Source organism: Tinamus guttatus, unplaced genomic scaffold (assembly GCF_059628265.1).
Source record: "Tinamus guttatus ecotype Peru unplaced genomic scaffold, ASM5962826v1 Tinamus_guttatus_pri_ptg000260l, whole genome shotgun sequence".
NCBI classification, from domain to species: domain Eukaryota; kingdom Metazoa; phylum Chordata; class Aves; order Tinamiformes; family Tinamidae; genus Tinamus; species Tinamus guttatus.
Genome location: NW_028288794.1, coordinates 5,978,881 through 6,113,802, shown reverse-complemented (window position 1 = coordinate 6,113,802; position 134,922 = coordinate 5,978,881). Strand labels below are relative to the sequence as shown.

The 134,922-nt window shown below is 42.9% G+C and overlaps 2 protein-coding genes across 3 annotated transcripts; both read left to right on the top strand.

Annotated features, from left to right (window-relative positions):
- Positions 1–15,241: 15,241 nt before the first annotated feature.
- On the top strand, positions 15,242–93,818 carry MAP3K20 (mitogen-activated protein kinase kinase kinase 20). Of its 2 annotated transcripts, XM_088527041.1 has the most exons (19): positions 15,242–15,426; positions 37,932–38,019; positions 41,866–41,967; positions 42,686–42,751; positions 43,686–43,714; positions 43,831–43,968; positions 49,956–50,042; positions 53,600–53,674; positions 57,979–58,085; positions 62,818–62,953; positions 73,683–73,727; positions 74,574–74,604; positions 74,730–74,869; positions 76,063–76,125; positions 76,552–76,644; positions 87,612–87,728; positions 89,227–89,301; positions 90,368–90,518; positions 93,133–93,818. In XM_088527041.1, the coding sequence occupies exons 1-19, from the start codon at positions 15,268–15,270 to the stop codon at positions 93,816–93,818; spliced, it is 2,388 nt and encodes a 795-aa protein (XP_088383167.1). In that variant the 5' UTR covers positions 15,242–15,267. The 2 variants fall into 2 exon arrangements, with proteins under 2 accessions (XP_088383167.1, XP_010220041.1); XM_010221739.2 differs by lacking the exons at positions 73,683–73,727; positions 74,574–74,604; positions 74,730–74,869; ... (4 more) ...; positions 90,368–90,518; positions 93,133–93,818 and adding an exon at positions 66,821–67,983.
- A 7,415-nt stretch (positions 93,819–101,233) lies between these two features.
- CDCA7 (cell division cycle associated 7) lies at positions 101,234–106,540 on the top strand. The gene is made up of 9 exons (XM_010221738.2): positions 101,234–101,357; positions 101,733–101,843; positions 102,760–103,011; positions 103,307–103,384; positions 104,162–104,353; positions 104,747–104,887; positions 105,314–105,463; positions 106,004–106,140; positions 106,455–106,540. Exons 1-9 carry the CDS (start codon positions 101,277–101,279, stop codon positions 106,483–106,485), a joined length of 1,173 nt encoding a protein of 390 aa, XP_010220040.1. The 5' UTR covers positions 101,234–101,276; the 3' UTR covers positions 106,486–106,540.
- Positions 106,541–134,922: the final 28,382 nt, after the last annotated feature.

Genomic DNA, 134,922 nt, shown 5'->3' with positions numbered 1-134,922 from the left:
TGAGCAGGCTCCGTGTCCTCCTAGGCAGCGGCAGAAAGAGTATAAATTGAAAAGATTTAAAAGCAGAAAAGATGCATTCTTGTTTTCAGTTACCTGATCAAATTGTCTTGCTCATGCACTAATGGACACTACAAGTTACCTTGGCTTGGATAGGATTTCAACTCCAATTCTCTAACTGATATTGACACCTGGGCTAATGTAGCACTCAGGAGGGACTCCATTGCTTTCGGCTTCTATCACCTGGGGATATGGAGACCATGAGAGGGAGGTGATTTGGCACATGCTTTTTCCCTTCCAAGGTCACATATCTCGGCTTGGATATTCCATGGGATAGCTGCACTGCTGCTCTGCAGGTGTTTGTGGTGGTCAGGTAAGTGCCAAGGGATATTTTCATAGCAAAGTCATCCCTATGGTATTCGTAGCAGCTCCACTCTTAGTCATTGGATGCCATAAAACTGATTAAGCAAATGCTGGAAGTGGTAACTATTATCTCCTCATTAAGCTGGAGAGAGAACCTCACTGGCATCACCTATGTTTCTTCTCAGAGGTACAGTATGCTTTTCTTGGATTTGACAGCTTGAGGATTATGTGGTGTCAGTATTCACTTTAAAGGTCTTATTTTTTTACCTAAAAAATAATTTCATCCTTTTAGTCACAAGCTGAGTTCTGCAAAAGCTGAGGGCCCCCAGGAAAATGCTAACACATTAGACGGCTATGTATCTGTTCACTACCTATGTTCTGCAAAGGAAAGAATTACACAGTTAAGAAATATTCTGCAGGATGATGAAATTATCTATTTTAGCTTTGCTGTCTGACTAGGAGTTCAGGATGATTCAGAGGAAAACCAGCCAATACCATAGAGACAAACTTGTGTCATTATTTCAAGTGAGAATGATTTCTTATTCCTATCTGTATCTCTCTGTGGATATACTTCATATAGCTTTTTCAGATGCAGAATCTTCCCAGAAGCACAGCATCCAGTAGAGTACATGGTCAGAAATAATTCGTGGGACATTTTTATCTTTACAAACAATTCATAACAGTTGTGACTTCATAATTTTGTTTGTTCCAGATTTGTTTCTGTTGTCTGGGCTTTCATTTATTTCAGAGTTAGCTGGTTTATAAAGCTGCCAAGTTTCAGCTTGGCTCTGCACATAGACCAATTAATCATCTGTTTAGTATGTTTTTAACCGTAGTTTATTCTTCTACTCCTTAAAATCTCTAACCGCTTCAGTTGTTGGTTGCCAAAGAGCCTCTGCGATGTAGCTGTATCCCTGTGATACAGATGGGGGTTTTACGGCCTGTCCCAATGAAGACATGAATGTACTTTACCTATCTCAGTGAAACTGGTATCTGGCATTCTTTAATTTTCCAATAAAAGGTGCTATATAAATAACAGGCACCGTTATCTGTGTACCTAACTCATTCAAGTGTCTCGAGCAGTTGCTATGGTGCTGATCACAGTCTGCATTCCTAGAGATTACGTGAATAAAGCCAGCTTGGGGCTCCAGGACGCACACCGGCTGCCTCTCGCTCCCGCCATGGACTTTACCACGGGAAGGCGGCTGCTGACAAGCTGCTCTTGCTGTGTGTAGTTGCGGTGGCTGTTGGAGTAGTGCAGAGAAAGCATGAGAACTCGGGAAACCGTAAAATGTCAAACTCCACGTATAGCCTCCACGCAGGGCTACGAGGCACAGCTTGATTCTGCCTTAATGAAGGAACACCCCTGACCTGCTGCCCTCAGGGCTCCTCAGCTGGGCTCAGACCCCGTGCTGACACAGGCAAGCAGGGGAAACACAGGGACAGGGGCCAGCACTGGGTTGCTCATTGCCCATATTGCCTAACTTTTATCTTGCTACTTGGCTTGATTTTGGCCTGTGCCAACCCGCCCTCCATGAGGCTCAGGTATCATTTGGAAAGGCATCGCGCCAAGGACAGTGCTGGGGATGCGGCAGTGCGGCCCGGCTCCGGCGGCCCCGCAGCCCTGCTGGGCTGTAGCACGGCCCCGCTTCACCTCAGCATTGCAGGCGGCCAGTGCAAAGCTCTCCGGAAAGGCAGCGATGCCCTCCGGCCGCAGGAGGAGCCCAAGGCCAAGCGCGCACAGCGCAGATGCGCCGGGCTGTGCCACGGGCCGAGCGCCCTGCCCTGCCTCCTCTCCTGGCAGAGCCGTGGCCGTGGCAGAGCCCTCCAGCTTTCAGATGGGAGGTGATCCAGGCGGGGCCTAGGCGGCTGCATCCCTCCATTGCGAGGACTGGGGCATCAGCACCTCCCTAGCAGGCCCAGAGCGACCAGGCAGGGCTCTCGCCTCCCCAGCACGTTTTGCTGTAGGATTCGATGGTTTTGTGCCCCCTTGCCTGATACAACCGTAGGCCCCGGGTGAGATCCAGAGGCTGAATCCCACACAGCAGCAGGCTGTGCTAGTTCCTACTGGCAGGATCCAAAGACTTTGCCTGGGCACCATGTTCAGCTGTACCCAGTCATAAAGACTCACCATAAAAGAATTCAAATGTATTTGCAGGACTCCTAGACAGGGAGGGTTTGGGTTTTTTTTTTTTTTCCCTCTTCAGAAAAATGCTGGCAAGGAACAGCCTCTGCAGACCAGGTACAAAGAGAGAGACAAGGATAAAAAAAAGTCCCTTGTTTCAAAGAGACAGCGGCAAAACAACCTTTTAAGTACAGGAAGTTTAAATACAATTTAGAAATCTTATAGAGTAAGTTAGAAATAAATCAGAAGGTGTAACCTGCAGGGGTATCAAAAGAGATAATGAATTTTGCTTAAAAAAAGGAAAAGAAGAAAAAGAAATATTTTAACAAAATGTAATGGCAGAAAATTATAAGTCTAAATTGTTAACATAGCTTCTTAGAGAGGTCAACTGCATAATATACAGTACCTTAACCTCTTCCAGCAATTTTTAAACACCATGCAGCTTAAATAGACTACTTCTGAATTCAGTGGTATTTCTTCTGGGAGCTCTGAATGCAAATCAAGAGGTAATAGTGGAGGAAAATTAAAAGATGTGCTATTCTCATTTCATTTTTTGTACTGATAATAAGGAAAGCAGCATAGAGTGCGATATGGCAGTGAACCGCTATCTTGAATAGCTTTTCTTTCACTGTTAATCTGAAATGCATTACACCCTGCCTTTTCAAATAATCATAATGTTCTTTACTGTGTTCGGCATTAAAGTTTAGCGGGCGCAAGCAGCAGCTGTCACCAGAGGTCAATGTATTAGCAATCAAAGAAAATAATGACCAGATTAAAAAGTTGCCATTAACATTGCTAAACCAGAAACTTCCTTAGGAGCCGATCTTCGCTTCAAGCATAAACACCAGCGGAGGTGCTTTAGACGTGGGCTGAGGCCGAGTGGCAGCTCTGCTTGCAGGGACGGGGCGCCGCTCGTCTCCGGCGGCCTCTGCGAAGGTGAGCGCTGGCCAGGAGCTCCCTGCGCCCAGGCTGCCCTGCCCCTCTCCGGGCCCTGCTCACCAGCCCCTCTGTGGCCACTGCCACTGCTTGCCCGTTCCCATGTCCCCCAGGGAGAAACAAGGGACCTCGGTCACCTACACGGTCACGGGCAGGCGAGCTGCTGCCAGCCCCGCCAGGCAGCCGGAGGCCGGGTCCCACAAAGGGGCATTTTCATAATAGGTTCATCATTAAAAAGTGATTTTTTTTTAATTCAAAATCATCTCAGAAAACGCCATGAGAATGCATACAGAATGTGTTATGACTGACGCAATTTGGGATATTTTTCTTGGAAACACCATGTTAGTAAAAATGTGACACACAGGGGTACTGGTAAGAAGCTGACCTTTATTTCCTGGCCCTGGGCCACTGGGGTCAGAGAGACAGAAAGCAGAGCCGTTGTGACATGGCCGGGGTCAGCGAGACATCTTTAATTTTTTCCCTTTCTTTTACTTTCAAATGCAGATAAAGCAGGGTACCGATGAAAAAAAAGCTTGCAAATGAATATATCGATTAAAAAATACATATATATTACATGAGGGTAGCGAGGATGGAGGTGACGGTGGATACTCTGACACCCTAACAGACAATAATCCATTTCTTAATCAACTTCTGCCAATAAGCCGCCCGCTCCCCATGGTTTCCTCATTATAGCACCACCTCTCGTGTTTTTAAATAGTTCTTTCTTCAGACGCTGCCCGTGCCGGCGAGCGAATCCGCTGGCTGTGCTCGCCGGCTCTTTGTGGCCTTTCGCGGGTTATTCCGCGCATTATTCCCGCGCAGGAGTGCGGCCGGCGCATTGTGGATGCTCTCAGATGAGAGCACGCGGGAGCTGCCGCGCGGCTGCCTCAGATGTCCTCCCTCTGCACGGGGCTGACCCTCGAGGGCTGTCGCACCGGCGGGTTGCTGCCTCGCTCCCGTTTGAAATCCAGTATTTTCTTCCGTTTGTAATTCCTGCCCTAATGTTTCCCCTGTTCTGGCTGCCTGCCGTACAACTCTTTTGTGATGCTCCTGATCACTTGTTAGAGGCTCACGCCAGGCTTTTTCTTCCCCCCTCCTGTCGCAACTAGCTGCTGTTTAGTCCAACAATACTAAATACAGCGTGTTTGGAGCTTTGGTCTTTTGTATTTACCCTGCCTTTTTTTTTCTTTTTTTTTTTTTGATCACCTGTTTTTAGAATACAGGCAAAGGCACTGAGATGATATAGGTAAACAGATTTATCAGAAATAATGGCTCTTTTGAGGCAGTCTAATATCACAGCCATTTTATAGCCCTCTTTTTTCTCTAGACCCAAGAGAAAGAGAAGTAATCTTCAATATATTGATTTGTTTCTAATGAATGTACTCTGAATTAAGCAAGAAAAGAATTTAAGTTTCTAGTAAATCATTAAAAAGAGCTAATACTTTCTTTTTAGTTCAAACTGACTCTCTAACAATGGTGGAAACAATTTCCAGGATGCAAGGAAAATAGCCAAGAAAGGCACATATACCAAACAGTTAGTCACTAGTTAGTTACTCTAAACGCATACTGCTTTAAACGAGCTGTTGACAGTTCTGTGATCGCCTCTTCCCTTGGTGGTGGATTTACGCCTGTCTCTTCTGAGACTCAGGAAGACCAAGCAGTCCACTGGAAAAAGCAAACGGGAAATCGATGGCCGGTTGCTTTGGGGGAGCTTGCAGGAGTGTGGATTATAAAACACGAACCGGCACAACAATAAATTAAGTGTAACTCCAAAACAAGGAAAGAAGTGTTAAGCTGTATTACATTTTAGAGAAAGGATGTACCAAAACTAGAACAGCAAAATAAGTCTATTGGACCACATCATTTAATGTAGGAAGGAGCACAAGAGCTATATATATAAACAAAATTAAAAATATGAAGTAAAAGGTAGCTGAGCACAGTAACCAGACTACAGCTAAGTGTAATGATCGGCTGGAAATTGTGGTCCCAGCCAAAGCTTAGTAAATCATTCTCATAAAACAATCAGGAAATATATTTCTCGATAATATATCACCATCTCACCATCTCCTTGCTAATGATATTGACATTTTTGCAGAAATTAAATGCACTTTTTTTTTTCACATATGCCAAATCAAAAGACAAACACAATACACAAGTAGTAACCTGCCAGGGCAGAAAATGATTGTGCACAAAGCAGGTGTTTGATCCACACGCGGGCTATACAAAAGTCACGTGGAAATGCATGTAACCTGCCTGTCACATGCAGGCCTTCTCTGCCACACCAATAACTTTAAAATCTTTCTTATGTATTTATAATTTTACATGATACATGTACAATATAGATACATTCACAGATTACTCATTTTTCTCTCTAATACAAAAAGGAGATGAGAAAATAACAACAGAAAAAAAAATGTGTTTTTTGTGCAATGGGTACTAGAGGCTCTAAATTCCTTATTCCCCCATTCAAGTCAGGAACAATTGCTGTTAAATACATAAATCCCAAAATTTATCTGCTGAATCGAAAGTGTCACAGCTCTCACCATGTCCACCCTTCAGAGCTGGAATGAAATGAGAACGCACACGAGGCAAGTCTAAAGGCAGCTCCTGGGGTTTCCGCTGCAGGACTCCTCGAGCTCTCCGACTCCCTCTCCCAGAAGGGCCAACTGCAGCTCGGTCTGGCTGCTGTTACCACCAGGTCTCTGTCCCTCACGGACAAGAACAAATGTGACAGCTGAGGTGTGGGATTGCAGCGTACCCAGGCATGCCTGCACGAACTTTAATCTGGACAGCACAAGTGAAAATAACCACGAAGACGGGGAGTTCAGAGCGGGAAGGCCTCCTGCACACCCGTTCCAGACCGGGAACCGGGTGGTGCAAACTGTGTGAAATCCATGCTGTCACAGCTTTCCTGCTAGTGTTGCTCAAACTAGCTACACTGAGGCTAGTGAAAACTTGCCCTGCACCCTCTATTGCAATGCATTATATCCTTCCAAGAAAGGATCACTTTGACACCTTGTTTTCTGGCCAATTTTTTAAGCTAGAAATGCATGCAAGACACAGCACCCTGAGAAGCACAAGGAGTGTTTCAAGGAAATCTCCACACTAAGCTTGACGGGAGAGTCAAGCCAGTCTGGAAGCAGAGGTGAAAACTGCTGAGCTGCCTGCCCACCACCTGGGCCCACAGTTCTGTGTACAGTTGAAGCTGTTGTAAAGCACCACTGCTACCAAAAGAGCAGGTCCGTGCTCCTTCTCCCCACAGCGGCCCGGCCCCACTCGCTGCTTTGCACGGGCACCACTCTGTGCCTGGTGTCCTGGATTCAGACGCTGTTGTGGCAGGAGAGGACAGGGCTGCGGCCGCCTCCGGTGGCAGCGGGATTGGAACAGGCAGCCCTGCGAGCACACGGAAAACCAGGCGCTCGGTGGCCAAAGGCAGGGAGGCTTCACTGCGCACCCCGTGTGGCAGTGAGGTGCCAAGAGGCAATTTATACGAACCCTATCGCCTTTAATATTAAAAGTTGCTAGAGCTGCCTTTATCCCCAACTGATTGTTTTGGCTTTAAAATAACTTTTGTTAGCTTTTAAATGTTCCCGGCTCCACATGAACTGAAGAAACCTCAGTGTCAGGCCTGAGATTAGGGTGAATTTCTCCAGAGCTAACTCAAATTTTCTCAGTTGTCTAAGCAAAATTGAATTTTCTGCCTCAAAGAGGAGGAAAAACAAAACATTGTCATGTGCCGGGTCATTGTTTATGTGCGACTGCAAAAACACTAGTAACTCCAGTTTCTGTTCTGTTCTTCCTAGCTAATTTGTTAGTTGTCATGATAGTGGCGGGGGGGGGAAGGAAAGATACACAGCCTCATCATAAAACACAAACTACAAAACCAAGAGGGTACGCTCGCTACAACAGCTCCAGTTTCCTGTCAGTGCCCCAGTAGGCTGGACAGTGCAGGGCGCTCGCGGCCTCCCCCTCACTTGCCCTGCTGTCCTCAAGGAGAGCAAGAGCAGCCGCCTACGGTAGACACAGGGAGGCTGCGACAGCTCTTGGTGCAGGGCTCTGCGCTCCTGCTCCAGGAGGAAGATATATTAACTCCATCTACGTTTTATTCCAAGGGCTACTGGGACGATCTATTTCTTTCTACAACCAGACCTTTTAGAAGTTAAAAATGGTAAATCTTGGTTCTGGGTATACACAAGTGTGGACAAAATGGTCTCGGCAAGAAATCTCTGAATGGAAGTACACTGCTCTCTGAAGCAAATACCTATGAATCATGTGATTTATTATTTAAATACATTTTAAAATCATTTGACTAATCGGCAATTTCCTCAGACAGGAAGGATAAGCATGTTAGTCACCGCATTTAAGAGACTAAACATGTGGCACCTCTCCTCCTCCAGAGCGTGAGTCTCATGTGACTGCTCTTAGCCTTAGCTCTTTATTTTACACTGTGGGCCTTTAGACGCTTGTTTCTAGAGACTTCTCCAGGCTTCCCAGCATATCAGTTCACAACAAACACCCTTAGCTCAGACAAAAATTGCCTGAAATTACCTTATCCAGATGAAGCTGGGCAAGCTGGCCTCATTCAGGCCCCATTCAGCCCCTGTCCTGGCTTATTTCCTGGGACAGCAGAAGTGAAGTCACCAGCTCCTGCTTTCTGACTTAGCATCTTCAGGTATGTGTCAGACTCGCTGTTTCAGATCTTGCCGAACACTTACTTGTTTATTCTTATGGCACTCTGAAATAATGTTTTATTTATTCCCAGATACGTTTAACTTTTTACTAGCCCTATCTGTGCAAAAATAACATATCTGGAGTAAAAGCCTCTCATAATTGTGAAAGGGTGGTGTTCGTTTCACCAGCAAAGTGTTCTTCACTGTGGCTCATCTCGATACCATCCATCTTCGTGACGTGCAATTAATGTATATGAGTAAGGGTGATGCTGCATACCTCTTCATGATTTACTGTGCTCCAACAGCCGATTTTTATATGATATTTATATAAAACATACACACATGAAAGAGAGTGGTATATATGAGCTAATGAGGTGATGGGATTCTCCGATGAGTGCAAATCTGTGGTGCAGACACCCGCGAGCAAGCTGGGGAGCCTGGTACAGCACTGGGCAGCACCACTGAGTCTGGCATGAAACTCATACAAAAAGGAAAACAAAAATGCACCGTCACAACACACGATGTGCTTGCCTCAAGCAGCAATCCTGCTTGCCCCCAGGCTTTTGAGTCACTTCCTGCAAGTGCGGCAGCCTGATACAGTTTGCAGGGTGTTCTCCACGCCAGGAGTGCCTCAGCACCGTGAGGACCTGTGGGCAGTGCAACCCGCACCGCGAGGGCGTTTGGAGCAGATGGTGCACGTGTTCGCACCATGCCACCCCGGTGGCACAGAACAGTGGGGCAGGGGATTAAAGAATGACCACCCCTGGTCACTTTGATTGTAATTTTTACTTAGGCAGTGACACAGTGATGTGGGAGCAGGCCAGGGCTCCATCCCGAGCCGCGGTGGCGGGATGCTGCGCTCCAACACCCTCGCTGGGCACATTGGGACACCTGCCGGCTCCAGAGCCACCAGCCCAGGGGTCACAAGAGGGTGTCCCAGGGCAGGCTGAGTCGCTGCCCTCCGTCCCTGGGGGCAGTGGGGCTCAGGACGGGTGTGCACTGCTGTCCGCACGCACCCCGGCTTGCGCTGCACCCTCAAAACACGGCACCTCGTTACCACCCACTACTGTTTTTTACTGCCGCGATTTGTCTTGACGAGAAAACTCCGCTTCGCGGGGCGCGCGGGGGAGGCCCGGGGCGGCCGCCCGGCCTCGCGCCTCGCCCCGCCGCCGGGCGCCGGCCGCTCCGGGCGCCGCGCGGCCCCGGCCCTTGGCTCGCGGCCGGGCGGCGCGCGGGGTGGCGCCGCGGCGGGGCGGCCGGGGGGAGGCGGCCGCCCGGGCTCCCTCACACGAACCGGAAGCGCGGGGGACGGAGCGGGAGAAGCGCTCGTGCCGGCTGCTGCCTCCCTCCCTCCCTCCCTCGGCGGCGCGGGGTCGGCGCCGCTCGGGTCCCGCCGCCCGCAGCGACGGTGAGTGCGGGGTGCGCGCGGCCGCGGCGGAGCCCCGCGGGGGACACGCGCGGCTGGGGCGGGCGCGGGTGTCGCCGGGCTGCGGGCCGCCCCCCCGCGCGGCCGCCGTCCCCGCGGGGCGCCCCGCGCTGCCCCGGGGCGGCGGAGCGCCGGGCTGGCCCCGCGCAGCTCGGCCGGCCGCGCCGCGGAGCCGGCGGCCCGGGCGCCGCTTGCCCCGCTGCGGAGCTGGCGGCCGCCCCGGCTGCAAGTCGGGACTTGCCGGCGGGAGCGGCGCGGAGCGGCGGCGCCGCGGGGGCCGGAGCCGGGCGCCGCTCTCCCGGGAGCGGGCGGCCTCGCCGGCCCCCCCGTCCCAAAGGAAGTTTCGGCTCTGCTCGGTTTCACCTGCGCCCGCTGCTTTTTTACGTTGTTTTGGGCATGAAGAGCCTCAGGTTGCGCTCTGAGCTGTGACCCACGCCCCCGCCCCCTTTTTTCGCGCGTGACCTGGCGACCATTTGCTCTCCTGTCGGCGTTTTTGCAGTTTTGCTTTCCCCGAGCCTCTTGCCGCCTTTTTCATTTTTTTTGTGAGCCGCCGCGTTCCCTCTACGCAGCTAGCGCTTTTCCGAGTTTTAGTGACGGAGCAGGTGGGAAAGCCCTGGATTACTCTGCTGCTTAAATCCCAGAATCAGGAATAGTTGGAAAGCTCTGGGTTAACTGGGTCCCTGCTTGGAAGTCTCTTAGCTTTCTGTTGGGAGTATGGGGCGATTTTTTTTAAGAACTCTGGCCTGAAATTGTGAGTCCGCAGGAGGCTCCTTGTTTTCCCACCTGTAGCATGGTGAGGGTCGGGAGAGCCCGCAGAGACCGGCAGAGCTCGGAAACGCTGGCAAAATGCAGGCCAGGTCCTAGCGCGGGGAGCTGCGCTCGCTGCAGGAGGGCTGCCTGCCCCTGCAGACCCGAGTGCACGGTTAGCTGCCGTATCTTTTTTGCTCAGTGTTGCATATATTCCTTGCCTTGCAATAAGGCAAAATGTAAATGAAGCGAACAGTTTAATATTTTGCTGAAATAAAGTGTTCACTATTTAAAGGGATGTGTTTAAACCCCTTGGTCTCCAGCATTGATACACTCAGGGTGAAAATAAAATAGTTGCTGTCCTGTAGTACCCAGATCGAGTAAACAAGGCTTGAGCACTTGTGCTATAGCATTGCTGCCTATGTAAATTCAAATGAAAGTAGAAGAGAAGTTCTCCAAAATCCTCATGTTCAGACAGAGGATGTTGCTTGTGTGTAAGACAGGCAGGCAGAGCTTAGCTTGGAGTCTTACTGTCTCTAGTGCTGTTCTTATGTCAGATTTAGAAAATTAGGAAACAATTTTAACTTCCTGAGAGATTGGCAGAGATTAGAGGATGTTTAGTTTGAAGGTATTCATGGAATTTGTATCGTGTCCACTTATGCTTTGTGATATGATTAAGGGATCTTTTACTAAAAAAAGACTTTCTGCAGTAGCTCTCATAGCTTGATATCCTTGTCTGTTTTCCGGTTAGAAAAGGCAATATTTAATCACCTTATAAATAAATAAATAAATAAGCTGCTGCAGGAATCTAGGTTGAAATCTTCAAGGACTGTAGGCCCTATTGGAATACAAAGGATGATTTGGATCTAGAAATGATTGGTCAAAGATCTTGAAATCAAATGAATCGTTTTGCCAAATAAGGAAACTTGGCACATTCTACTGTGTATTTTAAGATAGCACAAGTATAGTGTGCTACTACTTTATTGGCAATATGTTGGCAGAATGCCTTCCTCAAGGAAGCACTGAATCCTGCTTTATAGAGCCATCCAAGGAAGTGAAAGGAGTGAGTTACATAGCTGTTTCCTTTAATAAATTGTAAAATATAAATATTCATATTTTATAATATATTTACAGCATAAAGTAGTAGAATATTTAAAACATCTTGGGTGCACATGAAGGTGCACAAGATGAGCGGTGCAGGTTTTAGTTTTACAGATAGGCGCTAGGGAAACCTGAGTTGAAGCCGCTTTACAATCTGTGTGAGGCAATTCTTGCCTCATGCTTTGCGAATTTGTGTGCAGGAAGGAAGGAACCCCCTGGTTTGCAGCCTCGTGCCCTCCAACTTGCCAGTGCACTGAGCTTTTAATACTGTGTTGAGCTGAGCTTGCCGTGATGCTGGATAGCAGAGTGCTGGGGGGACTCGGCATAGTAAATGCTACCAAATGAGTCCTAGGTCTTTTTCCTTCGGGTGCAAAATGAACAGCTTCTAACGTCCGGTAGAAATGAGTTATGAGGAGAAAATTCTGCAGAGAATGAATTATGGTTACAAGCTCATGTCAACCATAGAAATAAAATGGAAGGAGGAAATTCTTTATCTTCCTAAGATCCCATACAGTTATTTGAAATATCCAGCAAATCGAGTTACTTCATCAAATATTCATCAGTCTGGGTTACTGAAATGCCACGTTTTTATTTCTTAAGCAACAAAAACAGTTGATGCAGTGTTCCTTAATGCTAAGCTACAGTAACAATTAAGAATGCAAAATTGTGTTGCTAGGGAATGATAGGACTGATTATAAACTTTCAGGACGCTGTATTTCTTCTACCAAAGGGAGCTGCTGTAATGGCTCTATTCAAGCCCCAGCCAAGCAACCCTATGACATGGGATTTGTCTCCTGACTACATAAATCTAAGATCTAAAATGTATTGCATGCTGGTGGAAAGATGCACTTGATTTGAACTGAAGTACAAGAATATGAAGTTTAATGAAATACAAGATTCTTTTCTTAACTATTTGTGTAAACTCAGAGTGTTAAGTATCTTTTAAAACACAGTGACAAGTTAATAACTATGTATGTAGTTGTCACATGCAGTAGTTACTCTAAACAGTTGTTTTCTCAAGCATAACAGAGGGATTGATCTGTCTAATTGAGGATTAACTACCTTGCATCCAAAAACAAGGAGTAATATTTAAACAGGTCTGTTCTCTCATCTAGAAGAGAGAGACTGTATGTCTACCTTAGGTTGTCATTAATTACAGCTATCTGTGTAAAGAGTATGCTGTGTAAATCTCAACTTTCTCTGGGAAAAAAACAAAGGAATCTTGAAAAATCTAGGTTAAACCATGAGTCATCCTTTAGAATGTATTGCTTTATTGTATGCCAGGGACTGTAGCATCTCCAAGTGATTGATTCTTGGTGATAAGTTGGAAGCTTCTGCAAGTGCTTGTGTACTTGGCGCTCCACTGGGATTGCATGTGTGTTTAGGAATCAGCGAGTTCTCAGACAGCAGGGTTGGCACAACAGGAACGTCCTCACTTTTATTAAGTAAGCCTCTTATGCATATATTGTACTGTATTAGTAAATGTTAAGGTCAGTTTTCTGTGAAATGTTAGGATAGCATCCTGTTCGATGTTAGCATAACTTCCAGAAGCCAAATCATTCACTTGTTTGTATGGATAATCTGGTTCTTGGTGAATGGGGAATTTCTGGGTGAATGATAACTTTAAAAAATTGACAGCACTTCAGAACTTTGAATCCAGATAGTAAAGGCCAGGAATATTTTTCGGATTTATTTTTCTTTTCCCTTGGTTTTCTGCCCTTCTGCCATCTCCAATGCAACTGTCTGTCACCAGCAGTTCCCACTTCCCTGGCTAATGTATGGTTTAGTCATGGTGCGTACGTTTTTGTCTGTGAGTAACATTGCTCACGTGAGTAATTCTGCTGCCAGTATTCACTGGAGCATAGTTATCCAGGTGCACCAAGACTTGCAGGGTTGTGGACCTCAATTAGGAGGTCTCTGGGTTTGGAAGTTTGCCCGTTTCGTGTCACCTGTGGTGGAGATGCTGCATCCGCAGCGTTACCTTGGAGTAACTGCGTGAAGGAGAGACACAAATGGGCTTTCGTTTCTGAAGAGCAGGTAGTTAAACGGTGCTGGCAAAGCAGCAGAACATTTAAACTGTCTTCATTATGCTCCTGGTTTGCAGGACCGGCCAATTTCCTTTCTCTTGAGCTCTCTTTAAAGAAAAATGTGTGCAGGGCGGTATAAATGATGAATCTGGTCTTAAATGGGTGCATAAAAGATGACGGGAAGTCTAATGACAAGGTTGAAACAAGAACAAAAGGTCAGAGGAAGAGGTTAGGCACTTGTATCGCTGAAGAATCTGGGAGAGGCTACTGGAAGAATAGGCCTTATATCATGTCACATGGATAAATCTTATCCCAACTTGTAAAGCTGGGAAAGGAGAATATTTGTTCCCTCAGAAATAGCCCTGTAGAGTGTTTGTCAGTCAGATGTAGATTTGAAGCTTCCTGTCTTGAAAAGGTGATGCCTTCAATAAACATGTCAAAGGGTTCATGGTCTTGTCAGCTGTTGCCTGTGGTATTAAGCAGGCAGTTTTTAGAAAAAGGCTCTATGTTGTCTCATGCGATATCTAAAAACATATTTTTATGTCTCTTTCTCACATTTGGAGAACAGCTGCAACCAAGTGGTGGTAGAAGTTTCTAGTCAAGTGATATCTCAAAATTTTAATTAAATTAGCTACATGTTCAGCAAAGTTGGGGGAAAGTTAGGTTTTTGTTTGTTAGTCCACAGCAGAGACCAGGATAAAGCTTTTTTCTAGCAGGTAACGCTAGACATATTGCGGATGCTCCAAGCTCATGGATGCCATCTTGAAAAGCCTCCTAACACCCACTTTAATTGGATCCTATAGGTTGAGCAGTGCAGTTGGAGGTGTAATTTTCACCAGCACAACAAAATCTGGGTGCCTGTTTTGTTTTATTTAAACCAGTCCCTGTTTCAGTTTATGCTAATAATTTTACTTGCATTAATTGCATATACAGTAATTTTTGCTGGTATGTAAAGCTAGCCTGTCTAAGCTGGTGCCAGTTTGTAGCTACGAGCCTCGAGCAATCCTGTATAAAAGTTGTGGAAAGTTCTGCAGGATCCCACATGTTCTGCAATCCTGCTAAGAGCTTAAAGCTTTTTGATCTTATACCACTCTAAGGAAACCCCAAATTAGTCATTTAGGTGACAGCATTTCTGAAAATTTGCTACAGGCATGAGCTCTATCACTTTGAAATCTGTGAGAAGGACGTTCTGTTCCTCTGGCAGCAAATATGGAACGATCTCTTAAAACTGCCGAATCCAGTCTTGGCACATGCTACAAAATCTCACGTATTGTTACCAAGATAAATTACTCTGTGCTTACACTTTGTTATAACATGCAAACAGAACTGAGTCATTCGGAAAAAGACCTCTGCTGCGGCCAGGTTTTTCCACATCCTCGCGCAAGGCCCCGCTGCGCGCGGGGGGCACTCGCGGCCCCGCGCTCCAGCCGGCCGCGTGCCCGGGATTCCTGCGCTCCCGTGCAGCGGCGGCCGCCCGGCGCGCGTTCCGCGGCCCTCCGCGTGCGCCCTGGGACAGCTCGGGGACACGCCAGCCCCTCGCCGCGCTGCTTAGGGGGTGCTCGGGAAGCATCCGTGCAACTCCAAGGGTTGTGAAGAACCTGCCCCTTTAGCCGCTTCTCTGTCTCCCAGCTGCTCCTAACAGCTTGTGCAAATTATGTCAGTGTTTTGCTGCAATGTGTCGTCTTAGACCTTGTTTTACCCCTTATGCTCAGTGAAATGTAGTATGTTTCTTAATGTAGTATTTTTATTGCAGCAGCTTCTTGCTTTGGGGTGTCTAAACATAAGTTAAAATGTTTGAAAAGTTCATGGAACACATGTATTAATTAAAGCTTTTCTCTTTACAGATTTTGCTGTGGTATATTTTGTCATTATGAGATGTCGTCTACCAGTGCTTCATTTGTGCAAATTAGATTTGATGACTTGCAGTTTTTTGAAAACTGCGGTGGAGGGAGTTTTGGCAGTGTCTATCGAGCCCGATGGATTTCTCAGGACAAGGAGGTGGCTGTAAAAAAGCTGCTCAAAATAGAAAAAGAGGTAAGAGCTAATTTGTGTGCTGTAAAAGGAAGGACATAAATAATTTTCTAATGTCTTCCATTCTCTGTTTAATTGATATAGCCTACCATGTTTTTTTGTTTGTTTAACTATGAAAATCTGTAACTGAATGTCGTTACAGTAAAGACATGCTGAGTGGCTCCAGCTCAGTGTTTCTGTTTTAAAAGGTTAATGCTTTCCTGTTTCTTTACCATCCTCTTCCTCCTGCTTTCTTGTGTAGCAGCTCCTCTCTGAAACGAATTCTGAGGAGGAGCTGTGGAGCTAGGAGTTTCCCTTTGAAACCATTGGGCATGTTGCTAAATAGGAGCATGAAATGTTCGCTCTCTCTGGCCACTTCCACTTTGTGTTGTTACATCCAGTCTATCGAGTCCTGTGGTTCACGTCCCTATGTTCATTATAGGCTTGGCATGTTTGATAGGTTGGGTTTCATCCTCGCCCGCTGCAGGAGCTTTTGCTCTGGGGTTCGAGCAGCTCAGAGTTAGTCAGGGTTCCACTTTCGCTCGGTGTCATCTTGCAGTGAGGTTTCAGGCCAACCATTCAACCAGTCGTCTTTTCTAGTGGCTTCCTGTGTGCCTGGAAAGATAGACGGGTTCTTCAGGAATGCTGTGGGAAAAGGCAGAATGACCATTTACTCAAACAGCCATAGGAGGTTTGTCTAGAAACGCTCTTGACCCTCAGCTTTGTAGAGTCCCAGCAGAGGAGCAGTGTCCTCACAGACCAATCTGGGTGCTGATCACCACAGCAACTCAGCAGGGAGGACACCCTTGTGTAGCAATGGACTCCACGGTTTCTGGACCACTGCATCTTTTTGAAAGAATGTTGACAAACTGGAAGGGCAATAAAAGTACGTGTTCCTTTTGTACAATATCTTCAAAACATCCTAGGAATATAGGTACAAGCTGAAAGGCAGCAAAGAAAATCTAAGGATAATATGCTTAAAAATTACTCAGACACCAAGATTCTTTTGCTGCTGCAGCATCTGAGGGAGTATGATTGAGGGCATTGTGCTTAGTGATGGGTGTTTAATTATGATTAAGCAAGTTGCTGTCTAAAATAATGTGGAAGGTTCTTGTGTTACCTATTGAGGGTGATGGAAGATGTGCACAATCAGGCCAGTGTCATTTTGAGCGCTGAGGAAATTGATATTGGGCTGTTGGTGAAGACCTAGCTGGGTTGTTGTTGAAAGAATGTGGAAAAACTGGAGGGGCAGCACTGAGGATTTGCAGAACACACTTCAGGAGGAGACAGTGTGATGTGCAAGGCAGCTGACAGAAGGGAGTATGTTTTTTCCTGTACAGAATTGTTAATTTTCAACCAGACTGGTCTTCATTTGCATTTTAAATTTAAGAAGGTGGGTCGTAGCGGGGAAGAGCTTGGTATGGACACCTTCTCAAAGTTTTCTGGGGAGGCAGCATAGAGGCGCATGGTAATGTCTTTAGTAAGACTAGCAAGTTTTGCCAGAACTTGTCTATCAGATGAGACAAGTATGAATCAAAATGTAATGAATAAAAATTAATATAAGCTTGTTTACAAACATTGCATTTTCATATAGGAAAATGCTGGTCTCGTTTGATCTAACATTAGAAAATTATTATAGAAATAATGTTTGGGATCTGAAGCCAGACAAATTAGAATGGGAAATAAAACACAAATTATAAGGAGTGAGAATGAGTAACGCTTGGAACAGACTACAGAGGGAAGGAGCGAAGATGGAGAATCTGTTCCATCTCTTCATATCTTCACCCTGAGATGAGACGTCCTCTTGGACCATTGAGTTGTTGAGCTCAACAGAGTAGCTTGCTGAAATATAATGGCTTGTGATTTATTGGAGGTCGGCCTAAATGGCCCAAAGGTCTTTTCTTCAAGGTCCTTTCAAAGGACCTTAATGGCTGTAAGTCTGTTTAAATATGCAGTATGCAGCATGTTTGTGGTTTATCTATAATGATGACTTGAAACGATGACTTGATGAAATATTTGTGACTTAACTGTCCATACAGTCACAGTGAGCCAATGACTTTTCTGATAGCAATAGAAAAATAACTTGCTGCAGCTATATATGCCTATGTTTAGTAGATATTTGGACAGTTTGCATTTCGTCCAGAAAACTGATTATTACCCCTTCAGATCTCTTTGAAAGGAAGTGTCCCTTTTAACTCCATGACTGATAATCTTTTGTTTCTGTTAACTGCTGCCAGTAACCCAAAACATTGATTACAGTGAAAACAAGAGAGCTGGGAGAAGCTCCCTCATAGGAATTTCATGCTAGCCGATTTCAAAGGCACAAGCCAAGTCAATGATTGCAGCATCATTCTGCAAATGCATTTTATCTGGGATTCATTTTATTAAGCAAACAAAAATATCTTGATGGTTTGTTCTAGCCCAGGGAATATGTTCTGACATGCAAAATGGAACAAATCTTGTTCTGGCAAAGAGCAACATATCATACTGAAAGATATACTCAAAATTTTTTTGAAAGGGTATATCCCAGGCAGCTTTCTTCAAGAAGTCTTCGAAGTGTGATAAATAGGAAGATCTCTGCAAGGCATTCGCTTTTATTGAGAGGCAGTAAAATGTGACTGTGCAGGAGGATGTGTGTGCTTATGTGAATGAGGCGCATTGAGAAGAAGAACTATTCTGCAAAGCCTTGATTAGAAGATCAGATGTGAAACTCTGGACAAGATTTTTACTGAATAAGCAAGTCATATGAGTGTGTCTTGAGTGATTAAGGAAGAGCAGGAGCAAAATTAAACTGCAGCTTTGTCACCTAGTCTAAGCATGTTCATAGTTTTTGGTTTTAAGTAAGGAACAAGGGAAGTTGTCTGATATTTTTGTGCATGATTTATAAGAATGATTGGATAGGCCCATAATTTGTCTACCACTGAAACAGATGGAAGAGATTGGGTCCAAAGGCCCTACTCTGGGAATTGCTGGCAGTTCTGCTGACCCCGCTCACTCGAGCAGGTAGCCCCAGAACGCAGTGCTGGAGCCTGCTGCTTTATGCCTTGCCCCGTTACCTCTCACGGAGCAGCGTCTGTCTCCCTCGGTGGTTGGTACAAGTCTGAAGCCCATGTTATTGTCATTGCTCTTGCTCTTGAAGGATGGGTTTTTGATAGTTGTTTCTCAGTAGCTATTGTCTGATCAAGAGTATGGTCCTTCTTGCAGTAAATTGCTGGTAGGTTTTTGCCTGAATTTTTAATTTCATTTTAATGTCAGTGCTCTTTAGTAGCAGTCCTGTGATACACAGACTGTTTCTTGCTCTTGATGGACAGCAGCAATGGATCCAATCTGTTTACTTCAGCTCTTAAAACCACCATACCTTTGTATAGCATCATTTAGTTTATGCATTAAAGCTGTTCTCCGATTCCTTCCAAGCACTGCTGGTGGTTTGTGCAAACTGCAGTTCGGTGGCAGAGAAAAGCCAGTGAAATGTAAGCAGAATCTTATTGGAAAGTGCTTCTGATAAACGAACAACCATTTGTGAATAAAAAATGTTGAGTACTGTTAACTATATATGCTTTGTGCAGTCATGTCTGCAGAATGTGTCTGAGTTTTTATGAGACAGGAATGGAACATGTTTCTGCTGGTTTTGGTGTTGTATTGGTGGAGGTCTGGCTGCCGTGGAAATTAACTCGTACCGTCAGGTTTTCTTGCATGTGCTATACCATGCAGTAAGCTTTAGGGGATTGTTAAGCTGCTTTGTAAAACTTTTCATATGGAAAATAGTACGGCTTGCTCATGTTTTCCTTTTGTGACCTGCTTTGGGCAAGAAGTGCCAGAGCTGACACAGGTATTCGTGTCCGTAGCTTCCAAAGTGACGGAGTTAACCTGGTCACATGTGTGTGACTGGGCTTGCCTCACTCGTGTGTTAGTCTTAAACACGTGTGCGGGAATTTTGGACGTGGGTCACAGGAGTAAGGACCGGGAATAACTTTCAAGAGTAACGAGGGAAAAACAACACAGCAGAATAAAGCACAGCAAACCAAACCGAAATTGATACTTAACCTAGGCAGGGCTAAAAATAGGTGATGTTCTCTTTGCTTGCAGTTTATAGCTATTAAGGGTGCGTAGGTGCCAGCCTTGAATGACTCTCTGTTCTGGGAACTGGCCATAATGAAGGGGAATTTTGTTGCTGTTTTATTAGATCTTTCTAGGAGCTTCTACTCTCTGCCCCCTTTCCTTTCTGAATCAGCAAGTGTTTAAAGTGGTGCAGGATAATCTCTATCGAGAACCGTCTACGTGTGCTTGATTCTGACTTGGAGCAGAGGGAGGGACAAGCCCAGTGTTTCTCAACTTGTCATCCTTTGGTACATGCAGTTTGCTAGTGGATTGTGCAAGATGGTTGTGAGCATGTGGTATATAATGATATATAAGGTGTACAGATCTGAATATATGAACGTTGCAAAGAGAGCTGCACCTATATTTGAAAATTATAAAGAGTATTTTTTATAATCAATATCTGTAGACTTCATGATCTCATGAGAACCCTTCCAGAGCTATGTTTATTGTAAGAAATATTGTGGCATCTGGTTAACAGCTGTAAGGAAAAAAGCACTGTATTTATTATGCCAAAGATGTGTCTTAAAGTGTCTTTGGTTTAGTTTTTCAGTGAGGATATTTCAAGGTTTTAGTTTGTTTGCTTTTCATATTTTAATTAAAAAAAAAAAAAAAAAAAAAAAGGAGGAGGCATTTGGAGTGCTTCTTTCGGTGCTCACTGGAGGGAACTTGATACTATTGCCAGTCTGTGGCAGTTGTAAAAATGGGGCTGAATGCTCAGAGTGCTGTGCATGGTGTATCTCACAAAGCGAGCTGCCGTGAGTAGGACAGAGACTTCTACAACAAATCTGTGACTGGCCCTGCTTTTGAGGTTACCCTTCTCTTGGATAATTTCTCTTCCTTCAGAGATTCCGTTTGTTTGAGGACTTTGTTTTGAAAATTGCTGTTATGTTTTTGGGTGATTTGAAAATCTCTGCATTAGGAGATGTCCTTAGCGGATGTACGGGGTATGACTGTGTGCTGAGTCTCAAGTGGAATTTGTGTTGCAACCAAAATGATATCAAAACTGCACTGGTATTTGGGAAATCCAGTCTAATGAAAGATGCTATAACATTGCTAGAGTAAATTCATTCTTGGGAAACACACACTTTGTTTTCATTTGTCTGCAGTAAAGAGACACAGACTTTGTTCCTCTGTGCCTCAGTGCTCCCCAAGACTGTCAAAAACATCATCACCCAGGCACAGAAACACATTTGTCTGTATTTTGCTACATTTTACTGTAGTGGATTATTTACTTGTGTACTCAATGTATTTATACCAAGTCTTTCATTAGATGAGTAATGTCTTTCAAAGTTGCTTCGTGTAAATAATGAGCATTTGTAGTGCAAGTTGTGTAGCTTACTGAGATGTTTTAGACCAGCTCGGTTTGAGGTCCTCGCTGGTTTGTATATACACTCCTAATTCTTTTAAATCAAGCTGATTTGGGCTTAGTTTGACTGAGCAGCCAACTTCAATGAAGCTGGCATGTCAGGGCTCAGCCTGGCAGTCTGTGGCTCCAGAAGTTATTTTGGGTCAGTCGGGATATAGTGACCGTCAGTGCTGTCATCTTTGCTTTAATAAATGCAGAGCAGTTTCACAAGTGCTAGTGAATATTGCTGTAGTCGTCTTCAAGAAGTCATCCTACCCTTCTTTATGAGCTAAGACACCGGATTTTGTGCTGAAGTCATAAAGGTTAAGAGCACATTTCCTTGTCTGACTGGGCAACAGCTGTGAGCAGTAACTTCATAAACAAACTTAATAAACAAGTAAATTACTAAAGTGCCATGTGCCAGGTTTTGTCTGTTGCATCTCTTCTCTGGAGTCGTTTAGCTGTGCATGATTCCGGGTAACAGAAGGTACAAACACAGTGCTTTCTTGATCTGTACTTTTCTTCTCAAGAACGAATTGCCCTCACTGTGCCAGAGTGAAGCAAGGGTACTTCACTGTGTGTTCGATCCCTCATTTAGGAATATCTCTGCAAGGCGTGGGACTGTTTAAACTCATTTATATTTTATTTTTCAGAATGTGCAACATCTGTAGGTGAACAAGCCTTAACACCGGCTTTCTACAAGTTAGGCAGAAATGTGGTTTAGAAGAGGGAGAAAATTCATCCAAAATTTTGAAAAATACTCGTTCTATTTCTTCTGCTACGCACAGGATCTAGCCCAGTTGTTATGATATTTTTATATATTCTTGTTTCATAATTAATTTGTGTTATAGATCATCTTAAATTTATTCCATCATTCTGCTATGAGATTTTGGTTGACAGTGTGTTGCTGGAATTACCATTGATACTTAGCCACAGTTTTGTTTTTCTTTGCTTTGTGGGTGTGTGTGTGTGTGTGTGTGTATATATATATGTGTGTGTATATATATATACAAAGATTTGTGTATATATATATATGTATATGTATATATAAAAGATTTATTTCTCCTTTTTCTTTCTTCTTTTTGCGTGGGCTCAGATACGAGATACTATTTGTGGTTTGCAGGCAAGGTTGCAGTGCTCATTTGTCCATGCCAAAACCCTTGACATCAACTCGCAGCTCTTTTATTTCCCCTCCCACGACATTCACTGACCCTGAGCTTCTGTAGAAACGATCATCAGGAAATTGTATTTTTGGATGTTTAAGCTGTCCTCAAGCTTCACTGGAGAAGTCCCATAGATATAAATTAGCTCCTTTCTCAAAGCATTATTTTCAGCTCTTTGCAGTCTCCTGCAGTTTAAAGTCAAAGTTAGCTTCATCTTTACAACTATATAACACTCTCTCTAGTTTTTTTTTTTTAAAAGTTAAAGTAACAAAATATTACAATGGTTCTAAGAATAGTTTGCAATATAGCCATAAGATTTGCATACATAGCTACTTGTTTGAGAGGACTCTATTATTGAAAAAGCTCAGGAAAGAAAGCCAGAAAGCACTGTATTGTTTATAAACTTACTTCCTATCTTTCTATATTACACTAGCCAACTAGCATTTAAACTAGAAATCAGTTTAGCAGCTGGAGAAAAGGCTGGGGACCCATGACCTAACAAGGTACCAAACATTATCTACTAAATTTTTGTTCACAAGTTTTTAGCTGGTAGCCAGCACAAGTTAGCACCTGTGAGATGGAAATTTCCTTCGCTGCAGTGTAAATGAATCTATTTTACCTCTGCTAAGAGCTGCGTGCACACGGGCACAGGAGGGTGCCGGGTCGGGTGCGGCGCGGCGCGTGGGGTGTAGCAGGAGCTGCAGAGCACACAGCGAGCGAGGGCATCTGCCGCGCGTCCCCGCGCTCACAGGGACAGCGGCGCCGGTCGAAGGGCGCGCGAGCAGCCGGGAAGTTCTTTCCTGGTAAGGTAAGGATGGAGTTTTAGAATAACTTATACACAGTACTGCATGTGCAATGGCAGGTTGTTGTTTTTGATAGTAACACAGTTCTTATTCAGCCACGTAGATCTGTTGTTTGAATCCAATAGCAGGTGTAGCTTGTTATAGTTTGACTGCCCTAACAAATTTAAGGACATGTGATGCTGTTTGCATGATCAGTCTTGGGCTGTGCGTCCCTTGGGAGAAGAGGCTCTTTTCTGTCCTGGATATGTGGAGCTGGGCACAGGGAGCCACAGTCTTTGACTGGTACCTGCCATGTACATCACAGCTATGGGATTTTGAATCTCAATAGAGCAGTAAAAACTGCCTTCCTTTTCCTGCTTTTCTCTTTAGTTTTTGGCCAGCTGAATGTGAGCAGTATGAGGATCTGGGTCACAAGACTTCTGAAAACAAAAATGAAAAGAGAGAATCCGTTCCAAAACTGATGGATGCACCAAAATCAGTTTGTTTTTGATCATCAACTATGTGATTCAGACTGCGAAGGTTATTTCACATTTACCTATTGCCACTTATTAAGGTGTTGATAGAGAAAGTTTCTTTTTTAAGAGGGCTATATAAACAGTTATAAAGAAACATTCAGAGCTGTTTATGTTAGCTGGAGGCTGCGGAGCAGCCCGGAGAGCAGCCTCGTGGTTAACTCTTGTTAACACCCTGCGATGGTTCAGCCGGTGAAGGCAAATGAGGAGCTGCTCCTCTGATCCAGCTGCCTGCAGGCTGCCCTGATTGTCTTTCTAACATCTTTAACAGTTTAAGAATTGAGGAAACTTATTTGTGAAGACATATTTGTTTGCTAGTGGGAGATTTAGTAAATTGTGCTGTATAATTTGCTCTTCAAAGGAGCAGTTGCCACTGGGGAGCTGGGTAATGAAGCATGCAGACTGGGCACGTATCTGCTTTTAATAAAAAATAATTAAAATGTTTTGCACAAATCATTATCTGTCAGAAACAGAGTATGAGTGGCAAGTAGGTTGTTGATCTGAAAACTTATTAAAAGGATCTCGTTGCTGTACCCTTTAGCAAGTATTTGTCATTTTTCCAGTAGAATATGTTTTTTGATTCTTGGAAGAAGCACAGAAGCAAATGAAATGGAATCCTGGTTGCATGCGGTTAGAGGGAAATAAAGCATAGAAGATATTTGATCTCTAATCATATAATGCCCTTCATTTTAGTAATGCTAGATATGTTTGAGGCAGTCCTGGAAAAGAAATATACTTAGGGCTTATAAATTCCAATTCGTGCTTTTCCTAAACCAAGGGAGGAACTCCACTGTGATGTGTCTTTATTTGCTGAGATGTGAGTGTCTGTGTGTGCTGAGGTGTTGAGTGTCATATGAGTACTTAGCAAAAGTCAGATAAAATCCAGAGCTATTGAACTGCTCTTCCTTTTGGATCCTTTCTTGCAAAGACCCTGTTCAAGAGTTTGGGAGGGCACAAAAGAGAAGTATTAGGTCCAGAACTCCACTTATTGTATCCGCAGACTTTGGACTTCAGCCCTTAGCTTTTGGTTTCCCAGTTGCTCACTTATTTGTGCCAAAGTCTTTATTGTAAGCTTTCTCTCCAAGCCATTCTACCCTCCATCTTGTGAAGACGTTGCCTATAAATTGGGTACTAGCACTGTGTCCCAAGATTACTCTGTTTCCATTGCAAGCTGCTTCCCTGTTAGCGCTGTAATTCTAGATGGAGTACTGTGATTTTTCACTAACTGGGAATCAGGCTCAGTCCTGCCGGGGCAGAAAGGCATGCTGTTGTTACTCAATAAATTTGAAATTTGCAGTATGAAACCTCCTGCCTTTTTATTATTGTGTTCTGTGGTATCCTGTGGAAAGGGAGAGATTCCTTGTTCTTTCCAGGCTGTTACTGAGATGAACATTCAGTAATAGCACTCACAGCGTGCTTGGCTCAAGAAATTCTTTCGGAGTAAGTGACACTTGATTCTCTAACAACATTGGCATCGGCTGTTAGCCATAGTGGCATGTTCTTTGCCTTGAAGCTGTGACCCGAGTTCCCTTTTTGGGAAATAAAAAGCCTGCAGACCCTTTCAAAGACGAGGACAGTTGCTTTGTTTGTCTTTTATAAAATCTGTGTTTCTGTCTTTTTGCCTGATCAGTGTTTAGAACCATAAAAAAAAAAGTAAACATGATAGGGGGGCCAAGATCCTGCAGATAGAGCTGCTTTATATTTACATATTTGACCACAACAGTAGAAAGAAAAATGAGAGTCCTTTTTCTTTATGTACTATATTTCAGTTTTCCGTTAGGTTTAAATTGGCATTTTGGACTATGCTCACTGGAGCCACTGAAGAGCTTATCAGAAAAAGAAGGAAACGGAGGGAGGGAAAGAAAGATAGATTTCCAAATGACAACCTTTTGAATAGTCCAAGTTCAATCCCTAAAACAAAAAGTGGAATCTTTTTTTTTTTTTCTAAATAATGTGCTCTACAGTCTCACCTCTCATCTTGAGAAACATGAAAGAGCAAGTAAAAGAGATGACCCAAATCACAGAGTTTCTTTGAAAGGAGAAATTCAGCTGTTTTGAACACTTACAATCAAAGGAAGTGGTTTCCCTAATTACATGAACTATGTGAAAGCTCTCAGAATAGCTCTTCCACCCCAGGATTCCTTGCACTTTAGAAGTTTGCATAAAAGCTCACATGGAGAATCAGATGCAAAGTGTTTGATTCAAATTTTATTAGGCAGAAGTGAGCATACATTCATAGCTCTAGGTTTGACAGCTGCTTGGGTTTGGACCACAGTCCTGATTTTGATGGGTTTCAGTCCTGTAGTTTAAAATCTTTTACTCTTCAGCTTCTCTGGGGAGACTCCCCTTTCAAGGGAAAAGTAGGAATGGAAAAAATGGAGAGAGGAGAGAGGGATTCCTTTGTGAGCTTTCAGCTGTAGATTCTTACCTTAATTAGAGTATTCATTGTTGTGAAAATCCATCTCTGTGCACAGCTCTCAAAAGCATGAGGAATAATAGTTCCTCTCATTTTAGAGAAACTATTTATCTTAAAATATTTATTTTGAAGAATTAGGATCTGAACTCTATGATTTCAATATAATTCTAGCATCACTGTTTAATTCAACATATAAAAATATGAGTTCAATAGTATATTTGAACAAAGGCTGTTCAGAAGACACTTTCTGAGCTTACACTTTGTTTTTATATATACACATTAATAAAGGTACATTAGTAAATGAAGCAATGAGTATGTATGAAAAATATGTACTCATCAGGAGGTTTCTAAAGGCTTAAAATCTCTGCTTTTCAAGATTTCCTGTCCAAAAAAAAAGTTTTTTTTTTTTTTAAACTATGGCTTGAGAATAGTGAGTGAGAATTTGACAAATGTGGGTACCTGAAGTTAGGTGCATAGCTGATCCAAATAGAAAACTTACTTCTAATAAAATTCCATATCTTAGCAAAGTAGAATATATTTTCTTTTCTTTTTTTTTTCGCTCTCGCTCTCTCTCTCAAATCTATTTCTCAGATGGTATAATTAGTTTAAAAAAAAAAGTTAGATATCGGCTTATAAGTATCCATCACAAAACTGTCTGTCCTCTAAGTGTTAAAAGATTGGTATTTAATCTTTATTTAGCTAAGTCTAAAAATGATTTTTTTTTCCAAACGATTTCTGAAATTTGCAACAAAATACTGACTCTGAAGACACAGTACAAACCATTCATTAATGAATTAACGAATCAGTGAAATGAGTGAATTATAATGAATAACGTTTGCAAGATTTGAAATAATGTGCAAGACCAACACACTTGCTCTATACAGCAATAATTTCCAAATGATGTTATGTTCTTCACAACCGCAGTAATTTTATCCACATTTGATAAAGACGCAGATAATTGATAAAATTGGCATTGAAAAGAAATCTCACAGCCTTTTAAATTGCAACAATTCAGAGAAGGAAAAAAGGCAGAACCTTTACGACTGCCTCCTAGATATATAGGACCTGCCAAAACCCACTTTATAGTAACATCATGTCCTAATAACCAGATATCACCAACTTTCTATTTGAAGAGAGAAATAAATGTTTCTTTGGGTGCCTGTTTTCCTCTTGCCCTAGCAATACTACATCTTTCTTGTAAGAATTAAACTTTCTAAGCTCCATTTTTTTTCCAGGAAGTCTTTCCCTGGATTCAAGGAATTGTGTCCTAGAAGTGACCACCATCAGTGACTGATGGTGTTTTAAGTAAAGTGCACTGCACAATAAGAGCATGCATCAAAAGCGATGATAAATGTCACGTAGCCACATGTTTCTGGCAGGGAAGCTTTGTGATCAGCACTGCTGGGGCATGATTTTGCTTGGATGAAGGAGAACCTTATAGGTTGGGCAGGCCATGCTTGACTTGAAGGTGGTGTGGAAAATTTGGTTTGCTCGCATCTGACCGCTGATAGGAGTTGGTTTCTCTGTGTATGTAAGTTAGAACAGTTCTCAGAAGCGTTTTTACAGAGCCGGAGCTTTGCTTTGTGCTGGAGAATGGGAAACTGTGATATATGTTGTTACAATGCTGTTGCTCCACGCCAAAGGTGATGGTCAGGGTTTGCATGTACTTTGTGCCACTGAAATAACACAGAAATCTTGGAGTGACTGTCAAATCAGATGTCCTTCACCAGTGTAATGAGTGTTGCATCCTTGTGTATGTGCAGTATCCCAGAACAGAAATCAAACAGTAGTTAATTGTGTTAGGATTGCATACCTTGTTAGAGCTGTTCATTACAGCTTTTCACTTGAGGGATTAGTACATGGTATTAATGAAGAGAGAGACAAGAAGGTGACTAGATATCGGTTCCAACCACAAATGGCTAACAAGCATGGCCATGAGTACTGAGCCCTGCCGCTTCCCAAACATCTCTTGTCTCTAGAGATGTAATCCCAGATCAGAGCTCTAGGGAGCTCTGTCAGGATGCTGGATGAGTTGCTCACCAAGCAAAAGAAGGTAAAACAGTGAGATAGCAGTTATCCTTCTCTTTAGTATATCCTCCTTTTGTTTACATTCCGATGGAAATTCTTTACTTTGTGACAACTGGAGGAAATGCCTCACAGTGTGAACTAGCTGGTTGTATCAGAGGAGAGACAACCACCAAACTAGGCGGAGTTGCAAATGCTTTTTCAGATTCACGCTGGAATTTTCCTTAGCTGCAGCATCTTGCATTCTCTTTGGGTTTTCAGTTAGAGCCTGGGGGAAAGAGATTACGTGGATATACTGCACAGTGGGACTCGGGTCCTGGAGCTGCTTTGGACTTGTGCAATAACGCAGTGTTCCAGCTTCCTCCTTTGACGTTTCATTTATTACCGGTCCTCTGAAAGCACAGGGCAAAAGGATGGAGGAAGTAGTGCAAGTGAATCATTTTGTAATCGCATAACGGATAATCTCTGTCTCGTAACAGGCCTTTTAAACACTCTTAATTTCCCCTAAGATATGTTTGCGTATATGAGTTAGAGCAGTTCTAGAAACACTTTTATTGGAGAGTGGGAATTAATAACATACATGACGCTGTGAGACTTCCCATGACTGTCTTTAGAGAAGTGCTCCAGGCTTGTGCTAAGTTCCACCAAAACACCACAAGCAAGCTGGAACAGTTCTCAGGCTTCACATTCAGAGTTTGGTGTGTGCATCAGTTTTATTGTCTTTTTGGTGGGTCCTAGCCACAGAGATTATCATTGCAGCACAGATACGGGTAGAAATTGTGGTAAAGCTGGTTGTTCTGACGTAACCTGGGGAAGGGAACTGCTTGGGGCATTAGTGTGCGATTGCAGAAGAGCACGGAGTAAGACAGGCTTTTGGCTGAGCTTGGGACCCTGTGGTGGGTGGTACAAAGGTTGCACAGGTCCTCGTCTTGCAGGTCTGCTGCTCACAAAGATCCAAGTCCTTGCCCTCGCAGGGTACAGGATCACTCTCTAATTAGCAATATCACTCTCCAGAGAGGTTCTGTAAGATTTACAGTTTCTAGAGAGTTGAGAGATACCAGTAGTGAGGTGGCCACCTCTTTTAACAATTTATTTTGAGGTAGCTGACTAGGGGTTTTATAATAGATTTTTTATAACAAGGATTAGAAACAAAGGAGTTCCTACTGATATGTCTATGAAAGCAGATGACTAGAAAGTGGTCTAGGTAAGCTGAGGAGTTCTATATAGTGAATTTGTCAAAGAGAATTAAGAGGAAAGCTGAACCTGTATAGTAAAATGTAGACTTTATCTAGAACAACAGTAGTAGTAGTAAATGTGGTTTTGTCACATTAAAAACAGTTGCATTTTTTTCCACTTTTCCAGGTTTTTAGTATTTTATAAGATTTTATGATTGTTTTATTTGAATTTTTTGTCTTGGTAGAAAAAGAGTTATTTCTCATTAAAGCAGCTTAAAAAACCCCAAGAAAAATAAGGAAAAAAATGATCTATGTAAACCTTGAAATTTCTGGAGTTTTGTATGGTGTCATTTTTGACCAACTATACCCAGTAGGGGTAGCATTTGAGCCAAGTTTTTAGTTAAAATACAGTTTACATTGTTAGACAAAGCAGAGTGACTCTTCCGGAAAGCAGATAAGTTTATGTTTTTGCTAGTCTAAGGTAAGCTAAGTGAACAGAGGTCTGTCTTTAAGCTAAGGAAGGATGCCCAATGCTTAAGTCATGACAAAGAGCAAGACTTGCTAAGTTGTGGAAACAGCTCTTCTGGGTTCACGGAGAAAGGCATTTCATTCTAACTAAAGTGGAGGAAAAGGAGTGAAGCTACATTTGTCACTAATACATGGTAAAACCAAAACTGGAAGGAAAACAGTTGCTAATATTCAAAGACCACTAGTAATGCACAGCATTCATAGATTCAAATTATGATCCTCCAGATTTTGTGAACTTGTGCCGTGACAGGAGCAAGTATGGGCTGGTCGATGGAGGAATCTCATACGCTACATGGGCTTAAGCAGAATGTCAGTAACTGTCACCTGACTTCTACCTTCTTTTTGGTGACTGCTCACAGTCATAATCTTAGTGCTGAAAGGTTTTGTGTTTCTTTGAAGTAACTGTTCTTTGGGTAGAGTGTTTGTTATTCTGTTTCCTGCAGTACACGTAAGTTATCCACAGATAATTTATGAGTGAGTGTTGGAGGGGGAAATATTCTACAGTGCTCAGATAGCCTATTTAGGAATAAAAAACGCACGTTTCTTCATATTAAAATATTAAAATGTAACAGGGAAATAATGCATCTTGTGATGTGCTATTTTAGTGGCAGTGGACTCAGCCTACCCTGTTGAAGAAAATTTTCTGGAATTACAACAATCACTGGGATCCAAACAGTGGATTCGGCATCAAGTGCTGTCTGTATGATTAGCTGCAGCATGTTGGGTTTATAAAGATTAAGGTTGTCTTAAAGTGAGAACTCATCAAGAGCTTGACAATTTTTTCCTTGGTCAAATGACAGTTTTCATGATTGAGTTTGAGAAGATAGAAAGATTTAGAGGAGTGGAGCAGAATCCATGACTACAGCTGCAACTCGCTGCTGGGAGTCTCAGTGCTAGTTGCTCAGCAGAAGGTACCGTATAGTGACTTTTTCTTTGAAGTTATCCAGATCACCTAGTCTAATACCCAGTGGGCCTTAGGCTAAAAATCCTTGCTCTAGTTGGCTAAGTATGGGCATGACCTTTCTAGAGGGACCACTCTGACAGTATTTTCTGTTGCCTTTGAGCACTGGAAGTCTGAAGAAACCCATTAAGAGGGCGCTGGTTTTGCCCATCACTGTCATACCAACGTATATTTCCAGCAAGTTTTATGTGAGATTTATAGTGACTTTGATCTCAGAAATAATTTCCCCAGATATTTTTTCCATTTATTGGGTCTGGAAAGATTCAGTTGTTGAACATTAGCCGTGACATCTGTGGTAGTCATGACATCTATGATTCTTTTGTTGTTGTTTGCTTGCTTGCTTGCTCGTTTGTTTTGGCTGGGGAATGGGAATAAAGAGAGTGATCAGGGAGTCAAAAAGCTTAATGTTTCATTATTCCCTTGTTCTTTAGAGATGGCATGGGTTTTGTTGCTGTGTTCTATGTTCAGGGCAGGTTTGTGTTCTGACTGCTTGTAAGTAAATCAGAAAATTTCCCTACATTGGAAAAAGTAATGATGATTACTGAAAATAAACTGCTCTGTGGGAATTTAGGTATTTCAGACCTGATGTTTAGTCCACTAATTTAGTGCACTGTTTCTACTGAATTGCTGGTATTTCTTTGCAGCTGGAGACAGCATTTTACTGTAAATCTGCCTGACTGAAATATTTATAAGGACATGGTTCACTTCTAAACTCTTAAACTTTTACAAATATTACAGTATATGTGTGTTTTGAAGGATTTTACAAACAGCAGATAATGCTAATAAAATTCCAATTACTCTCCTCATTCTTGGCAGGTCTTGCTTTATCAGGTACCTTAATATGAAATGCTGATAGGACTTCAAGCCGCACGCTACAAAACACAGCGCTCCTGTGGGATTTGTTTGAACATCATAGATTTCTAGTTGAAATCTGTATGAAAATGAGTTACTTGTCTATCTTCTCTGTGTCCTGTTTTAGCAAATGGCAGTGCACTTGTAACTGAAAATGTAGTTTTCAAACTTTTAAAACATTTTATAATGCAAAAAAGTGACCTTGCAAAGTTTTATCATAAATGTACAGCTTCTCTTAGAAGCTTCTCTTCTTAGGATGTTTCTCACCCTCTCAAGAGGGGAGCAAGGTCCCCTCTTGATTTCTGAGCTGAAAAAACATTTACATCACAGTATTTGGACAGGGCCGTTCAGAATTTGGTAGACAATACTTCAAATTAGCCTTCAAACTATCCTTAAAACTGCCAAAGCTATGTGCAAAGCTTGACATAAAAATAGCACGTTTATGGAAGCTTATAAAACTCATTTTTCTTTTCAAATGGTCAATATCGAATATATTTTAGTGCTAATGTTTTCCTTGCCTCCAAAAATAATGCTCATGTACATTTGCTGCTGCATAACACAGATGTACATAAAATGGCATGAGCCTCTAACAGCATGTAATAAATCTATGTCCCTATTCTTCCAGCAGAATATACTGTACTGCTTTAAGAGTATCTTGGTAATGTGCTTTTTTTTTTTTTTTTTTTTTCGGATTGCAACTGAAAAATGAGCAGAAGGTGTTTTAAATTAAGCATGTGTTTCTACCACTGTATATCCTAAAATGAAAATAAAAAATGTGGGAATACAAAACTGCATTTAAATGACTGTAGGGTGATTATACAGCAATGGGAATTTATTAGATTCCTTTATATTTACACTTTAAATTTCTATAACAGCATAGGACATAATTTTGGATGCAAATTTGATGCTTTGAAACACTTGCTCAATCAAAATGCTTTTAAATATATGTTTTGTATGTCACTGTAGATGTACTTAGGAGAATTTAATTCCTTTTTTACAAAAGTGCTGGTGGTATCAATTGCGAATGTAATTTAACTCTCATTTTCTGCGTGGTTTACAAAACAGTATCCTTATAATATTGAATGTATGACTGTCTTCTAAGACATAACAAATGCTGACATAATTTTTACTTGTTAATGGGCTATAGAAAATAGCCCTTAATTGGGACAAGTGATGCTTTAAATGATTATTAGAGAGTTGTAAATTCGCAGAACTTTAATATGTAACCATGGTTTTAAGAAATAGGTTTGCCTTTTGAAATAGGTCATAATACATTTGTGCTGGGAGAGTGCCCACAGCACTCATCAAAGCGCATGATAACTCTGCTTATTTGCAGTTAAAAGATCTCACAGAGGATTCTTTGAGCTGAAAAATCTTTTGACTTTGCCATGCTCATGGGGTTTTCCTCTAGCTTTGTTGATATCAAAGGAAATTTAATAGGTTTAACAAATACACTGATTATCCAGATAAGGGTACATTTTGCTTATTAATAGCTTGCTTTCTGGGAACCCTAAAGCAAAAAAACCCTTGATTCTTTAAAATTTTTTTTTCTTACACAACTTTATGTGAGAACAGGCAAAACTGCAAGTTCCCAAGTTATTATTTTATATCTGCTTGATTTTTTTTTAATGTTAAAACTGTAGTGATTGTATATCATTCCAATTGTGCAATTCTTGTTAGAGGTTTTATATTTTATTTTAAATTCTTTAAAAATCCCACTATTTATAGAATATTGAGAGGAACATTTGTTACCAGTAATAAAATGTCTGTTGTCTAAGATTATGGCATAATGATAATCCAAAAAGAACTAAATTACATTTTAGGATAAACTGTTTTTATATCCTGCTCATTAAGAATTGCATTCAGTTTAGCTTTTGAAAGAACAGAAACAACAAGGTAGTAAAAATAATTATCTGCTGTGGGTAAATTCTGGCTTCTCTCGAAGCCTTAACATGACTTAAAAAGAGCCACTGTGAAATTATGTAATATTTATGTTTAAGTATATAAAACATATGTAAATATTTTGTGGAAAAGTATGTTTTCTTCTTGGCTTAATAATGATTTGTCAGAGTGTTACATTAAAAAAGAAACCATAACCCTCTAAGATGCATGTTCTTCCAGGGTTTTATAGCTGATCTGTAGCTTTAGTTAGTTTTTGTCTCAAAATTATATGTGCATTAAGTACATTATAAGAATGTTTTGGGCTTATGTACCTAGAGGACGCCAGTCTGATATATTCAGTATCCTCTCCTCCCAGTAACTTCTGAACTAATTTGATCTAGCAGTATTTGCTGTGTTTGTCAAAGAACTTGAGCAATATTAATTTCTCACCTTGTTCTTAAAATTAAGAGACTTCTTACAGGAGAGGGACCCCCGCATGAGGTAAGGTGTATTAGGGGATTATCCCTTTCTAGATCTCAGTGAGTTCATAGGAAAACATTACTGAGATAGGAGACAAGCATTGGGAAGATGTAACACTAATGAGCACAGAATGACTATTTTTGAGGAGCACTCTGCAAAGGAAGAGTTGGTATTAAGGTATGTTAGCATTCTATGTCTTTTTTGTGTGTGGTTGGCAGTAGATAGAGCAATTTTAATTACACATCAGCAGGCTTCTTCCAGCTGCCCTTTATTAGACTATAAAACTCCATAGTGTAGCTAAATTGCAACTCTCCCAAGATCATGACAATGATCAAAACTTTAATGCTACAAGACTTACGAAAAAAATAACTTTTAAAAGCAGCCTGAAATGCATCTAAGTTATTTTGAATCTCTTTAGTAAGCATGGCAAGCATCTCTTTGGAAAAGTAAATAACCAAACTCTAATGCATAATGTTTAATAAATATTAGAGGGCACTTAGGAATGTTGTATTAATTGGATTTCTTGAGTAGCAAAACATTTCTAACACTGTAATTTTGCAGAAAGCAAAGGTGCCTCTTGCTGTGCAATTAACTGATTTATTAACCGTAGAGTTGGTTGGCTGCGGGCTGACCTGATGTTCTTACAAGGGCTTGCACTTATTTCTCATGTTAATCTTCAGATTACAGGCTCAGACCAAGGTGAAAGGAAGCCAGCGTTTTATGCCTTCTTCAGCAAGCCAGTACAAAGCTACCTGAAACAACTAGTGATTAAGTGGCTCTAGGTCCAAGCAAAAAAGCTTTTTGGAGACTGAGAAACTGCTGTGGACAGATGATATTTTTCCTATTCAGCCGTACTGGTGAAATGGCTTGCAAGCCCAAACTCTTGATCACTTTTCATGATTGGAAGCCTGTGCAAGAACTTTATAACCTATTTTTGCTCAAAGAGAACCAGAGTAACTCAAATAGACTGAATAGTTCAGTCTTTGCTAACTTTAGCTGAATCGGAGCAGGGGGCTCCGAGGAGAGCAGCTGCAGTGGGTACAAGGAGCTGGCTGGCACAACACAGCTGTGTGCAAAGTGCCTCTGTCCATGTCCTTACTGCATTTGTGGCTGCAATTAAGGATCTGACGATCAGGCCTTTCCTGCATTCCTGAGGAACGTCAAGTCAGCATCAGATGGCCATTGCCTACAGCTGCAGGCTGCGCTGACCTTGAAGATCTCCTCAGAACTAGCCCACGTTTGCTCCTCTTACCATACCAGCCCTCACGTCAGCAGAGCGGCCGTGTGCGGGTGCTGGGTGTTATCTGTGGGCATTTTGTATGTTGGCCTGTTGGCCCCTCTACCCCAGGGCGAGCTGCTTCCTATTAGCAGGGTTGTGTCTAGTGCCAGTGCTCTGCTGGGAGGCCATTTCTGCGTCTTGAGGCAATGTAGCCTAATTGGTGGATCCTTGGTGCAGACTAGGCCTGAAGATAAAGCAAGCTTGGATTTGTGTCATTGGAGAGGGGAGGTTTGCTCTACTTGTAACTACTATGCTGTCTGGAAAGCCGTCCCTTAGTTTGCTTCTGGCCACACTCAAAATTCATGCTGGTTGTTTCTGGACAGCAATTGTTGAATACAGAATTCCTCCTAGAGGAGGATCCTAATTTTAACTGCAGAAAATATTGAAGATATGAGAATTTGCAGATATTGAAGATATAAGAATTAATGCTGCAAGAGTCAGTAATTTGATTAAATTTTGCTTCCTTTGTAAAGGCCATCAATTCTCACTGGAGTTGTGTAATGTAGATAAACAGCTTTACCAGGGGAAGTTATTGTGTTATTCCTAAGCCAGTGAGGCCTAGGTACTTCAATGGCCTATAGGCATGGCAGGATTTTCTTCCAAGTGTTCAGGCATCTGGGGTTTAGGTACAAGTTTATTGCTTACATGTGATTCTAAATACCCTTTTAAATGTGTATGAGACCTTTGAAATACTGGTCCTTACCCACCACTCTAACTTGCCATCTGAAAGTCGCAATCTTTCATTGAAATAGGACACCTTGTCCAAAATGTACTAAAGCTAGAAAGATGTAGATTAACTGGCATCTAGTTCTCTGCAAAGAATGAGTGTTTTTAAATTGCTTAATACAGTTAGCAGCTGCTCTACAGCAACTGAAAAGTACAAACCATGAAAGAAATAGTCTAGAAGCACTGTCACTAGGAACAGCAGAGTGATTAAAACTGTTCAGAAAGGATTTCATTTAGAAGGAATGGGCCTTAGAAATGGAGGTTTTCCCTCCATTTTTCAAGCAACTTGTAGATGCCTTTCCTATTTTTAGACAAAAGCTAGCTTACACATCTGTTAAACATCAGGTTAGAATATGAAAATCAATATTTGGAAGGAAACATCAGCTGCAGTTGACATTTCTTCAGACTCCTGGAATGTGATCTTAGCGTGTCATATACTGTAAGATAATAATAGAAAATAATTATTTTTGCTGCTCTAAATAATAAAAATATGTATGGCAGAACGCCTGATGCAGCAAATGACTAGTCCTGTTGGCTTGGTGTTCTTGGTTTGCCTGCTGTCTGTTTGCTGGTGGTCCTGGATGGACTGTCAGGCCTTGGTCTTGCAGCAGGTGTTGCCGCAGTGCAGCCACTGCTGTCACCTGCAGCCACTGCTGTGGGACTGTCCCTGGGCCCAGCAGTCACCCTGTGTGCAGCTGGATGTACCAGCTCCTGAGCGTCACTGCGGTGAAGCAGACAACTCTGCTATTCACATGAGTTCATCACTTGATAGTTTTAATCATTCTCTAAATGGATGTGTCAAACTCCTGACTTGGGTAGCCAGGAACTGAATAGATATTGCTGCAGGAAAGTTAAAAGTGAGACCTATCAGTTTAATGACCATTTAAGGTGAATACATTGCAAATATCAGCAAGTGGAGTGCACTGTGTTTTGAAGACATGGATTTTTGCATACTGTACAAGAAGATGGCTGGGTTATATATTCTTTGCTTTAACTGGGTTATATATTCTATACTCTTGACAGAGGTAGATGGTTTGTCTGCTGATGTTTGTGGCCCAGTATTCCTGTGAGCTCTCCTGTATCTCCTGGTCTCCAGTAATGCTGATGGGAATTAGACGATGTTTCCCTATTTAGTATTTCCTAAAGAGGATAAAAACCTAATACAGAAATTTTTGAACCGTAGAGGTCTTGAGTTTTTTAGCTCATAGAGGTAGCACTATGAATGAATAACTGTCCCCTATACTCTCCAGGCTATTGAAGGATTTTTGAGGGGACAGTTCATAAGACCAGTCACATTATGATGACAGTGTTTTGCTAGCAGAGCCGGCTGAACAGCATAAAGAACTAGTGCAACCCCAGACCTTGGAGTTAGGTTCAAAGCTATAATATGAACATATATTTTATGCCTTTATTTGTATAAACATGTTTCAGAAATCTCTTGATTATTTATCTTAATGTAATATAGAGGTGAAACTGTTGAGAGACCTCAAAAGAAGTATCTGTAGTTATTTCTTTTCCTCTCAAAAAAAAACCCCAGCGTGACTGTGGATCTGAATTTCTGTGTCTACATTCTTTTTCTCTCTTAATTGCTTTCTCTCTCTCTCAAGGCTAGAACCACTGTCCAGGGGGAATCTGAAGGTTTTATATGTTTGTCCAGAGTTTCTGAACATCTGCAGCCTGCTCAGAGGAGCAGTTTCAAATACACTGCTGGCTATTTGGCAATTTCAGGCACTCTTGCTGTTCATATTCAGTTAGACTCTACAGTGTGTGCCTAGAAAAATCTGCATTTCCAATAAACAATAAATCCTCTGCATGTGTTCAGTACAGTTGAGCTGTGTGTGCACAGTACGCTCTAGCAGCCTCAAGCCCTGGACTCCCTGAACCCATAATATTCTGTGCACAAACACATACACCTCTCTGGGAAATTCTCGAGAGAACTACAGCAACTCTGCCAAAAATCCCAGGGCTTTTTTTTGAACAAAACTTTCCAAGCCCTACAGTTTTCCAAAGACATAAACTCCCACATCTGGGTCTTGGCAATGAAAGAATAGTCTGATTTCCCTCCTTTGCCTCCCACCCTCCTAACATGCTATGTATTCATCATCTGCAAAACTCTTACGAGACTTCCAAATGTCAAGCATCTGTGGACTGATTTTTGTAGATATGCGTGTACATATATGTATATGTGCCTGAGTCTAAAATACATTGTTATGGTAAATGTTCCATTCTTGTCTGTCTAACTTTTTGTCTAACATTTTTTTGTTGTTGCTGTTGTTTCTCAACAGGCAGAAATACTCAGTGTGCTCAGTCACAAAAACATCATTCAGTTCTATGGAGCTGTCATTGAACCTCCAAATTATGGCATTGTTACAGGTAAGGATTCTTATTTGACTTTTGCTTGATTCTGTAATAACTCTGATTTTATAAGGTATTGGCTCTACTCAATTTCAGTAGTTTACTAATTGCTGTGGCCCCTCTTGAATGTTAGTCTTCAGCACCACCTGCCTCAATGTGAATGGGAATGCTGGAAATGGGAATCATACTAGCACCAAAATTTGTATCTACATAGAGGCAACTGCAGGCATTCTTAAAGCACAAATTCAGCACTCTCTTAAATAGAATCTTTCACTGTATTCACTTACCATGGTCTGTAAATTGTTTTTCCATTTTAATTGACATCTGATAGAGAAGTCAAGACTTTCAGGATATGAAACTAAAAGGCTGAAGGTCTGCTCAAAACAAAGTTGTCCCATGAGTTCTTCATGTCTGGGAAATCTGAAAATCTACATTATGAACTTCCCACCTGCAGGCAAAGCATTGCTGCACTGGCCAGGCTCTCTCTCAGTACCATCTATATCAGTAGACAGTGTCTCCAGGAGTTTCCACTGAACCTGCCAAAATTCAGTTATTTCTACCTGTCTTGTAGGGCTCAGATAATCAACGTGGATGGTAGTGAATGGAGTAGGAGCACATCTGAGATACTAAACTGTTGAAAGCAGCTGGAGCTTGATTTACAGGAATGAAAATACCAGCATAACGGTGGTCAGGGTGTTGAAGCCACTTCATAGATTCCAGAGGTGCATGAAGGATGACTTTGCCCTGGATGCTAGGAGGCTGCACTGGTGATAGTGTGTCAAACAGGATTCTGAATATCTTCTTGGGGCAACGGCGATAGTAGAAAATTAATAAATCAACTAATATAATAAATTGCAATATAAGAATAATTAGTGTAAAGCAGAAACCAGACTAACAAATCAAATGTGTAATCAACAGCTGAGAATGATGCCTGCATCAGAAAGGCCTCAGTTTAAGCTTACAGAAGGTCAGTATTCAGAGATCATTTGACCAACTTGCCAGTCACAGGACAGAAAGCAGCCAAAGTAGTTCATTACGTCATTGGGAACACGGACACCTTTAACCATCAGTGAGAACAGTCTCTTCTAAGCAGTCCAACTACTTTATTACTAAGGGAATTTCGTCCTGACTAATGAAAAAATTATTATTATTATTATTATTATTATTATTATTATTATTATTATTATTATTATTATTATAAGTGCATTGGATTCTTCCTGAAATTTCCAAGGAGATTGGAGTCTCTTTGATTGGAACGGCACCAGGGTTGTAATTTCTCCAGACCATTTTCAAATGGAAGAACAGCTACTGAGAAAAGTGTTAATTGTACTTGTATTTTTTTAGAGGGACTGCCATTCCATAATCCTCGGGATAGCCTTGTTGCCACAAACTCACATTTCTTGTGAGGGAAAGGCCAAAACGAGAAGAAATTCTGAGACCCTGATGATATCTTCCGAATAGAGGGGTCAAGCACTGGGACATTAGAAGAGCTGCATCCATGGTCAGGGCATGCATCTCTTAACAGGGGTGTCTACTAGTGTAGAACTGCTCAGCCATCCCTTGAGCTGCAAACGTGGATCACGTTATTATGAATGTCATTGACAGTCTCTATAAACAGCAGTGTTTGTGTCTAGCTTTCGATTCTGCTTGTTGATTATAACTGCCTCCGCCCAGAAGAGTCTTGGATCTTGCATATCCCTCTTGGCCAGAAGCACGGGCTGTATTCCACACTGATAGGCTGAGTCCAAGAGTTCACAACTTTTCTAGTGCAAATACCTCTTTCCATTTGTGACAGAAAATTACTACCCTGTTATAATTTCCACATCCATAACTTCGTAGTAAAAACCTGTGGCACAATAGATTTACAGAAAGTATACTAAAGGCTTGAGTTTCGTTGACTGGGTTTCTTTGCCTCCATTCACCCAGAGCGGCAGAAGGTTCAGGGGCCTGAATTATCACTGACCCTGATGGATCAAATTATGCATTATAGAGGCATGCGAGATGTGCAGCCAACCTATTCCTGAGGAATCCGTTTTTAAGACATGGTGACATCATGTGTAATAAAGGCATATGTTTTATTTGTGGAAATGTGCAGGTCAGCAGCTCAGTGCTCTTTTTGTGACAACAGAAGCTACACTTTGGTCTTCTGCAGAGGTGCCTTTCAGCAGGATGGTCACATCATAATGACCCCAAACTAACTTGCTACTTCTCTCTTTCATTTCATTTGACTTTAGAATCTCCTCGGATGGGCTATCCTAGTCCACCCTGCAGAATCAGTCTTGCTCCAGAGTTTCCTTTCTGACCTAGTTATCTCCCAGTGGCTTGGACTTTGTTGACAAAAAACGATATTTACTTTTTATGGATCTGCAGCTTATTGGCCACATAATCATACATCATAGTGTATTATCATTATTAACAGTAATATATATGGTTAACATAATATACATAGTTAAAAATAGCTTTCCAGTTCTGCAGACTTTCTAAGGAATGTAATAAATAAACTTGGGAGTTGGGGGATGAAAAGCTTGAGGTTCCTGCTTGCATCTCCCCTAGTCTTTGTGCTGCTTGGCCTAGTTCCCTGTGGCTGATGCCTCCAAAGCCACAGGAATTACATTACAGTAAAGTCTGTCCTCTACTCTGGCAAAGAGCTAGATGAAAATGTATCATTACCTGAACTGAAGAATGACTTTCTGTTGTCTTTTTGCTGAGACATTAATGAATAATAAATAAGTATAACTTATTTATGGCAATAAATACAAAGAAAAGGAACTGCAGTCTTTAGGCTGCTGCAGTTGAACTTGACCTGAAGCACATGTAAATCTGTTTACTTCAATGGTAGTCCTGTAGTTTCTTCCTTTCATTTTTTCATGAGCAAATAGTTTGATCTGCTGCTCCGTTCCTCCATGTTCCTGAGAAATAAAAGGGAGATATGAACGGAAAATTTTAACTTCTCTTTCTACCTGGAAACTCCTTTTCTACCGAAGTAGTAATAAGAATCACATGCTATAGATTCATTTCTTGCCTCTCCAGATCATAACAGCAGTTAATTTCATTGTTTAAAAAATATAAGAATTTAAGGTTATATAAAAGTGGCACCATGGCGCTTTTAGTTGTTAGCTAGCTCCATTTTCACAATTAAATATGAGTAGGAGTAACTAGCTTGATAGTCCAACTTTCAACCCTGCAAGTGCTGAAAGTTGGACTGGATTTTGTGTGTCACACATACAAACGCTAATGGGCCAAAAATCCCTTTGCTTGTACAATCCTGCTGTGGGATTACACCTGTAGGTGTAACTGAAAGCAGTTAAAAAACAAAACCAAAAGCTCCTGTTCATGGTTAACAAGGCATTGCTTTCTTAGCTGTGCTGACTTGTCTTAGGATGAGAGGATATAAACAAGTGAAAGTTTGTCACCGCTCTGATATAGCTGTAAAATCATAAATGCAAAAACTGTTTAATAACATATCTCCATTTTTAAATGGTTTTCTTTCTGAGCAGAGCTCTTCTTCATAAGACTTAAAAACCAGTAATCGCCAGAAACTTTTTCTCAGGAATTTGAAGAACCGTGCCTGATCTTGCTTTGTCAGCCGTTTCTATTGCCTGTTAAATTTAAGTCTGTTGTGGTATATGATTTTATATTATTCTTTTTTTTCCTTAACAGTAGTTTATGTCTGTATTGGGACAATCAGGGCAAACTATGTATACTTCTAGCAGTATTAGTTGCTGAGCCTAAATTTCAAGCATAAGGTAGACTTTCTTTTTCTTTTTTTTCCTTTTTCTTTTTTTTTTTTGTGGAATTAGCAGAATTTTCATTAGATATTTCAATTTAGGTGTGGTGTTTTAAAATGACTTTTTTTTTTAATAGAGTATGCTTCTGCTGGATCACTGTTTGATTACATTAATAGTAACAAAAGTGAAGAAATGGATATGGATCATATCATGACCTGGGCAACAGACATAGCTAAAGGTAAGCAAGGAAAATGGTTCAGTAACATTTTACACAATCTGTAAAGTGTGCAGCTGGAGATGCTTTCTCTATGACATCAGGAAAACTTTTCTGTACTTCCCTATTCAGATTATCTAAAGAAAACATTTGTGCTTTTTAATATGTTCCTTGGTTACTGTTTTTCTGAATCTCTTTCCATAGCCAAAATAATTTCTGGAGTAAAAGTGGCTTCTATGAGCCAGGTTTACTTCTGGTTTGCTCCTAAGTCCCAAGAGAATAATATTGTGGCTGTAGAATATATATTAAGTGCATAATTGTTAAGACATTTAAGGAACTTAAGAGGTTGTTCTCAGTTGACATACTGACATTATTCATATAACAACAGAACAAATTATTTTGTCCTTTGTGTTCTCTGTAACTACACAAGAATTACTGTAAGCTACTGGTTGAACATCTCTGCTCCCTGTGTAGGAAAACACTTTAGAGAATATAACTAGTTATGACATTAAAAAACATTAACTTGCCCATATAGAAGCTCTGAGAGATACACGAGCTTCGCTCAGTCCTTTTTACTGAAAATAGATTATGGGAGCTTTTTCTTCTCCTGCAGCCTATCGATATGACAGACGCACGTGCCAGCCTGTAATAAGGACAAGTAGCGGGAGCTGGAAAACATTATTGCTGATAAGCGCTGGCCACGCTCAGCCTCCTAACGTGACGGTTCCCTTGTTTTGTTTAGGAATGCACTATTTACATATGGAAGCTCCAGTTAAAGTAATCCACAGAGACCTGAAGTCCAGGAATGGTAAAGTATCTGAACACTGCATTTGCTGTTATTTGCTAATGTAACACTTGACTCTGTACCTGAGCTTTGTGAACATGCAGAACTAACTCCTTGGCTGTCATCAAGCCAGGCAAGGTGCTGTTGAGGCCCAGAGGAGCCTGTTCCCTGCTGTGTCCTCCTGCCAGGCCTAAGGCTGTCTAAGCTCACTTGCAGTACCTGGCATTGTGGAGGGCTCTTGCGTCTTGCTGTCTGTGATCACATTGGTCTTATCATGTCAGAGATTGCCTGAACGTTGCTCCTTTTTGGAAACACTGAGAGCCAAGAAAGACTAGCAGAAACTAGACACTATAGACTGAACAAGGCCTGTTGTTTCTTATCTGAAAATGTTGTCATCATTGTGGGCTACTTTGAAGTTTGACAGGTATTAATGCTTTTGAGTAACACAAACTTAATGTGGAGGTGCACTGGTTAGATTATACTTGGCAGTTGAAAAGCAGGTATGAAATTTGCTAAATATTGACTTTAACTGAAACATCAGTTATTCATAGTGGGATAATAGGGACACACGATGCTGCATGGGGAGGTGATAGTAAAGAAAAGACTAATCCAGTTTCAGTTATAAGTTCTCTCTTTTTTTTTTTTTTTTTTTTTAAATGAATCTCTTGAAGTATTTGATATTAGACCTAACTGCTACATTGGGGAAAATGGACTTCATCTATATTTTAGTCTACAAGTAATGGTTGCATTGCTACCTTTGAAATGGTAAAAAATGACTAAAATGTGAAGTTTTGAGTATGTGCAGAGACTTGCAAGTATTCAGCAGTTCTTCAAAGCTTCTCAGAGAAACCAGCATGAGGTCATATTTCTTGATGTAGCACAAACTGTTTTGCCATGAAAATGCATTGTGTTTATTTTTGTTAGAATTCTTGTAACATATTGCTTTTTTTTTTTTCAGTTGTTATAGCTGCTGATGGTGTTTTAAAGGTATGAATATTCTAATTATTTGTAGACAGATGTTGCTCCTTGACTTGATATTTTGATGCCCAATAAATGAGCGGTTGGTGTTCTAACGTCTGTTTGTTTTGATTTGTTTTTGCTAGATCTGTGATTTTGGTGCCTCAAGGTTCCACTCTCATACAACACACATGTCATTAGTGGGCACTTTCCCATGGATGGCCCCTGAAGTTATCCAGAGTCTCCCAGTGTCTGAAACGTGTGACACATACTCATATGGAGTGGTGAGTGCATGTTATTTCTCTGTGAGAGGGAAGGAGAATTCCAGTGTAGGTTTGTCTTTCTGAATAAGAAAAAACTTTTTTTTTTTCCAAGACTTGAAAATATTTTTTGATGTGCCTGAGAATGATGGGAAGAACAGTTTCTTGCATATTTAGTAAGATTCTTTAGTAAATCCTTATCTGATTAGATGAGCCGCATGCCGGAGTGGGAATGCTGCTTTGCTGGAAGAATTGAGCCTATGGGAAGGCTTGCAGGAGGTGGTGAACAATATCCGTCTTGAATCTCTGCTTGTGTTTTAGTGGGACAGATGAGAAATAGTTTATATTGTAGTAAGTATATAACAGGACGAATTGGTGAGGATATTTCCATAAAATGGAGTGTCATGTTAAAAAGGTAAGTCACTTTTTCATGCCTAATTGTTAAAAGAGCCTGTGCTCATTATCTGGCAGCTGTGAGAACAGAGCCTGTACCTCTCGTGGAGGTAGAGGCCTCATATGAAAGTGCAGAAAAGGCAGCGGGGTTCTGCCATTTATCTGACGGGGGAATAATGATTAACACTGTTACATTAACATGTAACAATGTGAGTTTTGCAGGTACAGTAGTGTGAATTATTTCACCCTGTCCACAGTCAAACTCTAATTTGTTTTTACTCTACAACATGAAACGCACCAGTAATAATGCTGCTCGGATTAATTGCCTGCCTTGTCCCATAGCCCTCTGTGGCAGGGAGCAGTAACAAATACATCAAAGAAAACCAGAAAGAGAGCAGGGTCATGGTTTGCATATGCATGGTGCTAACGTACCCATTTTGTTTTGCGATTCAGTGGTGGGTGACACAAGGAGGAACTCTTTCAGTACCTGTCAAATATTGCCTCTTTGCCTTTCCGATGGGTGGGAAGAGCGAGATGTGAGGGAGGCACTGCAATTTTAAGCTAGTGTCAATAACCATGCATAGCTAAGCTGATGGCCCAATAGAAGATGACAAACTTCTCGTCAGAGAGTTATTTATAGTGGAAAAAATTGAGACATGATGTGAAGTGTCTTACAAAGAAAGGGTTGAAGATTTGTAAGGAAAGGAAAAAAACTGTGTTGTCATGTTCAAAATCCTTGCTTGCTTAACTGAGCTAGGTCACAAGCAGTAACAGAATGTAGCTGACAAATGTAAATGCTAATGTAAACTGTTATTGGAAGCAATCGCATATTATCCACTGAAGGGAAACATTCCAGTTCCAAAAGAAAAAAAAATCCTAGAGGAGAAATTCCAAAAATGGTCTTATAGCTCTAAGTTGCTCACAATCTTGATGTGAATTACCTATAAGTGAAGTTCTAGGGGTGCAAGAAGTTAAGAGATTATTTAATATGTTATCATGCCAAGTATTGTCAAAGTCTGAGGAACAAAATGTCACACTAAAGTTTATTTTCCTCCTTAAAAAATAAAGCTCTTTTAACAGTTTCACTGTTGGAGATAAAACTCAGCTAATCTGTAATATGTGAATCCCTATGAAAATTAGAATGTTATTAGAATATTTTAATGTGGGTACAGGCATATAGTGCTACTTCACATAATATATGACCCCTTTTTTATGTAAGTTTGTAAGTTAGTGTGTTCTACTGTGGTTACAGTAGATGAGCTAGGCCTGGAAACGCCTTTACTTTCTGAGGGGATGCAAGGGTAGAACTGAAGAATGACAGTAACCTAACTATTTTGCTGGTTAAATTACTGACATAATTGGGTTGTACCAGCAAGAAATTGTCCAGTGTAACTTGGAAGATTGGAATCCCCTAAAATAAGTGTTAGACTGTCAGAGAATTAGCTAGATTGAAAACAAAAAATCTTCGGATATTTTTGTCTCTTTAAATGATTATCATCTGTAGAAACAAATTTTGAAGAATCTCCTTTCAAAGTGTAAGGCTTGCCAGCAGCCTTTGTGCTGGAGAGACAAATCTGCTTTTCTTCAGTTAAAGTGCTGATAACAAAGAACAGAATCCTTTCAAATGTAAACTAGTGAGATGCCTGGAATAGACATTCTGTTTGCAGTATTCGCGGCCTTCCCTAAGTTTTCAGCTAATTTATTTTCTGCTATTTTTTTCCCTGCCTTACTTTTCTTTCTATATACCTTTCTGTGGTCCTTCACATTATGAGAGCCTTTCGCAATCGGTGTCAAAGTCTTCCTGTCACCTGTGGAAGACAGCCGAAGATGAGCTTGCTTCTCAGCTGAAATGAACTCCCCTCGCTTTGCAAACTGTCCACATATATGTAATAGCTAATGTTTGCGTTAGTTTGACCTCCTCTCCATGAATGGCCAAACAGGTCCATATATTCTTTTGAGGTTTATAGTAAATATTTTATAATACAGCCTAAGAAATGCTGAAGCTAAATGTTCTGCCAGAATTGTTGTGAGACACAGATCTTGAACTTTCCTTCAGACAGGCAATATTTCTATTTTCTAATCCATTTCCAAATCCCAGTGTTACAAGCAATCAACCCAGACATTCACTCACATCAGTTACACTTTTTCTAATGTTATTGTATTGCCCAGAAAATGATTTCTTGCTTCTCTTTCAGATAGGAAAATATATGTAGAATTATGATATTTAAGCTAAATTTTTTTGAAGACTATATTATCCTAGCGAAATTGTTTATAGTGCCCTGCAGTGAATGTATGTATCTATACAAATGTATTTAATCAGAGAAAGCTTATGTAGTGCAGCTGAAATATTTTAATGCTTACAAGAACAACAACAAAAAAAGTAAAGCCATTAATTGGTTATTGGTAGCATAGAGACTGAAGCTAAATGTGGCAGCTGTTATGCTCTTAGCAATAGTTCATGCATTGCTTTGGCTATGAGGACATATGTTATTTATAGAGGGAATGTTGGCCAGCACCAGGGGTTATCCCTTGCTCTTTTTGAAAAGAATTATGAGATCTTTAACTTCCACTTGGATCAATGTGGAGAAGACTGACCTAATTTTTGTGGCTAATAGTAAGGGTAGTACCTGTGGGAACACCACACTGCCTGCTTGTACTGTAGTCTGCTAATTGTGGCTCCCAAAATTCATCTGTGTGCACTTTTCTACCCATACAAAACATTCTGAAAAGATTCAGTTAAAAAAAAGTGTATTTTGTTTTTCTCGAATTACTCATTCAGATGTTCCCTATCTTGTATGGCACTTTGAATTTTTGTTGGTGTTGCACTGGGATTTTTTTTTTCTGAGTGTTGTTACACCAGTGGGAGAGTAAGAATTGGAATGCACAGCTGAGCTCACAGAGGTAAGAGTGGGAGCTTCTTTTGAAGACCCTATCTCCCTCATTCTCAATTTCATGTACTGGATGGACATTCATATGTTCATTCTTTCTCTTTCACTGTATGCAAAGAAGAGTATGACATCTTCAGCAGCCACAGTTTCCACAGCATTATATTAAATAATGCTGCTTTCTCTTCCATCACTGTGCACAGGCTGGGTGTTTCTTTGTGAGCACCTGCTGTCTGTCAACCCCGGGATGCTGTGTGAGCAGGAAAGCAGGTGATCCTCACTCTCCGAGGTGTGAGGGGAAGGGCACCGTGTCAGTCTCTCAATTAAAATCCCCCAGAAACGGGAGACAGATTAATTTCCAAATAAGGTGAGCTAGGAGCCAGTGCTGAAAGTGAACGGAGCGTATCCTGCAGTCACAGAGCCAGGAGGAAGCTCGTTGCAGGTGCTGCGTCCGCTGCCGAATGGCTGTGGGGACGGGAAGAGCCAAATGGGAATGCAGGAGATACCCATTTGCTGCTTTTTATAAAACTGACGTATAATCATTCACCTTAGCTGATGATTTAGAGCAGCTGATTATTAAGATGAGGTTGAACCTCTTATTATTTATTTATTTAATACTGAAATGTCACCATTGGAAGGAAAGTCTTTGTGTGGACCATTGACCTCAATGTGCAACTCACACTGGTGTTAGAACATTGCTCTACACCCCTGCAAATAAATACACAGGTTTCTGATATTGCAATTTTCTGTCTTTTTTTATTCTCATACTGCTAATGAAAGATAAAGCATTAAGAAAAATATTTTGTATCCTGTCAGACTGCTATTTTTCTCTCAAATAACCAGTAATCTGGAGTGCTTGGAGCTAGTGCTGTTGGTTTAGGAAAGCAGTGATCCATAAAGGCAGTGGAAATAAATACTAAAGGTGTCATGATAAAGGAATTCAGTGCAAACTGTTCTGCACAGGCTTATGTGTATGAATGGAACTAGGCGGCCCTCACAATTCACAGTCTTCTGAAAGGAGGAAAAAAAAAAAAAAAAAAAACGGAACAGTTAAGTTTTCCAGCTCCAGGCTCTGAGACATTTAAAAGACATTTTATTATGTTATTTACCTGGAAAATGTATTTAGATACTATTTTATCTGATGTGAAAACTTGAGTTTCTTCTTTGTGGTTTCCTGTTACAGCCACATGGATGAAGTGATTCTGCAAGGCTGCTCAACTGAATGTTTCATGTGGTCCAGGGGCTTTTCTTTTAAACAGGCGGTGTTGTATACTCCTTTTCTGTCTGAACTACATGGGAATGCTAAATTATTTCACTTGACTGCAGTTAAATTTCCTTCTTCACCAGCAGAGAGGTGATAACAGAACTTACAAAATTATTTTTTCTTCTTCTAAAGGGGATGAATTGAGGCAAACAGGAGAATTGAATACCTATATGAATATCCGTCCTTATGTATTCCTTATGCCTCAAAAAATAGTTCTTAGATTTATTTTTCTGAGATTCCCTTACCTTTGCTAATCAGCCTACAACTCAAGCAGAATTATTCAAATGGATCTATTGATGGAGCACCCTGTTCACTTGATTAAAAGCCCAACCTGGCTTCAGTGTGTTTTTATTTATTTATTTATTTATTTTCCTCCTTGAGCAGTATCTGCCATTTCTGCATTTTCCTTACAATTACCTTCATAGCTGGCCAAAATCCATTCAAAATGATGTGGCTGGGATAAACCTGAGTACTGACCCTAACAGTGGTGATACAGAGACTTGCTTAAAGATCTTAATGCATTTAGTCAGATATTAAATAAATTGTCTTTTCTGTTGTTGTGCTTGATATGTGAAGAATAAGTTTAAATGTAGATATTCGTAACAAGCTATGGATATACCTAAGGATATTCTGGTAAGGAGATAAGGACATCCGCAAGAGAAGATGTAAAATGTCTTTTAATTTGATTGAATACCAACATATGTTCTCTATAGCTGAAAAACAAATTAGGTTCATTGACTTACAGCCTTTTGGTGGTACCAGACTTCTTGAACGACGTAACTTAGAATTACAGCTACTCTGCTACCAACCTGCTAAAGCACCACATGAAATGAGAGGAGCTCTATCTATATCTAAAGATAGTATGTCTGTAAAGAGATTGAAGGGCAAAAATATTTTTATATATCTGCTGTATACTATTTGTTATTATTTAGTTTAATAACACATATTTGGAGACAGTTATAGTTTTACTTACAAAATACTTTTTATGGGTTTTTTTTTTGTAGGCATATCATAGGAGCAAAATACCTTTTGGATCAGATTCTGATGCAAAATTACTGGAAGCCATAGTTGAATCATACAGAAATATTTTTAAATGAAAAATGAAACGTGTCCAGTTTGGGCTGAGAAGGAGAGGAGGAGTTCATTGCCTTGCCAAGGCTCAACTGCTGTGTGTGAACTTGATAGTGCACAAAGAAAGTAGAAAGCATTTCCCATGGCTCTCACAAAATCGCAGGCATTAGACCCCACACAACCCAGTTTTTCGTGTGGGCTTTTCTGTAGAAGAAAAAGCAGAAACATTCAAATTAATTTAGTGAGAGGATCTTGCACACAAACACTGGTCCAAGTTCCTGGAAATGGAAGCTGGTCGTCTGATAATTGGATACAGGATAGTGCTGTATCAAGGTTTAATAACGTATTTAAAATACAAAGTACAGAAATAAAAATTCTTTTCTTTTTTTCTGTTCCAGGTTCTCTGGGAGATGCTAACAAGGGAGGTCCCCTTTAAAGGCTTGGAAGGATTACAAGTAGCTTGGCTTGTAGTGGAAAAAAACGAGGTAAGACTACGTTTCTACATTCAGGTACATAGATCAGAAAACAGTATTGGGGTTTTGCAAAAGACTTTTTCATCTTCTTCAAATTGAAAGTAAGTTCACGCGTATGGAAAGATTAGCAGTAGGAGCTAACACAAAGGGTCAAAGTGATGTTATTCCTCATGAATGGACCCTTTACATCTAATTGTTGCAGCTTCACGTCGTGATGCTGTAGATCAAAAATTGTACAAGTACTGTACTAGTTTCTCAGTCTCAATTGTAAAACCTAGGGGTTTGTTCTTAGTGATGAAAGAAGCCATTGCGTCCAAGGTAGGGGAACAGTTTAACTCCATCTCCTGCGTTTAGGACATCTTTTTACTGGCCGGGAGTTGATATATCTGTAAGAGACCTTCAGCTACTTCAACTTAACTCTCCCAGCAGGAGTCACTATAGTACAAGAAACTGCCGCTTAGATGAAAATTTCAAAAATAAAAGAAGAAAAAATAGTTTTAAAAAAAGAGAGAAATTACAGTTTTGCCACCTACGTTCAACACTACATTGAAGATGAGCTCCTCACTGGTATCAGCAAGGCTGTGGCATAGCTGCAAGCCTCCTCATGCAGAGTCTTTCCATTTCAAAAGCACTTCAGTGGAGTAAACACCGTTTGTACAGTGTCCCCAGCCTCGCTTTTCTTCTCCTCACAAATTGAGGCTTTCAGTTAGTTGGACATGTGAGCATACATCTGAACACATACTCCCTTGATATCAAAGACAGTAACTACATTTAAAAAACATTTAAAGTTGTGACTGTACCACACACAGACAAGCATGGAAATCCTCCACAAAGATGAAACCTCCACTATCTAGACACAGCGGAGACTTGGGAAACATTACAATGGCGAGGCAGTGACTGTACAATACAGACTTCTATTATTCTACATACACTGTTTCTCAGAACGCTTCCGAGTTAAATAGTAGAGTTAGGATTCTACCTCTTAGTTTAACATTTTCTGTTTTTTTTTTTTTTTTTTGCCTTTTTTCTGACTTTTCTTCTTCTATTGGGGCACTGGAATAATTCCAGTGAGGGTTAACGTGATACACTGTTCAGTTGGAAATGCTACATCAATGAGTGAAGATTATGACTGTGGTCTTCTACAATGTTTGTCAGAAGGCATGATAAGACTCTCTCTCCTAGTTTACAAAAAGCCTCATATCAATCTGATGAGAGGGGCCCATAAAGCCTTCCATTAACAGTGTGTGTTTCCTATGCCTACCAATTCCACTTTTATGTAAGGGGCACAGACTGGTATTGGGCATGCTGTAAAGCGATTTATTTATGTGATGAAAGATGTCAGAGGGTACACAGACATTTCCTTACATTTTCAAGATCAAGGAACTGCATAAGCCCCAGTATGAACAAAAAATGTTCATACTATTTTACTAGTGGCAGAAGAAACCTAAGGGGTAAAATTTTCAGACAGCTGTTTAGCAGTTACCTCTTACTACCATCTTCTTTGGAAGGGTGCCAGGAAGCTTAGAGGGCATTAACAGTTGTTTATATAGCTTTTATTTTTTTCTGGCCATGACTTGGAGAACGAATCTTGTAAAAACCTAGTTGCACTGCTTTTCTTCACAATTGAGTAATTTTGTATGTCCTACACCAAGTATAAGGGCCAGGTTTTGCTCTCAATTCAGTGTTTTGGCATTAATGGGGTTGCATAATGGGGTTCACAACAGAATTGAAGCCACTGTTGAGTTGGTCCTTCATTCTTTATACTCTAAGTTTCATGTTTAAATCAGTGTGGGATTTGGGCCAAAGTGTAATTATTTTGGGTGAAAAACACTCTTTTGCAGAGCTTGAGCCCAATAATTAAAGTGGAATTCAATGATTCTGTACAGGTCTTTTTTGATCCTCTGCATTATTTCATAGAGCGATTTTTCATTCTGGTAGAATTTCTGTATAATTGCATATTTTTTAATCCAGAAAAGAAAATTATGAGCATTGAGATTACAGCTGACATGAGCTCATAACTCAGTAGAATACTACCTAGAAATGCCATCTTTTTAGAGCATGACACCTTTAAACCTGCTACCTGTGTATTACATGACAAATAACATTCTGCACAAGTAAGGCAATTTTGAGTGATAATTGCAACTTTCTTTTCACCTCTTGGACTAGCGAGAGTGGGGACTGTAGTAAAAGTAGCCAGTGTATTTTTAGGTTAATGACTCAACCAAATATCAAGCATTAGTACAATTTGTTTATGCATTGAACAAATTTCTGTGTATTTCTTGCACAGAAAGCTTTTCTCTTTAAGAAAATACATTATTTTAATAACCATACTCCTGCAATGCCCTGATTGTATCTCGCATTTCCATTTTACATGATGTTCAAATGTTTGTGCAGCAGATTTTATTAACTCTTGTTTTGGCTGCTGTGGCTTGTGTGGCTTGTAAGGCTTTGCTTGTCATATTAGAGTAATATAATGGTAGAGCTTTCTCTGCTTTGCTTCTGAAATGCCAAGAGTAGCAGAGATCTAAAGTCTTCATGGCAAGTTGGTTTGAACAAGATGTAATATCTGGTTCTCGCTTGTTTATAGAACTGGGAACCCTTTTTCCACCTTGGCTCCTCTTATATTTGGACTTGTTCCCACTCTCCACTGAGAAAGTATTTTTTATTTACATTTTTTTTGGATTCAGTATGAAACATCTGAAGTCAGTTAACTGTCTCAGTAAGAGCAGAGGGATCTCCTTATATGTGTAATGCTGGAATAAACACAGTCAGCTGGAGAGGTTGTGTATCCATGTGCATAGACATGACAACAGATTTGCTTTTAGGCTCTCCAGTCTAGAAGGAGAGCCTTTAAAAGTCCTCTAAGACTGCGAGAGAGAATCTTGTTAATGATTTGAAAATCTCAGTAAAGAAAAGCAAACCAGGTTCAAACTAATTCTGTATAGTAAGCAGTTCTGTCTCTATCCAGCAACCCTTTGCCTTCAGTCATCAGGAAATAGTTATGAGTTCACTGTGCCCTGGGAGTGCTCTCTAAGTTCTTCATATTCTCAGCAATTGATTTGATGGAAAGCTCATGAAACCTGCTGTGGTGCAGAGCTTCACTTAGCTCTTTTTAACTCACCTCTGTAAGCTACATTCCAGCAGTTTGTTATAACAACAGTCCAGTACCGCTGGATCATCCATGTGGGAGAAAGGAAGTAAGATAGCTCCTACGTTACACCTGTCTTGACAAGCATCTTGGAACACTATGCAGTGCAGTAGCCATCTCCAAAAATATATATATTTTATTACTAAAATCTGTTTGCTGAATTTTTGCCTCCTTGTGTTTTAGCTTTCTTAAGCAACTCCAGTAGTATATTTGTTCCATTCCTTGTTTGTAGGTCTATTAAATTAGTTTTATTTCTTAGCAGTGATGTTTTTTTGATTTTATATATATATAAATCTGTAGGTATTATGTTTTCAAATGAAAGAAGGGAGCTTTTTACTTAGGCTTAGATTTTATAGGAAATCTATTCTTAGCAGCTTAAAGGGAAATGTTTTCAGTAACTGATACATTCTCTCTCCGTTAGAGATTAACCATTCCAAGCAGTTGTCCCAGAAGTTTTGCGGAACTGATGCACCAATGTTGGGAAGCTGATTCAAAGGTATGGTTATTATATTAATAATATATATTAAAGTGGTTATACTGTAATAATACTATAATTGAGGTACTGTAATAGACTGTTTAACCATGAAAGTAGACTAAAAATGCAAGTAGACTAAAAATGCAAGAAGAGTGGAACTTTTGCCTCTATTTATCTGTTCTTAAGAACAGATAAAGCTAAAGGAGAAATTATTTACTCAGAAAATGTTTTGTGAGTCATGGGAATAATCTTTCTTAACCTGACTTTGCTGACATCTTGTTCTACAGAAAACTAGTTGGAAAGAAACTGTGGGCATACTAGCTTTGTTACCAAATACTCCCTTGCCTGTGAAGGTAGTTAAAAGAGGGAAGGATACTTGAGAAAGGAAATTTTGCTCTTTCTCAAATCGAGGGGCCAGCAAGAAATCCTGGCCCTGTTAAACTCTGAAGGAGGTTAGTTACTATTTCAGGGAGATCAGGATTAATTCCAAAATGAATTAGCACTTAATTAGAGCACCAGAGTGTAGCCCTAGAAGACTAAGATGAGCAAGGAAATTTCCTTTCTCAAGTTTCTTTTAGGAGCAAATATTTGGAGTATTTGGAGTGCAGAGATCTATCAGCAATATGTGTTTTCTGCACAATGGTTTGAATCTTTGAACCTGCAAGGGACCAAGCCTTTAATGGTGACTACCAAGAGTCAGCACCCCTACCAAAATGCCACAGAAGAAAATTTACTGAAGCATCTTTGCTCTAGTTGCTGCAAGTACTAGTTCTGCTCACTCTTCCACTTGCTCCACCAAGATAGATAAGGGTCCAGGAGGCTGCCCCTTTCATGGAGAGGGAGGCATCTGCTTGTTGCAAAACAGGGATGCCCAAACAACAGGCTGCCCTCAGTCTGCTGGAGCAATCAGCCTAGGTTTGGCCCAGTCCCTCGTAGCACTTCTGATGCATGTAAAGAGTGAACCTCAGGTTAGACTGATTTTCTTAACTGTGTGTTCTTTGCCACTTCTTTGTGCACCTTCTCTTCTGTTAAGCAATTACAAATGCTTCATTCACGTGACTGAAATGGAGTAATCTCTGGTCATGTTTTTGAGCTTATGACTGATGTATTCAAGGTCATGTGTTGGAAAAGAATCACTGCTTAAGGTTCTCAAGTGCCTTGATAAAAGGCTGTGTGGCCTGCATGAGCCAAAAGATGGAGCACACTCCTCCAAAATACTGCACTGTAACGTACCCTTTTTGCCAGGATTAACTTTAGAGTATCAGAGTAGATACATGACCTGGAGGTCAAGCAGAGGAGGTGAGCTCAAGAATGTCAGCTGCTCAAAAGCAATTGCTCATGTATGAACTTTTAGCCAACAGAAAGTGTGAGGTATCTTTGGGTGGCTTATCCCTCAGTAAGGGAGAGCTGAGATCCTGTGCTTTTACTGAGAGGCCAAGGAATACATGTGGAGAACCGCTACAAAGCGGCTGGAGTGCCAGACATGGCTCACGCCATGACTTTCTGATGGGATTGAACACAATTATTAGCTTTGCTTTGAATTCTCTACATTTTTTTCCTACTTGGAGAAGAGTGTCCCTAGTTCATTGCTCCAGGTGATACATACATTGGTATTCTTTGAACAGTTTCAACTGTTCTAGTTAAAACAGTTGTTGCTCTTGTGGGTTCAGAGCATTTTACTGAAATACATTAAGTCAGTAATTATTAAAGAACCATCTCAGGGGCAATTCAGTATCCTAACTACTTCCAAATGTTAAAATCCCTACCAAACAAGCTGGTTTTGCTTATCAGATAGTATTGGATGGTATTAGATAGTATTAGATAGTTGCACAAACAAGGCTGTTCATCCCTAATGGCTTTGTTTGCTTCTGAAAAACAGATGAGTGATTCTTTCTAGCTTCATCTGTTCTTTCCACCCATCTGTATCCCCCACCGCAACAGTAAAGATGATTATAAATTATTGGACATATGGAAAATCTGGGAATGGAGAAACAGCAAGAAAGGAAAGCTGTATGGGTTAAGTATGCTAGTTTTTTGCAGACATAGTAAGAAATAGAGTGGAAGGAAATAGTGAATGTATTACAGTTATTTCTAGAACATGTATCTTAAATTTTTTTTTTGTATGAGACATCATAGATTAAGAAGGGAAACAGTTTTCAGAGGTGACTGATACCTTGATATTTTAGGAATGTCTTATAAGGTATCACTTATGAAGCCTGATTTTTCCAGAAAGTGCTTAGCAGTCATCCACTGAAAATAAGACCCTTTTTTCTCTCTCTCCAGTAGGTTGGGCCTCCAGTTTCAATAATCATTTCTTGTAGCTTTTAGCCAAGCTATCAGTCTGCACCTACAGTGCATTTGCAGAATTTAAACCTGCCTCTGCCTTGGGGATAAAAACCAAAGAGCATTGTAGGCCCATGTCCTCCTGTCAGAAGGGAAAAGCTGGTCCCTGTCAGTCTGGCAGGGTTCTCGGTGGCTGTTCACAGAACACACACAGCCATAGAGGCACAGCCTTTGTCAGTGCTACGTGACTGTTTGTTCCAGCTAGAGTTGCAAGACTCTGTAAAGATTTGCTGCATGGATCAGCTTGGTTCTGCCCTGCATAGAGACCAGAGTGTGTTGTTGCTCCTTCCAAATCCATCACTCAGAGCTTTCAGCCACGCTCAGTAGAAGCTCTGCTTTCTGTCACCCTTATCTCAACTCCAGTTGTTGCAGCAGGCCGGACAGTCATGTTGGCCACGTTCACTTGGTATTAGTTCTGCCTCAAACTGCCTAGTATGCCCTCGAGACAGAAGGAACCAACAAAATTCACAGAAAGGTTCTGTAAAAGGATCTCAAATAACATTAAGGCAAGGAGGAGGTGTTTGCTCGTTGTCTGCGTGTCCCCGTGCCCTCACGGGGCGCGAGGGCTGTGCCGTGGTCCGGGGCCTTGGTGCTCGGCCCCAGCTGCCCCCGCAGCACCGGGCACCTCCGGGGGCTGCCACAGGCAGCTGGCGGCTCGAGACGCCGTGGGTTTGGGGCCAAGCTCCATGTGCACGTGAGCAACTGGGGCAAGCACTGCAAAGAAAACCAGCATAGCTCCAGCAGCTGCCCCTTTGCCTGGAATCATGGAGATGGACCAAAAAATGACAGTCAAAGCCTCCAGTCAGAGACAAATAGTGCAGCATTACTGTATAAGAGAGCTTGTCTCTTTTTTGTTATGCATTTGACACTTTTTCAGGCTGTTTGACATTTTAAATAAAGAAATTGTCTTTCTTTTATAATGCCGAAATCACTTGGATCTTCCTGGGAGAGACACCTCAGCATTGTTCCTAATTGTTTTCATGCTCCCAAATTAAAATGCACGTTTTAATTGCAGCATCTGTAATTTTAGCAGAAATGGTATAATTACAGGCAAGATAGAGAGAGAATGTGCATCATCCCCTTATTATGTATCTACATTTTGTTTCAACCTTTTGTCTCAACCTTGTCTGGGGTCTGTCAAACAGACTAACAGAGTCTCTTTCAAGAAACACATTTAGCTGTGGCTTTTTCAGTTATTACTGTACTTTGTAGGGCAGAAAACAGGGAGAAGTTTTACCTTTTCTCTGTCAGTAGTATTTGTGGTTATCACGGCAGGGGCTAGATTGAGAGCCCGGGAACATCATGTCCTGTGACCAGGATGGGGCCAGCACAGAAACCAGAAACCTGAGCTTTGCTGCTGGGCAAAGACGCTCGGCATCTTGGTGGAGCCTGGATCTTCATTTCTCGGTCCTCATGGGGTAGCTCTCTAGAGTGCCAGTTTAAAAGTGGAAGGATTTTCTGGAGAGTCTTTCTCTACAAGAAATGACTGGCAGCCAGAAAACCATTTTTGATGGACAACTAACTTGCTTGTTCAGGCATTAAAGAATTTATGTTACTACCTGTAAATGAGAGCTTGTCTAATGACCAGTTGCTAATGGATCCAACCATCTCTTCTAGGCAGTATTTTCCTTCTTTAGAATGGAGAATCTTTATGGTTGTTGATACTATGAATGCTGTTTAGTTTTTTTTTTAATTGGTTTCAAAGGGGAGTACCAAAGGATTTTACTGGTAGATACGAGATGCTAAGTTAAGGCTTGAGTCCTTAGATTATGTCACTCTTTCCACGCTGACCTTTTTTATTTTTCAGTGGAAAGAATAAAAAATCTGTAACTTTATAGTCCTTTTGTAGGCTGCTGGATCAGAAAGCAGAACCCCAATTTCTGTGTTGTTTTCAGACTTTCATTTGGAAAAATCCTGTAAGAGATTTTTGCATAGTAAAAGGCAAATATGACTGCAAATGCTGTTATTCTTTCTGTCTTCAGAAAAGGCCATCTTTCAAGCAGATCATTTCAATTCTGGAATCTATGTCAAATGACAGCAATCTTCCAGACCAATGTAACTCATTCCTGCATAACAAGGCAGAGTGGAGGTAAGTTTTCTTGCTTCTGAGATGCAGTGATACAGTGTTCTTTGAAATAATGTGAATCCTTATTTGTTTCAGAAGACTTTGTATGCAATAGGAAAGACATCAGACGATGATGATGTATTATGTTTTGGGTATTTTTAGGATATAATTTACCTTGTTTTTCAGGAATGCTCAGAATGTCGTGAAACTTGTGTTAGGAGCCAACACGCTTAGCTGTACACCGTGCTTACTGGCTTAGGTGTCATGGTATTTATGGTTTTGTGATTCACATCTTAAACCCAGTTACGTATTTTCAGTCAGTAGTGTGAGAATAAAAACAACTCAGATAAATGCACAGCATGATGTAATATTCTTGGAAAGTAAGGATCTATGTTTGTATCAAAAGCATGATAAAAGGCATAAAGGCCAAATTTTCAGAAGACAAACACCTAAACATTTAGGTGTTTTGCTGTTTTTTGAGCATACTTCCTGTTTTATTGTCTGTATATGCATGCATTTAGCAGAAGCTCAGCCTTCAATTTTTGCATTGTGCACCAGAATTGCTTGAACATGCAATTTTACCTGGAGTGTGATGACAAGTGCAGAGGAGATTATTGGGAACGTGACACTTTTAGAGGAGAAGTTTCAGGTTATTTTTTGCATATGCCAAAACTTCAAAGATGTCCCCAAAGTTTACTGATCGGTCAGAAAGCCGGCTGCTTCACACTACATCTTTGTGTTTGGAGGAGAAAATTGCAAGCAGATCTGCATAGGCAGGAGATTTTTACCAGATGGTCGTGCCTCAGTCTATATTAAGAAGCTCTGGCCCCTCTCCAGGTAACCTGGGGGCATAAATATTAAAAGATTCCCTGCCTACAGGCTGTGCAAGACATGAAGAAAGCTGCAGCCAGGGGTTGGTAAGAGATGGGGAAAATAAGACGGAAATGATTTTTTTTTTTGAACAAAAAAACGATTTTGCACGTGAACGTGCATCAGAAATCAATCGATGCGAGTGGAAAAAGTGAGCTCAGGGTGGGCGGCAGCGCCCGGTCACATGGCGGGTATAAATAGCGCCTGGCGCGGCCCGCGCGCCCGCCCTGACTCAGCAGCGGGACGCGGGGCCCAGGCGGCCGCGCGCAGCTCCCGCGGCCTCGCGCAGCTCCCGCCGCCGCGTGCGCTGCCGCGGGGCGCCCTCTGCTGCCCCCGCGCCGCCACTGCGCCCTGCCCGCCGCTGCCGAGGCGGCTCGTGCGGAGGCGCCTCTGTTTCGGAGTGAGGTAGCAGTCAAAGCCCTTCCGGGAACACTAATTTCCATCGAATCCTCGGCCCGGGGAGCAGAATAAAACCTACTCTCATTGACATTTGGTGCCATTAAACTTTTCTTCTTTTACTTTTTTTTTCCCCCAAGCGTGACCCAAATAGCTTAAATATTTGTTATGAAATAATTATTCTCTTCCACCCAAACTGTGTGAGGAGTAGCTCGCAATGTCTTGGTGAAAAAGAACATATAAACAAAAAGTTCTTTTGCACTCTCAACTCATGGGTAAACTTATTACAATGAACGCTCATGATCATGGTAAACATGGAGTTTTTTGAGAAGAATGAATAATGTGAATGCAAGGAGATAAGAGTGAGAAAATACAAATTTATGATCGGGCATAATCTGTATGAAGAAAATGTAGCTTCTGAATTAAGTCAAAATAAAAAAAAACAGTTAAAGAAGAGAGCAGATGGAGTTGGACTTGCTCAGAAACAGGGCAGCGAGAGGTTCTCTCTTGTGGGACTATTTGCTGGTTATAGCTGGCTTCCCTCATGCAAAAGTCATGTCTATATGGAGACACTTTATGAAGGTTAAGCCAAATTAACAGAAACTGTGAATGTAAAACATGCTAATTAAAGCAGATTAAGGACTGGTATGCATAGATTGATCCCAAAGGATAAGCTAAAACAAAGACCATTTCTGAGAACAACCACATGATTTCAATGTGCTTTAACTTTTGCAGTGAAGAATCTTGACATTCACTTATTGCACTTCTTAGTGTTTTTTTTTCTTTTTTTTTTTCCAATGGAGAAAGAATTAGATGTACTATGAAAAAATAGGATATTTAGATTTAAGTTAATGTTGTGTGCTTTTTTGAAACTCTTTCTCAAGTCACTTTTATCATGGTAGGAAAAAACTACAGTGGAAGTAATGATATTCCAATTCAGTGGGAAATCCCTTTTGTCCACATTTTGTCATATATACGAACAACCGTTCTCCTTCTGTCCTGTCCCCACAAGCACTGTTCTAATGATTACAGCAGTCTATTAGTGATACTTATGTCCATGTATCAGTAGCAATTCAAGACGTATATAAACAAATGCCAGTCTTTTTTTTTAAAATCTGTGACTGTTCATCATTTACAGTAACACATATACATTACTTGATATCACAAACTGATATTATTCTAGAAAAGAGAGCAAGCTCGAACTGCAGAACTACAGGAGCAAACAAATACACACACCCTGCAATGTATCATGTTTCAATCCACTTCCCTTTTGAAGTGAGACTCATTCACTGGGCAACGTACAGTAGCTTTCTCTTTAATTACACAGTTTTATTACACAGTGGAATGATTTTTCAGAATGCAACTGTTTGTGCAGGCTGACCTTTTATTGTAAGAGAAGTTTCTGTTTAATGAAGAGAGGTAATTGCAGCATGGAGTTGACTTTTGGCGTATAGAGAACTATGGGCTGCCTGGGCTTTCCTATTGCAGAATGTTATTTAAGAGAGAGCCTTCATTTACATATTTATATATACATTAAAGAGCCACATTTAAGCAGCTGTGATGTTGATACACGGACTAAGAAAAGCAGTGCTTGCAACTATCCTCAAAATGCTCTTTAGCTCACACAGTAGATTGCATAGGATGTGTTGCACCTGGCAGAAATGTGTTATGAAAGGGACATAAGTGTTCAGAGAGGAGTCACTTTTTGGCCTTTTATCAAACAGCTAGTAGTTTTGTTTTTAGATGCAGTCGAAGTTCTGCCAAACATGTGCATCTGCAGATCTAGCTGAAGCATTATCTGCAGCATTTTCTGGATGTTTTAAAACAAAAGTTAAATTTGCTCTTTATTGGGATCTGTGACTACTTCGAGCCAGTGTAGCAGTCAGCCTTGACCTTTGCTTGGCTGTATATGAGAGAGAATTTTGCTTGCGATTTGAAGCATAATAATTGTGAGGGGCATTTGTTCTGACCACCACATCTAACAGCTCACTCAGCATGATTTAAGTGTGAGAAATGCCCTTCCCCAGGTGGCTGATTTTTGTAGTAGAATTATGTGTGGTGGGAGAGTTTGCAGTAGTGTTTGCTAGTTATTCTAGCTCTGGATTTTTCACTCTGCCTTTGTAAGCATTACACTCCAGCAGAGATGTCTTATTAAAGCAGGAAATGTATAAAATTTTGAATATTTATATTTTCTCATTTACTTAAAAATAGGCCATTTGGATGTGTGCTTTCCCATATTGATACTGGAGAAGAACTAAATCATTCCATGATAGAGTAGGAGATCTACAGTGCAAAATATTCATGTTTTTCAAATAGAAATGATAGCTACTTTTCTGTTAGTCATTTTATTTCCTTTTTGTAAACATCAGAAGAGAGAGATTTTGTTTACAGTAATGTTTATGAAAGTAAAATGTTGCCAGTGTTTGGGCAGAAGTATTTAGGATTGCCAGATCTCAGTAGTTGTCTCTGAAGTTGCCTTTCTGATTCTAGAGAGCAAAACCAAACACTGGCATTGACCATTCTCACAGTGTGAGTAGGAAAATTGCAGTCAGGATACAGGTTGCAGAAGGTACAGTCTGCCATGCAGTCACAGAGAATATTTGTTAAAACCTCCAGTAATGAATATCTTGATATGAGCTACAAGCAAAAAAGAAACATCTGAATTCGACAGAATTATTTTTCAGGACGTATGGAGAAACACCCATGCATTTGTAGTCTCTTGTTGAACTCTTTCCAAGAGCACGTCAGTCCATAGGCACTTTTAGAAGATGCTGTCAATCGGAACATATGTCAAAGGAAACCACTCCACCAAGGGAAGAGTTAGATGTATAATGCAACCTATAAAGAACAGATCTAAACCTCCATTTAGTGTTGTCTTCACTTCCTGGTTTTCATATTTTCACACCTTTGCAATGTATGGTGAGAAGCAAATGAAACCAGCCAAGTAAGCCATTGCAGAAACTTGCAATCAGTTCCAGGCCTGGGACATATCTTGTTTTGCCTTCTTGCTCTTGTATGCATTCTCTTTTATCTTAACAGAGAGAGGCACGAAGGTTAGAGGGAAAATATTGCAGTACTGATTCTGGGTATGAGGAGGATGAGTCCAATAACATATGTGGCCAAGCTATAAACTTAGCAAATAGGGTTCTCAGACTGCCCATATAGAGATGTTAATAATTGGCCCATTATCCCTTCTTAACACATTTTTTTATTGATAGTATCATATTTCATGATGTTTAAGGAAAAGGTGGCATTTTACTTTTCTAAATTTTATTGTTCTTAGACTGGAGGCATTATGGTTGTTCTCAAGTATAAACATTGCCAGTTTTTCTTAAAGCTCTGAAAGGTTTTGAATTTGGTAATTAAATGAACTGCTTGAGTTAGTATTGTACTTTTCAGCCTTTCACATTTAATTAACATTCAAGGGGGAATTATGAACAATTTATATCTGTCAGGAAAAGACAAGACGTAACAAATTGTCTCCGTGCAGATGTGAAATTGAGGCAACCTTAGAGAGACTAAAGAAACTGGAGCGTGATCTGAGCTTTAAAGAGCAGGAACTAAAGGAACGGGAGCGACGTCTGAGGATGTGGGAGCAGAAGTTAACCGAACAGTCCAATACTCCTGTAAGTAGACAATAATTCAACCTTTCATCCTATTTCAAAAAGCATTTGGAGCTTTGTCTGTGTAAATGTAAGGGCACAACAAGGAGGTAGTGCCCCTGGGTCCCCTATTTGTTCCTTTGGGCCAATTAGGGCCTATTTTACTAAATCACTACAAATAGTAGTACTTTTTTAAAATTTTACCTGATATATTAGATATACATTAGATTTTTAACTGTGGGTCGCATTGTGCCAAAGGCATTTAAGTAGTTTCCCGTTGATTTAATTGCAGTTCTCAGCTTTAAAAGCTGATTGTCTGAAATCAGATAACCATTGTATTCAATAAAGTCATTTTTCAGCTAGAAAGTTGTTGACTTTAATTGATACAGGATTTGGTCTAAAAAGCTTGAATCATTTGTTTCTGGCAGAAGAAGGTTTGAGAAATCTATTCAGATTTTTTATCTCTTCTTTTGCTGGAGAAGAAGCAAATTTCTATTCCATGGAGAATTTGAGGTGTTAATTTGGAGCTTCACGAATAACTATAATTAACATACTTGTACTGGCCAGTCATTAATTGTTAGAATTTCCACATTTCTGTTAATAAATGGAACAAAAAGCCTTTTTTTTTTTTGAATTATCTTCAGTTTCTTACTGAAGTATCATGCCATTGGCTACTGATTGCCAGAGAAAGGCCACTGTGTTAGCACCTGACTACACATATTACAATAGATTTGTTGTTAAGAAAAATACAGCATTACCCACTCGATTTTAAAATACTGGCCAAAACAAATAGCAAATTGAGATTGCAGTAGCATATGATTTCCTCATCCTATTTATGTTATAAAACTGATTCCAGCCAGTGCCATTTACATAAACTTGTTTTCAAGGTATGGCTTATTGGCACTGTTTGAAGTTGAATTGGTGTTTCAGTTGTGGGCATGTATTAATGAAATGACAAAGTATCAATGTTTTCCTATGCTGGACACTGTGTGTTCTCAGTAGATATCTGTATGCCTGCTTTAGTGCTTGCAAACTTTCAGCAACTGAGCTGTGGGCCATCATCTACCAGTGCACGGCATGAGACCCAGCCTTAATGAACCAGTCTTTTGGCGAGCAAAGCCCTAGGGTTTTTTATGCTGTACTTGCTTGTCACTTCTACAACTCAGAGCTAGCATTGCTGAAAGAATGCAGCATTGTGCTAAGCATGAACTGCCTTTCTGCATAACATTAACTCCTGTATTGTGTTTAAAGGCAATTTCTTCCAGTAGAGAAACATAGATCTGTTTTTTTTTCCCTTAGATCTTCAGTGGACTGTTATGTAGAACAGATTATTAAAAAGCCCTTTTGTTGGGGGGAAAAAAAAAAAAAAAAGGACATATAGAAATTGGTTTACCCTACCAGGATCAGTCTCTTCCTGGCAAATGAAGTTCTAGAGGGCACTCAATTACAACTACAACTCTTATCTTAATATCATAGCTGTAAATAATTTCAAAAGCATCCCTGAGCATTCTTTTTGCAAGCTGTAGTCCTTGGAGTCCAGCACCTCTGCCTCCTTTCAGGTCTGGATATGCCTGCCCAGCAGTGTGAGGCTGTGTGATTGCAACAGGAAGGGGCACTGCTTGAATTTAAGCTACTTGATTGCAACAGCAGTAGTAAAGATACCGCAACTAGGGCTAATAGCACGAGTTCGAGTGCCCGCCAGGCTCGTACTCGGCTCTTAGCTGACACCAAGCTGTTGTCTTGTCAACAGCTATTGCTGTTGTCTCTTAGCTTCAGCTGTCACCCCTGCTGTACGCTCTGCCATCATCTCTTCATTTTGCTCTGCAGCAAAGACCAGAGGCCAGCAGATACTATTAAAGTGGTGTGCAGGAGGAGAAACTCAAACCAGGTGAAAGTAGAACAGGGAAGCGCTCTCTGCCACTTAATTCTCCAATCTTTTAGAGTTGGTGCCAGCTCCATCCTGCCATCCTATGTGGTAGGTAGATCTGGGTAGCAGGCTGCTCCTACTCCAAGGAATAAAGTACAGCTTTGCATATATCAATATGAGATGGATGAGGGCAATCCTTAGCAAGGCTTCTGTGGTAGTCATATATCTCTCTGCTCTGGTTTTGACCCTGTTTCTGCTGTATCTTACACCGCAGACACACTTGGGTCTGATCCGTGTGGATTTGCTTTGTGCAGGTATTCAAGAGCCTTTTGCAGCATAAGGGAATCTGGAGCCTTTGGGGGGAATAAAATATGTCCCAATACACACAGCTGTAGTGAAATAAGAGCCATTTTTTGAAAGAGGACCTGACTTTAAGAAGGGCAAGTACGTAGCTCAGCTGAATGTAACGTTGAGAGGAAGACAGTGAGCAGGGCTTAAATTCCAATATTCACCTGCGATGCCATGCAACTTGGAATGGGTCATGTAAGAACTGTGACTTGTATAGAGGTTGGAGATGAGAGATCACAGCCATCTGTCAAAGCCTTCATGATCTGTATTATATGTAATGTGACATAAAGGCAGAGGCTGTCCCAAAGTGCTCTTACTCTCTCTATATATAACAAGAGATAGCAAAATGTGGAGGAAGTGAGGAGTGAGTATAATTCACAAAATGAGCCACATTCAGTTTGCCACCCACATTGTCAAAAATAGCAAAGTGTTGCCTCAGAAGTGCGCTTCAGTGGAAAACCATGTTGCAGCTTTGTTGATTTTTATGGGGAGTTCTTCCCCTGTGTTAGGGGGATGGATGCAAAGTGGATAAAATTACAATAGACAAAGTAATTACCAGGCATTGAATTGTTGCGAGCACTGGGTATCATGTTTCTGTGGTTAGGTCTTGTTTTTAACATAGTAGATTACATTAGTAGGAGCTTTTGGTTTTCTTGAACTGAATAGTGCTTTGGTGGTTGTGTTATCATTAAGAATGGTTAGTGTTTCCCCTCTTTGTAAAATTTATCTTTATTTCTTAAATGACAAGCACTAATTTTTGTCAGGACACAAATAGAAAGTGTAGGTAAGTAGGGGAAACTTAGAAGAAAAGACAGATATTTTCATTTTTTTGTGATAGTTTGTCAACAGAGTGTCTTTTGCCAAGAAATGGGTGGTCTTTGAGCCAGCTGGCCGTGTGGTCTCCCTGCACTGCAGACCATTGTATTATTGTTGGGCAGATAGATATGGATTTTACTGGGACACAGTGGAGAAGCTGAGCAACCTGAAGAGGCTGTTCAAGGGGGCGAGCAGCCCCCTCGCTGCCCCGCTCCTTCCTGCGGTGGTTTCCAGGAGGGCCGGGCTGGTCGGGCTGGAGAGCCCTGCCTGCCGCCTTGGCCATGGTGAGGGGCTTGTTTCCAACTGCGGCAGTCGCAGGGGTGACCCCTCCTTTTTCTTTTGATCGTATGCTCCAAACCAGTCTTTGTATCGATAATACTCTGCTATTGTTTTTGGTATTTAAAAGGCTACTAATCTTCACCAAACTTTGGGAGCTTTGGGGGTTCTTTAGTCATGCCCTGATTTATTCTTCAATCCTGAAGGGTTCAATTAAGCAACTCAGACTTCAGTTGTGCCCGCGCTGCACTGGGAGACAGCCTGTCTGGCTAGGAAATGTCATGATCTGTTTTATGTTGTACAAAATGAAGGCTTGAAGAGTTTGAACCTTCTTTTATCATGAAAGCTCTGCTACCTATGGTCCTTGCCATGTGATTCTGTGACTTTGCACTTTGATTTAAAAACAATGACCACACAATTAAGCTAAGACTGTTTTAATATGTTCTTACCTGAGCTTGATATTTAGATTAACTAATCATTATGCTTTCTGTTTTTTTGCCAACTAATCTGGTGGTGTCTTTTTTCTTGATTTTTAAATTGGTTCTAACTTTCACTTTTGCTCTGTCCTTTCCTCCTTTAAATAGTTTCTCTTACCTCTTGCTGCAAGAATGTCTGAGGCGTCTTACTTTGAATCTAAAACAGAGGAGTCAAACAGTGCAGAGATGTCATGTCAGATCACAGCAACAAGTAACGGGGAGGTAGCTGGCATGAACCAAAGTCTGAAGGCCTTGATGATGACGGGCTTTGGGGATATCTTCTCTCTGAACAAAGCAGGATCTGTCCTGCATTCTGGAATGCAGATAAACATGCAAGCCAAAAAGAATTCTTCTAAAACCACCTCTATGAGAAAAGGAAAGAAAATCAACATGGCTTTGGGTTTCAGTGAATTCGACTGGTCAGATGACGATGATGATGATGATGATTATTTTGATGACACAGACGATAGCAGCGAATGAATCAGTTACAGAATTAAGTCTGAAATCGTTTTTTGCAAAGCAAAACAATAAAGTTTTAGAACAAGAATCCTGTCAGTTTGGTCTGTTTAAATCATGTAAAAGAAAAAAAGTGAGTTTTCCAGGCTGAGCATGTTTGTGTGTAGAAAGACATGTTGTTTCCATTTAGATTGTGTTGACTTATTTCTACTTGGATGAAATTTGGAACTAAACTTTCAAAATCAATTGAGATTATTATTATTTTAAGAACTATGATTATAGCTATACTACTTGATGCCTGATTACAGAAACTATGGCTTGATGAATTAAAGATCTGAAAACATTGGGGGAGACTTTAATGCCTATTGTACTTCATTTTTTTTCTTTGTGTTTTTTTTGTCATTTTCCTTACTTCTTTTACAGACAATCATATGAATATAATTGTACTTCCAGATTTGCTTTTCCTCTACAATCCTTTCTTTCTTACTATTGCAGTGAAGGGGTTTGCTGTGTTTCTAATTTAAAGTCTTTTTCAAGGCAGCGTTGTGGGATGTGACAAATATGTTTCTGGAAAAAAAATGAAGCTTGAATGAAAGAAATAGAGGGGTTAGTTAAACACAGTTTAAAAACTGAATAGCAGAAGAGTATAGATAATCCCTATTAGTAGCTGATTTGTATAAACGTTCTCATTTCTCTTGTGTGTGTGCTTGTGTATATAATTCACTCTAGCACAGCCAATTGCAATCAGACCTCTGCATCTATTAGCAGTTATTGTGAACTAGAAGCTGATTTTCAGTTATGTTGATGTAAATCCAGGAAGCCTCATTAACTTTGATGGACTTACTCTTGTACCTGAGAGTAAAAATCGGTGTTAGGTTATTTACAGCAAATTTTGCTTCTGTTGTATCTCTTAAACCACATGTGCCATCATTGTGAGAGGAGGAAGAGAAGTCGCAAGGACGTTTCTGCTTGGGCCTGACTACTGTGGCTCATGTGAAATTCTCGATGATGGTGGTAATGTGAGGAATATTTGCCAGTCTCTTACTATCTGCTTTTGCAGCTAAATCACTTTTAATGTATTGCCACTGCAGTGATCATAAAACTCAGTGTGCAACAATCTGCTGCAGTAATTGTCTGCCAGACGCTTACACTGAGAGCAGTGAGCTCGTTTCTCCTGATGACCTCTTCAGTGGTGATGCAGGAGGAGGGAGGGAAACCAGTGCAAACACACATGCGAGTTAGAAAGGCAGATGATGTAAAATATTTGTCCAACGAAGAAGGGCAGCATTTCAAAAGAAAACTGTTACTGTCTAGTTTAGCCGTAGTGGGAATAAGTCATCAAAATTCCATTATCAATTACTGGATTTTTTTTTTAATGGAAACTTCTGGTTTTGAGTGGCTTTTTTTAATTATGGGCTTGTCTGTTACACAGTTCTAACCTACGTATTATGTTGAATGTTTTTATAGGTAGTTTAGGGAGGGACAGATACATTAGATAACAGCAGGCCTGAAATCATTACATGTGCAGGCAACAAAGGCGAAGTTGGTGGAGTTTTCCTTGAGTGATGAGCAGATGGCTCTCTGAGATGCGGGAGTTTCATTCGGAGAGCCCTGCACTGGTCTGATGAGCTGCAAGGCAGCCACTGCTCCAGGTAGGGCTAGCTTATTCCACTTGATTTTCACAGGATTTGACCCTCTAAATGCTTAATTTCTGTAGGATATCCACATTTCACCTCCTACCTAACAGTTGCAATTGTAATTTAAATGATATAATTTTATTTTGTATCCCAGGGGGAAGCTTGCTCCTTCAGTATAGATAATGATAGTATACTATAGCAGTATAGTATAGATAGTCAGACCTCCAAAATAACCTGATTTTGGGGAGGAGGAGGATATTGAAGGGCAAAGAATTAAATAGAAATAAGAGCCTATAGACTCTTATTGTAGTGCAGATTTCCATTATTTTTGTAAGTCTATGTCAGCTAACACCCACAGCAATAATATTTTCTATCTGCCATGTATATCCAGGAAAACTTGATGGATCTGTGTAATCTAATATGTGCACTTAAAATATGTAGCATTGTCCATAAATTGCAGTACTACATGTCCAGCTTAGTGTTGCACAGTTCCAATGAAGAATAAATTTGGTTTAAAACATTGATTAAAAAAAAACTGTCCCTAGCACAGATGTTTTGCACTTTTTTAGCATCTGACACTCCCAAAGCACTTTATGCACCTTTATATTTGTGTGAGTTTTAATTGAATTTACAAATTCACTACGTAATTTTTACAGAATGAAATAAAGTCCTTAACTAGTATATGATGCAGGGTTTCTTAGCTGCAAACACCTGCATGTGCTTTATTTCTGCAAAACATATTCAAAATGTGGTAGCATGCTTATAGGAATTTCTGCTGGTTAGAAAAAAATATTTTTTATAGTGAAGCAAAAGTAGAATTTCCTCCTTTTTTCACTTTTTTTTTTTTGGTCAATCTTAAATAAGGTGTATTAAGGAAAATTTGAAACTCTCAAAGTTGGTATTCAAAGTGGTAAAGGTCTTAAAATTGTAGATAACCTTAATAACCTTAAAGCGATGACATGACAAACTATCCTGGTGCAATTCCCTTGTGACAGTGTTATACTTAGAATATATAATATACATATATATATATATATATGTAATACATAGGCTGTGCTTATTTAAAAAAAAAAATCTGTCTTTATTCTCTTGTGATGAGCTTCATACCAGATGTCTCAGTTTAGTAGCCAAAAATCATATACGAGAATCAAGATGTTTGTGCCTCTGACATGCTTATAACAAGATAAAGATTTTGAATCCAGCTCTGGTGTGCTAGCATGGAGGATATCAGAGTATCTCATCTTTCACACCTGATTTTGCTCCCTAGCACAAGCCAGTCTGTCTCCTACCCGTATGCTCCCCCAGGTATCCGTAGCCATCGGCAGTGCCACGCGGGTCGGGTTAGGAGGGTGTTACCCCCGTGCCGTGGGTGTTCCTCTGGCTTCTCTAGGCTGGGAGCGAGGTCTTTTAAGATCCCAATGTTATCTGCCTAAGTAGAGTTCTGGAAGTAACTTCAGTAAAATAGTATTGCTCTATTTTAATGAGAAGAAGGGTAAGAGCCAGGGCTGAATTTTTCATTTTTTACCAGGCTGCTACAATACCAATGTTGACTTAAATAAATGGGTAAGTGCCTGTGGGAGGAATGGTGAGAACAATCTTTTGGTTCAAATAAAGGTGCGAGGTGAGTTGGGACCGAGACAGCATGTCCTAACTCCCAACTGGCCCTTCAGAACTAGGAAAAAATGAAGGGAGGAAGTCACTGTAAACTGATCGAGCCAGCTGGTTCCTTAGAGTAGCACGTGTCCTGATGTGTAGTGGGTAAGTGCACTGTGCTACCAGGCCAGACTTGGAATTAGTCCGCTCTAGGTGGGAAGAAGGACTTCAAAGAGGTGAGATGTGAGGTGGCTCCTTGTCACACGGCCACGTTCTTGACTTGTCATTTGTTTATCACTTGCGGGGTTTTGTTAGATCTTAATTCCCTTTCCTTCTAGATTTTAAAGCTATCATTCTGAGTTAAATATTTGTTGGCAATAGTGACTCATATTGCTCTTAGCAGTAGTAAATCCATAGTGTTCATATAGCTGTTAAGTATCTAGCAGAGTTACTGTGTGTCTTTAGTACTGTAGTTCCTTTTCTGTAATCAGGCAGCTTTTACAGGTTTTTAATAAGGCCTCTAACTTGACAGAGGTTTTAACAACAGATTTATGTAGAATCCAAAGTTCAGGTAGAAAAATAACTTCACTTAATTTTCACAGCCCTTAAAATGTACTGGTAGGAATCTGGAGGAGAATGTTTTTCCTTTCCCCTCAGACTTCGCCTCAGTGTACACTGTAAAGTCTGCACAGGGATTTCTGATGAGTGAAGATTTCATTTTAAAAATGTAGAACCAACAACCTACTTTAAACATTCTATATTGTGTGCCTAATATTCATATGCCTTTTAAAGTCAGATATAGTCCACTGCATTTCTTGCTTTTGCACTACTAAAAAAATTTTGTACTGAATAGTAGGAGCTGATGCTACTTACACTTCAAGTGTGATCAAAGAAATTTGAATAGAAAATATTTTCACAGTGTTAGAAAACTTAATTCTCCCTTCTGAAAAAACAAGCAATGCTGAGCAATGCCTGTGCCAAAACTCTTGTGCTGTAAACTGAATATAGAATTTGTGTGGAACATGCAATGTTACACTTCTGTGTGGTTAAAACCTTGCAGCGTCAGTTATTCTCTTTATTGCACTTGACATATGATGTCTTGTTTTATTCACACTGTGGATTTGATTTTCCAGCGTAAAAACAAAGCAAACCAAAAGAAACCATGCAATGTATTCAACTCCTTAATTGGTGTCATAAACTTTCTTTTGATGTGAACTTTTTCCTTTGCTTCTCTTTGTTCTAAACTTCTATTTTGCAATAAACATTTTGACAGTAAATTTTATGCATCTGTGTTCCTGTGTAAAATGCCAGTGTTTCAAGAGGTTCCTTATTGTCTGCTGGTTTAATTGTTTTCATGCTACCTGGTGTGACATTTGTCCATTTTTTCTCCATTTAAAAAAAATCCACTTTGAAATAGATAATATTTTATGTCACTGTTTCTTTTTAAAAATGGGAAAAGCTGAAAAAAGAAAGTCCATTATGCAGGCAAAAATACAATATTGGCCATCTGCAGTAAGCCATTTGACCATACAAATTATTGTGCGAGGCTCCTCACACAGGAGCAGCCACTGCCTCCCCAAAGACCTGTGTGTTGCCTCGTGTCCTCCCTAGCTGCTGGTGGTTGCCCCAGAGCTTCCTGGCCAGGCCTAGGTAGCAGTTAGCATAGGATATGCCTGACTAACAGCAGGTGGGTTGAGAAGATTGGCTGGAAACATGTTGTGAAGCACGGAAAAGACTGGAAGGCCTCTTTTTTTCTTTTCTTTCCGCCCCCCCCCCCTTCTTCTCTGGCAGCACCTCCTCCCATCTGCCACCTCACTGAGCTGCCTTTGGCTGTGTCCACTTGGGGGAGGCAAAGGAAGGGGTTTGATGGGCCCCTAAGTCCTCCCCACTGAACTGGTCTCCTGGCAGGTTTGTGGCCAGGAGGGTTTGGCTGAGCCATTGAAGTGAGGAGGCGGAAGTCCTCAAACTCCGGATGGGAGGGACAGCAAAAACCCAAAGCCGCAAAGGCAGAGCTCACAGGATGCAAGGGCGGTCATAGCCCTGTGATGGGGGTGTCTCGTGGCTGCTGCAGAAGCAGTGGTTGGAAGTTGTGGGCAGGTTGCACTAGACAACAGTCTCAGTGCTTGAAGAGCCTGGGAATAGTGTGTTCTGGCATGTAATGGGCAACCATGGGCCATGGGAGACATCAAAGGCATGGGCAAAGTGCTGGCCTGGCAGGGGCTTGCTTGGCTGGTCCTTCAGGGGCCTGGGCTGCTTGAAGGCCCCCAGGGCTCACATTAGGTGTTAACAGACCTTCCAGGTGGGTGGGTAACTGGGCTGATTCTCTCTTAAGCATGTGCTGTATATATTAAATAAATTTGTAGCTGGATCGTGCTGTTGAGTTGGGAGACATTGACAGTCCAAATACATACAAATTAATGTCACCTCCTTAGCTAGGTAAAAATGCAAGGGTGAAATTTGGAATAACATGTGCTTGAGCAAGTGAAACAGAAATTGGCATCGCAATGAGATCCTCTATTGTGTCAGTCTGCAAGTCATCCCAGAATTTCAGCTAACACAGCTATCCTCTTGTGTATCCTGATGCTACAAGAGCTAACACCATCTTATAAACCAGAAAGCGTGTGTGACACACACCCTGGTGTGGCCTCTGTGTGTGACAGCAGTGTTGGAGATGGGAAGTGCTGCGTTTGCAGAGCCTCGGGGCAGTGGTTATGAAGCACTGGCAGAAACCAAGAGAGTTGTCTGTACAGGAAGATGAGCCACAGTGGCCCAACTCCAAATTCTACTTTCAATACTGTTTTACGACATCTTCCTTCCTTTTGCAGAAAATATCCCCTGTTCTGGAGAGTGCTGTGATCCCAGCACTCCTTTAATTGCACAAATGGACTGGTACCAAGTCCATGACAAAAGCAAAATTCTTCCTATAGTGTCAGAAAAAAAAAGAGAGACACCTAGGGAGTCCCTCATTATTGGCCTGTTTTGTTTTGCTTTCTAAATTGTTTTTATGAGAGATCTGCTGGTGATTTTATCTCATGAAAGTGACGGGATCAATTTATTACCACTATTGTTATGGGAGTCAACCAGTTCATTTTGAATGTAGAGCTTAGGTTGTCCCTTTTATGTGAGGTGCTGTCTGGTGCCCTCACTACGAGACTCATGGCCTTAAGTCCTCCCCTTTGCAAAAGAAAAGGAATGAAATAAAGTTGGCATTCAGAATATAATTTGGGGTGGAAGGGAGAGAAACAGTCAGATGGTTTTCTTTTCAATCCATGTTTCTCACACAGTTGCTGCCTTCCTTTGATATTTGTGCATGGACTGAAGAAGATGTGGTGAGTATTAACGGGACCGGCGGTGCCGTGTTGCTCTAGGTCCATAAGGTATGATCAGTACTGAGGAAATGACACCTAGATCAGAACATCTTGGTGAGATTTTACTGCTATTTTTTTACTTATAACCTAAAAAAAAAAAAACACAGATAAATTAAGCACTTAAATGGCCTTGATAGATTAGTCACATTCTCCAATGCCCACAAAATAATGTGTTCTGGGAGCCCTGTAGAAGACAGAATATGTTTGAGTTTCTTATCCTATTGCATGCCACCACGTGGCAATTTAACTGGAAGTTAAGGTTTTCAGAAATGTGAGGTACCCCTTTTGTATAAAACATGGCATCGCATATTATTTTTGCACCTTTTATTTCAGTTAAAATGCTAAGCAATAAATGTCACTGATTTATCTCTAATGTGTTACTGTGTCATAGTGATTTTACTGTCCCTCTTGGAACCCTCTTCATGTATGGTGCACCGTGTGCTTGTTTGACAAAAGGTTCCCATTGGACTGGCTGGGAAGTCAGAGCAAAAGCTACCTGACTTCAGCTGTTTTGTCGTGTGACAGATTGCTAAGCTTTTGCTTTGGGCATTTCTGTTGTTCCCAGTAATAATAAACTAAGGATCCGCATAGCCACAAAGCAGAAGGCCATTTAAAAATGACAAATAAGTGCACAAACTCATATTGGAGAATCTTGGGTCCCTTTCCCAGAAATATTAGAAATATTATTACCTTAGAGGTATTTTAGATTTCTGTATTTTTTTAATTAATTATGCCTGTGGACTTTAAGTTACTATAATATAAAATTGTCATTGAACGAACTTAAGTTTTATTCCTCTTTTTTTGCAGTATTTTTGGATGCAGCAACTTACTAAAAAAGGTAAAAGCTGTTCATACGTTCATTTATGCTCATATTCATGTATAAATATAAATTTGTTCATATCTTTTTTTTTTCCCTTCAGTGAAAAGCCCTGTGGATTTCTGAATAACCTCTCTTATCTTAAGGTGATACTTCTGGTGAAATGAGTGTATATGCTAGCTTGTTTAAGGAACATCATATCACTGGGAAAAGATTGCTTCTTCTAGAAGAGGAGGATTTGAAGGACATGGGAATTTTTTCCAGGGGACACATCATTCATTTAAAGGTATCTAGTAGCATAAGTTGAAGACTGCTGTAGAGTAGTGTGAGTACTGAGAAGAAGCTTAAAGATTTTCAGCTGTGTTTAAAACAAACAAACAAACAAAGTTATAAAGCTATATAGAGAACATTTGGTGCCAAAAAATCAGAGCAATGCCTGCGTGTGGCTCCAGAACCCAAAGTAAACCTAAGGTTTTCTGTGGCATGGAAATGTTCTGTGATCTTCACACACTGTGTTTCCTGGGGGCAGGGGTTGATCAGACTGGTAAGGATTTTTCTAAGGGGACCATTCCCCCAACAGAAAGCTTTGGATATCTTTTGAGAGTGTATTTTCATAAGATTTCTCTTTAGCTAAGAGAGGATCAAATAAGGAAAAAAGTTTATTTGTTTATTTTAGTTGAAATCTCTGAACTGAAATCTCTTTCTGAATTTTGCATCTCCTCTCTAACAGAAGACTGCTTTGACTAACAAAACTCACTTGGACAATTGCTTTGTGCAATTGCAGGTTGCTTTGCTTTTAGATCTTTGCTTTTGCTATTTTAAACATTTAATGTTTGCAATGAATTCAGAAAATCATGGTCTGGAAAGAGTGATCACAAGAGCAGTAATAGCATTAATACTGTAGCCACAGGAGATGCTTTTGTTTCCTAGCAGTCAGCTTTGAAAAAAAGATTTCTCTAAAAGTAGCATTTGGGATTCTGTTGGGTTTCAGTGATTTTATACTACAATTTACTAGCGAAGAGATACTTTTATCCTAGCTGCTAATCCTGCAAATTTAGCCTCAGCTCCATAAGTCATACAGATTTATTCCCCCCTTGCTCATCAGCCATTGTTTCCATAGCACACACCATTACTGATACATTTAATTTACATTTCCTACAGGGAAAATTACTGAAATTTAATAAAGTCAATAATGCCCAAAATGAAAGATTTCAGCTCCCTCAGTTGGCTGAACATCAGTAAAAACAACCAAAACAACCCTCCAAACATTTATTTTTTTCTGATTAAGCAGATCTGATTCTGAATGCTGAATGGGGTAGAGCTACCAGCACACTTTCCAAAGCAGAACTGTATTTTAAGCTATTCTTGAGTGCCTTATATCTCCACCATGAAAAATGCAATGCACGCTGTAGTGCACTGTTTTTCAAACTGGTATTTACAATGTTTGATAAATTACTCTCATCTGATTTTTTCTTATAGATTGCTATTGAGAAGTTAACCCACGACTACCTAAATCTCTTTCATTTTCCACCGTTAATTAAGGCAAGTCTCTTCGTTTGCACGGGAAGCGTCTCCCGTTTTGGTGCAGATATTTCTCCCAGCTTTGACGCCGTTCCGTGGCGGGCGGGCGGACGGGCCGGTCGCACAGAGGGTTTGTCGCGGGGGGCCGCTCGGTGCAGGCAGAGCCGCGCGGGCTCCGTGGGCCGCTCCGACACCGGCGACCGCCGTGAGGCACCGCGTGGCGACCGCCGTGAGGCACCGCATGGTGACCGCTGTGAGGCACCGCGTGGCGACCGCCGTGAGGCACCGCGTGAGCTCCGGCACCCAGCGGGGCAGGGGGATCTCTGAGGGTGGCTTCTTGCTGGCAGACTTTTGCCATGTGAAAGGCAAATCCTTTCTCCTGCAGCCGGCCTGGTGTCTGTACCCCTCGCCAGAGCTCTAAACTCCTGTGCTCTGTTTCCTTGGCAGGATTCTGCTGGTAGCACTGAGGAGAACGTAGAGAAAGTGGTGAATCTTGAACTTGTGTTCGGTTACCACCTAAAGCCAGGGACCGGGCCACAGGTAAGGTGGTTGGGGTCGGTTGGTTTGCTTTGCTTTTTTAGTCACTGCCTGGAGGTGCAGGATCTCTGGAAATATTTTGCTGTCAAAATTCTTTTGCATTGGAAATTGCTGAACAAATGTCTAGGTAGAAAATAGCACTGAATCAGTGTTGGGGAAATGCACCCAGGAGCAAGCTACAAGGAAAACAGTGGCGCGGAAGGCTTGGATGTCAGCTTTTGTTTCTCGTGAACATTTTTATTAATTGTATTTTTTGTAATTCAGCTTTTTGCTTCGTTTCCTTCATGCCAGTGGGTATGAAATAATAATAAGGGATGCCACATCCTAATCAAACATGATCTCCAAGCAGTGTCTGTCGAAGGGTCTGTAGTTACACTCGGGTAACCGGTGTGCTGCCTGCTTACTCCAGATGTTCCAGGAGAGCATTCCCAACACATTGTCTTTTCTCGGGAATGAGGTTTGTCCCACACTTTCTATTTTCTTTATTCAGCTTGCCATGGACTCTTGAGTTCAAGCGTTTTAGAATTAATCAGCTACGTGGAAATGGTGTGCAAAGCATTTCTGAGTTCCTGTGGCAGCAGGATTTGTTTTCTTTTGTATTTGACAAATCTGCATTGTGTGTTCACCCTAAACTTGTGGGAGGCTGAGTTTCAATTTGTGTTATCTGAGTGCTTTGCTTTTAGGACATACTATTTGTAGAAGTCTCTTGATTTCTGTACTTGGTTGTACTTGCAGAGAAAGCATTTAGGTTTGTACCTGGTAGGAACTTGGACTTGTATTGAAATCACTTCATCAGTTTGAAAAAGCTCTCTGCTTTGTTGTCTGGAGATGGCTTTTTCTTTTCTTTTATCCTCAGCACTTTTTTTCCTATGAAAATCTTCTTCATCACAATGTGAATTACTTGGACTTTCTCGGTGTTCTTGAAAGCGTGTAACTTAGGATGATATATAGTTGCTTTTTTCTAGATTTTCATTTTACCCTCCCGTTTGTAGGAACTGAAAGGCAGTGCCACACTGCTTATCTCCCTTGTGTTTTCAGTAGGGGTTGTGGAAAATGGTGCAGAAGGTAAGCAGGAAGGAACAGACAAGGAAGGAACAGAGCTGAGAGTGTGGGAGGGAAATACAGGTTTGAGGACAAGTGTACAAAATATTTTGGCTGCGACAGAAAAATTTGCAAAAGGAACCATATGGACACAGAAGTAAAAGGAATTCTGTGGAACAGGGCTAAATTCTTACTAGAGGAGGGGCTAGCTGAATGGGAATGTAATGCCAGCATAACCTTTGCAGGTTTCCCATATACTAACTGGAAAATTGAGAGAGGTCACTCATTTTTTTTCAGTATTTTCGATTTTGGAGGTAGTTTTTCTTTTTTCATCGTCCCTTCCCCGTGATCTCCTAGTTGGTCCCCTTTGCTCTGGGTGGTGTTACGCTCCTTCTTAAGGAAGTAATTCTTTTCGTGGCCTTATGCCACATGTCAAGTCTAACTTTCTGGGATTCCCCTCTGTTTAATGAATGTGCCACTGATATGGAGCTCCAGGTGTCTGTCTTGAATTGAAACTTCTTCAGAGATCTATTTGATTGCTCATATGTAACTTGAAAAATGCTGCAGTTAAACCAGTTTATAAAAATGAATTGAACTTCCAAGCGGTACACTACGGCCAGTGCGAGCAGGCTAGTTTGTTTGAGTGAGAACTTCATTAAACTTAACATTGGCAAGGAACCATGTGGAACATAAGATGTTGAAAATTAGGCTAACTTGATTCTTTGAAAAACTCAGGATCTTCTGGCTAACCTAGAGACTGCTTTAAACCAACTACTGCTGCCATCACCCAAATTTGTTCTGCAATAAACTGGAGATGCTGGATAGGCCAGCATTAGGCCAAATGTGAGGGCATTAAACTTCTTTTACTCACTCATTTTTGTGAAAGATTGCTGGATGTGTCTTTAAAACTGGGCAACAAAAATGCTTGGGATCACTTTCCACTATCTTTCTAGCTAAAAGGTGGCATATATCATGGAATCATAGAATCATAGAATGCTTAATGTTGGAAAGGACCTCTAGAGATCATCTAGTCCAACCCTCCCTGCACACGCAGGGTCACCTAGAGCACGTGGCACAGGACTGCATCCAAGCGGGTTTGGAAGATCTCCAGAGAAGGAGACTCCACAACCTCTCTGGGCAGCCTGTTCCAGTGCTCTGTCACCCTCACTGTTAAGAAATTTTTCCTTAAGTTCCTCTGGAACTTTGATGCTTCAGTTTCTGGCCGTTTCCTCTAGTTCTGTTGGTGGCCACCAGTGAAAAGAGGCCAGCACCATCCTCCTCACTGCCTCCCTTGAGGTACTTATAGACACTGATCAGTTCCCCTCTCAGCCTTCTCTTCTCCAGGCTGAACAGGCCCAGCTCCCTCAGCCTCTCCTCATAGGGCAGATGTTCCAGGCCCCTGATCATCCTTGTAGCCCTGTGCTGGACTCTCTCCAGCAGCTCCACATCCCTCTTGTACTGTGGAGCCCAGAACTGGACACAATACTCCAGATGTGGCCTCACCAGGGCTGAGTAGAGGGGCAGGATCACCTCCCTCGACCTGCTGGAGACGCTCTTCTTAATGCACCCGAGGATCCCATTGGCCTTCTTGGCCACGAGGGCACGCTGCTGCCTCATGGTCAACTTGTCGTCCACCATGACACCCAGGTCTTTCTCTGCAGAGCTGCTCTCCAGAAGGTCGGTCCCCAGCCTGTACTGGTGTCTGGGGTGACACCACCAGCTTAAAGAATAAATTCCTCAAAATAACTTTATGCTGGTCACTCCCTGTCCCAGGCTCTCTAGTTAAGGAGCATTTCTCCCATTTCAGCCATGAGGAAAACAAGGCAACAAGCTCAAATCTAGGCCATAGCTTAGTGTGGGGTGAGTTCCCTGCGTGATGCGTAGGCTGCTAGGCCTGTGCATGTAGAAGGAGCTTTTTGGGGCCGGGCAGCAGCTAGGACAGCACAGCAGGAAGTATATTGGCTGGTGCTGGAGGCTTCGCTCCGCTCTGGCTGGGCCAGGTGTCCTGTAGTGGCTGCATCTCCTGGCGTCCTTTCTCCTGTCAGCAATCTTATTCCCATGCCCAGAGGTGGCCGTGCTGACGCTCAGGGTGAACAGCACCGGGGACAGACGCACGCTCCTGGTCCAGACGTGAGCGCACGCGCCGAGGTGGCCCTGGTGTGCAGTGGTGTGCACCGCAATGCCACGGGGCTGCAGCTGCACGGGAGGAGCTGCTGCAGGGGCTAGCAGCCCTCCGAGGGGTCTTAAAGCAGCATAGCAAAAAAGTAAGGACCTTGATAATGCCAGTGCTTTTTAACAAGGATCCAGGTAAATAAAGTTCAGGATGCCATTTGAATATTCAACCTTGTCTATGCACTAAATGAAACATTGGCTTCCCAGTATATGCAGTTTTGCCATCCTAGGATTTGTTACCTACTTTAAACTGCCTCTGCTAGTGGAATTATGTTGGTTTCCATCAGCTGGTAAATGCAGTCATTTCATTAAAGTTTCCTTCCCTTTTCTGCTGCATCTTTGGAGGTGATGAAAGCTCGACTGACCTCTGTGCTCTCCGAATGCATCAGGAGTGAGCACCGCAAAGCTAACCTGTTTTTTAGAGGTTTCCTTTCCAACTCTCATAGTTCAAGTTATGTGGTTACTTCCACTTACTTCCTTTTAATGACCATTCCGTACACAATTCCCACTGAGCTAAAAGGTGATAGATTTAGACATTTTATATGAATTTTTATTCCACAAATAATAATAAAAAAGGGAGCCCAATTAACTCCAAGATACCAAAGGGGTTAAAAAACAAACCCTGACAATTGTGGCTTGAGCTGATTTGCAGAACTGCAGAGTGAATTTTCAATGGTTTTCTCATCCTAGGTGGCTCATTAAAATTTCCCAATCAGGGAAAGGTGTCTGAGCTGTGTCGGCTCCACAGTGATGAATCATCCAACCCCTTAAGAAGGATTGCTCAGTCTTTTTGTCTCCTGTTGATGCATTCTTTAGTTTTGGTCCTCAAAAGGGCAGAGTTTCACCATACCTTTGAATGTTTTCATTTTTACCGAAAGTGGCACAGTCTGACCTATATCCAAACGCAAAGCTTTGAAGTTGGCTCACCATTTTGCCTTTATTTCCCCCAGTTACCTCTCGCTCCATTTGACAAGGTAAGGAGCAGAGCCTCTTCAAAAACATCTGCTAACTGTGTGAACTGTACTTTAGCCCTGAATATCCAGCCTGGGATGTATTTTAATGCTATTATTTAAATGTGTGGTGCAAAAGTGTATGTAGTAGTAGGGTTACTTCAAAAAGACATTGCAACCTGTCCTGCATATGGAGAGACATGGGCTGGCACAATGCAAACAGTAGCAGACAAAATGATGCTAAAAGAGGTGTTTTAACTGGAATACATTTTAGCAAGTGCTTGAGACTATTTTTACTGCTTCTTCCTTTCCACCTTTCCACTACATTGGCACAGATGAAACCTTTCTTTGCTTTCTTAAAGGTAATTCCTAGTGAAGTAGGACAGATGTGATATGACATCATCTGTTTAATTTGCTGTGTAAGATACTCCTCATATTGGGTTACAAACATAGCAAAAAATATGGCAATGATCTCGTTCAAAATACAAAATTCCAGTTTTGTAGTTTTCAGATGTATCATGTTCACCACACACATGTTCATATTTAATAAGTAAGGCTAGAAGATCATTTCTCGTTATCGCTCCTTCCTTTGAAAGATACTTGCAAGTAGCTTAACTTTCTTACATGTTGTTAGTTAGTCTTACCTCAAAACTTCAACATCTCAGACCTATTTCTTTAATCTTATCTCAAAGCATTAAGAATGCTAGAATGGGAGCAGCGGTGTTTGTGGGTCATTCTCAGGGACTTGCTCAGGTTCTAATAAATAGTCATTAAAGAGGTAACTACTCTGTGAAGAAAAGAGAAACTACTTAAGCTAAAAAAAAAAAAAAACACAGACCTATCTTTAAATAAAACTAGCTACATTTAGAACTGGTTAATTTACTCCCCCAGGGAGGTGCATGGGTGACAGTGTTACTGGCTATAGAGGTTCAGTGCAGGGGATATGGACTCCTTGTGTTCTCTTTCCACGGGGGATGGCGGGATCACATGTTGTTTTCATACAGGTATGGCTAGTGTAACTCCACCATCTCCGCTAGGATTACAGCAGCCAGCCGCTCTGCTAGCCACAGCTTCAATATGCCTGAGGTCAAACTCAAGCCAGCACCCTGATAAACCCCTGCATGCACAGTGCTGAGCCTGGAATTCCCATTGGAAATGAACTGTTTCTCCTTAATCCTGAGGAGATGTAGACTTCGTTAGGCGACTCACTCACTTGACTTTCTGGACATTTTTAATCTTTATTTTTACACCCTAGCCACTCTGAGTTAAATTGCTGCCCTCCCACGTCTCCTTCACATGCGTCATCTCTGTAGCTGGTAGGTCCACACAAGCACGAGAGATTCACGATTTTCTGTGGGCTTGTGGCATGTCCCCGTGCCACGTGCTCTAGATGTCCCTGCTTGAGCAGGGGGGTTGGATTTGTTGATCTCTAGAGGTCTCTTCCAACCCTCACCATCCTGTGATTGTGTCCTCACCACACGATGGTCTGGGAGCAGCCCTTTGCCCCGGCACGTGCATGGCGCAACGCAGCAGCGCTGCCCGGCACTTATCGCAGTGCTTTTCCCCATGAGGGCACAGTGTCTCCTTGCAGCACTGGGGTTTGGAGAACAGCACCCTCAAGGGACAGGCCCTTTCGGCCTTGCTAGTGGTGAGCGCAGGTGGGGAGAGGCCTCGCGTTTGGCCCAGCTGAGCTGTGATCCGTGAGCGCCTGTTGCCTCACGAAGGAATCAGGGCTCTTGCTTTCAGAGCGGGCGCGCGGGCGATTAGTAGCGTAAATTCTCTCTTCCTTGCTTTGTTTCCTTCTGTTTTAAGCACATCTCTCTCAGAAGGCCTCCCCTCCACCCCTATTTTTTTCTCCATCCACAACTGAAACAAAAAGCGCAGTGGAGCCACCTTATCTTGCTCTAGCCGTGCTGGCAGCAGCCTGCCCTGACCTGAGGCACGAGCCATTGTTAAGGGTATAACACATTTACATATTTTGCAATAAAACATCAGTTATTTGCATTACTGTGTCAAGTTTTATTTGATTCTTTCACCTAAAAATGACTCATTTTCCTTTCTTGTATTTTAAAAACCAACTACTCTAAGCTTGTTTGAGAATAATCAAAAATTGCCCATTTAGCTAGAAGTCATTTTCTTTTCAAAAGGCAAATGTTATTTAATCTTTCAGCTGTTCATTGTGCCATCATAAATACTTTCTTTTCAGCACAGTTGTGGGGACTGAAATGAGCCCACTAATTGCCTCCCATTTCGACTGACATGTGGTGGTTTAGTGGAAAGAGAACACAGCGGGGAGAAGGAAATAGGAGGCTGAGAAAATGAGAGCTAATTATTTTCACTGCCTCATGTCAGGCTCTGTGTCAGCCTTGTTTTTACAAACTGGAAGGTTTAGCACTAAATAAAACAAACTGGCGTCATGTTTTTATATACTGGCAGTGTCATGGAAGCAGCTGCACATCTCAAAGACAATATAATGCCTGCATTCGCATGGACACCATCTGACAGCCACTGTGAGCCACTGCTAATGAGGATATCACAGTGGTGCCAAGTGAAAGGTGCTGAATTATGTATGATTCTTCATCAGTGCAGCAATAGTCCTGTACATCATTATGAGACATTGTTTTGCTGAAGAGATTAAAACATTCTTAGTTCCAGACCCGGCAACCTATACACGCTACAAGAGGTTATTAATGGAATTTTTAGGGAGAGTTTCTTGCGGATTTCTTTTTGGTTAAAAATATCTCATGGGACAAAGCCATGGAGGGTCATGACACTATATATATAAAGAAGAGAAGCAAATTAACCATAATTGTGTTATCTGCCTTTAAATCCAGAATAATAAAATATAGTGTGTCTGGGTGATACATAATGATAAATAACCCAAGTGCTGTCACTAGATGTTCAACTCTAATGCCTTTAAAACAGCAGGTTTCAGCAGCTGAGATAGATAATAGCTAAGAATGTAAAGGAGCTTCTGGGGACCTAAATCATCAACATGCTACTACTTTTAGTGCCAGCATGACCAACATTTTTTTTTCTTATTTGTTTCATCTGGCGTTATATCTTATTTTTCTTTTAATATCCAGTTGCCTGCTACAGTGCCATTCCTGTTTTTCTCTTGAATCACACACACAAAACAAAGTTTATTGCAACCACTGATTTTAAAATGAATGCTGGATTTGGACTTCCTTGAAAAATGAGGTGTCTCCCAGCAAGAGTTTTAAGCTGGTGTTGCAGAAGACGTTTGTTGTTTAAAGCCTATGCTCGATCTTCATTTCTCTTTCATTTTTTGTTACAGGCATTACTACATATGGGGTTAAGGAAGTATTTTCAGCACAGTACGCAGCAGACCTAATTTTTAAAGTGTTTTTATTTGCTGTTTTGAAGCTGAGGACAAGTGGCTCAAAATATGATTGTGATTTGCTTTTCTGTTTCTGCAGTCGTTTGCAGGGGCTGCTGATTTATTAGCATTGTCAGAATGTTACTCAACCTGCTTTTCACACTAAGTTTTAGTGATTGTGCCTCTCAGTTTCAAAACTACATTCTTTTTAATCAAAAAGCTGAAATTCTTTATTTAAATCAAAATCAAGCATGAAAGTATTGGGAGGTATTTTAATGCTTGAGTTGTGAAAAGTCCAAGGAAATTTTTCTGAAAGACCTTGTGCAAAAATATTTATCAACTAGACATTCTGAATCAACCATTTCCAAATTATTTTCTCATGTCCCATATTGCACTAAATGTAGTCTTATGGGTCCGATGCAACAAGAAATGAAATACATGCTATTAATCTAACCATTTTTTTAGCTTAAGTGGTTAAACATATCTTTCCTATTCATTGCTAAACAAGAACCTACAAATTAATTGGAAATCAGGGAAATATTGTCCCTTTTTGTAGCACACAAATCTAGCATTATTTACTGTATGGGTGAATAAAATGGTTAGCAAGTTTTTAAGCAAGGAAGCCAACTATATATCTTATATAATTTCAAAGTGTCTTTACTCTAAAGTCACCTGGATTCTTTCTTCCTTTTCCATTCTTCTCCTTCTTTCATTTTTTCCCTTCCCCTATCTTTCACCCTACCCCTTTCCCCCTCTCTTATTCTTTGTTTTCTTTCTACTGCTTGTCTCTTCCTCTTTTCCTTTCTCCTTTTTCTTCTCTGTCTCTCCTGTTCTGATTTTTCTTTGGTCTCTCTCTCACCCTTTCTCCTTTTCTCCCTTTCCTCTGACTGTTTTACAAAGTGAAAGCCTTACAAATGCAAAGCAGAAACCTTTCCAAATAAAATGAGTGTTTTTGAGAGACTACTGAGGGTACATTTAGTGCTGTAATTCGCTCTTCTTGTATCTGCGCCGTGCATCGGGAGAGAACGCCGCGGACCAAAGGCTTGGGGGCTGGGTTTGAGAGATGTTTTTGGAGCGTATTTCCTTTTCCAAAGCTGCAGTTGGTAGGCAGGAGCAGGCAGTGTTTGTGCGCGGTTCCTGCGTCCCCAGCTGCTTCGGGCAGCTGGACGCTTTGCTGTGCTGAGCGGGTGCCTGCGGGGGCCACTGTGCCGATGAGGTGCTGCAGCCACCGTGAGCTGGCAGGTGCCCAGCACCCGTGGGCCTTGTAGTTACCGTTACGTCTGCTTTTCCTTCGGACAAGGTTGTTTGATTTGCAGTGTTTACTAGAATAAACTCGGGTTTGTCAGATTTGATCTGTAGGGAGGCTTTGTTGCACCAGATTTATGAAGCTAGGAGAGCCTGGAACAAGGTGCCTCAGGCAGGAAAGCGCTGTGGCTCTTGGGTACGTTGCAGTAGTCCCATGACAGGACACACGCAGCATTAACTTGATGATATTTTATGTCAAAATTCTCTATTTGGCTTAGGTGTTTTTTTAAAAAAAATTATAAATGTCCGTGAGGGAAGCACTGCCTTGCTTCATCTTTGAGCCTCAGGGTAGATCAGCCATAGGGTAGCCTCACAGCATCAGCTTAGGAAAATCTGCAAAATTTGGGAAGCAAGAAAGTCACGGCTCAAGGAGGAGAGTTTGAAATGCAGGAGGTCAGAGATCACTCACTCTGTTGCTGCTGTTTGGTTGTGCGAGTCCCTAGTGGAGATGGAGGCCTGGTGTTCAGTGCTGCGCATGCTCAGGAACAGCCAGGGGAGCCCCTAGCTACAGCCTGAAAAAACAGGACAAAGGTGTGCAAAGAGCTGCGGTCCCCATCAGGGCACGGAGGTGAAGTGTTGCAGCAGCCCTGGACGTTAAGCTTGGTCAGCAGGACCGTGGCCTGGCACCCTGACTGAGATCCCTTCCCGCGGAAGCAGTCTCTGTGGCGTTGCTTAAATTAACTCTCACGTCCACTCTGCTTTCAGAACGCAGAAGCTTTCAATGGGGACAGATGGACATGCAGGGCCAAATGCTTTCATAAGCATAATTTGTTGTTGTGGTTCTGAAATGATTATACTCCAGTTTTCTTTTATCTTAGAATTGCCGATTCAATGTCTGATTAAAAGCTTTGAGACTTTTGAGGGCTGAGCTCCTAAGTTACATTTATGAGAGATGCACGTGCAAACACTAGCAGATAATTGCATGTACAAATGGATACTTTTTAGGCTGCTGTACGTTTCTGTGTGCAAATAGCTGCTTAATGCAAGCCTTTGGCCCTAAATGGCCATCTGTGTCCCCATTGAAAGTGTTTGCGTTTGGTGAGCAGGGCTGAGGAGGTAACTGCCTCGTGCTCATGTGAGGTAAGGGAGCACCTGAGTGGCGGGCAGCGCGGACCTCTGCCCGGGCACCTCTCTGGGCCCACCAGGACATCCACAAGGTGCTTCTGGGAAGGGAAATGTCTTCCTTGCCCCCGTGAGTCAGGGCAGGTTTCACTGCAGGCCTCAGGGAGTTGCTCAGCGATGCATCTGGAGGAACTTTGTGCACCTACCTAGCAGTATCTCATTGCCAAAGCGCCTGCTGGGCGTGGTGTGAAATGTTGGCTGCTTGGCTTGGCACCAGAGCCCGGGTCTTGGCTGCCCTGCTGCCCATCACCAGCCCTTCACTCTCCTGGCACCGGGCACATTGCTTCCACTGCTCAGCCCTCACGGAGGCACCCACGGGACACGGCCAGCAGCAGGGCATCTTGCAGGCTCGCACCCAAGAGTGGTGTTGAATGTCTGGTCCCAGATAACCTCATAGGATTATTTAAGGACACACTGAAGTGCTTTTTTCTATCAGGCTCGTTATTACTGATTGCTAAGGTGAGCTCCCTTATAGTTAGCGATCCTCCTGGAAGCGGACGGGAGCCAAGGCGGCGCAGGGTCCCACTGGACGCTCGTATCTGAAGCAATTGGACTGTAGGGGCCAGCCCGTTCTCTTAGCCATCACTTTAGCAACTCTCAGTCCCGTTCACAGGCCCTCTGGTTGTTCACTCCAGGCTTTACTGGGCCGTTTTCACAGGCCTGGCTGCCGTTATTCAGCTTTAACTCGGCTTGCCAGGCCTGCTCCTTTGCTCGCCCTGGCTGCTGGTGCAGAACCTGTCCCCGAAACAGCTCTCTCCTCTTCCGACCCCGCTCCGGACAGGCTGCACCGCTGCAGGCAGCAGCTCCCACCGGCGCACGGCTCAGGGATGAGCTCTGGGAGGGGAGTTATAAGAGAAGCTAAAGGTTTTCCATTATTGATACTTAAAAATGTGCATATCTTAAAATAAGTACACATTCCAAATACTTAAAAAATATGTATTTTTAATTCTGCTTGTTTTGATTTGTTTTGATTTTCAGTTTTGTTTCTTTTTTATTATTTGTATTCTAACAATCTAGTTTTTTATTATTATTATTCATAGGACTGTAAATGGAAAATGTACATGGAGATGGATGGGGATGAAATTGCAATAACCTACATAAAAGATGTGACATTCAACACTAACCTACCTGATGTAGAGATTTTAAAGATGACAAAGGTATTTACAGCCTTAAAGCTTTCACAAATCCACAGATCCCAAAGAAAGACATTAAAATACCACAGCAGTCGACTTTTGTGCTTGTGGAAGCTCAGTCTCTTGACAGCTTTTAAATAAAATGCACATTTTAAACAAATTTGTATCATAATAGGAGTTAGGTATTTTGGTTTTCTTTTAAGCTGACAATAATGTTAACAATAGAAAAATAAGTGATGGAACTAATTTATATTTTCTTCTTTTAATTCAATGTTATATCTTTTGAATTTATTACTTCTTTTAAAGAAAAGCATGTCCAAAAAATTACTTTCCTTTTTAAGAGAAGAAAGCAATTTAAATGTTCCAATTTGAAACTTCATGTGATTTGTGTGGGTGTTTTTTTTTCTTCTTTTTCTATTTTTTAACATGGTTTGAGAACTTTTCTGTGGTTCTAAACTCCTTTCGTACAATGACAGGTTCCAAAGACAAAAAAAACATCAGCACGTTGAGTGCTGGCAGTGTGGTACTGAACAATTCCAGTTCAGCATCACTAGACATTTAACCTTATTTCAGAATATGCTGATTTTGACATAAACAAAAGGAGCTTTGCTAATGCACAGGACATTCTGTTTGCTGTTAATTTAATTGATTGTTTTTATTAATGTGCTCCATTTGGTAATAGCTACCAAGATATATTTCTAACTGAAAAAACATACAGCTTGATTACCAATTAGAATGCTGCTCTAATGTGCACTGATAAAAAAAATACTTAATGCTTTAGCTAGTTATGCCTTCTCCAACATTTTGGGGGCCTCTTTGGTTATTTTTTCTAAAAAAAAAAATAATAATAATAAAACTCTTGAAAACTAAAATTATTGAGAATCAGATTCTCCTGGGCAGAATAGCAGGAAAAATATAAAAATATGTTAACAAAACATATTTTTGATACAAATATTTTCCTTTTTAATCATATTAACACTATTGCAATAGTTAATGATTTCTAGAGCTTTACTATTATTTATTATTAATAGTGTTTGCATTTTTAATAGCAATGTTTAATTTTTGAAAACTTCCGTTTTGAACTTTTTCATTTTTTCCTTAAAAACAGCAACAACAAAAGATTAAAGTTAAAAAAAAATCACCAGACATAGTAAGATTAACATACTTCTTTATGGAAGGGAATATCTCCACAAATCTTAGTTATTTCTTCTTCCTCATTTTTTAAATTCTCTCACCAAAAATTTGCATGTGATCAAGAATTAAAAAGGACGATGCCCCAATGAGAATATACATTTTCTGTAACTTACATTTACTCAGGCTTCCTTTTACATATAAAAAAAGGAAGCAAATAATTTCAAAATATATAACTTTGTCTCATAACTTTTTAAGAAATATACTGATGCTAACACTATGGGAAAATATGGGAAGAAAAAGGCAAAAGCTAAAAGTAGCTTTGGAGTATTTTAGAGACTAGTCAGCAGATGAAGAACCTCTCATAAAAATCCACCCATGGTTTTTTCAGCCACCATTTGTAATGGAGAAATGGATTTTGGGAATTAAAGAAGACCAATCTGTAGAATGGATTGTCACATATGAGGTAAGTTCTAGCAAACAAACAAAGAAAAGTTCATCTAAGATAAAACCTACATGAGAGATGTTGAAATAGTATCCTCTGACTTTGTTATTTCCTATAATCAAGGCTTAGCATCCTGTAATGACTGTAAAAGCTAAGGTTCAGAGCAAAGGCAGAACTAGGTCTACAGAGACCATGTTCTCATACTCCTAGCAGGGACAGCTCTTTTTCTTAAGAAAACTTTTACCTGAAGTAATGATCAATGTTGCTAATCTTACCTGGAGAGACTGTGTTTTTCACCTTTGCAGCAAAGAGCTAATTAGCAGAGCTCAGGGGCGCAAGGAGAAGAAAGAGAATAAGAGGTGGAGAGTAAAATAAAATAAAATCTGGAGACAATTGAGCAACATTTAATGTGACAGAAATCAGCCTTTGTAAAAGGAGATTGTGGTTACTTACAAAAGTGTTTTTATGAAGACCAATGACATGCTTCACACTGAGGCTAATAATTGAAATTCCGGCTCCGTTCTGAGGCAAGGATTCAAGCAGTGATGGAGAGATAGGAAAATTCTGGACCGTGTTTGCCAGGCTTAGAAGTGAGGAATGGTAGTTTTCTGTTGCAAGAAGAATAACCCTAGGTTTCTTTTAGTCTGAAGTTCCTCCCAGGAATCACAGGGACTTACTGCAGAACTGAGGCATGTGCTGCTCCAGGAAGGTTATCATGGAAAAATGATACCCCTGCAAAAATACCCACTTTGTCCTACCTCTTTTAGCAGAAAGCACTGTCTGTTTGACACTCACATTAATATAACTATCAGAATACATTCTGTATTTGTTGAGAAAGATCCTCAGATCTTTTAAACATGGTGCATTAATTGAAACAGTTATTCACTATCACATTTTTAGCGTAATCATAAAATACCAGCCAAAATTATCTGGAGTCTAAAAATACTTGAGAACTGCTGAAGCGCTTTTGCAAAACAAACTCCTTACTCAAAATGCTGCTGCTGCCCAGGCGCTAGTGGAAGGTCCCTGGCAGGAACTGTGCATCCACTGTGCATTGTATCCTAATACAGTCCTGTTTCCTGAGCAGAGTGACGTCAGGACTCCCAAAACTACCCGGCACATCCAAGGTATCCGCTGGGGCAAAGTGAAAGCGGAGGATGAGGTCGAGGCAGTCCAGCTCAGGATACAGACCTCCCTCCCGAACTCGGAGGGCAACTCACGGAGCAGGTCCAATTCAAGTAAGTCGCCACGCTCAGACTGCCTCCTGCTGCTGCTCCTGCTGCTGCTGCCGCTGCCTGTATTGCTGACACGGGCAAGGGGCAAACAGGGAGAACATCAGGAAGGAAATGCTGCTGTTCCATTCTGATGATAGAGCCCCATCCTGCTGCTTCAGCTTGTGGTGAGGTCCCCGAGATGCCTTGGGTGGATGCACACAGGAGCCCTCTGGCATGCATGACTTACCCATTAGGTAGTGACGTGCTCTGTGTCACAGGAGCATTCGAGGAGGGTGTCCTGTATGGGTGCATACCGTCAGTAGTCCATGGCTATTGGCTGCAGCACTTTTTGTCTGCTGCAGTCCCTTGCACATCATGAGCAGAGACAGAGCTCAGATCCTTCTGCTCCAAAACCTCAAATGCTTCACATCAAAGTGAACTGGAATTTCCTCCAGAAGCAATCATTCTTAAATACAGACATTTTTGCTACTATCCTTAGTCCTCTTGTGTAGACTTGGTCCTTGGGAAACCTCATTTATGACTGTTTGGGTTGGGACAACTGAGGGCAGCATGGGACCTGCGAGAAGACACACTGGTCAGTGGAGGGTGAACGTCCTAGATAATACACCGCTACTGCCATAGCAGAACAGTGGCCTGAAGAATAAAGAAGGCTGGTTTAGACTACAGACATGTCTGAAATGGGCAGTCTTATTCCTATGAAATGGTACTTTGGTCCAGTTACAGCAATATTTTGTTTTCTAATGCAGGTGAGACCCTGAGCATGTTCTAGAAGATAGGTCTTCTTTGTAGATTAGCTCTAGCGATTTTGTCCTGAGCCTGCTGTTTCCAAATTTATGAAGTCTGTGTTTTACATACACAGAAGAAGAGAGAGGCATGACAGAGGAGACAGTATTTATAAAGTACCTTTCACCATGCACGTTTCTTTTAATACTGTGACTTTGAGGGAGGTTAAGAAGCAGAGAAGGCAATTCCCATCTGTCTTTTTGTGAAAGGAGGTTCATGTCTCAGTGCAGACAGAGCTATCTGCTGTGGAGATGTCACAGTCACACTTTGACAGGAAAGACAGTTTTCTTTTGACATATTTGACATTAAGTTGAAGTGATTTAAATCTCTTGGGATTCTAGCAAAATCTGAGGAAAGGAGGAATGGAAGTGACTATCCATTACGTCTTAACAGGAGCAATCTTAACAAGAACAGAGTTACTAACCAGCTTTCTGAAAACTCCCCACAGGAGATGCAGTGATAGTGTTGCTAATAAGAGCCAGAGGACTCGCGCTGGAGGAATGCTTTCCTCAGGAAACCGGCAATAAGAAGACAGAGGAACTCCTCTGCTGCGTGTCCTCTGCTGTGCATAGTAACATTTCAGTCGCATTTAACCTGCTGCAAGCTGCCAGGGTTATGGTTTTCTGCTGGAATTATATTAGCAATCTTTAAGGACAAATCATTCAAATCTCTCTACAGCAAAATCACTTAAGTTGCTCCCTGTGGGTTTTTGGCCAGTGCTGTGGCCTCTGATAAAAGGAGATCCTGGCCTCAGCTGTACCCATAAAGTAAAAGAAAAAAAATGGGCAGCTTTCACAGTCCAGATGAAAAATCTAGAGCTACTGTATTTCCTATAGGCTTTCATGACCGCCCCAGGGCTGACTTTCAACAGTGCTTCAGTCTGGTCTCTGGGAGCTACAACTTTTGTTAAGATCCTGGGGACTGTAAGAGTAGGTGTGAGAGCACTGTAATACCTTGGGTATCTCGTAGTTAAGTGCTATGTGTCCATGCTATCCTAGATGGAATGTACTGCCTCATTCACCAGGTGTTTTACAAATACAGTTATTTTCTCTGTGAAAGCCAGGGGAAGGTTACCCACTTCAGCTGTGGCTGAGGCTTGGTGTTTGGAGTATGCAAAGTGGATTGGTTTCTGAGCTGATAGGAACAACAGTCACCACTGAAGTAGCTCAACTAGTTGTGGAGCAGACCAGTTTGAAGAGTAAACAGAGAGTGAGGTGGTGAGTTTGGCTGCTGCAGTGATACCTCTGTGTTGGAAGTGTTCACCCTGCAAGTGGAAAGACTCACACAGGGTTTTGCTCCCTACCATGTGTGTGGTCCCCTGGGAATGGTCGGAGCACGGCAGCCCAGAGGGACGCAGGTCAAGGGGACGCTGCAGCAGCGACCGGGGCCTCAAGGTATCCACTTGGTAGCTTCGTATCCCAAGGTTGTCCTGAAGGTCTCTAGGCTCTTTTGCAATGAAAGCTGTGGAGAAATCTGCCCAGGCTGCCGAGAGCATCTCAGGAAATGTGTAAAGCCCACTTGAGTTAGAAACACTAGGTAGTGTTTGGGAGTGGAAACCCACTTGGGTGCACAAACTCGCTGGATGATTCAATAAATATTTTCCAGTCTAAGGTCCATAATCTGCACTGGCGTAACGCACATTTGCATCATTTTAAAGTATGTAATGCTGAACATCCTCAAATCCAGGATTATCTTCTGTAAGGCTGGGAGGCAAATGGCAACTTCAGATTTACAGTGATTCTTCAGATGGATGACACCTCACACCTGGGCAAACCAGAGTGTAATTTTTCAGCAATTCATGCAAGGCTGATCTTGTTTCCCATTCTCCACCCAGGTGTCGACAGCGAGTGGATGAAGACGCTGCGAATGCACCAGATAGCAAAAGCCTCGTCCCTTCAGCACAGCCATCCCCACAGCCCCACCACCGTCACGCATTACCTGCCCTTCCTCCGGAGCCAGGACTCCTACGCCGCGGCCGTGAGGAGGACACGTGGGCCCGTCAACTACCAGTTCACCCCTATCAGCCATTCCAGAAATTCTTCTCCCCTCTCGCATAGTTTGGTGAGAAACCTGTCAAATCTCCATCTCAACTCGAAGGGCAGCAGTAACTCTAGCACCGCTTCCGACACCGCCTCCGAGAGGGACCGGTCTGCAGGCACAGCCCGACATGCCTCCCACAGCGGGAACTCGCGCAGCTCCTCCGACGGCAGGCGCAGCGGCACGAGCTCCCCCGTGGCGCCCCGGCACTCGGCCAGGCCGTACCGGACTTCGGCCGCGCTGCCCGGCACCGCGCAGGCCGCTGACCGCAGGAGGTCCCCGCACGCCGCCCTGGCGCCCAAGGCCATCCCCGGCATGCCCCTGCAGAGCGAGAGCGTGCCCCGAAGGGGCGAAGGAGAGGGCAAGGCCAGCGAAGGAGGGTGGATAAAGGTGCAGCATTCCAAGAAGTCACACAGGCAGCTGGCCAGCAAGCCGGGCAGAGACAGACCCAGGGGCGGCTGGCGAGGCCGGAGACTCTTCTGAGGCAGGAATCTGTGGGTGGTTTTGGCCGAGTTTTATTTCCTTTTATTTAACAGAAGGTTCAGGTGAAACGGTGAGAATACATGTGCTTTTATTTAATGTTTTCCTCCTGCTGGTGCCCAGCACTGAAGTCATGATACTACCTCTGAGTTCACCAGCCCGGCAGCGCGGGTCTGGGCGCTGCTCGTGGACGGAAATGACCGCCGGTGCCCACCTTGTCACGGGCACTGCTTTCATTCCCAGAAGCGATCCCTTTAATTTGATCTTCTCCCCTCCCTTTGGCTGCTCATGTTCTTAGCTAAGTGGATATCCATTAATTTGCTTAGTATTTCAGTAATAAAACCAGTACGACAGCAGCGTGCCGTAACACCAAGTTCTTAATTTCACCCTTGCAGACTCCACTCTGCAGTTAGACTCTCTCACTGCAGCTCTTCCTCTGGATACCGAGTCTGGCCGTGTGTGCGGTTTCCCCACTGACCACTGAAACTGCTTCTCCCAGGGCTGGAGGAAGAGCTCATACTTTCAGCAAATCAGGGTAGTCAGAAAGAAACAGGAATGCACAGAGATTTTTCTTCAGGCCCACACCAGTGATTTCACTTCAGCTTGCCATCCCCTTCCAGGATTTTTCCATGTTTCTCTTTACGAAAAGCCCAGTTACCAGGTATCTGACATGCAGAGCAGATACTGTGACATCCATAGTTGTCATAAGGAGAAATAGGAAAAAAAAATGGCTTTGTGCTCTTGGAAACAGAAAAGAGGGAGAGAGAGAGAGGGGAAGACATTGCCTTTTAAGAGTTTCATCTAACCCTCTGAGGTCTGTGGTAATGTTTATCCCTGGGCAGCAGGCATTTTTTAATTGAACTTTTAAATGTGGCCAGACTGTGCTGCTTTTGTCTCTCAGTCTTCACGTAGTAAAGGGGAGGTCAGCAAAGCTGGTGATTAATGTGGTCTTCAGCTCTGTTGAGAACAAAGGCGCAGGTGTAGACAAACTTCACAAAGTTTCTTGTTGGCCTTTCACTCCACGCTGATTTCACACAATTAAAAATGAAATATATATATATATATATATATATAAAGGTTTCCAAAGATGCAAAAGGAAAGAAGAAAAAAAAAAAAAGGAGAAGCAGAAAAAGGCAGCTGAACCCCAAGCAACACAAGGTACCTTCTGTAAAGCTAAGAAACGGTAAATTGGAGGTTCCTCTGGTAAGGCCCAGAAACGAGGGGAGCATTACCCAGGCTTGTCTGGCCTGGGCACAAACTTGCCTTCCTCAGGACCCCCACAGAAATGGATGGCGTCTCCACTTGTGCTGGGTGACGGCCATACAGAAGATGTTGGCACAGAGGCTTTCATTTGGGTTTGGTATTTGCAACCCAGCAACGGAGAAGGTTGTGGCAAGGTTGAGCACCCCAAACTCAGAGCTTCAACCTGGGAATGCTGCTGGGAACCCTCATCGCTCCGTGCATGTCTGCAGGCAGCAGCTATGCTGTGGGAGATGCATCGCGCAGCGGGCAATGGCCATCTCATCATTCTCCTGTGCGATCAGTACTAAAATCAGAGCTTTCCAGAAATACATAGAGCAGGCCCAACTGTCTTCTGACCTGCCTGGGGGAGACCCAGTGCTTGCCAGGGTGAACCGAGAATGGTGCTTCTTGGGTTCAGAGCAGGGCTCACCAAAGCCAGTGGAGCCAGACATCCCCGATACCAGGCTGTCAATGGAAGAAACTGCAGCACTGTCATTTAAGTATCTTCTGGCAATGGTTAAGAGCAAAAAAAAAAAAAAAAAAAACAGGCTTTATCTGAAAATGAGCGGGACTGTATATATAGCTGTGTGGAAACAAAAGCTGTTTTGGCTTCAAACTGGTGGAAGCTGGTTAGTAATTTCTGACCCTTGATTTACTCATGCAGAGAAAGCCCAACAACTGATTTGGGAAACATAGGCCATCCAACACTAGACATTTCTTTTCCACACCTGAGAAGACTGGTTCTTGTATTGTTAAGTTTGAAGATGCATCACCTGGCCACATGATTTGGACCTAGAGAGAAATTGTGAGGCTCTGGAAAGGTACGTTTTTCTTGGAGGTGATCAGGATGACTGTGAAGTTACACGAGGCCTGAAAAAAGGCCCTACCCAGCAGACACTCGAGGCTGTGGGCTGGTGGTGGCCATCCAAGATTTATCAGCTGCTTGCGGCTGATTATCAAGATGTCCAAAAAGGATTCCTCTGCTATTTGTAGCAATTTAGTGCTGTGCCTAATTTTAATCTGCAATGTACTGTCTGTCCACATCTGTTGTATTAAAGTATTCATTAGCATTTAAAGGAGAAGCGGATGGTATTGATCACGCCTATTAAAATTAAACAATCATGCAATAGTCACTGATTAAAAATCCTCTTGCTGCACCAGGATTGCTGTGTAAAGCAACAGTAAGTGAACTAGTCAGAAAGAAATCTTCATCCCCAATGTGTTCCCCAGCTGTGGCACCAAAGCTATTAAAATAGCAAGAAATAAATGACTCAGTTACAAACCATTTTCAACACCTGAAAAAAAAATCGTATTGGAATACAGTTGCATGCAGTTTCCACTTCAAGTGTGATTTTATTTTTTAATTACAAAACACATTTCATAGAGTCCCCCTTGGACCGTCTTCCCTCTTAACCCTGTGTAAGTGAAAAATTCTCAGAAAATGTGCTTTTCCACCTCATTGTCATTACTCTCAACATGTCTAGTTCTTGGTAATAATTACTTATAAAGCAAAATGTGCTTTTAGAGCCTCTTTCATCACTTACTTTCCTAAGCACAGTGATTTGTTGCCATGTTCTACCAACTTGCAGCCACGTCTGCCTGGAAGGCTATGCACTGAAACATGGAAAATTGGACAAACACATGTCAACAAATCCAACAAATTAGCCTTATCTCGCAAATCTGTGAAAAAAATGGTCTATCTAGATTTACACCCTAAGAACTGGGACGTGCTTCCCTTGGTCCATGGGCAGATCCTCAGGCACGCTATGTGTCCCGTCCACGGCTGGCTGTGCAACCAGACACTGTCATTACTAGAAATCCACCCCTAGTTTTCAGAGCCTGGTGTACTCAGATTGCAGTTTTCTTAATCCCTGGAAGGGCTGAACATATACCTGCACTTTCCTCTTTCACAGTTCCAGGCTCATAAGCTTCAGCGATGGCTGCTGGATTGGATGAGAAAAACAGTGGAAAATCACAAAGGAAAATTCAGAACTGAATGTCTGAAATGAGGGAGTATTTGCATCTAGTGGAGAGACTGTTTATGAAATCAGACACACGGTCCCTTTTTTCTTTTCTTTTTAATGAACCATGAGACAGTGACTGCCACACACTGCGGCTCCCAGAGACAACTTCTGACTGCAGCTCCCCTGGGAGCAGAAAGACTTTTTCATGGGCAGCACCACTTCTAGCTGGCTGCTAATGCTGATCCTCGCTGGTCGGTCGGCTGGGAGGAAGCAGCGTTTGGAGGGTCGGGCCTTTGGGCTTCCTGAACCTCACAGGCTTCCCCGTGTGTGAGGTGGCCACTGCGTGAGCCAAGGAACTAGGTGCTCAAGACATCTCATGTGCTTGCAGCTGCTTCTGACAAGCCAAAGGCAGCTCTGTAACCAGCTCCATTCCTGCCCTGGCTTCTGCGAGCAGCCGCTTGGGCCAACAGCCATGTGCACAGGCCCATGCCAGCCGCACGGCCAGGGAGTCAACCACGAGGGTTTTAATCCTGCTATAAACCTCCTTCCTTCCAGGAGTACTGGGACGTGGGGCTTCAAAGCCACCGCGTGCTGCACTGTTTTGACCGTGCTGGTGAGTGCACCCTGACCTAACTCCTGTTATTATTGCTGTTCTGTGGACGGGGAGAGACAGGCGGGTGCTCCGGTAATTGCAGAGAAACCCCAGCTGCAGAGACCTCCTGACTTCCCTCATCACTAAAATGGAGCAAAATAGCTGCGCTGCCGCCAAAAGCCGTGTCTGACAGGATTGCTCTGTGCGTGCGCACATGCCCAACACAGAAGTGTTTTTACATAATTTTCTTACTAATGAAGTGCCAGAGCTTAACAGTTCAAAGCAGTTTGTCGCGGGAAGTTAGAGGTTACAGAGGAGAAGCCTGTGACGGCAGCACCACTAACGAGGCTCTGCCGCGGCCACGCGTCGGGACGCGAGCTCACCGCCGGCCAGGGAGCGCCGGCCAGGGAGCACTGGCACCAGGACGGGCGCCACGCCGCAGCCGGGCACCACAGCACGGGGCGAGCGGCCGCCGTGCGCGCCGGCACCTGCAGCGCCGCCGCGGCCGAGCGACACAACGGGCCAGGCCACCACGGGCAGCTGCCTGACGCCTGCTCGTCCCCACAGCCGTGCGTCCGCGGAACGTCCTGCGCGATGCACGGTGTGACTCGGTTTATGTCGTGGTTTCAAAAGGAAATACGAATCCAGGCCCAAGAATGAAAGGGCTCGGATCTTGACGCTTGTAAGCTGCTGTTGCACGTTAACAACAGCTACTTTTGCTCAATGTCTTTTGCGATGTGTTTTGTGTTAAGGCTCCAGGACACTTTGCAAATACCAAAGTCAAACATATATAGTAAACAAAAACACTTCATAAAAATCAATGTCCAGCAAAGCTGTAGCAGTCTAGCTCTAATTAAATACGCAAAAGTAGCCACGCTCCTGTCTCTGCATAAGAACAAATGCCCTTTTAGGCTGCAGCTGATGGCAGCTTGCCTCCTGCAGCCCGCTGGAGGGTGACATGGGAACAAATGCATCCACCTGATCAGATCTTTTACAGAAACACACCTTTCCAGAGAGAGAAGAACAATTAGTGTGCTATAGGTTACCAATTTACAGTTTACATCATAAACCAATGTCTGATTATTTTAATGCAGAACATGTTTAGCTTCATTTTGTTGCACTAGCGGCTGCAATAATACACTGTAATTTGCTCAGATGAAGAGGTGATTGGACAGCTCTTGCAGTAATTTTTAATTACTGTCATTAGTGGCCGCAATCTTGCTCCTTTCTAAGGAGCTGGGATTCGCGCTGTCGCCCCACGCCACAGGTACTCCTTTGCATACACTGGAAAAGCCAGCCTGCTTCTCGGCAGAGCAGAGCCGCCCCGCCGCCCGGCTGCGGCCCAGCCGCGTCCCTGGCACGCGCGCCGAGCTCGCCGCGGGCAGCGCGCTCCGTACTCCAGCCTAAATCTGGGGTAATCAGGAGCACGGAGCGCGCTGCCTGCGAGCGGCGAGCTCGCGCGCGTGCCGAGGTTGGGCTGTGGCCACGCGGGAGAGCGCCTTTGCTTTGTGGAAAGGCAGGTTGGCTTTTCCAGTGTTTGCAAAGTGTTTTTTTTTTTTTTTTTTTTGAAGAGGTAAAGTTACACCACAATTGAGAAGCAGCCCCCGCGCGCAGCCCCACGTGGCTGGCACTCCTCCTCATGCGGATTTAGAGGACTCGGGCACGCAGGGGCCGGTTTGGCTCCCCGGCTCGCTGAGCGCCGGGCGGCCAGGCTGTAATTAAGGGCTTACTGCACAGAGGCCCTTGCACGGGCGGACGCGCCGCACGCGCCAGAGGGGCAGCCGATGGCGAGGAGACCTCCCGTGTGGCTCCCACACAGGCCTTGGCTGCCAGCACCAGGCACACGTGGCCACACGTGCAGATGGCACCGGAGCCAGGCCCGGCTTAACGTGCTGGGGCGCATGGTGGGTGGGCGTGCGAGTGCCTGCGTTTTATTTGCTGTGCGTTGTTGGTGAGGAGGTGCCGTTCGGTGCCAGGTGCGGGTTGCCGAACCAGGAGCCACATGCTGCCCCAAGCGGGGTGCAGGCTGCACGGCCTGTGTCCTGCCCTGCTCCCAGGGAAACGCTTCCCCTGGGAAGGGAGTAGTGGCACAAGAAAAATCCAAGTGCTGTTGCTTGGGGTGTTTTATTGCTCTTATTATTTACTTCAGAAGCGGGGGAAACGCGCGGCTCGGGCACGTGTGCCCCTGCAAAGCACGCGGGCGAACGGGCAGCCGTGGGGCGCCCGGCCCGGCCCGGCCCGGCCCTCTCTTCTCCCTCCCTCCTTCCCGTCCCGAGTTTCGCGCCACGGCCGGCAGCGTTTCGCGCCACGGGGTTGGGCCCTGGCAGCTCCACAAACGCCCCACCCGCGGCGCGAAAAAAAAAAAAAAAACCCAAAAAAAAAACCCAAAAAACAAACGCGGGAGCCCCCTCCGTGCTCCACGGCAGCTCCTGCGGCCCGCGCAGCCCCGGCGGGCCGAACGGGACAAGCCGGGCCGGGGCGGCGGTGGCGGCTCCCTCTGTATCTGCCAGGACGCGGGAGGCAGCGCGGGAAAGCGCCCCCAGTCTCCGCCCCCCGCCGGGTCCGGCGCTTTGGCGCGAGCCCGGCAGTCGCCTCGTGCTGCTCCCGCCGCCGCCGCCGCCATGGCCGCCCCGCCGCAGGTGAGCGCCCTGCCCGCGGCCGGGACGGCGGCCCGGGGAGCCGCGCGGGGGCCGCCCGGCGCCACCGTCCCGAGCGGGAGGGAGGGCGGGAGGGAGGGAGCCGCGTCCCGGGTGCGGGCGGCTCCGCAGCCAGAGGCGCCGTGAGGGGTTGACGCCTCGAGGTGTGTGGGGGGGAGCGCGGCCGTTACGCGGCGGCCGTTACGCGGCGGCCGTTACGCGGCGGGGCGCGCGGGACCTGGCGCGTTTCGCGCCTCTTGGCCGTGCCAGAAGCTCAGGGCTCGGGCCGGGCCTCGTGCCCCTGGTTCTCCCGGCAGCGCGGGGCTGCGTTACGGCGCGGTGAGGGCTGCGCTGGCGGTGCCCGGCTGGAGGGGGCAGCGAGTGCCCCGCGCGGGGAAGCGGCGGGGAGGAGAGCGCCGCGCGGCTCTGGGAGCCCCGCGGAGCAGCGGCGAGCGCGGCGGCCCGCGGGTGGTGGTTCCAGCGCCCCGTGTCTGTGTGTGTCCGTGTGTGTGTGCGCGTGTCTGTGTCCGTGTGTGTGTGTGCGCGTGTCTGTGTCCGTGTGTGTGTGTGCGCGTGTCTATGTGTGTGTGTGTGTGTGCGCGTGTCTATGTGTGTGTGTGTGTGTGCGCGTGTCTATGTGTGTGTGTGTGTGTGCGCGTGTCTCTGTGTCTGTGTGCGTGTGGCGGGGATTGACTGCTCGGCCCTTTGCGCAGTGTAGCAGTTCGTTTCTGCTAGTAAAAAGTAATAAAAAGGGGGTGGTTTCTGGACGCTACTTGGACTTCACTCCCGTTTCCCACTTCGGAAATATCTCTTTTAGCAGCAATTGTAGATCCTCTAGTTTGAGGTACTTGGATCATAGTCAAGCATCTTAAGTGTCCCAAAATGTTCAAGGCTCCTAAGCTTTGAGTTAAGGTTGCTTTACAGGGACAGTGTGCTGCAGCAGATCTCCCATTTCAGTGGGGTTGCTGTGTCTTTCTTGCAGAGACGAGGTCGCTTGGGAAGGAAGAACTTCACAGCATTCCGAAATATGAAGCTGATTCCCATGGAAACATCCTCATCCTCTGATGACAGTTGTGACAGTTTTGGTTCTGATAATTTTGCAAACACAGTAAGTACAGGACAAGAATAAAATTGAATGTGCGGTGTTAGTAGTTACCCCCGTGTTTTGTGCATGATTAAAACCGCTTGCTCTGCTTACATTCTTGTACAATAGTCACAAATCTACACTATGCACTGTAATTTCCATTCACTTTGCTTATGCTTCTAGGTAGTAATTGTTGGAAGCAGATTAGCTATTTATTCCAGCCTTTGAAATGTCACCTAACCTAACATGCCTGATAATTTGCCACCACAGTTCTGAAACCACTTGTAAATCTCTGGACTATTTTTTCCTTTATTACAAAAGCTATTAGCTTGTAGTATGCTCTTAAGTGTGAATCGTTTTCTGTACAACTTCTGATAAAATATAATTTATTCTTTATAGAAACCCAAGTTTAGGTCAGATATTACGGAACAACTGGCAAAAATCTTTTATGAAGCTTCTGATGATGAATCCTTCTGTGGGTTTTCAGAAAGTGAGATTCAGGATGCATTGGTAAGTTGGTTGATTTTAGTTTGTCGTTTCAATTATAAATTTTTGCACATTTTTAATTGAAAAGTAGTAGGAGATTCAGCTTAAAAGTCCAATGTTATCAGAAAGAAACACTATTTCCTAGTGGCCACAGGAAATGCCACAGGAAACGCTTTACCCTTTAGGGTGGAATCCCCCTTGCTGCTTTTCCTTGACTCCAGTGAAAGAGCAGTTTTACTCTCTTAATGAGTAAGAGCTGGTACTGAGTAGAGCAGGGAGCAATGTTACCATCTGTGGCATAAGATGAGTTTCTGGTGTAACTTTAGAGTATGCTGAGGAATGACTGGATGAGAATAGCACCTGGCTGGAGGAGGATGTGCGTCTCAGTGAATTTATCACAGCAGTTAAGAGCATGCAGGAGACAAAGGGGCAATAGATAAGAAAGGAAAAAGAATCAATACCTACATGTAAGTGGGCAAGCCAGAACCACATACCTTGTGTGTGTGTGTTAATAAAACCCTGGGCAGATAAGGGTGGCCATTTGAAACTGAACTGCATGTGAAGCAGAATGCCTGTTCTTACCTGTGACCCAAAATAAGACCAAGTCTTACTGAGTCTTAATAAAACTAAAGTCGTCTTCTCTGCTAGTCTGGCAGGTGGCAGCTGACAGCTACAAGTGAAACTGGGTTTTTCTGGTGTTTCAGTTTTACAGCGTAGCTCTCCCTGACAGCCTTTTACCATATCTATCTATCTGCCTCTCACACGCACGCACTCTTGCATGTTTTAGAGCACTAAGACCTGAAACTTGAAATGAAAGATTAGATTTCAGCTGGATATCATCTTTAAGCCACCTTCCCCAAAATACAAAATTGTCAAACCGTATTTAATTGTGTATTTAATTACATTGGTTTTGTGTGCTTCAATTTTTGTTTGTTAACAGAAACTGGACTCAGATTCAGAGGAGAATGATGTAAATGCTGAAAGTGGGATAACTCGACAAAGACAGAAATGCTCTGTTCCTCTGAAGGTAGCCATGAAGTTTCCACTCCGACGATCGAAAAGGAGAAAGGATGAGATGGACTCTCTTCCTGAGGAGATGGCGACTGTTCCGGATTCGGACTCTGACTCTGAAGAAAAGGGGTCCGTGTTTTTAGAAAAAAGAGCTTTAAACATAAAGGAAAACAAAGCAATGGTAAGTAAGTAGTGTTTTTATCCCTTCCTTGACAATTAGCCAGTTCTCCTTCATTGTTTAGTTTAAGTGTAATTAGAATAGTAGTAATTCTTTAAGAGGAATTTATATTCTTAACATTTCAATCTGATACTTTGTTCACTGGCATGTGAAAATCCATAGACTGAGAAGCCCTTTGCCGGGGTGGGGGGGAAGTCCAGGTGTTAGAGCCCTACTGTTCCATTAGGTTGCCCTAATCTATTAATCTAATAGCACATAAACGCCTTCTTAAGACTCTACTTCCTTTTTCTTTTGTTAGCTTGCAAAGCTAATGGCCGAGTTGCAGAGTGTTTCTGGGATCTTTGGTGGGAGAAGATCACTGCCAGCTGCCAGTCATGTAAGTATAAGCTTACTACATTTGCCTACAGATTTGAGAACCAATTTCTGATGTTGTAAACCATGATTGTCAGATAAAAAACTTAAGCCAAGTAAATCAAAGTACAGCTCTGAGTTTTATTGCTTACTAAAACAAGCATCACTATTGTGCAGGTCTCTTTGATTTGTCTCTGTATAAAACTGATCAGATATAATTCATAAAGGCGTAGTTGTCTGCACAGACCAAGAAAACCCCCAAAGGTCCTGGGTAAATAGGGATCCTGGCAAACACTGGAGATAGGAGGGACAGCCCAGGCTTTGAAGTTCAGGCCTCAATGTCCCTTCTATTTGGAGTCTTGAAAAAAATATGATACTGGGCCCAACTAGGCCTGTTAAGTTATAAGGCTGAGAATTGCACTGCTAATTTACCTGGAAGCCTTGTGAAGATGGAAGCAGCAATAAAAGTGACAGCTCTTCACAGATTAAATCCTGCTGCTTTGTGAGGGAATTACTGTGTCCATGCAGAGATAAGATACAAATGTGCCACTCTGGCTCTTCCTCTGGAGCTTGCTAAACTCTAAGGATGAATTAGGATGAATTTGCCTAGGATGTTTTTACCTTTTTTTTTTTTTTTTTCCTCTCCTGACTGAGGCTAGAGAGGAAGAGAGGAGTGAGAGGGGGATGCTTTGGGGGAGAAAGGAAGAAGGGCTGTGTTTGGGGGGAGAAATGCATAGTGGGGATAGGGAATGTTGTTTTGGTTTTGGACTAGCCTATAAGGGGCGCTCATTTCTTTTTCCAGGCACCAAAGCGACTTCCAAGACGTTCCCTTCCCAAAAGTGCTTTGAGGAGGAACCCAGACCGGAGTTCTCGGCCTCACACAAGATCCAGGTCCCTGATTGAAGGTCCACCTACTGCTTTACCAGAGGAGGAGGATGATGATGATCGGTACTTCTTAGTGAGAAGAAGAAAGGTGTCTGATGAGTACCTGGAGGTATGTGGAAGTTTTAGTTCTTCAACTGCAGGTTGCTAATAAAGGTGATGTTTTCTGTCTTTTGAGGAAAAATTGAGAGCTAATTAGAGTTGTGAATATGTCATGGGTTGGAAAGAAGTACAGACAATAGCATGTTGTGCATGTTCTCCCTTGTGCTCCAGCAGGACCAAAAAAAAAACAGCCAGGAGCATTTCATTTAATTGGTTAATAGCTTCAGATGGTGAAGCTGCATCCATTTCATATGTCCTTGCCAAAAAGAAAAGCATCTCTTATTTGAATAGAGGATCTCCAGTTTTAGTAGAAGATGGTGCTGCCTCAAGGATCTCCACCTTCTTGTTTGTGTAGAGTTTTTGCTGACACTAATTGTAATCATATTATGTCTTTGCTATTCAGCACGAAGCCCAAACTCCCCGGAGAGGTCACCCTGGTGCCATGGCTCTTCCACACATTGTGCGTCCGGTTGAAGAGATAACAGAGGAAGAACTGAATAATATTTGTGGATCTGCGAGAGAGAAAGTGTATAACAGGGCCATGGTAAGTGTATTCCAAGTTTGTGAAATGAAGGTTTTGTGAAGTAACCGTTTGGTATTCCCTGCTTTGGGTTAGCATCAGATAGCAAAGACAGGGTTTCCCTTGCTAGGGAGGGATTTGATTTTTGAGGAGGAAGGGAGAGAGTGCCCGAGATCTTGAATCATCATCTGTTACCTTTTTGTGAATTGATAGGGTGGCCTTTATCAAGACAGTTACCTTCCTCACACCCTGGAACTGGTGTCATATCTAGGAGATACCAGCCTGTGAAAGTGTTAACAAGCACTGAAGATACAGCTTTAAAATAGTTTTGATCCAAATTTGCTTTCAGTTTCTGCATATGTCCTGCTAGTTAATAAAGAAATAACTTGTCTATTCTGCTAACTGAAGAGCCATCTTTGTCTTACTCCTTGACCCGTTTATCCTTTGTAGGGCTCCACTTGTCATCAGTGTCGCCAAAAAACCATCGATACCAAGACGAATTGTCGTAACCCTGACTGCGTGGGAGTGCGGGGCCAGTTCTGCGGGCCCTGCCTCCGCAACAGGTACGGCGAGGACGTCCGAACGGCCTTGCTGGATCCGGTAAGACTCCTGTGCCTGTGGCCTTATAAATACTGCTCCCTGCCCGAGTTCCATAGTCTCTGCCTAGTTCCTCATGTTTAGGAGTTGTAGCAGGGAAGCTACTTGCAGCACATACGTATTCCTAGATCAGCTCCAAGTGAGCCACAGAGCCTTGTGTTCTGTAAACACCCTGTAATTGTTTCTGTAGCGCTATTTACAGAGGCAGACTACAGGAGCCAAAGCATGCTTGCATTTAGCATTGAAACGCTGTTATCTGTTTTGTCTTGCATTGGTACTTAATGCATTGTGGAGATAAACTGCATCTTGAACAAAGAAAATGCTGCTGCTGTGGCTGTTGAAAGGGTGCGGGAGTTAAGCAAATGCTTCCTGTGGCTTTGTGCAAGGAAGGCAAATATCTTAGGGGATTTTCTCCTGTGTTGCTCTAGACAACTTCAGGGCTGATGTTTGCTGTAGAACTAAGTGGGAAGCAGGGCCCTCTTGAAAGCTGCAGTTGTAAATAATGTCAGGTCAGCCAGAAGGACTTGTCTGTGTTTTCTCCAGACCTGGAAGTGTCCGCCGTGTCGTGGAATCTGCAACTGCAGCTTCTGCAGGCAGCGAGACGGTCGATGTGCTACTGGTGTCCTGGTTTACCTAGCCAAGTACCACGGCTACGACAACGTCCATGCCTACTTGAAGAGGTGAGTGTGCTCAGCTCTGCGCACAGGAGAGGCAGCTGGGAGCAGGGGGGCGAGCGCGCTCCCGCTCTCGTGCATTCACACCAATTAAGGATGTTCAGATAGGTCCTTGTTGCCTCTAGAACCCGAGATTTGCCCTCAGTTCTCTCCGTTATTGTTAGTTTTCACAAAAGAAAGCCCACAAGTGGTACATCCAGTCTGTTTTTGAGCACTGAACTTGAACTGGTGTTTATTGTTGTGGCTTCTGCTAATATGGCTAAGGAGTTTCTGAACAACACTTTGCTATAAACTGATTCCTGTCTCCACTTGTCTTTCAGTCTGAAACAAGAACTTGGAATGGAAGACTGAAGCTGTGGCTGCCTTCAAACTGCCTGCTCCTTCACCAATATTTCATTATTACCTACAGTGAATTGTTCAAACAAGTGACATTACAAACCCACTGCACTCATTCTGTTAACTTTTGGGTTAAAAGAAGACATCACATCTGTGACAAGAACTGTCACATATCTTGGTGCTAGCAGTACTCAGAAAAAAAAAAGTTTATTGAAGACCTTTTCCTAGATGCTATTGTTACCTGTTAACTTAACAAATGAGAGAACATCAGTTTATTTTCATGGCAACAACTTTATTATTTTTTTTTCCTGAAAGGAAGTGGGGCTTTAAGCCATTAGTTTTATTCATGTGATGATCTGTGCTGCTGTCTTGCTTATGCTTGAATATTAATCTCAAAAAGATAAAGCTGTTCTGACATTGTTCTGACTTTCAGGTCACGGGGGAAGGACAAGGTATGTGTGTAACTCGTGACCAACTTCAACTTTATCTGCAGTACAGACCCGTCCTGAAAACATGTGATAGAAGCTAGGAGTTCTCTACAGCAGCTACTTGGTCTTAAGTTTAAAAAGGAAGCGCTAATGGTTGCAGCAGAGCAGTTTCTAGGCACTATTCCAATGGTTTTTGAGTATGCAAAGTACAGACTTATTTTGAGGGAAGATCGTCCACTGAGTGGCTTAAAAATGTAGCAGAAGGAATATGGGGTGGCCACCTGGTAATACATTTTCTCACATGGCAGGAGGCCACCGGGAAGCCAACAGCTTCCACAACACTAGTGAGAATTGCCTGGCCATGATAGGCACAGGTGTGAGGAGGGTACTGGTATGCACCGTGGAGGGACTGCTCTGTCTACAATAGAGTGTCCCCTGTGGCAGTTCACACTGTGTTTGGAAGTTTGCTTTTTCCTGCTGCTGCCACCAGCTGCAGAGCCGCTCTGCAGAGTGGCCTTGGCCCAGGGAAGGGGAGAGAGCAGGGCTTGCAGCCAGTGCGGGAGCACAGGTGCTTCATGGGGCTTTTTGGCAGCTGTGAAGTAGATTGAAGATGTAGCTTGTTGAACTTGGATGTCAGAAAGAGGGGTGGTGACAAAGCACTGGGACCAGATACTTGAGTTTTATACATACAAACAAAATGAAAAGTAAGAACTTAAGCTACGGTCTAGCTTGCAGTTGCATAGAGCAGCATAAGCATGAATAGAAAATGCTCTCAAGAGACATGCCCTGGCTATAGTGGCAGGTAAGGAAAAGCAGTTGCCTCATCTAAAAACTTCTCAATTATAAGTGAAAAGGGAGATGTAATGGTTGCATACAGTTTGTGAGCACTTAAAGATGTGCCATATTTCTATTTATGTCTGGCTCAGAATGGTTGTAGAAATGATGCCAATAATGAGCTGTGAGTACAGCAAAAACTGAGCTGAAGAACTCTAGCATACTGTGTGGATGGGTCTTGTGTGCTTGGTGCTGTAGAAAACAAAGTGCCATGAGAATTACATCTGGAGAACCACAAAGTATATAAAATATTCTGAGTTTGGTAATAGAAACTGCTGCATAAGCTTTGTGCAAGATTTAGAGCATGATCTAAAAAATACAGTTGGATAGTAGGCAGAATCAACTTGCACGTATTGAGCACTAGAACAAGGCATGGCCTTACACCTCTCCACTGGCACAGTACTTGTACCATATGTGTATATATAAAATGATCTACATTCTATACCTTTCTGGGAAGTGCATCAACATGTGTGAAAGGCGGGGGGAAAGAGGGATTTGGAAATAAAAGATGTTTACATGTCAGACCTGCAGCTCTGATCTGTGAATCGTCTGCCCTCTGCATTGTTGAAAATCTCCAGTCCCTTCTTTGTCTCTATTTTTATAGTGTGAATAGCTGTGCAATCTAAGGTGGAGAGTGCTTTACCCTCTAGGAACATTTCATGGAAAAAAAAAGGAGCTCTAGAAATACATGTTCAGACAGCTAAGAGTGATTTTTCTAATTGTTGGGCTTGCCTTTTGATTGCTGGAGTGTGAAAGGACTACGTTAAAATCAACCCCTTGTATCATGTCATGGAGACTGCTGTACTGAGATTCCCTCATATCTATGAACTTCTGTACAAAAGCTTTTTTATATAATAAAAATGTTTTTTTCTGGTTAGAATTTTTGCTTCTTTACCATTATTTAAAAAAAAAAAAAACTTAGATTGTGCTACTTTTCTGATAAATAGCTGTGTGTACTGCTACAGTGTGAAGGAGTTGGTTGTACTTGGGGGAGTGGTGGAACTGCAGTATCTATCGGGATCCCAAGGCCCGAGTGTCTCAGGCTTTTGCCAAGTACTCACCTTGGGTCCTCTGTAGAGGCTGCAGGGTCAGATGCCTCCATCCTGACCCGCAAAGGAGGAGGATATTGACCTTGACTTCTGGGTGCAAGTCAAAATTAGGTGCTCTTCCCCCAGCCCCCACCCAGACTCCGGGTAGCCTCTCTGAGAAACCTCCTGCTGCTCCAGGGAAACAACCTGGGGGCCTTGGCTGCAGCCTGGTGGTGCAGAAGCCCATTCTGATACTTGGGTTTCTTGCTGTCAAGTCAGTGTAGCCTTGTCCAGAGAAGAGGTGTATGAGATTGTAGCAGAAGGATCTGTAAAGTCAGCCTGTGTTCAGATGGAGTAAACGGGGAAGAAACACCAAGAAACACCCCTTCTGTCCTACCAGCCTCAGAGGGTATTGCACATTTTTCATCTGTAAAGCCTAAAAAGCATATTTATGAATGTATATGTGAATGTATGTATATATATATATGTATTTTTTTTTTTAAAGGGGAAAGCAAGGAGAGCAGCAGTTGTTCAGCCAACTAACAGTCTTGAGACAGGCAAAGCGTTTGTCTAGCCGAAGAAGGGCTTTCTGTGTAGTAAGGATGTGGGGACCCGGCTGGCTCTGAATCTCCTCCGCGGTGCGCAAAGCCAGGACGGAATTCGCCGCGTCCGACGCGTTGGGCAGAGTCACCCACTGACCTCTGCTGGCACAAGCCAGTTTGTTCTCTTAGCCCTTTGCTAGTGCAGCTCTTGGATGACTAATGGCCTAAGCTAGTGTGGGGGCTTTGGACACCCTGCCCCTGTGGTTTTGCTGTGGGTTTTTTGTTTGTTTGTTTTCTTGGTTTTTTTTTTTCATATTTTCAGTTTTGTGACAAAAAAAAGAAGAAGGATGTGTAAGTCTGTGGGATTCTAAGCTTTAATAACCCAGGTAATGCTGGGCTATGCCATACAGTAGGTCAGCTTCAAATGTTAGGAGAGAAGAGAGCATCGCCCTTACTTAGTTCTCACCCTGCCTGGACTGTCAGGCTTGGCGGGCGGAGGGGGCAAAGGGGAGGGTAATTTGTATGCTCAAAACGTGGCAGCTGATGCTGGTGGTTGGAATCTGAAACTGGGAGCTGAGGGGAGGGTGGCAATCCTGTTAGGACTGAGGTTTAGGAGTAGCTCGGGGATATTAATTCTGTACAAAAACATGTCCAGGCCAGAGAGCAACAGTCATCGTGAACAAGATCTATTGGCTGCTATTTGGCTGGCTTCCAGCCAGAGTTAAACGTGAGCCCCGTTCGCGAGGATGACAGGCCCTTCTGTTGGGTTAAAAAGAACAACCCAAAGTCATGGTGGGGCAGGGGTATGGTAAGACAGCGCTGCATCTACCCGCCTCTTACTGGTAGATGCTTTACTTCTTTAACTAACTAGAATGTGCATGTGAAAGTGCTATTCTGTCTGTAAAGTGTTGCACAATCCGGGTGAGAAGGCTCCCACCGATACCAAAATGAGCATTGCTCAGACTTTCCAAGACTGCTCGCTGAGACGCCTCCCTGCCAGCATCCCAGCAAGCGCCTGCTCAAAACAACCCAGAGCAACCACACGAGAAGGCTCCAGTGACGTTCACCTTCAAAGTTTTCAGATCTCAGAGATGCTGGTAGGTGTTCTTATTTTATTTGTATATTGCTGAAGTAAACATACAAGCCAAATCAGTGTCCACTACTTCAGCTAGTACTCTGAAGATTCTCCATCTTCAGATGTACTCCAAGGTGCCAGCTCTAGAGGCCGACTTGTGCTAACAGTTTTTTTTTTCCACTTTCTCAAATACGTACCAACACAAATGCACTTACTGTCACCTTATGAGCTTCTCTTCTTATAAAGCTTTTTATCAGAATTAAACACTAAGAAAGAGCTTACTTCCCAGTACTTTCATTGTGTGGGATTTTTTTTTTTTTTTTTTTTTTTTTTTTTGCTACTGGATGTAGGGGGTGGTGGTTTTGGTTTGGTGTATTTCTTTTTTGAGACTGGCTATAATGTGACTATATGACTGATAGCAGTGAGTCATCAGGCAGGAAAAAAAAAACTTTTGGAAATAAGCCAAAGTCAAATTCTTTTCTCATGCTCAGTTCAATCTGCTTCCTCTTTAAAAGAAAACTTTCATATTAGCAAAAAATAAGTGCTTAGCTAGAGTTCTTTTTGTGTCCCATTCAGCAGGGGAAGGGGATGAGCTGCCTCGCTCCCTGCCCTGCTGGCTTCCCCCACCACCCAGAGTTAACGCTCTGAGGCGTTTTTCTTTTCCCTTTATTTCTCTTTTCATTTAGCTCTCATGAAAATAGTTGTGGTGTTACAATTTTGGTATTAGAAGCTAAACATAGAGTTTTGTTGTGAGAACTGAACTGCTTTGATATAATCCCAGTTTTCTCTGGTAAGAAATCATCCCTAATTTTCAAATGGTTGCTGTGGCTAAAAAAAACAGCTCCCGTACTACACAGCTCTGAAGAGCTGCTCTGAAAAAAAATGGGTTGTAGCTACAAACCCTGTCTCCTTGCAAGCAGCATTATTTCTATTTCTTAATCTTTGCTTTATTAAGTGTACTTTTGTGGGCTAAACACTGCATTGCAGCTGAAGGGAAGTGGTTGGCAGAGTATCACGGTCTGCTTGGTGCCCTTCTTTTTGTTCCCGCCTGTTCTTCAGCTTTCCAAAAGCTCTGGAACGGCAGTATTTACCACCTGCTTTTGCGGTCGTGAGGCAGTGTCACTGCCGAGATGCACAACTCACCTGATGTCAGGCCTAGCTCAGGGGCTACCTCACCCCACTGACTCATCCCTATATGGATATCATGTCACTCTTTTAACTTGGTCGGATCCCCAAGGAGATTTGATTCCTGACAGATTTTAGGGTTCCCTGCCATGCAGTGAAAACGGCAGCCTCACTGGCATATCCTTGCGCCCCACATCCCATGGCTCCCCATGCAACATGCAGGCAGGGATGGATGGAGTCCTTCCAAAGGGAGCCTCAGAAACCCCTGTGATAATGGTCTTGGGTAATTTGTACAAAACACTCAAACCCTCCCTGCATTTAAAATACCTAACCCTCTTTCTCCTTCAGTTTCTGAGCAATATCTGCCTGGTGTTCAGAGACATCTAAACAGGGTCACCCTTAGTCCTCAGAAAGTACAAGCCTTTGGAGTAGAAGAGCAGTACCTGAGGTTTTGGACCACTGGGGGACCCCTGCTACTACTTTTCCCTGCAGTCACACTGAGCTCTGCAAGGCTATGGTGAGCGTGTTCCTGGGATGTGGGCCACCAGAAATGCAAAAGAGGAAGAGAAGTTCTCCTACATGCTGCTTTGTGTGCAAGGATCAGTCAGCGAGTGCCCTCCCTGCCAAGTTGTGGCCCATTCGTGGGGCTGGTGAGGTGATGTTTTCTTTGGCAACCTGTCTGGAAGGGCAAGTACTCATGAGCTCAGTCCAGCGAGATTATGAGGTTTCTCCATATCTGTTGCGACAGAAATCTGGGTAATAAGAGGACTTTATGAGAGTAAATGTAAGTTCTGTAAAATGTAGACACTATGGAGTGTAGCAGCAACTGAACAGAGCTTGCAGGGTCTCTGTGTTCCACTTTTAGCGATGTAGAGAAGCCCCAAGGTGATTTAGTGCTAAGGTCCCGCGTGGCGTTAGCTGCCTGTGGTTGCTTTGGAGGTGACGTGTAGGGAGGCAAAGCTGCATGTTGGTGACAGCCAGGGAGGCTGTTCTGGTGCCAGCTGCAGGTCCGTGATTGCACCGGGCTCCTGCTCGTGAAATCGGGAGGACACCGGTCAGGGCCTGGCCACAAGGAAGAGACTCAGTGGAAGGTGTCGAGCGCATCATCTCAGCACTCCCCTAGCTTTCCTCAAATGAAACAACCAAGGGAGGAGAGGCTGCTTATTCAAAAACGTCCTTTCAAAAGAGGAAGAGGTCTTCTGAGTGACCCTGGGTTTGCCCACAGACATTTTTCCTTTTTTTCTGTATGAAAGACTTATTTAGATAAGAAAATTGACTGCATAGGACAACAGCACTATTTGTTGATGTAGGTAAAAATTAAAACCAAACCAAATATATATATATATAATATATATATGTATATATAAAAAGTAGTGTTGAAGCTATAGAATATAACATGATGCTATATAACTAGATGTAGCTGGAAGTACAGAAAACATTCTCACATAATAGAAATTTCAAGATTTCGGTCCTGGTGCAGAACACCTCCGATGTATATCCAAAAATATTGCAAATGTCTTTTGCTACATTTCAAAATTAAAAAAAAAATGCTGCTGAAACTGGTACAAATGATGCTGGAGAGTAAAGACATTTTCAGCCTTGATTTATACTACAGGTTTGCATTTCAGCACACTACATATTTCTGCATTTTTTTTCCTGAATGTCTTTTAGAGAACTCTTTAATGTGAACAATTTCCTCCAGAAGCATATGAATGTATTGCATCACTGCTTGCCCATACGTGTTAGTTTTTCTGAAATAAAACGCCTTGTTGCATGCTATTAATGCAGCCTAAATCTTTTTGTATTGCTGATTTGCAATAAAGCAAAAAGACCCCTGACTAAAGCAGGCTGCTTTCATGAGGGCTAAGAGAGAGACACACAAATATTCTCTCTTCCTTGACCTCCAGACAAGCCCTTTATCTTCACTAATGTGCATTATTTTACGTTTTGTAACAGATACCCCAATTTCTGTTTTGCCGTCTGCTCCATGGCAATTGACACTTCAGAAGGATGGCGATTACTGACTAGCCATAGATAGGAATACAGTAAATTCTTTACAAAATAAAAATCAATACTTACTGACATACTGCGGATTGAAGAAAATAATTGTTTATGGCACTCAGCTTAAGCTGTTCTGGTAATCACGTTGAAAAATACAATATTTATTCATTAGATCAAATTTAATGAGGCCTCCTGGCAGTAATTATAAAAATTACTGTAGCAGTAAATTACTAATGAGTTGTGATGTGCTTCCTACCTGTGAGGAAGGACTGGGGGATGAAAAACCTGATATCCAGACAACACTAGGGAGGGTAAGATCTTGAGGCCAGGAGTCAAGCTCACGGCAGTGCAGAAGTTGCTCAGTGCACCTGAATGGTAAAAAAAAGAAAAAGAAAAAAAGAAAAGAAAAAAGACTTACAACCAAGTAGCTTCAAAGGGTCGCTTTAAAAAGATATTAAACTCTTCCAAACCAACATGTATAGACAAGGGAACAACATTATCAATGGCAGAGACTCCTTTGCCACATGTACATTATCTTGTTGATAAAATCAGCTGAGGTGACCTGATTTACTGTAATAGATCTTGGGCTAGGAGCAACTTCTCGCTTCCTTGTTGTTATAAAGTTTCATGCAAAACACAGACAGGAGGGCGATGCTTTATTAGTGCCCTTAAATCTTACAGAACAGTCACCTAAGATGTGGAGCTGAGACGAAGGTTGAAATCCCCCACCAGCTTGCTTTGATGCAGGGAGTTTGACCCAGATTTCTTTCTTCTTCTGAGACAAAGCTTTAAGGAATGCAGAGGCTTGTGGGTAGCAAATGGTCCTCAGCTCGAATAACACCGAGGCGGAAAGGTGTAGAAGTGGTGTCACTTCTGTAAGACGAGCAGGCTCCTGCTGAGTCTGCGGTGTTGCAGCAACAGCAGAGCCTGGCTAGCGAACGGGCTTCTGCCGTGTGGGGAAATGAAAGCCCAGGAGGACGGTGGGCAGGTCAGTGTCTCGCTGTGGCTTGCAATGGCACCGTGGACGGGACAGGGCGACAGAGAAGCAGCTCTGCAACGTGGGACAGAGAAGCATCTAGCAAGTTGCTCTTTCAAAAAATTGTTCCTGGGTTCAGCGTCTGCCCCAGGCCAAGCGGAGGAGGGCTGTGAATTTTAATCTCTCATAAAAGGCATGCGCTGCTCTTAAACATGGCAGCGAGGCATTAGGGAAATGCAATACGGCCTGGTTGCTCCTTACAGGGACTTCAGCGCATAGGGGCCTCCACATGCTCAGACAAATAGCGACGCCAAGGTGAAAAGAAACAGCCCAGAGCGATGCTGCGGCTGCCCAGAAGGGAGAAGGTGGGAACCTTGTCCTGCCGTGACCTGCTGCCTGCTCCTGTGCAGCGTGGGCTCCTTGGTGGAGCTGCGAGGGTCAGGCAGGGCCGAGGCCTAACCCTTGTGCACGAGCCTTACATGTAAGGAACTGTGTACACGGAAAAACACCGACCGCTGTCGGCACTTTGGAAGAGGTGCTAAATCAATAGCAGCCGAGTCAGCGCACAGCAGAGGGTCTTTTGCAGTTTGCATATTTTCAGGAACACAGATGTATCTTCATTCCCACCTGCCCCCTGCCAAAAAATAAAATAAAATAAAATAAAATAAAATAAAATAAAATAAAATAAAATAAAATAAAATAAATGGTTTGCAGTGATTTAACTAATTCATATCGCTGAGCACATTGATATTAAATTATGGCCAGAAGAGTTCTTGCCATGATGCAATTACAAAAGGTCGGTGTCTCACTGCCCATCAGAAATTAACCTTACCTAACTACATCACCACAAAAGCCACAGCGTCTTCCCTGCACTGTAATGTCACCATAGCAGAGCTAAAGCAATCATGCTGCAGAGAAATAAACTCGGCTTTTGCCTAGGAGGTTGATTCTTGGGCTGCTGGAGTTCTGGGTTCTTTTCCTAGCCCTGCCACGCATTTCCTCAATGACCTTAGGGAATTCAGCCTCTCCCTGCTTCCCTTTTTACATCACGGAAATCCTCTCCAGACTTTCCCTTGCTGTCTGGTCCTGTCTGGCAGATTAAAAAAAAAAAAAAGTCGTTTTTTTTTTTTTATTATTAGCTAAACTGAATTTGGCAATGGACAGATGTTCACTTTGCATACAGCTGTGCTGGCTGAAGATGCCTTTCTCTGTTTCTTTCTGGAGCTGTTGTGAGGCTAAATTAACACTGATGATATAGAAAATTCGGAAATCTTCAGCTAGAAAACACTTTAGGAATAGGAGGCTTTGTGGCTTTTCAGAAGTGCTGTCAGCCACATCTACAGCTGGGTCCGTGGGAGCTGAAAGACAAAGCCTGTAGCAGCTCACGTGAGTGTGGAAGCAGTTCATGGGTGGCACAGGAATTCATATGGCTCTACATTAAATCCCCTCAGGTAAATAGCAAAGGTAGACTTGGTGCAATGAGCCCTTTTCTTTCTTTCTTTTTTGTTTTTCTTTTTTTTTTTTTTTTTTTTTTTCCTGCCTGTGCTTTTCTTTAAACCGTGGCATCCAAGGCTGAGGACTTCTGCGCAGAAGTGTAGGAGCTCTCACCTCAGGCTGGCTGACTATGGGCTCACGAAGCAAAGCGTGTCTTTAGGTAATACTGTGAATTCTTACGGGACCTGTCAGTGGCAAAATAGAAGCACTTTACCTAGGGTTTCTTCTTCTACACCTGTGAAATAAATTTAATGGGGGATACTATGGAACTCAACCTAAATGCTAAATAATAATGATGAAGCTTTTAAGAGAGAATGTCTCACGATCTGACATAAGTAGTAAGATTGTTGCTCTGCATTATTACTATAATTAAATTACATTATGCTATTGCATTAAACTAATCCGTCAGTAATACTGTACTTAGCAGTAAGATTTTTGTCACATAAACATTATGAGCCTTTAAACTTCTGCATTTTGTGATGCAAAATGCATAGAAAATGGAGAAATTGGAGCAACAGAATAAAACATGAAAAGCTGTAGCATTAGAAGAGGGCCAGTCAGTTCAACATGATAGTCCTTTCAAAGCAGGTTAAGTTGAGACTGCCAGAATGCATTTCCCAAACAGCCGGAGCTGTGTGTGTGAGGTGCCTGCTATTATATGAAAATATTAGGTGAGATATAAATATTATCTTCTCCTTTTTTTTTTTTCTTTTTCTCCCTGAGCTTCAAACGTGTAATGTTAAATCAGAAGCTGCTCATAGTGAACTGTTCAGAAAAAACCTGTAAATAATGACTACCTGAGATAGATAAAGCTGCAGTCATTTCTGTGGATGGAGGCAGGAGCTGCAGCTCCCTCCGAGGCTGCGCAGCGCCGGGAGCGCTGCCGCCCGCGCCGCAGAGCGCAGAGCCGGGCAGCACCGACCGTGCAGACCCGCAGAGCCGGCAGCACCGTGCAGCCTGCAGCACCGACCGTGCAGACCCGCAGAGCCGGCAGCCGGGTCACTGCAGCGCTCCCCGGACAGCTGCCCCTTTCCCATTTTGGCAGAAATAGAGGAGACCTTTGTAACTGTCCACTTGTGTTATCAGAAACAAACAGCTATTTGGATTTTAATTGAAAAAATCAAGAAAAACAAAACAAAAGGCAGATTTCCTTGCCTTTGCTCTGCTCTTCCACAGCAAACATGCTGTGGCCTTGCTCTATGCCTCACCACAGCAGCCCTTGCTGCGCTGCTGACCCCTGCCCCGGCCGTACGGGACACGGTGCCTCCTTGGTCTGCAGCACTCCTGGGCTGCAGGAGTGCTCAGCATGCCACGGTGGCCACCAAGGACTCCAAACTTGCCCTGGGGTCCTCTTCCAGCTCCTGCTAGAAAACATGGAAACTTTACTGAGCTTTATCAGAGCTCCATCCTCTGCCTCCAGCAGACTCAGGGGTGGGAGGCAGCCTTTACAGGGAGGCTGTCATCCATAATACATATTTATGCTGTGTCCACAGAGTATAAGAATGCTCTCAGAAAAACTTAGGCGAGGCTGTAATAATACTTTACACTTCTTTGTTGCCTTTCATCCACGGATTTCATTGTGCCTTTAAAAGCTTTCATTAACTAAAATTCACAGCCCCGTTGTGCAGTAACTGTGCATTAACACCTCCACCCTACGTAAAATACAGCTCTGAGAAGCAAGGACTGGTGTAAATGGTTTAAAAAGATGGAAAGAATAGGGGGAAAATGGAAATGATTATTCCGACATCTATGTGCTAACCCTGTTTTTTTTTTTTCCATCTAAAATATCTTGGACTTGGACTGATGCTCTAACTGCATTTTGCTGCATTTTTTGAGTGCTGATGAGTGCCAAATTTATAATTGTTTCAAAAGTCTCAAGACAATAATTTCCAAATTCATTTATTATCTGCAGGAAATCTATCCTTTGATAACTGGATGCAGATGTAGCAATGAGAGTGCTATAATTGCCTATGGAGCTAGGTATGCATTTTTACTATTGTCAAGCTCCAGGCTCTGGTTTCCCCAGGATGAGGATGACTTGTGAATGCTGGTTACACACATTCCTGAGAAGAGAAAATGCCCCTAAAGCTACAGTGTCCTTCGTGCATAGCCCCCGATCCTCTACAAAGCTTACATCTCACAGGATTCAACAGTATCGGTTCTTTGGGGATCAATGAGAAACTCACCACCCATCTCCAGTATCTCTGAATTACAGAGCAGAACCAGATCAAACACAGAAGACTTCCCTCATTTATCCTGTCTCTGTAATACATCAGAGTGTGTGCTGCATTCATTTTGTGTAGGCGGGCTGCTGTCTAATGTACTCTGTGAACATATTTATAAAGGATTAACCTGTGCCTGGCATTCCTAAAAACTGGTTTAGTTAAAATACATATTTTATTCTACTTAACCATACAAATCATTCCTGTTTAGCTTTGATATTAATCATTTTTGTTGGGTGTTATATACAGCACATTATCAACAGTCCTGCTATGTATGACAGCCTTTTTTTTTTTTTTTTCCTCCCTAGCCAATACTTTTCAGCACATTATATGATCTGTGTCTTAGATTTTTAACCTACAGTGGTCGCTAATAGGATGTACTGCTTAGCAAATACCTGAACCCTGAGGGTTTGCTCAGCAAGTGCTATTGCTTTGCAGCCCTCTGGAACGAGCAGGTTGGGAATCACAGCCCCAGGAAGGAGCGAGGTGCACGGGGTACCCCGGGCTGCTGCCGGTGAATCCACACTCTTACCAGCACCTGCCTTTCTAGGAATGATCCATTATCACAGAGCTCCTGGATTGCAAACGACTGCAACGCTTCCCCACCCTTGAAAAAGTTTAAATATCTATGTTTTACAATATGTACCTTGACACAGGTGATTTGTCTCATGCACGAGAATGATTAAAAGGCAATATGAATGAATAGCTGGGCTAATGGAGAACCCTGAAGAAAAGCCCATAATATTGAAGGCAGTTTGACCGCTGTCAGCTAGGAACCTGGGATAAAACTGAAGGAAGGCCAAACCTCTGATTAAGAATTAGGGGTAGTTTATTAAAGATGAGAGCTACAGAGAAAAATGATTTTTTTTAAAAAAAAAAGCACTGGAAAACTAATTATTAGAGAGGTATGACAGCTAGAAGCCAGATTTCGTACTCACCTGATTGTTTAACCTGGAATTCACTTCTTTGTTACCCTGGATCAGCCCATACTGGGACAGCAGCTGTGTGAAAAACCTTATATAGCTTTGACTTTAATATCTTATGCCTTGCAATAGAAATGAATGGTGGTAATTGGTGATATATTTTTGCCACTTATATGATTACCTTTGAATGCAAGGAATTCAGCCCATTTTGAATTCTGTTCTTGGTACCGTGGTTTTTATGTAACCTGCGTGTCAGATATTATTTGTTCCACCATCAGTCCATCTTATCTGGCTGTAAGAAAACACAGAAATCAGTGAGTGCATATGGGGGAAGGAGGATTCTTCTCAACAGCCCATCAAGCAGTTTTTATAGTTCATTTTCTTGCCCATTGTTTGAATATGGACTTGGAAGCTCACAAATGTTTCTTTTCCTTGCCAAGACAGTGGTACTTTTGCCCTGGCACACATTTTTTTTTTTTTTTCCCCTTCCCTTGTGTTTTGAGTGCAGCTGAACAACAAATTCTTTCCTCTCTGTTTAACAAGCAGCTTCCTCACACGGAGTTCTTCCCATTCCAGGTGCCTCTCTCGCTTTCAGCCCAGCCCTGCAGTTGGGTTACTCAATGACGGGCCCACAAGCCAACAGTGCAAGTGACCGGGCACAAGCTGGGATGGCAGGTCCTGCACCACAGCCCGCGCTGGCGTGAGGCCGGAGCAGCCCCACGCGGAGACGTAACCAGCATTTGGGAAGCAGGACTGGCTCTTCCATAGAGAACCCGCCTCTTCTGTGCCAACACACATGCATTAGACAGGCTGCTCACAGCCGTTTGTATGCAAGGTTACGTCGTCCTCCCTGAAAGCCAGGTCATTTCGGGCTGTATGGATGCCTTTAGCTCCGTTTTCTGGCCAGTTTAGGTCCTAGCATGACCGCTGGCTCGTTGGAGGCCACAGGAGGACCTGGACAGATGGATGGACAGCAGATCCATTTGATGCCTCTGTCACTCTTCTGTTTCCCCCCAGTTTGCCTGGGTTGTTAAAGCACTATTTCAGTAACTTCTCCTCTGGCTTCACCAGAAAAAGCCCTGGGGCTTTGCTGCTGTGGGAAGGGGCCCGGCAGGCCCCTCCATGCGTTTCCTCTCGCCCTGGCCCCCGGCTCCTCGGAGCCGATCCCGGATCCCGGCCTTTTGTTCTTCCCCGCCGGCAGTCACAGTCTCTCCACCTTACAAGTCAGCAGCTGAGGCTATCAGCTAAAAACCCCAAATAACAAATCCTACTCCAACGGCCTTTTCCCTCCAGGGTGCATTTTTCCAGCCTGCAGGGGAGTCAGTGTCATAACCCGGGGCTTTCACGAAGCGGCTTCTGAGCAGGATCTGTGTGTTTTGAGCATCTTCCACTGTCCCCCGTGCGCCAGCTCCGCCGTGCCGCGGCTTCCTGCGCCCTCCTGCTCCCCGCGGCAGGCGAGCTCTCCCCTGGGATGCTCCCGCTCCGGCCCTGCCCCAGGCAGCGCCCGGCCACGCGGCGGCTCCGCAGGCCGGGCCGCACGTGTCCCACCGCGGGGCAGAGCGGCACGGCTGGGGACAGCAGCCTCTGCTCTTTCTCTTCCACCCACATTCTTCTTCTGTTGGATTTGCCTCTGAATTCTGTGGTCTGAGAATAAAAGCATCAGTATCTTTTTTTTCCTTCTTCTTCTTCTTTCCCCTTTCACCCCATTTAACATCGCTGGCATCACGTCTCCACCTTTCATCCAATGTCTCCTTTTTTGGTGCTGGTCAGTGCTGCTTCCTAACAAGCTGCTGCTAAGAAATGTTGGGCGCATCTTCTGCCCTGGGGACAGCAGCTGCCTGTGACCTGCAGACAGGGACCGGTGAACCTGGGCCTGCCGCACACATGTGTGAAACACTGGCATGGCCAGGGCAGGAGCTGGCAGAGGTCACCTTTAGCTCCTGATGGTTTCAGGGATCTGGGAAAGCATCCCGGGAACAAGCTGAGGATGGGTTATTAGGTGGCCTGACATTAGCTCCTTCCATTAATCACTCACATTTGCTATTTCTGTGACTCATTTGCTGAGCACATGATGCTTAAGCTGTGCATTTATTCAGATTTTTTTTTTCCCTTTGCCTTCTCGCCCTATCTTGCCCTGCTTTGAAATGGCATCTGCTTAGAAATCAAAGGTTTTTAATCTGATGTCATGTGACATCATCTGACATGTGACATTAATCTGATGTCATGTGATGTCATCTGACATGGTGACATGTCAGGTAGGGATATAAGAGAGCCAGTGACATTTCAAAAATGGCGGGGACACACATGCACACACACACACATACACACACACACACACACACATGCACACACACACACACACCACACACCCCACACGACCATCAGGATGCCTGAGGCCTTTTCGCAGCACGTGCCCCCTTCCCTTCCCCGCAGGACCCTGCAGCGCGGCTCCTCCCAGGCCACGGGGCAATGGCCATGCGGCGCCGGCCGGCCCGTGCGCAGGAGCAGCTGGTGCTGCCCAGAGACTTGCTGCGTTTTGCACATGATGGCACAAGGAAATCTGTCACCTCCCATCCTACCAGTGCTGCCAGATAGGATTTTTTTATAATTGCTGGAGTACTTTCACCTGCTCTTCTCCAAACATGAATACAAGGTCCAGCTTGACTCCCCCATATGTGCTTTCTTTTTTTTTTTTTAAAGAAAGCAGCTGTGTTGTCCTTCGTGAAAACAGCTTGTAATTTAGCATTACTGCGTTATATCCCCTAGGCAACACTTTCTGTCTTCAGGACACATATTTACCTCAGCCTTCACAGTATCTCTATGGAGCTTTAGTTTTCCATCAAGAGCAGCTGAAGGAATGTCTAGTTCCGTAAAGCTCTGATGGCTCTTCTCCACAAGGATCCTCTGGTGCTTCGCTCACGTTCTCCTCCGCTGAACAAGATTTCTTCTCCCTCTGTTGAGCTCTCGGGAGCCTAAAGCTATGTCAGACGCATGGCCACGCTTTGTCTTCTGGCACTGCCTGCTTTGTGCCGGACCTCACGGCCCTGAGTAGCTCTGTCAGGCTTGTTGCCCAACTCAGGAGGCTCCTGGGGTGAGCTGAAGGGAAGCCAGTAAATAAATAACTTGCCAGCATTTGGTTTCCACTTTTGTTCTGGCTTTCAATATCACAGGACACCCATGGAAGGTGGGTAGATGGACGCAGCTTAAAATGAGTTCAATTAAGACAGGCAGAGCATGAAGGCCCCACTCCTTGCTCTGAAACTTTCCTCTGAGTTCTTAATGCAAGGGGCTTTGCTAATTGCTGCTCCTGCTCATGCCCATTTCCTCCATAGGAGCTCGGAGCAGCAGCCGCTCATGGTTACAAATCCTGATCCCAAAAGGCACAAAAATTGGAGCCGAGTCTTTTGAAGGGGGAGATACAATGTGCTGCAGCACTTGCCAAACCAATTTGATCAGCACACACAGCTTGAGAAAAAGCAAGCAAACAAACAAGCAAGAACTGGAAATTCAAATATTAGAGAAATCCTTCAAAGTCTGCAGCCATTGGCAAGATGAACACAAAGCTCTTTGTGCTTTTCATAGCACCGGTAATACCAGTTTATGATAAAAAGCTATTCTGAATTACACAAGAAGGTAAGATATTTGCCAAAAAATTCTTTAGTTCCTATTCTATTTTTTATGATGGACAAGAAGCGCCATCCATACTGATTGACTGTTGGCATGCGACTTACCACTGAACAACTGTATGTTGATGGATAAGCCAGTCGCATCCAAGTGTCAGGAAGATTATCAAAAAAAAAAGAGCTGTCTGTAGTTGCTCCATCTCTGAGGAGATTGCCAACTCACCCTAACAAAAGAAAACATTAGTGTGCTATTTGTGTCTCACAAAGCGACTGTGATAAGATGACATGATAAATGATAGAGGGCTTTTTTTTCTCCAGTAAAAACACATAAGGTAGCTAAATCGTCAAGTGTAAAGAATATCCTGGCTCTTGCAACTGGGGTGAGTCATTTATTTTTTTTAAAAAAGGGAAACTGTAAGAAAAACAAGAGTGTAGGTTCTGAGTTTTCTGTATTTCTCAAATCCACTCTAATTACATTAAGTAATTATATGATTAAGTAATGCATATACATATGCACAGATGTGCACACCTACGCACATGTACGAGGAGAAAAATGATAAAGGGCCAAATTACTAACTTGCTTTCACATATCCCACAGAAAATAGTACACGCAATCAAGCTACATTCTGCTGGCTTGCTTGCACTAATGGCTATTTGAGTGCCCATGTTTTGTTACTCTGAATTAAAGATAGGAAGGTAGGTAATGCTAGGTGGCAAAAGAGGAGGCCCTTTGAATCAGATTCTCAGGGGCTAGCTGCAGAGGCACTGACTACAACTGTGCATGCATATACCATGATTGTGTAAATTGATAGTGATGCCTAAGAAACGCCTTGGTTGCCCCATTCCCTGATTTGAACATATATTGAATTTTAGTGCAGCAGGCACATGGCTGTTTGAGATTGCTAGGTATTATGAAAATTTGGCCTGGCATGGTTGAGATCATTACATGTTGTTATTCAGCACTTTGCAGGCTTTCAGAAAGTAGGTATTATCTTTAAAAAAAATCACAAAGATTTGTGATGAGTTATTCTTGCCTTTGTTTTTAACCTAGCTCCACTGTTTCTGGAGCACTTCCCACGTGCACAGCAAGAGGAGGACATGGATGCTACGGCTGCTGCACCGTTAGTCACGGTTACTGACAGTCCCATAGCAAGAGCCACGTGCCACATGTAGCTGTCTCTGAGCTTGCTCATTATTTAACACACGCTGGACCATCTGTCTTCTCCACTAGGCCTATGTATGTATACAAAACATGGACCTGGAGGAGTTTGCTTTCTCCATGAGAGCAGCCTCCCCTCCATCCTGTGGATTGCCTAGCACACACGGACAAACCCCACGGCCAGCACCCCGGTCACTTAGGAGCTGTAACGGGGCAGCTGCAGGGCTGCAACGGCAGAGTAGAGCAAGAACGGCCCCCTCTCACCTCCTGGTCTCCTTTGAAACACAACAATAAAGCATAATCAGAAGTGTTGGATTTTGCCTCCTAATTTCTGGATAAATAGAGGAGTTCAATCTCTTGAGACGTTTCAAGAAGATTTCCTTTACACACTATCTGCTGCTACATTCTTCTGATTCTTTTTTCTGTATGACATCTGTGTCTGCTTTCACCTTCAAGTGAAGCTGTATTTCCCTGAGGCAAGAGTCCTTCTTGTGTATCTGATTCTGTGATACTGCAAAGGAAGTCATAAACTTTGTGCATCTTAACTTCATGCAGCACAGATAGTTTTGCTGCCTTCCTGTCTTAGTATAGTCTAGGCCATTCAAGCTCACCTTAAAGCTCAACTTCTTCAGTATGCACAGCTACGTTTTCTCTAGGGGCTGGAAGGAAAGCAGCAATACAGATAAATGACAGATGACTTGGGATCACTTTGGGTTGCCCCGAGGGATGCCGCCACCAAGCCTGCAGCTGAGGTAGAAGGGGCACAAGGTCCACATGGACGCAGCGCTACCGGCCTCCCCTGAGCCTGTCCTGGCATCCCACAGGGCTTGGAGGGCTTGTCCTGACACCTGGAGCAGGGGAGGAAGGCCACTGCATGCTGTTACAAAGGAAAAAAAAATGGCACTTGCACCTTGCAAATAATGACATTTTGCAACCTGCTGAAAGATCTTAAATGGCCCAGACCTACTATGTATCAGAACAGAACACAAACATTTTTTTTCTGTGTAATGCAAAATAATGCGCAGATTTATATTTAATTTATGTCTCACATATACCAGAGACCATCTACTTCTACTGAAATTGAATTCTATTCAAATTGGTGGTCACAGGGGAAAAAAAAAAAAAAAAGGCAAAACCAAAACAGCAAATCAAAGAGGCATCACACCATCTTGTGACAAATTTGCAGCCTGCTCTGTTTTGACTGACCTTGTCTTCCCCCGCTTGGGAGGCTCCTTCCCCAGCGAGCGGGCGTTTGAACTGCAGCGCTGGCAGCGTGTGGCGCACGTGGACGGTCATTGTCACAGCGCGATCCCCACGTCGGGCGCAGCCCGCACGGCCGGCCTTTCGGGGCAGCAGCTCCCCCGTGTTTTTAGGGTAACCTTCACAAGCCAGGTTTGACGAGCTGCAAACCCAGGAGCCAGCGCTGACTCTGATCAAACCGTCACAGAAATAATAAACCCCTGTCACGCAGGCAGTCGTGGCAACGCTCGCTAGGCAGAACAAGGAACCTGCCTAGGCATAAATCAAATCCTTCCGATACGGAGGCACTGTTGAGAACAGGACTTTATGACACTTTGGTATCAATGGAAAATAATCTTATTTGTTGCCTATTTTAATTAGTCTCTTTACAGGAAACCCAGGCTCTGATACTTGCAAGAAAGAAGAAAAAAAAAAAAGATTTTTCTAATAATCAGGTTATTTTTCAATTGGAAAACAGAAGAGAGAGAACTTTAAATCAAAAACAAAGAAACAGAAATGTTTTAAAAGAAAAATGTTATTTCTCCCAAATTACAAGTGCTGCTCTCTGGTGTAACATTATTATTCTGCGTAGCAATTTATTAAATGAAGCAATTTATGGTAGCATCTCTGAAAAACGCTATCCTTTATTGAAATGAATGTGAGTAATAGCATAAGAACTCCAAAATAAAAAGGCAAAATATCTTCTTTTAGACCATTACAAAAAATACACGTATTGTCTATTTGACAATCAATACAGTACCATAAAATAAAATGGAGCTGTGGTATCATCATCATAATTTCCATTTCAGACAGTTTGCTGAGAGCCAAATTGAGTCTTTTATGGAAAAGAATGACAAATGGTTTAATTCAAAATCACACAGTACATGTACATATGAGGTGAAATTCTGTTGCAACTCAAAGCTGTTAAACAAATATTTTAGGATCATCACAAGTTTAAAAACAACAGACATGTGGGAGTACATCCATTTATTTACACTTGCACTGACTTAAAAATCAAAATGTTATTTGCTGCTTTTAAAGTATTGATGTGGGATGTTAAATTACTGCTGAATTCTTACACTTCGGAAATATCTTTCAACCTGCCAAAATACGTGATGATGATGATGATGATAATGATAACAGCAGGGCAGAGATTTTTTTAAAATAATGTAGGGTTTGTTTTCATAAGATAAATACCATTTTCACCACCCCCCTGTTTTATGATTCAGCATTTCTGATGCAACAAAGTGAAATAATCAAAGTAAAACAACAACAGGTTTGCGTAGGATGGGAAAGGGAAAATGAGCACGTGCCTTACCAAAATTTCTACGGAAACTGGAGGGAAAAAAAAAGGCTCTTACAAATAGCACTTCCTTCTGCCCCCCCTGCCCCCTCCAGAGAAAAAAGTCCTCCTCTTGTTTTTATTATTCACTGCATTTTCCTTCTCTTATTCCCTTTTCTGATCTTGCTCTTTTGTTCCCTTCCCTCCTGAGAGGATTCTGCTCCTCCCAGTGAGAGGCGGCTGCAGCTGGACGCAGCGAGGACATCCATGAGACATGTCCCTTGGGGCTCAGCGAGGACATCCCTTGGGTTTGCTGAAGCTCATCACTTGGCCTCGGAGAGGACATCCCTTGGACTTGCTGAGGCTGGTCCCTTGGGCTCAGCGAGGACGTCCCTTGGGCTCGGTGGCGCTCGTATCGCGGGCTCAGCAAGGCGCTTTCAGCAAGACGCGTCCCTGGGGCTCGGCGGGGCCTCCCGGCAGGTGAGTCACTCTTGGCTGGGGTCACCAGCGGCCTCAAAGCAGGAGCTGGGAGTCCAGGGCAGCTGCCTTGGTGGGCTGCCATGCGGGCATGGGACCTGCCTCCCGTTTCGAATCCCCCGCTCCCAGCCACAGGACAGGGTGCAAAGCGTGAGCGTGCTGCCTCCTGGGCCTGCCTTGCTCAGGACAGAGCGGGAGGAAAGCAGGACGAACAAATGTGTCCTCTGAAGGCGAGAACGGGGCTCGCAGGAGGGGCCAGCACGGCGCTGCGGAGGCTGGAAGGCCGCGAGGCCGCGGCTACCCGGCCCTGCCTGCCGCCTCCGGGGGACAGAGCCCCTGCCCCAGGGGAGGGCTCTCCAGCACCCAGCACCGCCACCACCAGCCGGGGGGACAGCCGTGCCGGGCCTGGGCACAGGGAGGTGCCTTTTTTTTTTTTTTTTTTGGTCTCACTCTTACCGAAATAGTTTTGCCGCCCATGGACGCTTCGTAAGTTGCACAGCTTGGCTGCAACCTCGCTGCACAGCGTCACAAGAAATCACAGCGCTTTGAAGAGAGATCAGAGGTCACTGCTGCAGGGGATCAGGGACTGATTTATTAAATAGCTAAATCCATTTAAGGCACAATTCCTAGAAAAGAATGCTGTACTTGGGGCCATTTAAATGAACAGGAAAGTGTGCCACTTAATGTCCGCATCTCCTCTCCGAAGCCACAAAACGTCCCGCTAAGGGAGGGACGTGGGTTATTGTGCAGACCCTCCTCCAGCCCTACCGAGCTGCCCTTCCCTGGGGCTGCTTCCTGGCCCTTCTGAATGGGAACAGGGCAGCAAACGCACCAGGGTCTCTGCTTTGGCTGACATTGCTCCAAAAATGCTTCATGGCTTAGAGATAGTAACGACCAGGCTAAGACCGGCGCGGGGCCGGGAAGCTCCCGGATTCCCCGCCCCGGTGGAAGCTCCCGCGCTTTCCCCCAGGCACTGGCGGTGTCGGGGGACGCCCCGTGCCGAGCGTCGCCGCAGAAACCTGCGGGGGAAACCGCAAGGGACGAGCGGGCTCCGCCGCCGCCGCCCGTGAGGCCCCGGCCCGGCCCGGCCCGGCCCGGCCCGCTCCGCCGCGCGCGGCTCCCGCAGGGGGCGCTGCGGCCCCGGGAACGCGGGAAGGCGCCGCCATCGGCGCCGCTCGCTGAGGGGAGCTCGGCGGGCCCGGCCGCACCCGCCGGGCCGGGGCCCCGCGGCGGGCGCAGCCCTCGGGCCCGCGGCAGCGCCCGCTGCTTTGCGAAGGCCCCGAAACACGGAGTAAAAAGTGCAGGGAGCAACGCGAGCACCGAGCAGCCAACGCGGCCGCTCCTCGGGCGGACGGTCCGGGCGTTTCGGGCCGAGCCCCAAGCCCTGTGAAGTGGCAGAATGGACCTCGCAGATCTACCGCAGCTCCAGGTGCAATTCCAGCTTGCCCCGAACATGAAAATGATATTCCAGGGACACGGAAAAGCATGGCTCGCATTTCAAGAAAAATCTAACGACAGCAGACCAAACCAAAATAAATTTATATTCTGTAGTACAGTAATTATCAGTAATGAGTGCAAATTCTTTGTTTCTCATGCACACAGGCAGGTTTTTAAGCAGAAGCTGTATTTGATGCTTTAGAATCGACAGAACTTTTTTTTTTTCTTTTTTTTTTTTTTTTGTGATGGACGTGCAGTTATTTCACTCTAGGATATGTGAACAAATCTTTAAGAAATGAAATGTATTCTGCTTTATTATTTCGTTGTCCGAAAAAGCTGCTATTGACTACAGTGGGTTTAAAACAAGCAGTTTAATAATCACTCTTTTTTTTTTTTCAAGTTTTATTTCTATGATGTTTTACTTGCCTGGTCGAAATTATCCAGTGCAACACGAAGATCAGACAGCATTTCAGGTGGTCCTTACCAGTTATTTTAATAGGAGATTTCCAAATCCCCTCTGGAATGAGCTGTTCTTTAGGAGAAGGGGCAGGTTCCTACTCCGCAAACCCCAAGAGCCAGTGACTTGTTCACTGGGTTTCTTCGGTGATTTCTCTAATGTGTCAAGCCACTTTGCTTAAAAAAAAAATCAGGAAAGGGGAGGAGGGGCATGGGGGGAAGAATGGAGGTAAAAATAGGCTTCTCACTGAGATATTGATTTGAAATACGAAACATTTTATTGATACAAGCAAAACCCAGACTTAAGGAAGCAGTTTGATACTGCACAATATTTGAAAAAAAATCATGTGCATCTGTTTAGCACAATATACTGCATAATGACAGCAATCTTCCCTGTTTGTATCTATTCATCTGATTATACAGCGTAACAATTCTTTTTGCTACACATTTATTTACTAAAGGATTTTTTTTTTAAATGGATAATAAATTAGTAAATCAGATATCATGTGCTTGGGAAAACACGTTAGTCAACTGCCTGCACGCCAGATAGTTGTATTTCATATTTTATGTGCTGTACAGTGACAGTTGCATATACAGACCACACTGTGAAGTTACACGCTTCCCTGGTGGAAAGACAAAAGAAGTTTTAAATCACTACTTAGTACTCTTTTATCTAGGCACTCGTTACTTTGAAAAGCTTCAGTTTTTAACACTGCAATGCAGCACTGATGTAATGAAGAGCTTTGACTTACTTGAAGTATAACCCAGTGGCCTTCTTTTGATGCTTTTTCCACAGCTATTTCTGCTACAGCTTCCTGTCCTTGACCCAAAGATACATTGTGAAGTTCTCCTGAGTCGATGGTAAATCCAAACTTGCTCCCTAAACAGAACAATATACTGGACTATTTCGAGGCAAATACTGAAGTGTAGAAGCAAGCATGTGTCCTGCATGCCGTGTTTAAATGGCAGACATCACATGAGTCACAATCATACAGTCACAGAACAGCTCTCAGAAATATAGCTCCAATAAACCAGCTGAGTTAGTATATTTTATTGCTTTCTGCCTGGATATTCCTATGCCAGCAAAATCTTGGTAAGCCTGGAAAGCCACCCAGAAGGGGATGGCTGGTGAACTCCCTGCCCATTGCCTATACAAATATATTGATGGGCACAAAAATGCATACATGGAAATGTACAGCTAATTAAAGAAAAAAAATGTCTGACTAAAGGTAACAGTGCACACAGGCAGTGCAAGGGCTCAGAAGTCCCTACACCGAGACTAGGAGGTAGTTTGGGAACAGGAGGATTAGCAAGATTTCGACATGCCACAGTAATAAGGTCAAATTTCGATGCACGTGTTGGTAGTCAAGGCTGGTGGCAGGTGCTGGTGACACGGAGCGGAGCACCCAGGGACGGCTGCCGTCCCCGGGACGTGACCAGCGCCTCCCTGGGCGCTGCCCGAGCATCAACACGCGACTCAGCGGGAGCAGAGAAGACCCATTTATTTTTCAAGTGCTGGTAGCTAGGATAAAGACTAGTGGTGCTAATAGGTATTTTGGTAGGACTTCCCCTCTTATTCAGGAGTAAGCACAGTGTTCTTTTATGATCGTTAGCCACAGTGTTTAGTCTAGTCTAATTTAATGCTTCAAATGGCAAACTGGCCAGTGCAGGAGAGAAAATGAACCCTACGGACCCGAACAGGACCACCTTCTTGAAAGATTTTGTGAACACTGTCTTACGCTTCTGCACACACTTTATTCCAAGTTACATTTGTACAGAATTCCCATAAATTAAGCATTACAGTTAACGGTGCCTCACAGAAACCAACAGCTCAGGTGTGAGTCCCATCTATAGGGCATAATATTTTATCGTGACTTGTATTTGGTAGCGATCCAAGTACAACACACATTAGGGTCACTCACAGTGCAAAATCTGTCCTTCAAAGGGCCGAGGCCAGTAATGCAGACTGACAGCACGAGTCACCCTGGCTACTCTGCTGCCTCACATCATTATCAGCTTCAGAGGAGAACCGGGTGCTTTTCAGGCTTCTGCACTTTACAGCTCTGTCAGTTCTTCTCATCCTGCACAGCAGCCTTCCGTAGCTCTGTCTGAAGTCAAATAATTTATTCATAAATATCATTGACCATACCTGAAGAAATACCACTACATTTGAACACAAATGTGGATTTTGAAAATCAATATAACTTAAGATCTTGATTTTTTTTTAAAGCGTGTTGAATCTTTACCACAATCATACCTAGGTGATTGGACCCTAATTTCTCCAAGCCGAGTTAGAGAGAAAATCAGGTAACTTGTGCAACAGAGGTCACTATTAAGTTGGAGAGTTCACAAAGCATCAGTTTCTTTCATTACTAAAAGCTTCAGGAGAAAACAGCTGTGAAATTAACAGAATAGATTTGTAATGATTATCACTGTTTAACTCTGAAAATGCTTTGGATTTTGTTTGTGGCTAAGTTTTCCTTTCAGAACATATTTAAAGTTTTTTTAAAACAGAGAGAATGTGCCACACATTGTTTTGGAAGAACAGATGAACCTTCAGCAAAATATGGACATAACCTAAATCGGAGGCTTAGCTGGAATATCTAACCTTTCAAAGGAAATGTGAACTTTTTTTTTGGTGAGCCTTTTAGTATGGCTAGAAATACTGAATTACACTGAGAAAGTATCGATGTAACATTCCAAGCTCAGTTAAGTTCAGGTGTCTCTAGAACACCTTGAAAAATTGTCAGATACATGGTGAAATGCTTAAAATTTTAGATGTTTAGAAAAGCCAGATCTTTATTTTAAAAGAATAAGTACAGTCATCTGTAGCAACTAGTGTAAAAACAAACAAAAACCCCACCATTTTTCACTATGTTGTACAAGAATATATTGTATACTGTTACTTGAAATTATTTCCAGAAATGCTGGAGAAATTTAGCTGCGTATTAGTACCCACTACTCATAACTACAAGCCTCCAGAGCGGCAAAAAATAGAATGAAAATAGACTGTTTCCTGCCACTGCCCATTTGAAAAAGAACAGGAATTTTGAGAGGGGGAGGGAAGGAGTTTCCTTTTCCCTGGTGGAGTTTATTATTCTCTGGAAACAGGTATACCAGCACTGGCTCATGAAGATACTTTAGAATAGGAAATGTTTTGCCTTTGAAATGTACCAGATTACATGTCATTTCAAATCGTGTTCCCAGCAAAGATACCCCTGGGACCACCTTACAAGAGCTTTATTTCTTGCCTGCAAATTAGTCAGTTCAAAACACTTCTCTCATCTCTGCCTGCAGCTCTTAATACCACACATGCCATTCGTAAAATAGAGGAGAAGAATGAAAAGACCCTGAATACGAAAATACAATTAAAGAATGAAACAAAAGATTGTAAAGGCAGGAACAAGATGCAGTTCATCCGACAAGAAAACGGCTGAAATTCTGGTGCGTTTTTGGAGACATTTCAATAAAACCTCTTTTGCGGTTGCAGCAGGGGCTCATTGAAACAGCTATGTTTTCCAAGTGGCAGACAGACAATAGCATCTAAATTATTTTTAAGAAAGCACTCATAGCACTAAAGCGACCACTACTACTAAATCCATCTTAGAGGAGAAGGGTGGAGGAAGAAGAAAGGTCAACAAATGTATCGGGTTCTTTGTGTAATGCCTCACTGACATTTTCCAGCTCCCTCAGCTGGGTTTTATTTTTTATATATTTTTTTAAGAATCCCGGTAAAATGCAGTAAAGGATTTGAGGTTATCGTCTGTCTGTCTCTAACTTCTGACATCTCTTTATGACAATAAAGAGTCACAGCCAACTGTAACAGGAGGGCAACACAATGAATCCTGGTAAGACAGGGAAGGGGGGAGGTTCAACTTTGCTGCCCCTTTGCCCCTATTTCTTCCTCGCAGAACAGAAGTGCCATCTGTTCTTAGCCCTAACATGCATGCGTTTGATTTCCAGTCAGTAATAACTAACACAGGAAAAAGATTATCAAGTGATCTAAAGCGCTACCCACATTAGCAGTCTTCCCTATCCGATGTATTTTGTTTGCACCTCCAAAGATTTGCAGATAAAATGGATACAAACAAGCACTTTGATTGCCTAGAATTATTCTGTTCCCTGGTAGAGGACCATATGGTCAAGGTGTGGAACATGACTAGATTAAGGATATATCATGCTTGGGAAAGAAGAAGATTTAGGATAATCAAAACATTTAGAAAAATCAAACAAAAGAAAGGATGAATACTCTAACCTGAATTCAGTAAGCGGTCTCTATTAATTGATGCTGTAATATATATTGTAACAAAATATGTATGTATACTGTGCAGCTAGGCAGTCAGCGTTGAAGCATGATCCTGTTTTTAAAAAGCCTGCAAAAATATTTCTTCGGCATCACAGTCAAATTTGTTGTGTTTTCACATTAAAACAAACAAACAACACTCCTCCCATAGACCTTCTAGTGCAGCAAACTCCGTTTGAGACCCCAAAAGGCTCCTTAACTCACTGCTGGTGCTGAAGGCTGTGCAGATCCCTCACTCACACCTTGCACTTCACTGTTGAAAGAAGGTGCCTGTAGCAGCGGATGCCAGGGAAGGAAAGGAGCCTACAGGGTGACGTTTCTAAAGCAAGACGGTGACTAACCAACAGGAGCCGTGGGATTTCTCTGTTCCAGCCCTCTGCCCTTCCCTCTTGATCCCTATTCCTGATCATACCAGTATCTCATTTCTTCATCTTTTCATCACTTCTCAGCGTTCTGTTGCTGCCTGCTTAACTTCTTAGTGAAACACTTCTTATATGACCAGAACTTGCCCATGTTGTCCGATTCCTGCTTTCTTCTCAGGGACTTGGGAAGGACCTTGAAACATAGGAGGTGAATGACCAGAACTGTCACAAATATAACTTTAAAGTGATATAAGCCAAGAGAACGGCCAGCAAGTAGCTTTTGCTTCAGAGAAACTATTCTGCACAAGTCAGACACTGCTTAAACTGTATCTGAAATGTGAAGCTGATCTGTCTGGCAAACCTACCGATGTCTGCATTGTCAAAATATATGAGACAACATTTCATTTCTCCAAATTTCCATTGATTTCATTGTCTTATTTTTTTTCTTTTTCCTCCTACAGCAGGATGACACTTTTGAAGCACATTTTTAAGAACATAATTTGATCAAATGATCCAAGGGAACTCCCTATAGACATCCATGATTTAATGCTACATCAGTTCTGAAGGCTGGCATGATTGACAATGAAATTAGGTTTAACTCTGGTTAATTTTTAGATAATAAATGCAGTGCATTTTTTTTCCAAGTTGGGACCATATTTGTTTACACAGTTCAGTTAGAAATATATCAAATAAAGGCAATCATGCACCATGGTGGTCATTCCAAACATCCAAATCTTAATGAGAGCAGAAGGTGCTTGGTACCTTTCTGGAGCCAGACTATTGTAGTGTCCTAGAAGGTGACTTCCACCTGCCCTTGAGGAGACAGCATGGGAATTCATGCTGTTGGCTGATCGAGGATTTGGTGCAGCAGATGAACACTCCACTCTGAACGCAAATAGGGTCAACATCTGACCATGAACTTCTCTGTGCTTTCCCTTCCCCATCTCCACTTGGGATTTCACTTTCTGGCTCACAGAACAGGCACTGGAAGGAAGTCAAAGGAGCCTCTTTCATCGGCTTATTATTTTTCCTCCCGGTTTTGAGTCATATTTCTGCAGGCTTCGGGCTCCTCTGCTCCGCAGCGTTCCTCGCTCTTCGCAGGGGAAGAAGGGACCTGCTGGTATGGGTGCAGATCTCAGGAGAGGACTGTGCCGGCACGGAGCGAGAGCGCGGCTGCACCAGGCGCTGCACACTTCTCCCAGACAAAAGGCAGTGAAGGGAAAGGTGGCACTTTAAGCTACATCACACATCATTATACAATACCCTTCTCATTCAGCTCGTCCTAGGGAGAATATGCACGTGCAGCAGCAGCACAGAGGATGTGAAGAGCTGCTGTGAAAGTAGATGCAGTGTTTGAGGTGAGGCTGGACGGTGGATAGTGAGGAAATGAGCCATCTTTACAGAGATGCCCCCACTGACAGCAGCTTCTGTGAAACCGGCCTTTTGTGTTGGTAATAGGGAAGCAG

Bases quoted from the DNA above. Each gene is read 5' to 3' on its own strand.
- MAP3K20 (XM_088527041.1), top strand. From the start codon at position 15,268: ATGTCGTCTACCAGTGCTTCATTTGTGCAAATTAGATTTGATGACTTG. The intron at 58,086-62,817 runs GTAAGTTTTCTT...GTCTCCGTGCAG, and splicing joins CATAACAAGGCAGAGTGGAG to ATGTGAAATTGAGGCAACCT. The intron at 74,870-76,062 runs GTATCTAGTAGC...TTTTTCTTATAG, and splicing joins GACACATCATTCATTTAAAG to ATTGCTATTGAGAAGTTAAC.
- CDCA7 (XM_010221738.2), top strand. From the start codon at position 101,277: ATGAAGCTGATTCCCATGGAAACATCCTCATCCTCTGATGACAGTTGT. The intron at 101,358-101,732 runs GTAAGTACAGGA...TATTCTTTATAG, and splicing joins CTGATAATTTTGCAAACACA to AAACCCAAGTTTAGGTCAGA. The intron at 104,354-104,746 runs GTATGTGGAAGT...TTTGCTATTCAG, and splicing joins TGTCTGATGAGTACCTGGAG to CACGAAGCCCAAACTCCCCG.